The sequence below is a fragment of the Panthera uncia genome, chromosome D4 (genome assembly GCF_023721935.1).
Source record: "Panthera uncia isolate 11264 chromosome D4, Puncia_PCG_1.0, whole genome shotgun sequence".
In the NCBI taxonomy this organism is placed as follows: domain Eukaryota; kingdom Metazoa; phylum Chordata; class Mammalia; order Carnivora; family Felidae; genus Panthera; species Panthera uncia.
This window is the reverse complement of record NC_064807.1, coordinates 72,713,763-72,857,941: the sequence shown is the minus strand read 5'-3', so window position 1 is coordinate 72,857,941 and position 144,179 is coordinate 72,713,763. Positions and strand designations below refer to the sequence as shown.

Genomic DNA, 144,179 nt, shown 5'->3' with positions numbered 1-144,179 from the left:
AGTCATAGCATTCTCTCCTATAGATGATTCCTCTGAATCCTTCTTGATGTAGAACTCTAAGCAGGCACTAAGGATTAATCCAAGCCAGTATAGAAGATAACACTTCATGGGGTGCCTGGGTGGCTCAGTAGGTTAAAAGTCTGACTCTTGATATCAGCTCAGCTCATGATCTCACAGTTCATCAGGCTCTGCGCTGACAGCGTGGAGCCTGCTTGGGATTCTCTCTCCCTCTCTCTCTACCCCTCCCCTGCCCTCTCTCTCTTTCAAAAATAAAAATAAATAAATAGACATTAAAAAGAAGATAATGCTTCATTGCCTTCTCCAGACTAGATGATCTCTAAACTTTATTCCAGATTTAACATTCTGTTTCCATAATTCAAGGATTCATTTGAATCCAAGCTCATTCATGAAGCCAACCCAGATTGCAGAAACACAAGTTAGTTTTTCCCACTTCTGAATTATAGAATAGGGTCCATATAAGTCAATATGAACTTGACTTCTGGCTGCTTTACACTGTTATCTTATTACTACCTGTACAATCATGCTGCCTCTCTGGGAAGTCTTAATTTAATTACAGAAATGATATAATTCACATCACAATGTTCAAACTCCAGTACACTGCACCCACAGAGGTACTCAAGGATTTTCTAAGGGCTCCAGTTGGCAGATAGATTTAAGGGAATTTTTAGGTTCTCAACTTTGATTTGTACTTTTTCTCAAGAATCTGAAGATAAGGAGTCTCTTTTCATAAATGCCATTCACTCACTTTACAAAAGGGAGCCATACCTCTCACTCATCTTGAGTTGCCTTGGGGTATAAAAATCTCTAGGAGACCAAACAAAAGTACAATTCAAAGTTCTGTTGAATGACTGATGATCTAGTAGCAAATTATTTTTCAAGTCATATGACTTCCAATGCTTTGTTCACAAAACTAAAGGGGGACCTAATTAAAATGTCAGTTGAAAAATTATTAAAAATGCTTTTTGATGATTATTCCTATGGGATTTTTGGCATACAACCTGGTAGAAGGTTATAACACTGCTATAACAAAAGTTCTTCTTTTCTCATCTATTCATTTCTGTGAATGGGTTTCTCAGTGCTTACAACCAAAAAAAAAAAAAAAAAGACAAGAAAACTTGGAATGATATTCATATAATACCATCTCAGGTTAGCAATAATGAATATTCCTTAACAGATATATGATCTAATTGAAGAAAATTCATCTTATTCAGAAAGCATCTCCAATAAAACTTTGTTTCCTGTCATAAATATTTATCAAAATCTTATTTTTTTAAATTTTTAAATTAATTATATTATTGAGAGAAAGAGTGAGAGAGAGAGATGAGCAGAGGAGGGGCTGAGAGAGGGAGAGAGATAATCTTAAGCAGGCACCCACCCCACTGCCAGACACAGCCTGATGTGGGGCTCGAACTCACAAACCATGAGACATGACCTGAGTCAAAATCAGGAGTCAGATGCTTAATCAACTGAGCCACTCAGGTGCTCCTATCAAAATTTCATTAAGTGTATAGTGGAGTTGTCAACTTAGTACTTCTAATAATTGTTACAATAATTCACTCCAGAAGAAATTGTCTTGTGCTAGAAACTTACACTTACCGAACATTAAAGAAATTTTAATATCAATTTATGTACATGTTTTGTTTTAGAGGAATAGGATAACATGATCAAGGGAAGACTTTTAAATATAAGATATACCACATTACGATAAACTGCAGAGGAAATTGAATGGAAATACACATTTAAGGAGAAAAGGGAACTATGTAAGTTTTCAGCTATGAAGAAAGATCTTATTCATATATTTCTTAATGGATAAATGATATCAAATTACAACAGAACTTTGGTTTTATCAAATCTATTTAGAAGAGTTTTATTTTTAAATTATATGTATTTAACATACTTGAAATTCTGTCCTTTGCAACTATTTAAACGTACCATAAAAGCATTTGTCAACTTGAAAGGTACATGGTTTTCCAAGATTATTTTAGAGGGTAAAAAGCAAATTATTGAAAACTACTGTATTTTACCACAGTAAATTCTCTTCAACAATTATATTAAGGCAGATCAAATGGTAGGTGTTCAAAAGGACACTATTTACTGATAAACTGATCTGTATAAAAGAGGTAAAGATGACACATTTTCTAAGTATAAATGTTTCCTGCCAAGTTAGGCTGAGATTGGAGTAAATCTGGGCCTCTTTGTCGATCCAGTCTAGTGTTCCTACCCGTGAACCTATGCTACCCTTTGTAACTGGGTGCCCTATCTTGCCTTAGGAAATGGAAAGATTTTTAAACCCTGGTTTTTTGCTGAGAGGTTAAAAAAAAAAATCTCTTTGATTACAGAATATAACGCTGGTGCCTTGGAATCAATGCCTTATCTGGAGAACACAAGAAAAACAATAAATATTTTAAAATCATTTTGTAGGATGCCCTTTCCTTCTTTGGTCAATGCCAGATGTTCTCCTTTCTGGGAAGATTGTTGAACTGGGGTGAAGGCAAGTTAAGGAGATGATAGGAGGGGAAAAAATGCATGTTGTCTATCTACTGTTGCTTCAGTTTTAAGCAGGTTTATTCATCCATTGAATCATTCAGTAAGCCTTACCTAGACACTCTGCACCAACTTCTGGGTTAGGATCTGGAACTTCCAAGGCTAAGAAGATTCAGAAACTCTGAAGAACTCAGAGTTTACTAAAGGAAAGATAAACTCATGGAAAATACTTAAGATACCCTGTAGTAAGCATTATATTAGAAGAACCATGAAGACTCTAGGGATCAGAGAAGGGTGGATAGAGTGATCCTACAAAAGGTGATGATATTTGATCAAGTTTCAAGTAGGTGAAAAGTTAAGGGCAGTTCCAGCAGGAGGTACAGCACATACTTTGACATGAAAAGAAAGCTTAGCCCAGCACTGGATCTCTCAATTCCATTTTCTCCCTCAAAAAAAAAAAAAAAAAAAAAAAAAAGAGAGAAGGGCTCTGAATCCATGGCCTTTAGTGCATCCAGTAAATGTTTTACCCTAATAGGAGGAGGGAATGTACCAAGAAGATAGCTACTCGTTTGTTTTATCAGTGTTTATCAGGTACTTCCACCCTTACAGATGGTTCTACACACTTTTTTTGTTTTACAGTAAATTTGTCAAGTGGGAACTATGATTCTCACCTTATAATGTATACACTGAGTCACAGGTGGGCTAAGTAACTTGCCCAAGGTGACACCACAGTAAGAATTTGACTGTTTGCAAACCCAGGCAGCCTGGCTTACATGCACTATGTTACTATTCTGGACTGTGAGAAGAAAGCATATCAAACCAGTGAGGAGAGCCCCTCTAGAGATGATTTTGGCCTACCTTTGGCTCCTTTGCAAGTGAGAGGTTTCTACAAATATGTGCTCACAGGCCATGTCTAGAGATGAATGGAACATGGGCAGTATGTCCTGCTGAGGCCAAGGTGACAAAGGAGTCTTATCATTGCTATTGCCTCTATTCCTGAGCTGAAACTTCCAAGTTCAAATGGTCGTCATCCTCTTCTTCTCCTAGTCTCACTTCGGTAAGCAGCATCAGCATCCACTGGGCACCCCCCTTCAGGATGCTGCTTCTCTCTATTTAATTACCCACATCTGCTCAGTCACCAAACTCTGGCAAGCTTGTCTTTAATGTCACTAAAACCTGCCACTTTACTCCATCCCCACAGCTCCAACCCTGGCCCAAACCACCATCATCTCTTGCTTAAATGACTATGACAGCCCCTCAGTGGTCTCCCTGACTCCCATTTTCCTTCTTCCTAACTTCACTTCAAACTTCAACCAGGATGATATTTCTAAGGTATGAATCTATCCTTGTCACTGCCTTATTGATGTCCCAGAATGGCCTTCCATCACCTAGCTGGTGGAGAGATAGAAATCCTTCACATGGCTTTCAAGGCCTGCGTGAGAACCTACCAACCTTGCTCTTCTCACAAGCCCACCCCCTGTGCTCCCTCTGCCACCCCACCAGCATTTCTAGAATGCAGGATGCCGTTTCTCAGCTGCACATTCTGAACGGGCAGATCCCTCTGTCTCTCTCCAACTCCCTTCCTTCTTCCCTCTCCTCTGTAACTCTAAATCATGTCTGAGACTCTGTTCAGGTGTAAACCTCTCTTGCAAGCTTCCCCCACCTCCACCCATGTAGATCTGCTCACTCTGTCACGGCACTCATCACATTGGATTACAATTGTCACTTTACTTGTCTCCTCCCTGGGCTCTAAGCCTTTTCAGGGCAAGCCCTGTGGTTCATCTAAATTCCTCACTGCCCAGAGCAATGCTAAATATAGAGCAAGTGATAAATATATATGTATTAAATAAATATCCTCATATCATCTTCACCTTGTAATGGACACTATATGTTCTCAGATACTGTGTTTGCAAACCGGGTGATCAAAGAAGTTAAATGAGCTTGAACTTTGTCATTAACTCATTAGGGCCACCCCCAGCCTTCCTCTCCTGGGGATAGTAAAGATGCTTCATCATCTCCGTGAGACCATGTTCCCTTAGCAGGAGAACCAACTCATCCAGTTAATTGAAAACAGAGGCTAACAAATGCTTTCTCTACAATTTTAAAAGTCTGAGCAGACCTTCTGACTGTGGATGAGAACATAATGGATTTTTCACACCTGCTTTTCCAAAAACAGAAAAGCTCTGCAAAAGAAGAGCTCTTGTAACATTTCCTTTTTGGGGGGAAATTTTCCAATTCTGTGGGCCCTAGACTACTGAGTGGAAACCACCTCCTCACTTTTGCCTCCTTCCCAACACACACACACACACACACACACACACACACACACAGAAGCAAGTTTTTAAGACTTCCTTTAATCAGGGATTGACCCAAGGAAAGGTTGTGTTTCATAAGCTCTTTCAAGGGAAAGGCACATTGGGGCTTGCCAAAGGTCAAGAAAGAAGTTCTGAAAAAGGGTAGGACACAGGGTGGCCCACATGCCCTAGCTCTTTCCATGCGGTGACACGTAACTATTTGGGAGGAGTTTTGAAAATCTGATCCTAAAATATATCACAACATCAGTGAGAATTCTTTGTATCATGATGAAGCACAGAACAATACACATCCTATGGTAAGTGCCTGTGGCAGAAGCCCAGGATGTAGTGCTCGGACTCCCTGGTTATGCTACTGTTGAGCTTTGCTAGTATTTGTTTTCTAATATAACACAAACCTTGGATGGATATTGCATTACTTGGGAAGGGAAAAGAAGAATCCCAAGGATATTTGTTCCTACCACTTTCAGGAACTATCATGCCATAGTGGTGGAGCATGCAGAGTGAGATGAGACCTACGTTTGTTTTTATTTTTATTTTTATTTATTTATTTTTTGAGAGAGAGAGAGAAAGAATGTGAGCGGGGAGAGGGGCAAAAGGAGACAGAGAGAGGGAGAGAGAGAGAGAGGGAGGAAGAAAATGAATGAATGAATCTTAAGCAGACTCCATGCTGAGCATGGAGCCTGATGCAGGGCTTGATCCCACAACAGTGAGATCATGACCTGAGCTGTAATCAAGAGTCAGACGCTCAACTGACTGAGTCACCCAGGCGCTCCTATTTTTAAACACTCCAGGGCTTAACATCTAGGAACCCCATGCACTCACTCTTAATATGGAACTGGTAGCATCTGCCCACAGTCAATTTGAGAAGATTCCATAAAAAAAATGTGTAAAACAATTATCCCAGTGCCTGGCACACGCAGGCTCATAATAAATGTTACCTTATTCTGTAATCTCATGAGACAGACACATATGGAAACAATTATTTAAGATCCTGTTAAAGTGAGTAACCAAGGAACAAGATACAAGTAAAATATAGAGAGGCGTTCTGAGCAGAATATCAAGGAATGACTTACAGAGCAGGTGGCATTTGAGCTGAGTGTTGGAAGATGAAATGGCATTTTAGATAAGATGAGAAAGCTGTCTTCCCAGAAGTCTGTGTAACTGAAGCACCTCATTTGAGTGAGCAAAGAAGACATTTCCTGGCTCAGCTAGTTACTATTGTGTCATTTGTTAACATTATCAAATCTTTTCCATGTGTTTCTGCTTCCTATCCAGCAATAGATTACAAACGAGAAACTGAAACTCTAGTTCCCAGCGCATCCTCATAATTTGTCTCTTTCATGAATACCGATGGCCACAGGGTGTTAAGACACTGTAGAGTGATGATATAGTGACTCAGTCTTCTTCTCTGGAGACCAGAAACAGTTATCAGTCCTCTGGGGATGAAGGAAGGGAAGACATCATTTTAATAGAGAGTCCTTAGGAAAACCAAGAGTGGTACCCAAGGGGGCAGAGAATCAGTGCCCTCTCTGGCACACGTAATTCCTGTAAGAGGCTAGAATGTGTAGCAGAGGTTGTATGTGGACTACAGCTGCAAGGACACGTGACTAGAGGAAGTCCCTAGCCTAGTGACATGCATTTGGGTGTGTTGGTGGTGCCTAAGTCACTACGGACAAGCAGCAAGTTCTCACCAGGACAAGCCATGGGCAGTTCCATTGTGTTCCATGAAACTCCGTATTCCCAAGTGGACATTTTCACTTCCAGAAGGTTAGAAAAGCTTCCTCCTCAGGTGCCCACAGTACTCATCATGATCTAGTGCAGCCATATCTATCCCTTATGGGCCCTGTATTCATCCCTCCTGAACTACTTGCTGTTCCTGAATGTTCTTCCATGCCTCCTTGCCTTTGCACATGTTATGTCTTCTACCAGAACATTATTTCCAAACTGCTTTGCTCTGAAGATGTTTTAAGACTTGGCGTAGAGATAAACCAGCTAATCCTCTGTCCAGCCTAGGTTAGATGATTCTCATCTAGGTTGTTCCTACCTCTGCCACAGGACTCATTCTGCTGGATTGTAACAACCCCATTCCTCATCTTTTACACACTTGAGTATCAGCTCCTCAAGAGCAGGGACTGGATATTTAGGTCCCCACTGCCTAGCATTGTACATAGTATGCTCAAACGAATGTTTGTGGAATGAGTCAATGAATTAATTACAAAGTGTACATTCCCATGGAACAAAGATAAGAGGGCCCCGCTAATCCTTCTTCCGAAAGAGTTCTATTTTCATCCTATAAATTGGTCCAAACCCCAGGGGAGGATTGCTCACTACCTGGTCCCTATTGCCACCCAGGAGGGAGGTCCATACATAGAAAGAATTAGTAATCAACCGAAGGGTGAGATCTGAGGGGTGTGGCCAGATCTGTTACCTACCAAAATTTCTTCTATATCCTGGACCATCTCTTCGAAATTCAAGAACAAGTTCATTGATCCCCACTGTGGCAGGGACTGTCTAGCTCTTCATAAAATTTGTTTCCCTCACTTTGTCACTTAGCGGCTTTTGTCACTTAGTAGCTCTGTGCCCTTGGGTCACCCAGCTTCACTCACACTATAACAGCTCTCAAGTGGAGATGGTAATCTACACATCACTGTTTCAGAGTTAACATGAAATAATAGTTGTTAAACACATAACCTAGTATATGGAATATTATAATCACTTAATATTAGCACCCATTTTACTCTTTCCTGTGAAATACAAACTCCTTCAAGATTTCTATAATTTATGTGTTTCTTTTTTAAAAATTACAGACAACTTAGCACCTGGTGTGATAAGCACAAGAAATACACACAGAGAAACACCCAGTCCCTGCCTTCAAAAGAGGATTCCAGCATCCTTTGCCTCTTTTCTATTTCTCACCTTTCTCCCTTTTGATAGATAGACCTGCAAACAGACCCCTCTCCTTGCTCATCTTGGGATGCCTTTGGCTTTGGAAGGTCAAAGGCCGGCCCAGAGAGCACCAGGCAACTGTGGGTCTCTCAGAGCCAAAGCTGCTGTGGATGTAATCCGATCTGACCACAGAGAATGTGACTAAGCGAAACCCCATCTGCTCTGCTGTGAGGCTTCCCATGTTCCCAGGAGGGACCAGAGCAGGATATGAGGCGGTGGTGACTGCGAGGTGAGGGGTCTGTGCGGAAATGGTGAGATCCCCCACGTGTACTGTGTCTCACCGCAGGCCTGTGTGGGTCTCCCCCCCAGCATGACATCATCCTGGAGCTCACTCAGGACTCCGGTCTCTTGCACACTGTTCCCTTCATGGAGGCAGGGATTTGGGATGAGTGTGAGTTTGTGTGTGTGTGTGTGTGTGTGTGTGCACGCGCTTGCGAGCTAGAGGGTATAAACCAGGGTTCCTCAGTCTCAGCATTCCTGATATATTTGTACTGCCTACATCTTTGGAAGTTGGGGGGACATCTCATGCATAGCAGGATGGTCAACAGCACCCCTGGCCTCTATCCACTAGCTTCCAGTAGCGCTCCCACCCAAGTTGTGACAGTCAAAAATATCTTCAGTCAGGGGCGCCTGGGTGGCTCAGTCGGTTTGGCGTCTGACTCCACCTCAGGTCATGATCTCATGGTTTGTGGGTTCGAGCCCTGTGTCAGGCTCTGTGCTGACAGCTCGGACCCTGGAGCCTGCTTCTGATTCTGTGTCTCCCTCTCTCTCTCTGCCCCTCCCCTGTTCACGCTCTGTCTCTGTCTCTCAAAAATAACTAATTGTATAAAAAAAATATCTGCAGTCATTTCCAAATGCCCCCTGGGGAGGAAAATCCCTTCCTACCCAGTTCAGAACCACTGGCACAAACCAAAGAGTGAAACAAATCAGACCCCTTTTTATTAAAGGCAGGGGAAAGAATTCAGGAGGTAACTAAACTACAGTAAGTGCCCAGCTCCTTATCTAGTTTTAGAAATGAAACAAAAGCTGCTAAGGAAGCTTTATTCGATAGTTCAGATGACATTTATTCAATAAAGAGAAAAATCTAGAAGCAATAACTACCGACTAACTAGCACTTTCTATGTCCTAAGCATGGTACTAAGTGCTTTATCTCACTGGCTTTTAACGACAGCCCCGAATGTCACTGTTCTTATCCCCATTTCATGAATGAAAACACTGAGGCCCAGGGAGGTGACCAGTCTTGCCCAGGAGAATGAAGCTCAAAAGTCTTAGAGCTGGGATTTGAACCCAGGTCTGCATGACTTAAAGTCCCAACTCAGAGCCATTGGGTAATTTTAGTGCATTATTTTGAAGTCTGTATGCAACATCATAAAAATTTCAAACTCTGTGATTTAAACCAGTGAGTATTTTATGAGAACTTCAACATTCAGCATCAGCCTAGACAGAAGTGGGTGGATTTGAGTGGAAGAATCAGACTTCCTATGCTCTTACTTAAACAAGACTAAACAACCCACATTTATGTATCAGCACGAGATAGCACATAATTCACCCCTAAGTCAGTGGTACCTGTTAAAGGCACATAAAGCAAATAGTATGCTGAAGAGAAAGAGTACATTTCTTTTTTTTTTTTAATTTTTTTCAACGTTTTTTATTTATTTTTGGGACAGAGAGAGACAGAGCATGAACGGGGGAGGGGCAGAGAGAGAGGGAGACACAGAATTGGAAACAGGCTCCAGGCTCCGAGCCATCAGCCCAGAGCCTGACGCGGGGCTCGAACTCACCGACCGCGAGATCGTGACCTGGCTGAAGTCGGACGCTCAACCGACTGCGCCACCCAGGCGCCCCAAGAAAGAGTACATTTCAATGACTGTCTTTCTAATATTCTGTCCCTGGATGCGGTGGCCCGTGTACCACGAGGCTCCTCAGTGGTGATGTGGAGCTGAAAGTTTGTACTTGGCCTTGGACAGTGCTGGGATCTAATTCCAGCTCTGACAGTTACCAGCTGTGTGGATTTGGGCAAAGCACTTTACAATGGGGAGCCTGAGCTAACTCCTCAGCAAAGTAGAGATTAAAATACTCAGCTCTCGTGCCAGTTAGATGGGCACATTTCAGAGTTCGTTTGCCTTGGTAATTCTTCAAGGGCAGGATAGTGGTGATAAGCAGGGACTCTGGGGGCCACATGAACTGGATGGAGTCCTGGTCCTGCCATTTGTCAGCACAGCCTTAGACAAGTTATCTCACCTCTCTGAGTTCCTGAGCGGTTTCCTTAACTGTACAGTGGAAATAATGATAGTAACACCTCTCTGATAGGTTATGAGGATTAAGTGAGTTACCATCTGTAATGCACTCAAGTCCATAGTACAAAATAAATATTATAGAAATATGTTTTATTTTTTAAAATATTTTTAATGTTTATTTTTGAGAGACTGTGAGCAGGGGAGAGGCAGATAGAGAGGGAGACACAGAATCCGAAGCAGGCTCCAGGCTCCCAGCTGTCAGCACAGAGCCCGATGCAGGACTCAAACTCAGGGACCAGGAGATCATGACCTGAGCCAAAGTCAGACGCCCAACCGAGTGAGCCACCCAGGTGCCCCTATAAATACGTTTTAAATGAGTAAAGTGAAAACTCACATCCCCTTTGTGTAAATTGCAAAGAAAGCCCGTGTCATTAATGAAGAAAAGTAGTTTATGTTATTTTTTTCTATAAATAGCCAGGCATTTTTAAATATCTTAGTATTTTCTGGAGAAATTAGTCTTGTGTACAGAATAATTAGATTATTTTTTAAAAATAGAAGTTTTAAAAAATACCCCTCTGGACTGAACTAAGTCCAGGAAATGAGAACTCATGTAGAGCACCTCACAGCACTGGGTTCTTGTTGTATCACACTCCATCACTGTTTTGTTTGTAATTATATATTTTTTGTGTATTTATGTGTTGAATGGCCATCTTCCCCACGAATCAGAAAGTTCAATGAGAGTGGGAACTGCGCCTTTTATTCTCTGCCTGCCTAGCACCTGACTTAGTGTGTGGCACATAACAGATACTCATTTAAAATATGCCAACTACATAGAGAACGTTAATGCACTCTTTCTCCCTGCATTTTCTTGTAAGGTAATGAATCTCCTGATACTGGGAGCATTCAAGCAATGGAAAAACTTAGGTTCTCTATACCTCTGCATCCCTATCATAGCCTCTCACGGTGACTTTCACAGCAACACTTTTTTTTTAAATTTTTTTTTAACGTTTATTTATTTTTGAGACAGAGAGAGACAGAGCATGAACGGGGGAGGGGCAGAGAGAGAGGGAGACACAGAATCGGAAGCAGGCTCCAGGCTCTGAGCCATCAGCCCGACGCGGGGCTCGAACTCACAGACCGCAAGATCGTGACCTGAGCTGAAGTCGGATGCTTAACTGACTGAGCCACCCAGGTGCCCCACACAGCAACACATATTACATTGTTCTGCAATTACCTGTTTCTGTGTCTGTCTTTTCCCACAGGGCTATAAACACCTGCAGTACTGGATGGGTCACCTTTTAATCCTTGTGACAAGGTCCCATTACCTGTACCCAAGGTGTGATACATGTCTGAGTCCAATAGATAAAATTTGTAAAAAGCAACATCCAACAGTCAGGAACAAAAGATAGCAGCCCTTATTTTTATTGCTACAGAAAATCGTAGGCAATCAATAATTCTGTATTCAATTGGCTGCTTTTATCAGGAAAAAATGTGAGCCAGATTTTTCACATCCAAGCTTGTGCTTCAAAGATAATTAGATTCAACCATTCATAAAACAAATATCTATAGAGTGCTTACTATGTGCCAGCCACTGTTCAAGGTGCTGGTTAAATCTTGTTGGGTCATTCGAGACCTAGAGAATGATTTTGCCATTGGGCATTTTTCTCAGCTACCCAAAGGAAACCAGATGTTCCTACTGCATTGTTAGGGTTAGAGAGAGCAAAAGGACTTAGAAGTCTTGGAGACAAACTCTCCATTCTCTAACCTCCACACCTTTGGAGAAGGGAACACTTGATACACAAAGGAAACAGTTAATTAAGCCACAGATACTTCATAGCCAGAGGGTTTAGCCTCCAAAGCAGGTGCCTGGTCATTGGGAAGTCTGGCAGACTTACAGGTCTCATCCCTCCAACCGTGATACAACTCCCTGAAAAGCAACTTCCTTTGTTACTTCTCTTTGATTGTTCTCAATGGGAAAGAAGAAGGAAGTTGGTATTTTCTTTCTTTTTTTTTTAAACATTTATTTATTATTGAGAGACAGAGAGAGACAGAGCATGAGCATGGGAGGGGCAGAGAGAGGAGGAGACAGAATCCAAAGCAGGATCCAGGCTCTGAGCTGTCAGCACAGAGCCCGACGTGGGCTTGAACTCACAAACCACGAGATCATGACCTGAGCCGAAGTCGGATGCTTAACCGACTGAGCCACCCAGGCGCCTCAGAAGTTGGCATTTTCTATGGCTGGGCATAAGCTGGTAGCTTTATGTCTATAGTCCTGTAGTAGATACAATACTCTGCAATATTGGACCATAGGAAACATCTCATTTCCTTATTTCTCCTCATTTCTCTCAACTCTATCTTTCTGCTCTATGTCCTCACTCAAGTAACTGGTAAAATTAAAAATAATAATAATAATAAAATAAAAGTCACAAAGTATCTGGTACAATTTAATCTCAACTCTGGTGGGGAGTTGTTCCTGGTTTCTTCAGCAGTCCAAGGGTCTTACAAGTCCCAGAACATCTGGGAACCACTGCATGCCTCATGCGACTCTGGCCATGGCAGATTTTGTTCAAGCCTGCATTCCTAGAAGCGAGTGGCTCTGCTTGTTGCATATGCAGCTATGGTGCTGGGATCTCAGCAAGACCTAAGTTCACTAGTTGAACTAATATGTAAGTGCCATCTTTGTAGGTCAAATGTAGTCGAATACCAGCAGTTTCCCATAAATCATCTGTTAGATTCTGCAAACAAGATTGCAACTTGCTGAAGAGCCAAAGTACTTCCGCTTCCCTTAAAAGCATCCATTCACTACTGATTTGTGCTCATTAAACCAGGCTCCCAGAAGATCTCTCATTGGCAACACCATACTAGCTTAGACGAGCTACTGGCAAAATATACTTCAAAGTAATCACCCCTCCACTGGTCTTCTACAGTGCAGCTGTCCACTGATTCATTCTGGCTCCCACCCTCTCCTGCCCATGGGGATTATCAAGGCTTCACTATAACTTCCTTATAAAGTATGCTCAAGGAGGAAGTCTTCTATCATCTGTCTCAAACAGTGATGAGTCATGTATCTATACTTACTGTAGAGCACTCCCTGTGTACCATCCTTCTGCAAGTCAGGTCCAATCCTGGCCTGGGCAGGTGTTCCAAAGAATTTACAAAGCCTTTGAACTTCCCCTACAGAGGCCATTCTCTGAGACAGTGCCTGAAAGATTGGCTTGGCATCTCATTGTGGGACTCCTTCAGTCCCCAGATACGATAGCTCCATCTGATGAGGTCACTGAGTGAAATGGACACCTGAGGGAAGCAAAAGAGAGAGGACTTGCAGATTGTTCATGGGAGCAAGGGGGAAGAGCGGTGCCTGGCGAGTGTCCCCTTACCCTTCTCAGTCACCTTCTTCTATCTTTTCTTTCTAAGTCTACTTAGAAACTCTGCGTGAAGGATTTTCTAAGATATAAACTCTTCCAGTTTCTGTGAGTCTTACAGAAATCTAGAAAAGTCGCTTCCTCCATGTGAAACATTGCTCCAGGAATAAGCAGAGTTGGATTTTAGCCTCAGCTGACCACAATTCACAATGTGTGGGCAAAGTAGGCCACTGCTCTGAGCCTCCTTTTCTTATCTCTCCCTTCAGCACAATGATCTCTTAGCTCTTTGGACTTGACAAAGTATGCTGTGGATGGGTTTTCAGAGTTATAGATGAGCAGCTACCCAGATAAGCCTGACACTTATTAGGGTCAGGCTGACTCTGGAATGATAAGGATGTAATGTTTAATTCCAGTTTTACCCCTGTCTCTGGGCTAAATCACTCAACACTGCAAAACTCCCGCATCAAGAGGCCACTTCAAAACTGTCAGCCTCATGGGGGAGGTTGAGCTCCCTCCAATTTCCATTTCTTTCCCTGTCTTCCAGACAGTGCCTAAAAAGTCATATTAAAAGAGGTGCAGTAAGAAGATATTTAAAAAATCCAGTGGGATATAATTAGCATTTTTAAGGTTCTGCTGTGCACAGGCAGAGACATTACCCCATTGAGCCCTTATATATTAGTTACCTGTGGCTGCTGTAACAAATCAGCACCAACATAGTGGCTTAAAAGAACAAAAATTTATTCTCCTACAGTTTTGGAGAGCAGAGTCTTTATTGGGCTAAAATCAAGTCGTCCACAGGGCTGGTTCTTTGTGGAGGCTCCAAGGGAGAATCTTGTTCCTTGCTTCTTCCAACTTCTAGTAGCAGCCAGTATTCCTTGGCATGTGACCACATCACTTCAATCTCTGCTCCCTAATCACACTGCCCTCTCCTCTCCTGCTGTCAAATCTCCTTCTGCATCCCTCTTATAAGGTCACTTGTGATTGTATCCAAGATAATCTCCTTATGGCACAAACCTTAATTTAACCACATCTGTGAAGTCCCTTTTGCCATATAAGGTAACATTTATAGGTTCTGGGGAATTAGGTCATGGCTATCTTGGGGGGGGCCATTAATCAGCCTACCATAGTCCTCCTGTCAACTCTATGAAGTGTGTATTCTCACCCCCATTTTACAGTGACACAGATGGGGTTCACAGCAGAGAAGGAATTTGAAATGCTTCACACATGAATAAATGACAGAACTGGGATTAAACCCACATCTGTCCAGTTTCAAATGATGGGTTTCTTCTGTTATACCCCTGTGCCTCCTAAAACTGATAAAATAATACCCCATATATATGGTTTCCAAAGTGGAAACCAAGGATCCCAGTATTTCACTTGGGGAGACCTTCTGTCAAACCATGTATTGGTTATATGACTTTAAACAAGCCTCTTGACCTCTCCTAACCTCAGTTCCCCAATCTGTAATATGGGGGTAACCTAGATGTGAGAACAGAAGTAACATTAATGCTTTGTAATGTTATTATCAAATATAAATGGGTATATTTCCCACCACCCCTGCTGTCAGAAAGCTGAGGCATAGGGAAGGAATAGAGGTAAGACTGCCCAGTCAGGACAAAGGCCAGCTCGTGGGTGCTCCCCAAGGAGAAGAGTGATTCCACACTTCTGTGATACTAGTCCACCAACCTCTAGGTCCTGCTAAGGGAACTTCCAGCTTTGAGGCAAGTGATACCATCCACCTGACTCCAAATAGGGGAGAATTGTACAGCACCACTGAGGAAACAGAATAATATGCAAAGACTCAGAAAGCAATGACAGAACAGGGGCCTTAATGCCCACTACAGAAGGGATAGGTAAATGTAGTTCCACTTTTCAAAAGAAGCTAACACTATTTCTCTCAGATAAACAATCTCTAAAACCAATATCAAATATCCCTTCAGGAAAATACCCAGTGAGCTTGTGTGTGTGTGTGTGTGTGTGTGTGTGCGCGTGTGTGTGTTGCATGAGCATAACAGGATGGAGGGGAAATCTATGTAGGCTGTTTGAGTAAATAGAGTAACCAGAGCACTCACTTTGGTCAACCTGGAAATCTCAAGGTGTATCTCAATCTCTGTATGTTCTTTCTGTTAAAGAACTGTTTATTTCTGTTTATTTTTGTTAAATACTGTTTATTTCAGTACCTTTCTAGAACTTGGCTCTGAGGTGATGATAAAGAGAGAAACTAAAGGCCCAGAGTAGAATAAGTGACTTGTGTATAATAGCCAATGACCACCATTTGGAGATTATTTAGAGTGTAGCAAGATAAACATTTGACTAAGTGTATTTCCTTAAATCCTGAGAACAATTCTGAGAAGTATCAGTGACTATTGTACCTATTTTACAAATGAAAGACCTATAACACACAAGTTAAGTAATATGCCCAAGGTCCTACTTCTTTTCATAGCTAGTTAGTGGTTGAATTAGGATGGGAACCAAACGCATGCCAGATACTTTCACAATTCCAGCATTAGCACAGACGAGTATGCATTTTCCCCTCCACCCTGCTGCTAGATCACCCAGAGACACTTAACCACTTGCCTCATTAGATTTTTATTCACAGACGCCATCGTCACAGTGGTCCACCTGAGTCCAAGCATGCCATCTTTGCCTTTGGGTAATTGTTAACTTAAATACATAAGGAAGCACCCCCAATAATAGGAAGTTGGGGATGGAGTTTACAGGCTGAGTTTGGATCTTTTTCTTGCTGCCATTTATTATTCCTGTGTCTGGCACAATATACCTAACATCTCTGTACCTCCTAATCCTTATCTGCAAAAGGGGAATAATGGCAGTATCTACCCAATAGGTTAATTGTAAACATCACAGAACTAAATACATGCTTAACTACTTACAAAGTGCCTACATAACGGTGACTATTTATTTATTTATTTATTTATTTATTTATTTATGGCAAGCTGGGAGAATGGGAGACAGAGAGAGAGAGAATCCCAAACAAGCTCTACACTGAGAGCAGAGCCTGATGTGGGGCCTGATCTCACAACCTCAAGATCATGACCTGAGCTGAAATCAACAGTTGTACACTTAACTGACTGAGCCACCCAGGCTCCCCTAATGGGGACTACTCAATAAATGTGAGCTACCATTTTCTATCATTGTCCACAAACAAAATCTAAGAAAAACCAAGGAGATAAAAGGAAAAGGGACAAGTTAAACTTCCTCACAAGTGTCTCACTCAGCTGTGGCAAATCAGTCAAGATATTTGATCTGCATTAACTTCAAAGCTGTGTATTCCCTCTGTGACCTGCATTAAACCCCAAGATGGTTTGACTCACTTGTATCTGTCACTGCAGCCTGAGCTCAGACCAGAAAACATACCCCAAACCACTTCCCCAGCCATCTGTAGGGAATCCACAACTCCAGACTTTCCAAAGGGCCAATGCTAATCTTTTGAATCCTCCCTCTTCCCCTTGTGCCTCCAGCTGAGAAGCTGTTTTTAGAAAGTGTTAGAAGACAAGACTGGGCCAGGTGGCTTCAACTACTTTCTCTCCTGCTAACCCTGAAAAAATAATTTAGATAGAACCTGGGACTCATGCTTCCATAAGTACAATACAGCCATGCAAAGTGTAAGCTTTTGATGGGATTTTAGGTGGAAAAATCATTCATCATCCCCCAAATCTGCCTAAGTCATCACAGTTTCTCTTCCACTTCCTTAATCTTTAAACCAATACTAGGAGGTACTCAGGGTAGGAATTTTTATCCATCTCACTAATGAGGAATCAGAGTTTCGAAGAATGGACATGATTTCCTTGAGGTAATTCACCTTGTAAATGATCATGTTGATTAAACCCCAAACTACCAGTCTTATGCCTTTTCCATCATCTAGCCAATCAGTTAGTAAGTCATTTCATGGGAACATTAACTGACTTCCCAGTGCTTTGGGAGGGAAAGCACCATTCTTGTCCTGAAGGAGCTCTCACAGTTCCACTGGGGAGATGGATAAGTAAATCACTAATAACAATAAAGGCTCCAATCATCCAGTAAATCATTCCAAGAAAGTTGGTATGTTTTTTGTTTGTTTATTTACCTTCAAAATCCAGCATTGATCTATGTCATTCTAAACCCCATAGTTTTCAGGAATGATATTCAAAATAATTGACAAGTGGCATGGCATAGGAACCACCCATGAATAGATGCTGGCTATAATAAGCAGAGGAAAAGGATGGTGCCTACCCTCAAAGTGTTTATGGTCTAATGGGGTAAAAGTGTTCAAATATTAAAAATGAAAGCCTGGATGAGAATAGAAAAGATCATGTAAATGTTCTTGGATGTACAATGAAGTATATCTTGAAAAATAATATAAGAATTTGCCATGTGGACAAAGTGGGAGGAGGGTTGTTCTAGGGACAGAGAACTGAATGTACAAAATCTCAGAGCCCTCTAAGTTATTTCTTTGATTTTTTTACTTAAAAATTTTAAGTTGCTAAGATCCTTAGGGGTTGCTCATTTGGTAACCAGGGCACTGAGAGCCAAGGAAAGGAAGGGATTTCCCCAAAGTCACACAGTAAGTTGATGTGCATCAAGGACTTGAACCCACTTAAAGCCAAAGCTCCATCCGCTCTGCTATGCTGACCAGAGAATTTACCTAGTGATTGATTACGCAGCTGATTTGCCCTATTCAGTTGAGTAGGAAAGCTCTCCTCTAGGTTACAACTCATTCAATGATGACTTTCAGCTTTTTGTCCTTTGTCATCTAAGGAAAAATCAGAAGAGATAAATAGAGTACTGAACAAAGACTTGCAGACAGCAAGTTGGGGAACCTTGATGCTAAACAAATGCATGTGATTGAATGACCAGCCCATTGTGTTGGATCAGAGCTCATTCTTTGCTTTGGGAGAGATTTCTGGCAATTGTAGAGTCACATGGGATTTTTGGACGGGAGTTAGCACACTAGATGAATCCCAAGAAGAGGAGGAGGTTGGGAGCAATGGAGTGGCTAAGCAGGTGGGAAGCAAGTGATCCTATAGGAAGTGGGTGCCAGACTTCTCAAGGACATGGATGCTTGACTGTCTCAGCTCTAGTCCTGGCCAACATTCAATTCACTGGCTGATCTGTCTGGAAAAACAAAACAAAACAAAAAAAAAGCATTACATTTAACAGACCTTCAAGGAAATGAGAATGATCTCACCTGAGGCAAACCTTTATGCTCCCTCCAAACCACAGCCTCCACCAGCAGCCCGTGAGGGAAGATTACACACAAGCAACAACAATGTCAGTCTTTGGCCAAGAACTCCATGCAGAGGTGTTTACAAGTATTCACTCCACTCTCTCACATGGAAAAAAGCACTTACAGTACCAAGAAGGGAAGACTATAAGAGATTTGACGCCAAGAGGTGTGGCCTCTACCAAACAGGAGGATGAATGGTTATTAATTCTATAAACATCCTCTGTTGTAATGTCTAGGGTGAAAAGCAGCCATGGTAGCCTTGGGCAAGTCATTTCTCCTCTGCGGATCCCCTTTCTTCATCTATGCAATGGATGTACTGGACACAACAATCTAGCTTTCCTCTCATGTTCTGTGAGTGAAAAAGAAAGAACTTAATAGTAAAGCACAGCATGTCAAACATTCAATTGTTCCTCCATTATGTAATTTATTCAATAAACATTTACTGAGTTTCTGCAATACCCAAGGCTCTGTGCTAGGCGTAGAAAAATCAGGTGTGATCCCTGTCCTCTGGAAGCCTAGAGTGTAAGAGGAAAACCTAGACATACAAATACCAAGTACAAATAATGAATATCCTAACAGAGTTCCCAAATGCTATGGTGGATGGAAGCACTTCTTATGGAAGAAATCCAGGAAGTTCCATCATGAAGTTGGATCAAAACTAGATGATAAGCCTATGTGAGGAGGTGGAGGTAAGGATTCTAGGTAGAGTACAGCATTGGCCAAGGTTCAAGTATTGGAGAGCATATGCAGACCCATTTGCCTGTAATGGAGGCTGTGAAAGGTCAGGGATGGATGGAAACAATTCCTTGTCTGGGCTCCTCTTACTCAAAAGCCAAGGTGTGGCTCAAGATGCCACATAGGTTTTGGAGAAAATTCCTAAAATTCGTTTCTCTTCTAAATATGCATAAATAGAGCTAGCCATGTCTTGTCTATGTTATCAGAATATACTTCTATTATAGTAGTTTAATGCTAGTAATATTCTTGTTTGTTTGCTCCACTGGCCTATTCTTGCCTTGAGGGCCAGCCTGGTGATATTTGGCTTTGTTTTCCCTCTGATTGGCTAAGCCACCTATGGTAGACCCTGGTCAATGGCTGTGGAATAGTACGAGGGTAAGGGGGGGTCAGGTTGGGGACTTTCCCAAAAGTCATATTCATTACCTAGTTTTCTGGCATGCTCTCTTATCTCAATTAAATACACACATAATTGCAAATATATGTTGATTACATATAATATGTGAATATAACCTATATGCCATATGACATGTACTCTCTACTATTCTAATGTTTTAGCCCCTAACCTGAAACATAAACCTGGTAGAATCTGGAACACCAAGAGGCACGGAAGCATTCACTACTCGTTAAAAGACACAGCCTTGTGCTACTGCAACATACTTTGGCTAAAACACAGAATTAAAAGCTTCCAAAACAACCAACATTTGAATCAGCCAAAATGTTCAAAAGTTCACATGGGCTGTTTTATGACATGACTATTTATGGGCTTTCTTGCTGTCGGGAAAAGTCACTTAAGCAGAGAATCCTAGAATGCCAGAGCCATAAGGATCATAGGGATGACCTAACCTTGTTGCACTTTTTCCAGATGGAGAAACTGAGTCCCTCAGCAATAATAACAACAAGGAATTGTATCATTCATTATTAAAAGTAGGCAGATAAATAAAGCCTTCATTATTAGTGATCAATTAAAAAAACAACAAGGGTCTCCTATTTAGCCGTACGGAACAAAGAAATCTATTTTCCATATTTAGATGGTGACTGTTGTACAAGCAGTTTTATATAAGTCAATAGGGTATAAAACATTTAAATATCATCTACAATGTTCCTGGGCAGTGATGTGTAATAGAAAGAACTACGGAGCCCAGTGTTGTCATCAAAACGCTTCCCGGGTGTGTTGCCTAAGTAGAGTTAAGTTACTTCTCCGAACCTCTTGTTTCTCCGTCTGTCAAAGGGGACGACACCAGCACCTCTTGGAATATGGTGTCTGTGAGCATGTAACGAAATAATATCCATAAAGTACTTTGCAGAGCATCTAATACAGACTTCATACAGGCGGGCCCAGCGATAGCCACAGGTTACGCAAGGCCTCCTCTCCCTCCACTATCACAAAACCACTGAGTGTTGTGACAAGCTCAAGTGTGGGTGCCGTGCCCTAGCTGCCTCCCCACTGCCTCAAATGCCTGTGTGTGCCCTGCGGATACTCCGTGCATGCTAACACCAAACGAATGGATGACTCAGAGCTTGGAAAGAATCCACAGCAGGCTGGAGAGCAAAGGCACAGTTTATGTCTCAAAGATTAAGTTGTTACCTTCCCCTCCCCCGTGTGCCGGACACCTTTCCACATTGAGAAGAAACTTCAGAGACCTTTCCCCAGGAAGTGCAACGTAGAAGACAGGCCCACTCACGGGCAGTGGGGCCGGACGGTGAAGCCTCTGAACAGCTGGGCACGGCTCCCTCCCACACAAGGGAAGCCGGGCAGATCTGCGCTCCCAGCACTGCCCCACCTGCTAAGCACTAATCCCGAGTTCTCTCTCTCAGCTGGCCCAGAGAAACCCAAACGCCCCATGCTTCTGAAGGGCTTTATCTCCTCTTTCCAGGAACTGAGCTCTGCCCCTTTCCGAGGTGCCGCCCGCGGAGCAGCTGCCGCCCTGAGCCCAGGCGAGCTCTGGGTGGCGGTTTCAGCCTACCCGAGTAGCAGAGCTGGAGCCTCGGATCCTACTCCCTCTCAGTCCCTGGGCTTCTGTCTCACAATTAGAAAATCCGTTTGGGGAGCAGAGCAAAAATCACACCTAGCTAACAGCTGCTCCGGGTCGGGGGTGGGGAAGGGGAGGAGGCGAGGGAAGCTGGAATTCCTACTTTCGCCATAAATTGTATGCAAATGGGTTCTTTTCCTGGCAGGGAGCAGGGAGTGAGTGCGTCTTTCATGAGCTAACCCCGTTCCGCTGGGAGGGCTGTTCCTTTAATTCACCAACTGAAAAAGTAGGAAAGGATGTCTGGAGGCGAGGCGTCCCATTACAGAGGAAGGAGCTGCTATATAAGCCAGCCAAAGCTGGCTGCGCTGGCCACAGCCTGCCTACTGTCACACGCTCTCCCGCGCGCGCAGACACACACCGGCCTCTCCTCTGCACAAAGACTGTGTGCTGGGGGTGACAGTGGGGGCAGCGCACGTGGGAGCCCCGCTGCTCACAGCCAGGTCCTTATTCCATGGAGCTGGTTCATTTAAGGATCTAGGTCTTTCCCAACTCCGGAAAGGTAAGTGTGCTTCACCCCCATCAGCAAAGATCATTATGGTACACTGCATTCCCGGGACCAAAGATGTTGTGGATTCATAATTATAACACTTTTGCTGTATCTTCGCTGCCGGTAAAATGGGGTGTTTGTTGTGATCCGATGCGCCTCAATTGTCTTCTACTTGTGACTTCCAGTCTTGTAGATTTTTGTTGTGTGTCGGTGGGTTTTACTTCTAGGAACAGCCACACGTGGAAGGAACTTTTGGTAAAGTTTTTATCTCTGCGTTCTTCAGAGGAAAAGTAAGAATTTTCTGTTAGCTCCCTGCCTGGCTGATTTCACCTGTGAGTGTTTTTGTTTGAGAGTTAGAGAGGTGGAAGTTGAAGGTGGACATCGTTCATGGCCTCCCTGTGGGATGGGTTAAGGGAAGGTCGATAGAGGGTTGTAGAGAGAACATTAAGATTGTATTTCTAAACGGCGTTCACCTTACAATTTACAAAAGTCTTTTGTCCATCCATCATTCCACAGCATCCTCCCTGTGGTTAGGCATGGAAAGGGATGAGGCCAGAGGGCAGAGGGAGGGGGCGACTCCTAGGGCCACATGAACAACTATGGACTTCAAGGTGGGAGCGGTAGACACCAGCTTTTATCCTGAAGGGCAGGGGGCCTCCCCGTCGTCGATACCTCCTGAGTCACTGATCCTTGGGCTGGGTATATGTGTGTTTCCAGGGTGCTTAGGGCCAGGAGTATCCTGAATCTTTCTAGGATCACCTCTCCCTCCTCACCTCTCCCTCCTCACCTGTCATCACAGAAAGCCCTGAGAAACACCTTGCCCCAGGGTTGGGAAGCTCTACCTGGAGGGTTGTGAGAAAAGCACAGGGGTTCCTCTCTTTCACCAGTGTAATAAGGGGATTAAGAGCTCAGGTTTTGAAGCCAGAGGTCCGTCACTTTGGTATCCCCACCACCCACCATCAAAGATGTTACACCAATGACAATATGTAATCTCTATGAGCCTTAGTGTCCACTTATCAAAAATGGGAACAATAACTTCTGTTGTCATTATGAGGAGGAATGAGGCATAAAGCATTTGGGAAAGTGAGTGTTCAGTAACTGGAGGTTTGGATAATCATTGTCATTATCAGAAACAGCCATCACCTCAGAAGTTAAAAGAGGCATTTAGGCAATCTTGGATTGTTTTTCATGTGTTCCTCACTCCCTTACCTCCAACCCCCATTTTTTTAATCTCACAAGTCTGAGGGTGTCTCACTAGGCTGGCAGGTCGGAGACTTGGCTGTATTTTATAAGCAGGACATTGTTCTGGCGCAGGTCAGGGAAAGGGAGCAGCCCGAGGGCTGGAGGTAAATGTCGAGTTCTGACTCCAGATGCACAAGGTTTTGAGTTTGGGCATTTGCAGATTCTAAAGCTGTCAGCTATAAAGTACGATGTTGCCCGGGGACTCTTTGGAAATGCTTTCCATCCAGAGTGAGAGCGGGACAGGGGAGCTCCACTTGAAGAATGAATGCCTCTTTTTCATGTTTTGTGGACCTTTCCCCCTTTTTTATGAAGGTTTCCCATATGTGCTTTAGAAATAAAACCTGCTGCCCACCCCAGCCAGCTTCCCGCCTTGCCCTTCAATATGGTAAGCCCAATTGAGGACTGGAGGAGGTTTGTTCAGTGCTAAAGAAGCCTGTGGAAAGTTTGCTGGCATTGTATGCATCTCAGCCCATTTCAGTTGATGTAATTGTGCTTTGACCATGTGTTTCAGGCAGGTGACGGCGTCTGGGGGAAGAAAAGGGTGGCAATATGAATGTTCTCTGGTTTGCTCAGAACAGTGTGAATCAGATAAGGATTGAAAAGGGGGTATTATCAGCTTTACAATCTTTAAAGTATTTTTTTTCTATGCTTTGTTTGAAAAAAACCCAGCTTCCCTCTCTCATCTTCCACTGTACTGCCTGTATCCTCCTCTCAAAGAAGTTACTGATCTTCCAGCCTTCAGTGATGTTGTCATATAAAGAGGGTGATGATCTGTATCTCTCAGGGCTCTTGTGACATCCAAATGAAATAATAGATGGCAGACTCAGTATCTGACACATAGTAAGGGCTCAATAAATAGAGGGCTTTTGTTGTTGTTTTTTGGTTTTCTTGCTTATCAACTTATAAGGACTTATCTGAAATTAATGTCCTAAGACGGTGGTTTTCAAACTTTTATTTAGCCGTGGAAATATTCATTAAAGGACACTGATGGCAGAACTCCAATATGAGAGGTAAATGTGGGGCTGCTTTGGTTGAAGTGAGGGTGGAGGTTCCAAAACTCGCCCCTTTGTTTTCAGCCTCTGGTACGTTTCCACAGAACCTTGAATGACACAAAACACGGTATAAAATAATGGACCCAGGCAGTGTGCATTCAAGCTGCGATTCTGCACTTCAACAGGGTCGTTTGCCCCTTCGGGTCCTCACCTGTAACAGAAGCCAATGCAATTCCCCAAGTAGTACAGTAGATAAGAATATAAGAAGTTTAAAATGCTTAACAAAGGAGGATTCTTTTAATTAATCTTGAGGATAACAATAGCCAAAATGTATGGCGAGCCTACTCTATCCTTAAGATCCGTTGTGTACATCATCTCACTAAATATCCACAGTCTGTCTCTGAGGAATGGACTGTGCCTACTGGAAAAAGACATAGCTTGAAGGGGGGAGTGAGCAAATAATTTTTCCAGAGTCCTAGAACACAGAGTGATGGAGCCGGTTTTCAGACCCATGGTCCCCAAATCAGAAGCACATCCCACCGTGTCCCTTCTGAATGCTGCTGCTTTCTTGCACTACCTTTAGAAGGAAAAAAAAAAAAACCTTCCTTTCTGACTAAATCCACCCCTCCAGCCAGACTGTGGCCACCCTTAAATACAGCAGTAGCCTGATCATATAACCAGAATGGAATTTGGAAAGGGAATTCAAGCTGACAGAATGAAAAACATGTCCCCTTTAATCCTGCCCTTTCTAATGCTCACAATGAACCAAGTACACCTAGTCCCTCCTCCCCCTGGATTTCTATGGACAGATAGCCATGTTTTCTTACAGGAAAATAATACCTAAGCTGGTGTAAAACACAAGTCCTTCCAGACTGAAGTCATTTTAGTTTGAAAAGTAGGAAGGAGATAACAAACCTTTAGTTCACTCCAAATACCCAACCCCTTTGTGATGATAAAACACACACAGTAATTAATACTGAGGCCTAACTGTGTATCACTTATGTGAGAGGAGGGTTTCTCTATGGTTTTTCATCTAATTCTCACCTTAACACTGCAAGTTGTAAATCATTTGCTCCAGTTTTATGGACAGAGGACCAAAGCCCAAAGAAGTTAAGTGGCTGACATGAGGGTTTTCCATAAGTGAGGAGCACTGTTGGCTTTGAAGCCAAACCTTCTGACTAAAACTCTACTATTCTTTCCACTATGCTGCACTGCTTCTGGTAGTCAGGCAGGGCTGACCTCACAGAACCTTGAATGATGTCTTTCAGTGATTGGCCAGATGGTAGAGAAGCCCCCAACTGGCATTGGTGTCTATTGACTTTACAGAACAGCCCTGCCTGTATCATTTTTCATGGTGCTCAGAAAAGGTCAGCTCATGGTGGTGCACTTCTCTGCCTGGAAACAGAAAAGTTCAAATTTCAGCCGAGAGAGAGACACAGAGAGAGAGAGAGAGAGAGAGAGAGAGAGAGGGAGAGAGAGAGAATGAGAATGACACTAAAAGTAGCAATCTGGTTATTCCTGTTAGTTTTCATCCCAGGAAAGTAGGCATATACTTTGCTGTGCTCTGCAAGCTGGAGCTCATGGGGAGGGCAAGGCTGTACCTGTCCCTGCACCCTCTTTGAGAGTCAGGTGAACAGAGCACCTGGTATAAAAGGGCCGACTGGGGGGCCAGAGTGCAATCAGTGTGCCCAGTCTTGGGGCAGTGAATCTCAGGATGATCAGGAAATGGTTGTAGGCTCCAAGCCACAAATTTCCCTGAAGTCTCAGAGATGAGGGTTATGGTTCAATCGCTTCTCACTTTGAGAAGATCAACGGGAATTCCCATGAATCTAAACCCCACCAGTTCGAATACCTTCAACATGTTGGGAAACATGAGATGAAGGCTTCCTTCCAAGGGGGACAACTCCCTCAGAATCCTGCAATCTCCAGGCAATAATTCCATCCGTGCAAAAGATAGCGGTGGCCTTGCCTACCATAAAAGGGCTGTACATACCTTATAAGTTCTTGGTAGAGGAGAAAAGTCTGTGTACCTACCTGATTCTAACCTGGGAGACCAGATTTTTATTTCAGTAATTCCCTTATGCCTAGAATTTTTTTTTTCTGTTTCCTTTTGCCTTGTCTCATATTTCTGGCCTCTATTAAGCAGCAATCTAATTCAATACTATCATTGCATTCTTTGACCCTCCATCATGGAATAAAAGCAAAATGCCCACCCTGAAAGCAGATTGTGAGAGTAAAATCCCTCCCATATGCATTTCTAGTCTATTTGCACATGGAAGTGAAAAAAATCATGTCAAGTTGTCTCAGATTTTTGAAATTTCCAGAAATCCACAAGTTCTTAATTATACAGCCATGGTAACTCAAATAGTTTTGGTTGGCCCTCTAACACCTACCCACCCCTCAACACCCTGTGTCAAGAACCAGAGAGCTTTTTGTAAGCTCTGAAAGTAGACAGCTTTGCTTCAGAACTAAGTGGTTAACTCTTACCCTGGAGGAGATGAGTTGGCTGCTACTAACTTCTGCATGAATGGGTCCAGAAAGTTCTTTTAGCAGGGGTGGAGGAGGTGATTGTAATAGCTAACATTTCCTGACGGTCATTATGCCATTTCATCATCAACCGTCCAGCAAGTGTAACTGTCCCCCATTCAAACACAGGGAACCTGAGGCTGAAAAAGTTTAAGTAGCCTCCCCAACACCACACAGATAGTAAATGTCTGAGCCAGAACTCAGACCCAGCTCCCAGTCCTGCACATGTGGCTATAACCATTAGGATATGCAAGCCATACTCAGCACATTAATTCTATCCATCTCTTGACAACAAAGAGGGCTGGACACCACAAAGCTGAGAAAAAATCAAAAGCTCATCTTTCAGACCACCATGTTCTGTTCAGCTGGGCGGCCACTGTCACTATCTTCAACTTGCTCCTTCTGGTTTCACTTCCTGTGGAAACTGTAATCAAATAATTAGCCTATAATTCCTAATGTAATGTGTTTCCTCTATTGGGCTCTAAGCTGCCTGAGGGTGAAGCCTGACTCACTCCCCGCACCCTCTGCCAGTCTGAGACCTGAAGCATGAACACTCATAAGCAAGTGCTGCCTGATGCAACCAGGCTTGCCCTGCAGGCTGCCTGAAATACCCCTCTTCCGGGTTCCCACAGAGCTCTCTGCTTCCCCCACTGACATCTGTGTATCATGTATACTTCGATAATCATCTCCCCCCACCCCACCTGCCTGCACACCCCCAAGGTCAAGATCATCGGTGAAGCAGGAACTGTGTCTTGCTGGTGCTTGTGTTCCCCAAAGCCTAGCTACCTGCTGACAGGTACCAGGCCCTTAGTAAGTTGTTGTTGAAGAAACTCTGCTGTCCCAAAGCAAATGGAAAAAGAGCGCAACACTGCCTTGCTTCTGAACTGAGTTCTATGGTTTATGCTGGATAAATTTTCAAGAAAGTAGGATACACATGAATTTATAAGCGTATAAAATAACTTTTCCATGCCTCACTTTTGGATGGTCCCAGAAACTGTAAATAACCTGACAGATAGGTAAACTGAGGCCTAGAAAGGTCGTCATCAACACAGAGTAGGAAGTGGTGGCACTGTCGTTCCTTCCCACACCAACTCCTGTGACTATGCTTCTTCCACCACGCCACTTAGCACTCAGGTGTTATTCCCATTTTTCAGATAAGAAAGAGGTTAGAGACAGCAGGCTACTTTCTAGAGGGATATTTACACTTTTATTTTTTTTATTTTTATTTTTAATGTTTATTTATTTTTGAGACAGAGAGAGACAGAGCATGAACAGGGGAGGGGCAGAGAGAGAGGGAGACACAGAATCAGAAGCAGGCTCCAGGCTCTGAGCCGTCAGCACAGAGCCTGACGCGGGGCTTGAACTCACGGACCGTGAGATCATGACCTGAGCCGAAGTCGGACGCTTAACCGACCAAGCCACCCAGGCGCCCCTATTTACACTTTTAAAGGGTAGTTCAGTAGAGAGGGCAATGCTTAACAAATAAGAGAATTACTAGTGATGGACTTCAGGCAAGGGGATGCTTTGAAGGATTAGGAAAACCCAACTTTTATCACCCAGGGCCCAGGGATGTGTTCAGGGGTAAAACCATACTTAGTAGATAGAAGAAAGATGGCAGAGACTCAATATTGAGTGCAAGTCAGTATATTTTTGTTCAGAACTCGAAGCCTACAAATGCAGCATAGGGAAGTCCTGGGTTGTAGCACTGCACTGGGGATCTCAGCGACACTGGATACTGTGCCACCCAGAGACTAGCAGGAACACTGCATCCAGTAGGCACCAAGATACGAAATAACAACAGTAACAATAATAGTAAAGCATGTGAGTGCATCCAGACAAAAAAGCCATGACTTTCCACTTAGGGAAGAAACAGTCTGGGAGAGGCAAATACCTAGGGAGCCTCAATGCAAAGGAGGGAACCCACCTGTTGGGGAGCTCAGGGAAGAGAAACTCAGCTCATGCTGGGCATAGGCACCTTTAGTTCTACCCCCAAGGGAAGTCGTCTGCTCCTTGGGAAACTTATGCCCTGGGTCCTGGGATGGTCTCACAGAGGTAGCTTGTTGCAGAGATGTCACAGTAGAGTGTTTCAACTCATAGGTAGGTTGTTAAAAAATGTTTTCCTTAGAACCCACAGAATTTTGAAGTTAAAAGGGCTCATTGGCAGCCTCTAAACCAGGGGCTTGGAGACTGGATTTAAAAGACTCCTCCAAGGTGATTTGGAGGCTGTCACAGAGAGATGGAGAGGCCAAGCAGGGGCTCCATTCAATCTTATTTTAACTTAAGCCCCTCCACTTTTACCTGTTTTATACATGGAGCTTCCTCATGAAATGTTGTTTGGTGAAGGAGTTTTGTAGCAAAATAACAATAATAACAATAATAATAATAATAATAATAATGTTTTTGTAAATTGCTGGCCTAGTTAAACTCCCCTCATTTGGAAGATGGAGAAACAGATTCAAAGGAGAGAAAAGTCCTCCTAAGATCTCACGCCAGTTGGCAACAGGCTCAGGACTCACTCCGAGGTCTTCTGACTCTTGCTCTTGGAAGCCAGGGACAATATAAAAAATGTCAGAGTTAATATATTATTTAAAAAGGAAAAATTAGCAGAGTCTTACTCTCTGAACAGCTTTAGTGCACACGGGTTGAGGCAAGAGTCCACTGTATTTGTTATCTCTCACTGCATAACAAATTGCTGTGAAACTTGGTGGTTTAAAACAACACCCATTTGTTGTCTTATAATGCCTATAGTCAGGAATTTGAGCATACCTTAGCAGGACGTTCTACTTTCATGGTTTCTCACAAGACTCAGTCACAGTGTTGGCCAGGATTGGGGTCTCATCTTAAGGTTCAACTGAGGAATTATTAGCTTCCAAGCTCACTTACGTGGTTGTTGGCTGCATTCAGTTTCTTGAGGTCTCTTGGCCCAAGGCCACTCTCAGTTCCCTGCCACATGGAACTCTCCAGCATGCCCATTTGTTTCATCAAAGCCAACAAGAGAGAGAGAGAGCCTGCAAGCAAACAGACATCACAATCATGTGCAGCTTAATAGTGGAACTGATATGCAACACCTTGGCCATATTTTGTTTTGGTTAGAAATAAGCCACAAGGCTGTCCCACACTGAAGGGAAGGGAATTGCACAAAGATGTGAACAGCAGAGGCAGTATCATTGGGGCCCATCTTAGAGCTTCTCTGCCCCTCCAACAGTCCAATGTTACCTATTTCTGACAACTTCTTACCAACAACAAGTTCACCCAATCCACCTGCACTTCTGTTAATGAGCAATCAGGAATTATGGCAGCCACTAGAGGGGACTGGGTCTTAATTAAGCTTTCTATCCATTTATAAGGGAGAGCCAGATGTTTTGCATTAGATGTCCTAGTTCACTGTGGAGCCATAATTCATCTTGAATATCCCAGGACAGGATCTTTCAAGGCAATGACTTCAAATACATTTCATTCAGTGACAAGACATTGAAACTGAAACTGAAACTCATCCATTGTCTCCCCTCCCCAATCTATTCTTCTGTTAGCAGATGTAAGGAAGACTAAAATTTAGGACTAATTCTTTCTCCCTTTCCACTTTTTCCTTACTATGCCACCATACTCCAACTCTTGTGGACTCTATTGCCTTAACAAGTAAATCAGATCATTGCCTCCCCACCCACTCCCTCATCCTCCTACTTCAGGTCATGCATCTCACAGATAGACCACAGCAATGATTTCCCCATTGGACCCCATCCCTCCAGACTTTCCTTTCAATGTGTCCCTCAACCTGGGTTGTAGGTCAACATTCCCAGGCTTAAAGGTTTCCAAATGGTTCTCTTCTGGCCACAGGAAAAATTCAGATCTCCAACCTGGCATTCAGTTTCTTTCATGGTCTGGTTTCCGGCCTCCAAACAGACCTTTTACTTCAGCTATAATCCATGCTTTCAACACCAACTATTTCATGCTTTTTATGCCCTGGCAAATATCACTTCCTCTTTCCTAGAATATCTTTCCCTATGTTTTTCACCTACTCCTAATCTCCTTTTAAAATTCAATTCAGGAACCACCTCTCTCCTCTGGGTCGATGAGATGTCCCTTTATTGTCATCCCCTTCCACCCCATATTTTTTTCTGTCATCACCGTTATCATGCTGGAATTGCCTGTCTGCTCATAGATCAACTCTTCCTGTCAACTCTTGAAAGGAGAATTTGTATCTGGTTCATATGAAATTGAGCACAACTGAAATAAAATTAATCTTCAACCACAGACAGGAGTCCTTGCTGTGTCCCAGATTTGGACCTCCGCTGCCTCATCTGAGTTTATTCAGAAAGCCCAGACCTTGAAGTTGTTTTCATGCCTTGCCCTCTAGGCTCTCAACTGTGCAGAGTGATGTCATAACATGTGACAGGAGGAAGCCAGCCTAGTTCTGGGACAGGAAACCGTCTCAGGACGCAGACTTCAAGGAATGTCCTTGCTTTCGGAGGAGGCCTCTGGGATCAAAGCATGCCCTGCCTGGGATTTGGAAAAACCAGTACCAAGGACAGAGGAGACCTGTGTGGGGATTTGAAGCTGAGTGACAAGAGATCCAAGTATCTGGAGGTTATAACAAGGATCAGTCTACAACCGGTGGGAGTAATGAAAGGACACCAGGGAGGGATGGAGACAAAGAGCTCTGTATCTTAGGACATGAAGAAATTCATAGCCCGGTGGCCAGGGGAGGATTGGCTAATGGTTAAGAGTCTGGCATTGGCATTAGTTCTGGGTTCAAGAGCTTGATATTTTCTTGTTAACGTAATCTTGACCAAGTCTTAACTTCTCTAACCCTCATTTTCAACCATATTAAAGGCAAAATAGTAGCACCTACTTCATAAGGTTATTGTGATGGTTAAAAGACATAAGTGAGCATGAATTGCTTAACACAGCACTGGCACTTGGGCATAAATGTTTTATTGTCATTGTTACCTGTTGTCACAATTGTTGCTGGTTATGAGGCTCCATTAGACAAGCAGTTCCCCAGACTGTGGCCTGCGGCGCACTGTACTCATGAGATGCACCTGTAAAAGTGTTCTGTGGACAAAGGGGTTTAGAGGACACTTGGCACTGTGTCATGTTCTTGGGAATTCTTACTCAATACATGGTTCTAAGGGTGAAGATATAGTAGATAAAGGAACATTCAAGATCCTTATAAGCTCTTCATAGCGTTTCCATTATAGTGGAAGGAGGTAGATGATAACAAGGAATCAAACTTATAAGTACAATTTCAGGCAGGTATTTGCTAAGAATAATCAGAAAACACAGTAAAGGAACAGGCAATGACTGGTGGTGAGTGGGATACTCTTAAGTAGGGTGAGACATGGAGATGACATTTAAGCAGAGATCTGAATGAACTAGGGAAGTGAGCTCTGTAGATAGTGGCTAGGAGTTTAGATTTTATTCTGAGTGCGATTAGAAGAGTACATGCTCTGAGAAACCTATAGCAGCTAACCAATTCAGCTTTGTTGAACCCAATACCCCCCAAGTTACTTGACCACAAATGCCATTTTCCACAGTATATGTACCTAAAAACATCTTGGAATATAATCTGGTAAATTCTGTACTAGAGCACAAGGCTTCATAGATTTTTTTAAAGGACTGTAAATTTGCTCTCACTCATCTGGACCTACAGTAAAAAGTCCAACAAACCACTTGGGCTAACACGGGCATGTCCAGAGCAAGAAAACCTAGCTCTAGAGGTAAATACTTGCAGGGTGTCACCCTAATTAGCAACTCTTTTTGGCCAAGATGATTGATGAGCACATCCAGGCTTCAGTAGACTCTGGAATCCCATCTCAGGCCAAAGGAAACTTGCCAACATCTGCCTAAAAGCTAATAAGTGTTTGCAAACAGTACACCTTGGCTTAAGCATTCTCCAAAGGGGAAGTGTACAAAACATGAGGTCTCCCAGCCAGACGCTCTGGGAGAAAGAGGTCAGATATTTCAGTGCTTACAAAGAGACAGCCACCAGATTGCTACTAAAGATCTAGGAAATGGAAGGTGAAGGTGTCTGCTTGGGCTCTGATCTCTCTATTGAGCAGTGCTAATGTAAATTTCCACCTGATATGAACGGCAGGAAGTTGCTTGGTGAATCAGCCCAGAGTAGTAGTTGAGAACAAGCATTTTAGAGTCACAAATTAGGGTCCAAATGCTGACTGTCCCTCTAAACCAGTCATTGAATCTAGCTAAGTCTTGATTCATTTAACTTCCAGATATGCATAATAATACCTGTCTCACGAGGTTGTCATGATGAATGAAAAGATATATGATAACATGTATAAAAATCATCTAGCATAAGGCATGGCACAAAACAGGTATATAGCAGGCTCTCAACAAAATGTTAGTTTCCTTCCTGTCAGGTTCAATCTGTATTTGGTTTTATAATAATAGCTATCATTTTCTAACAAACTACTATATTCCAGCAAGGGTCAGGAAACCACCAGGTGGTGGCTTATTTTTGTAAATAAAGTTTTATTGGAACACAGCTATGCTCTGGCTACTTTCTCTGCAGTAGTAGAGTCTTTGTGACATAGAACATCTAGCTGCAAAGCCTAAAATATTTGCTATCTGGTCACTTAGAAATAAATTTACTGACTCCTGCCAGTATGCTAATTTACATATATAATTTCCAATCACCAGAGCCTACCAAGGTTTATATTATCATACTTCTACGTATAAAGGGATTGAAGCAGAAACAAAAGCTCACCTAGTAAGTCCCAATCCAAAACCATAATGCTGAAGGAAGCTTCAAAGAATGACAGAAGAGTGATTCATTTGTGTGAAATATCCTCGATTTCCCCCCTGACCACCTCTGTCTTTTATCTCTCTCAGGCTAAATTTCTTGATTTTCCTGCTGAATTAAATGTTGAATTAAATGTTGCTGTCCAGAAGGGATCCCCCTCCTCTTTTCCTTATTTGTTTATTTCTTTCAAAATGAAAGTTGTAATTCCTAAACCCTCTGGAAGACCCTCATGCCTTGACTGATTTCTTAGAAACAATAACTCTGTTTTTAGTTGTACATAGCATGAGGGCCAGTTTTCCAAAAAGGAGAGATTTGTTAAGCTCCTCTGTCTGCTACTTCTCACTTTATCTTCCTCTCACTTACTCACTTTCTCTCCAGGCCAGACTCAAAGAGAGTAGGCTGTTTCCAGGGGCTTTAAAGATTTGCCTGAGACAAAATTACTATAGAGCATTTGGCTCTGTGCCCCGCTCAAGTTCAAAACTGTACATTAAATGGCTATGTGCACTCCAGAACCCCAGACCCACCCTCCCAAAGGGCCCCATTTTAGGGATCCAACAACTCTACTTGCATCAGTGATATTGGATGTCATCTGTGATATTTGTTGCATAAATATTAATTCTTTAAACTGAAAAAAAAATGAATCTTGCTTAAAAAGATAAGTTGGTGTAGCAGAAAGAGTATAGGATTTGGAATTCTACGACTGAGTTATTAATTCTGAATCAAATAATTACTGCCTGGGCAAGTTATTTCATGTTCTGAAGCCCTCAGCTTTAATAACAGTAAAATACGAACAGTGCTTCCTAACTCACAAGGTTGCCATCATAATTAACTGGCATCTGTTAAGTTCCAGGCACAGGATACATGTGAAACTATCTGTGTCACTCATGGTTTACATTGGTAGAAAGTCTCCATCCAGGAGCTTTACACTCAGAGACTGGCCATAGTTAATCATCACTCCCATCTAATGTGTAAAGAAATGGAAGGAGAGGGTCTAGATTTGTTCCAAATCTGCACTTTCCCTATTGTGTGTCATCAAACCAAATCCTGTGATGTATTTCAAACACAAAATAATCAAATAGCTTTGGAAAACACTATAAACTCTCCTCCTCTTGGAGATTTCCAATGAACACAAACACATTAAAGACTCTGGAAACCCTGAAGTAAACAAAGCTGTGTAATTTGTTTGGTTTAAAATAGCATTTGGTTTAAAATAGCATTTTCCAAACATGTTTTTCCCTTGCATTAATATTTGCCAACATGTTGTAGATTCCACTTTAGAAAATGCTGCCTATAGTTATAGAGCTAATTAAATCCAAGTCAGGGGTTAGAAATATCTCTATTTCTCAGGCTCGTGTACAGCTTCCCAGACATTATCCGGAAGTCATAAAGTTCCTTCATTGTTACTGTGGACCCTGACAACTGGGTTTTTTGGAAGTTTGCCTTTTTACTTTGGTTGTGCAAACCACACTTTTACATCAATCAAGGATGACTGCAAAGGTGAGGGTTAGGAATGGGGTCTCTGACATGTGAGGCAGTCCATCTGAATTAAACCCCTGCTCCCCTCTGTCTACCTGTGTGAGCTTGAGCTGTTTCCGTTTCCTCATCCCTAAGCTGAAAAAATAAAGGTAGCTACCTCATAGGTCTTGGAGAGAATTCAACGAAATACCCACACAAGATACACATGAAGCAATTCTTGGCACAGATATCTTCAATCAATGTTAGCTGTTATTGAAGCATTTAAACAGCCTCGTTTGAGAAAGAGAAAGTAGACAATGAAAGTATGTTTCCTTGCATGATATCACACAAATTAATTGCTGGAGCAGTGTTAGTTTTTTCTGAGAGTCCAGTTTCTTGCTTCCAATCTTAGAAGCATAGTATCAAACTTTATTGCACTTGACTCATACAGGCTTTTACAATTGTCAGAGAATCCATCTGGCTCCCTCTGACTCAGGCCTCAAACAGCATTCCATGCATTTGAATATCAGCACATTGGCTTGGAAAAGATTGCCAAAACTACCTAGTCTTGCTATGCCAAATATTTGACACACATATCAACACTCCTTCACTTTGGTACCCATGGCATTCATTGCTAAGCCATCACAGCACTTTTTCCCCTTGAGTGCAAAGGAGGCCATGGAGTCTTTCTCAACACAGTGCTGGATAGCCATGTCAGCTCACTGAGGTTGACACGTAAACTGAAACTTAACTGCTTTCCCAAACCAATTCAACCTCTCAATCAATGCTTGAACCACCTCTACAGTATTACTATCTATTTTTTCATCTGTCCGATGTTGTGAAGCTCCCCTATTAAGAGAAGCCACAGAGGAAGAGAGAAAAAGAGAATAGATACTAACAGTTGGATAGCATTTACAATCCTATTATTCCATTCACTGTCTCCAACAACCTTGGAAAGATCCTTATTTTACAGCTCAAGAAGCCACAATTCAGAAAAGTTATGGGACTTTGTCTAACGCTTCCCAGAAGGTAAACAGAATTTGATCTCCTGTATTTCTGCTCATCACAATGCCTCCTTAAGAAATTTCAAAGTCTTTCAAGGCTACATCTCTGGCATTGGGTAGTAACAACAGCTTCACAGAAGTCACCATGTCACAGAGCCCTTGTCAGAAGGTCTCTTATTTAACGTTGAGGTATGAGCCAGTCTGTAAACCTTCCTAGATAAATCTCTGATCTCTTCACCTTGGCTCAAGAGCTCAAGAACCAACTTCTAGTACTTTTGAAAGAGTCAACTAGATTTCCTAAAATTCTGGATGAAAGCCAGAGGAGGTCATTGTTCCATTAGGAAATGAACTGAAATTTATGCTTGAAACAATTTTTCCAGAATTTTACAGGAACCTATATTGTTGCCACTTGGTCGGACCCACTTTTTATTTTCCTTTATGTCTAGGTAAGGAATAGGAGAGAGAAAGCAAGTGCTCTGCAGAATTTTTATTTCAAAAATTGAAACCAGACCACACCAGGGCAGTCTGTGGTCTGAATGTATCAATGGATCTAGTCATATTTCATCTGAGCTTTTCTTAGGTATACTAAACCACAAATATGAATCTCATTATTGTGTCTGGATGGAAATATTTTATGGATTAAGATTTGTGAGCTTAATTTGGTTGGTAATGAAACTTCTGTTTGGGGGATGGGACGACAGAAGCCACAAAGCACCACCAGTGTTTTAGCCAAACAACTAAAGAAAGACACAGTATTGGGGGGGAGGGGAGGGAGTGCTGAACATAATATTGGCTACTTGACATGGGTCTGAAATGAAATCCAAATTTAAGTTCAGCAGAAATATTGCCAAATTAGCGGTAGACCACAGGTCCCTAGAACCAAAGAGTCAGGGGCTAGGGGCACACAATCTTGCTTATTTGACGAGAGAGTGGATGTGACCTGCTCAAGGTCTCACAGCAAGAGGCTGGTAGGACTGTGCTGCGGAGCTCATCTCCTAGCCCTTTAATCCACTGTACTCCCCACCACACGGTCCCAGGAGAGCCTCAAATCTCTGGGAGCTGAAAAATAAAAGTCAGAATTCAAAAGGAGAGAGTGATCTAAATTTAACCAACAATGAATACTGCAAGAAAATTGGGAGAATGGATAATAATTCAGGATGCTTCATTCACATTGAAACCAGAATTTTACACTGAGTATATCACAGGCCTGGTCGAGTTCATCTCCTGCCAAATGTCTAGTTGAGTTGACCTTTATCATAGAGAAGGCTTATCTCAAAGCAGATAGTACTGGGCTCTCAAGAACCCTTGAGGTATTGACTGGAACCTCATGGGAAGGAGCCCACAGCGTCTTGGTCAATTTTGTAACTCCTGTGCTTAGTGTGGTATCTGGCACACAGTACATACTCACTGAATAACTGAGCAAATAAAAATGAACTAATTCTGGGAGTGCAGCTATGATGAATTCCTTGATCCATCTTGTCTTAGAAGAGATCATAGGAGAACTAATTCCGTTAGGGCTATCAGGAAAACAAAAGTATTTGTTCTTTCATTAATTCCATGAATATGTCTGCTATGTGTAAGTTCAAATCAAGAAATATATTTAGCGTTATTTTATGTAAATATAAATATATTGTGCCTTCACTATGCTGTAGACACTGAGCTTGGTGTTGGGTACTAGAAGATGAATGACTCAGATATAGTTCCTGCCTTCATGGAGCTTAAAGATTACATACAATCTAAATCCTTACGGTCTGACATAAATACAAGATAGAATTGGTTTATGTTCTAAAAGAGGAAGATACACATACATAATAAAGTCACCCAAAGTCAATTTTAGAATGACACATGATGGAAATAATATCAAATTAAGAACTCAGAGAATTCAGAAAGAAAAAAAAAACAAGAAAACTTCTAATAACAGATGATTTTTTGAGCTCTATCTTGAAGGACAAATAGATTTGTTCACTCAGAGATGGCAAAGGGGCTCTTGAGCAGCCTTCAACAGATCTGGTACCCTCTCCCATTGATAACTGAGATATGATCGTGTCTCCAAAGATTTTCTCTTTTGAGCCGGGTGTTTGAAAGTAATGGAAGCAATGCTTGGGACTGGTCTTGAGCCATAACTTTTTCCCTTGGCCCTCAGCACAAAATGCTGTATAAAATCGTAGTTCAGAGCACTTACTTTGGACTCAGATGGACTTGTGTTCAAATCCTGACTCTACTTAATGAATATCTGAACTTACATAAGCCACTTAACTATTCTCTGCCTCATTTTCCTCACCTTCAAACTGAGAATAAAGATAGTGCCTCATATTATTTTTCTGAGAATTTAAAGTTGGAAATATAAAATGCTTACTGGCAAAATAAGCCATGCAGTGAATGGTAGTTGATGATATTTTTATTACTTTTGTTATCACTGTTATGATTTCAGCCTCTTCCTTATCTTCTCAATCAATATTTGGTGATTTTAATCATTTCCTCCCCCAGGAAGTCCTCTGGGAACTTCCAAGCTCAGAGTGATACTTCTTTCTTCAATTCCTTCATTCAGACCAGCACTGCCACTGAACCCTGCATTGTATTTTCTAGTTTCTGAGATTTCTGGAAACAGAGAGTAAATCCTTAGTCTGCCTCATCTCCCTAACAATCAGCACACTGTGCAGCCCATAAGCTTGAGAGTATGTGCCATGTTCCCAATCTGCAGTGACACTTAAGAATAGCACAAATATTAAATCCAGAGTACATGGATTTTAAAATCAACTGCATTTGTGAGCTTTTAGGAGGAAATTATAAGCTTTATAATTAGAACATGCTGATCTTCTTCATTGTAGTATCCTTCATGGTTAACTCAAGGCTTGGCAGATGGTAGGTATTTAACAAATATGTACTGAAAAGATGTATAGTTGGATGGATGAATGGGTGGATGGATGGAAGGAAGGATGGATTGACGGATGGATGGATGGATGGATGGATGGATGGATGGATGGATGGAAAATTGAAGAAACCTTACAGGGCCAAGAAACCTGGAAATCTCTTAACACAGGGTCTCTCCAAGATCCTATTGGTGATATTTTGCTCTGGGAACCTTTACAATGACCTTTACTAGAAGCTTTCCATATGCATCTATTTTTTTTAATTTTTTAACATTTATTTATTATTGAGAGACAGAGAGACACAGAGTGTGAGCAGGGAAGGGGCAGAGAGAGGGGAAGACACAGAATCTGAAGTAGGCTCCAGACTCTGAGCTGTCAGCACAGAGCCCGACGTGGGGCTCGAACCCACGAACTGTGAGATCATGACCTGAGCTGAAGTCGGTTGCCCAACCAACTGAGCCACCCAGGCGCCCCCATATGCATCTATTTTTGAAGGGCTCTCAGTAGCCTGGGAAAACCAATAAACCTCAATCAAATTCATTGACCAAGAGGGAGGATCTCTGGGTTTTAATATAAACTTTACCACTAATTAACTGCTGACCTTCTCTGGTGTTTCTGTTTAGTTATTCCCTTTCACGGCATGTACTACCTCTAATTATTCGGATGTGGCGGCCTGGAGTGATGTATTCATAACATTTCTGAAGTAGGGCTCTGCAGAAATGTATAGGTGTTGATCAGCAATGCCTGCCATGTGTACTAGAAGGATGTGTCGGTGCCACAGATTTGCCACCCCAGGACTCAGTGATCCTCCCAAGTTGCTTCTAAGCCTTGCTCCACTCTGATTTTGACTCTATAATCTGATGTCTGTCTGTGTCTATGGAAAATGCTGAGAACCTGAGCCAACCATTTCCCGTCAGGAGTGATGTCTTAAAAGACTAAACCACAAGCAGCCTGTTCTGGAGAAATCCCTGGCGGAGCATCACGGACAACCATCCCAGTAGCAGCACTGCCTCTTGGCCAGAGTACTGACCTCCCAGAAAAAGAGCTCCACCCTAGGCTCACAGAATTGTTTTTCTTGCTACTGAATGGGAATAGATCAGGAGGAAAACCCGAGCTATCTCCTAGGCCTCCTCACTCCCCTACGGATTTCAGAATATCCCTGTCACTTGACAAACTGAAGTACTGACAGTGATACAATTTCAAGGAAAAAGCAATCGTGGGCAAAAGGGGGCTCCTCCACATTCCTTTACGAATCTTTCATCCTTCAGAGACTAACCTTTCACTAACTGCCTTCTCTAAACAAAGGACACAAATCACCACACAAAACAACATACATTAGTTACTGAAATCTCACTCCTGTTAGGCATTATCCTAAGTATTTTCATAGATTATCTCATTTAGTCCCATTGTCTCCCAGATAGAGTTGAAAGAACTTTATTGTAGGGTTGGTATTCTTGTTACCATTTTACAAACAAAAAAGTTGGGGCTCAGAGAGGCAGTGTTACATATCCAAGGTCATAGTTACTAGATGGAGCCATGTGAAGTTGCCTCTGTCCAACCATTTGTGACCTACAAAAATGCGGCAATGCCTTACGGGCCAAATTGATAGCAAGTGGCAGAACCAGGGTTCAATAGTATCTGACTGATTCTAGAACAGATATTCTCAAACATAGCACAGACCCTCCTTGGATAGTTGTCAATTTTAGTGTTTATTTTCCTCTGTAACTGTTTACATGTCTGTTTCCTTTATTGAACCATGAACTCAATGAGAGCAAGAATTACTGTCATGGGTCTCTGAAACACCTCACTCTCCTTTGGAATATCTTAGCACTCATTCAGTTCATCTCTGTTGAATGCAGGAATGAGTAAGTTTTTAAATGAATTAATTCTCAGGCCTCTAGGATGATTGCTGGCTCCAGTAGCATCCGAATTGGGCACTAGGTAAGCCACCGTGCTATCTGAGTGGATAAATGCTTTTCAGTGCTGGAATTCAAACACCTAGGGCTTGGAGGTGCTTTGGTTTGGCAGTCAGAGCTCTCTTCATTCTTTGAAGACAGGTTGTGCTGGCCTCACTCAACTGTAAGGATCAGATGTCCTCGGAAAAAATCCACACTTAAGGCTGTTTCCTGGCTCCTCTCTCTTCCTGACACATTCCAAGAAGGAATTTATGGATGTTGGGAAGGACAAGGGGTGAAGAATTTCTAGAACCTTTAAGAACGCCCATGTAAGCAGCTCCATGCTTAACTGACTGTGCACAATAAAATTCTCTTGCCTGTAAGCAAGAAGAAAAATTTGGTGCAAGCTGCCTCATATGTTGCCAAAATGATGTGGAAAGAGATTCATCTGCATTTCTAAACAGTAGGAATCCTCGTTGCCCCCAGCCTAGGTATTTCATGTACATGCCTAAGTCAACAAGATAGATATATTCTGTGAGCCACTAAAAATTAAGTCATAAGTAACGAATTCTGAAATGTGATTCTAGCCAGTTGGAAGTTTAATCTTTATCTAAAAATGAAATTGTTTATTCTCCAGCTGTGACCAGGAAAGAATTCAAAGATTGTTGATTCCTTCATCTAACAACGGTCTTTGTCCTGTGGTGAGGTGCCTAAAAATAACTGATAGTTTATGTCATGCTGCTTCCAAAAGGTTAGCTACCAAACAGCTCTACTTGGGGATGGGGTAGGGACAGATCTGATAAACAGACAAGAGGCACTTTAAAGCATAAAATTATTGTCCAAAACGTCCTTGGGATATGGCTCCCATGATACCAACCGTGGTTTCCCCATCTATTAAATGAAGTGTTACATCAGAGTAAAGTTCTGAATAAAAATATGTAATTCCAAGCTCTGGAAAATGATCTACACTGGCAACATCTAATACCAAAGAAGTTGAAATAAGAACTAATTTTTATATTTTAACAGTAATGAAGTCCTAATGGTTTAACACCCTCCCCCACTTAAAAGAAAAAAAAAAGGCTTCAGGACCATTATTTTTATCTTTTTAAATTTTGAGAGGGAGGAGGCAGGTACCATAAATATGCCAGGTATTTGGAGACCAAGGGACTGAAGACAGAAGCCTGTGTTCTACCTAGTCCCCTTAGCAGAGGACACTGAGCTATTAGACATCTATTCTTAGAGAGATGCAACACTGCTTCCTGGGCTTAGTGCCAACTCTTCACATTGACCTTTCATGTACTCCTTACTATCATTCTACCAACTCCATGTGCTTGCTCCTTTCTGCTCCCCCTAATGTTGTTGACATGCCCAGGAGAACTAACCTTCAGTATTCCATACCCTTTACCCTACCTTTGCCTCTATCAGGGAGCCACAAAGGGAAGCATCTGTTATTACTGTCATCTTTTTTTAGTTAAATGCTTCTTTCTTTATTTATTTAAAAACATTTTTAGTGTTTATTTCTTTTGGGAGAGAGCAAGCAAGCAAGTAGGGGAAGAACAGAGAGAGAGGAAGAGAGAGAATCCCAAGCAGGCTCTGGGACGCCAGCACAGAGCCCAACGTGGAGCTCAATCCCGCAAACATGAAATCATGACCTGGGCCAAAATCAAGAGTCAGACGCTTAACTGACTGAGCCACCCAGGCGCTCCTATTTATTTATTTTTAAAAAGAGAGAGAGAGAGAGACTGAGAGAGGGGCAGAGACAGAGGAAGTATCCCAAGCAGGCTCCAGGCTGTCAGTGCAGAGCCTGATGTGGGGCTCAATCCCAGAAACCTTGAGATCATACCCTGAGCCAAAATCAAGAGTCAGATGCTTAACCAACCCAGCCACCCAGGCACCTCTACTGTCATCTTCTTTATTCTCCTTATCAGCCATGCATCCCAACTTTTTTTGCCTTTTCTCTGTTCCCTTTCTAAACTTCCACAGGCTTCAGATTCTACCCACCTACTACAGTGATATCCATCCACTTTTCAAAATGCCACCCATCCTTCAGATCCATCTCAGATGGCATTTCTTTCAAACTGTTTTACTTAAGCCCCTCACAAAAGTGCAGCCTCCCTCCACTTTAAACATGAATAGAGTTAAGCCAGCCAATCTCTGTTGTTACCTATCATATTATTATAATCATGATGTATCTCTCTGATTCTCTCATCCTTTCTAGATGCAAAATTTTCTTTCTGATCCATTCTCTATTTGACCAGTGTTATTACTGCTTCTATTATTATTAGCCACTATATGTAAAGTACCTACTGTGTGCCAGACACTATGCTAGTGGCTTAACATACATCTGACTTCATCCCAAAACATGATGAAATAGATATATGTATAAGAATGTAGGGGATGAGGCAAGTGAGGCTCAGGAGAAAGTGAATGTCCACAGTAGCAGCTACTAAGTGGAAGAGCTGGATTCTAATGTAGGTCTATTTCCAAAGACCAGGCTCTTTCTCTCACACCCAGCTGCTTCATCGACGGAATAGTTTATATTACTGAAGTAAATGGACTGAGTCCCCTCAAAAACTTTGGGACAGAGTAGTGTAGGGTCAATAGAAGAAGAGCCATAAATTATCTTTGTTTGACAAGTTCTAGCATCTTCCAAGAAAAGGGTGAGGCAGACTAGGACAAGATGTTAGGCATGGCCAAAATGGTCCCTAGAGTAGCTAGTCTTTGGTTTCACTTGAAGAGAAGAAACTCATAGAGAACTTGGGGCTCTAAGGGATGCAGAAAGAGGAAGAAGAAAAAACTTCCTATCCCAAGGTAGAATGGAGGGTGGGAGGGAAGGATGCTGACCTGAGGCAAGATGGATGTCCCTTCAGATTTGAGGAGGACAGTAGCCATTAAGACCATATGTACCTGGATATGTGTGAACATGTAAGGTCCAAAAATGTAATGGAAATTATAATCACATATTTGCTTGTGTTTAGAAGATGCCATCTTCTCTCACTAGTCTCCTTCCTCAAGTACTACCTGACGTACTCACCCATCTTCATTAAACAGGACACGTATCAACATCATATAGTGCCTCTTTGACCTCTCTGAGCTTCAGTTTTCTCATTTGTACCATGGACTTACTATCACTAAGCACCCCTCTAAACCAATACTGCTCAGTAGAACTTCCCTGAAACAATGGAGGTGTTCTTTATCTGCACCGATGTTATGGTCACTGGCCACATGCCATTGTAAAACACTTGAAATGTGAGCATTATAACTGAGGATGGAAATTTTAATTGTATTTCATTTTAATTCATTTTATTTTTAACATCCACTGGTGACTAGTGGCTACCATATTGGACACCACAGCTCTAGACCAATGAATTCAAAATTTTCTACTTCTTCTTGAACCTTCTATCTTATGGGGAAATGTTTATGGTAGTTTTTTTTCCCCTCCAGATTAATTATGTTTTGAGAAATTAACAGGAATGGAGGGGCCTAAGGGGTCTCATAAAAAAATAGTGTGCAGGAGTTCATTTGGCTCCAAAAATTGCTTTTGATAAAGACACACAGTGAAGTTTGATCTGTGTGTACTTTTCTGCCCCCGGAATATCTGCTGAGACAGAATAAAGACCTGGGCAACATGCAACGCTTGGAAATAGCCCATTTGTCCTAAATGTGTGACTATAACAATCTATGACTGAGCCAGTGCAAAAGCTGTGTCTCTTCCTGTTGCTCTCATTTGAAAATATCGATGCTAATCAGATCCTTTAATCTTAAAAGATTGATAGACCCATACGTATATTTATACCCATATGTCCCAAAGCATATTTGTCTGGGATCTCTGAGAAATCTCCACTTTCCTGCAGAATTTTTATCCCTGTTTGAAAAAACAGATTTGTATATGCCAGGGTAGGGATTTCAAGAGTTGAGAGAAAGCAAATTCTAGGCAAATTATTCATTGAAGTCCATACTTTTCACTACAGAAGCTTCGCTTTGATGAGCTCCTGCTGCTGACAAAGATTGTGCCATCCCCACTACCTGCATTATCTCATGCACTTTTCACAACAATCCTTTGAGGAACCTGTATCACATTTTAACGACGAAGTGACTCTGGCTTCAGATAGTAGATAACACTTTGCCCAAGAAAGAGAAAGGCGAACGGTGACTCAAACCCAAGACAGTTTGTCTACAAAATCTGTGTTCTTCAACACGAGTCTACATTCCAATGCCTTGGAGCGTGCTATATTCTCAAAGAAGCCCTTTCTGTTGGAGAGTTCCAAGTAGAAAAATATTTCTCCTGTTGTGCTGAAATTTGCCTTCTTGTAACCAGCCCTCCTCCCCACCCCCAACATAAACACGCATTGACTCTTGTTCTGTCACTGAGGGCACAAGGGACTAGCCAGTTCCTGCTTCCCTAGGATTTATACATGGTCATCCTGTCTTTCTCAACCCTGGCTTTTTCAACTACAAGATAAACACACACAGGTCCACACTCATTCCTCCTACAAGATCCTTTCCAGACTTTCCGTTGCCTGATCACTTCCTATAAAGATAATAATCTGCTTGTGCTTTTTAAAGAGTCTCTATAGAGTGAGTCGTTCATTCTGAAAATTTAAAAGCCCTACTCTCAGAGCATGATCCTTCATACCTAACCTAAATGTCACCAACTGGAATCTAAAGTAATTATCCCTAGGTCTATCCTCAAAGGAGACATTAACCAGCCAGTTGTCTGCAGGAGAATATTTTACATTTTTAAAGGTTATTCTTTGCTCCCTATTTTCCTCTCTGGTGTAAATATTTCCAGTTCTAGAAAATTTATCTTCATAAGGTTTATCTCCTCCCCCCTCAGCAATTTCTGCAGTTCCTCTTTCATCTAGATCCAGGTGGCTGCAGAGTTTAAGACAGGATTCAATGTGGAGGTCAAGCTTAAGTTTAAGCAAAGGGAATCTAGTGCCCTGAACTCATGCTAGGTTTTGTTCCTAGGAATGCAAGAAATAGGGGCTACTTTTTAAAGTGTGCCTACTATGGGCCTGACGCCATGCCGGGTACTTTCTGTACAGATTTCTAATCCATATTTCCCTCTGGAAAGACTCCGACTCCCATTTTACCAATAAGATCATGGTTTAGGGAGGATAAATAGGTTGGCAAAGTTACAGAGCTAGTGAGCGACACTGAACCCAGGTGTGTCTAATCCCAAAGCCTGGGTGTTTTCCTCCACACTGGAGATGTAATGGGTCTTTTCTAAAGTATAAAAAAAATCCACCTGCCCTCAGACCACCATGAGCCAGTGGGAAATACACAACCCTCAAGAATCACATTTCCTTCCTCCAAACAATGTGGTGTTGGCTGTGCCAGTACACGGCTCTTACATACACGGTGAAAAATCCTCACTCAACCCATACTCTGGTCATTATTACCCTAGACTCATTGCCTCAGAGTCTCAACCCGCAATTCTAATGGCCTTTTAGATGGAAATTTAAGTCATTTAGCAACACACAAAAAAAGCATTGGATAAAAGTCCAAAAGCATTTCAAGCTTGGCCCATGGCCCTTCCTCATAAAAAAAAAAAAAAAAAAAAAAAAAAAAAAAAAGAAGAGGCTAAGAATTGATGGGAAGGGGGTGGAAGGAAGGACTTTGTGGAAGGCAAAGAGAGTTAAAGCGATTGCAATAGAGTGTGCAATTAATGAATATTTGTCCAGTAAACAAATAAAATGGGCTATGCTGGTTTAAAAGAAAAGAACTTGCCAAGTTTCTCTTCTTCATAATAATTTTTATTCAGTGAGCTGGCCTACACCACAGATCCACAAATTCTTATTTAGGAAACTAATTTGAATAAGAAAGCATACTCAAAAGAAGTGTTTGCTTCCTTTTTTTGTTGCTGTTGTTTTTGTTTTTTGTTTGGTTTCGCCTAACCAGGGGGTAGATGCCCTAAGTAGATGTTACATGGATAGTTGGTAAAATATCAAGCATGAATATAATTAGGCTGTGGTGGGGATGTGTGGATAGGAAGTTCTTGATTAAATGCATAGCCAATGAGGTGCCTGGGTGGCTTAGTCAGCTGGGCATCTGACGCTTGATTTCAGCTCAGGTTATGATCTCACCAAAGGTGAGATCATCCTTCCTGACAGGGCAAAGCCCACTTGGGATTCTTTCTCTTTCCCTCTCTCTCTGCCCCTCCCCTGCTCACACTCTCTCCCAAAATAAATAAATAAACTTTAAAAATAAATACATAAATAAATAAATAAATAAAGTGCATAGCCAGTGTTTTCTAGCTCCCCAGACCCCTGCTCAGTCCTACAGAATGCTTCTTAGTTCCATTTTCCCTGCCATAATCCCTCCCCAGATTTTTGCAAAGACTTTCTGTTGTCATGCAGGAGGCAATCATGTGGTATCATGTTGATGCATCCTATCACGGGGATAAGACCTTTCTGGAAAAAAAAGTTAGAAAACCTCCATAGGATAAGCATTCTAAATACTACATCTAATTGACATAAATAGCTAACTCTGAATGAGCGAGTAAAAGAGTAGCATGGGTGATTGAAAAATGCCAATTTGTGAAATGACTGATTAAAAGCCAAATAGCCCTCAACTATTTTCTTGAACTACATTTAGGTGTATTTCCTAATTAAAGAGGAGTATGAATGACTTCATGCCCTGTATATATTGTTCCCATATGCATCCATAGCATGTTTAGGCCAATATTATAACCACCTAAGGTTTAGCCATGTCTCCCTATCCATTCAATAATTTCTCAGGGTGCCTGGATAGCTCAACTGGTTAAGCGTCCAACTCTTGGATCTCGGCTCTGGTCATGATCTCACAGTTTGTGAGTTCGAGCTTCACATCAGGCTCTGCACTGACAGCACGGAGCCTGCTTGTGATTCTCTCTCTCCCTCTCTCTCTCTCTATCTCAAAATAAATAAACTTAAAAAATTATTTAAAAAATAATTTCTCAAAGACCTTTGACAACAGCCCTTTCCTCCACTATGTTGATTAGCTGTACTGGTAAATAGTCATAAGACAGATGAATAAGACAATTTAGCAAGGTAAGAACTGCCTCACAATAGCATACTCTCCTCCATACTCTGTTGGTACCTAATGCTTTTCACTCTCTAAGGCTCAGTTTAAATTCTATCCTTTCCAACTACCACTCTTTTGACAATTATTTTTATTTTTTTCAAATTTCATAAGCAGTTATACTCTATATCACAGTATCAGTAATTTGCTTTCCTTCTTGCTTTGTTCCTTAAGTACTAAATGTGTGATTCCATTTTATTTATAATCTATTGTTAAGGCCTCTAAGGGTAGGCAGTTGGTCTTATGTTTATTTCTACCTCTACAGAACTCTGATTATTGTAGAAAACTCAGTATATTAATCTGCTTGGGCTATTATAACAACATACCATAGATTGTTATTTTGGCTTAACAACAAAAATTTATTTTCTTTTTTTCTTTTTTTTAATCAATGTTTATTTATTTTTGAAGGAGAGAGAGACAGAGCATGAGCAGGGGAGGAGCAGAGAGAGAGGGAAACATAGAATTTGAAGCAGGGTCCAGGCTCTAAGCTGCCAGCACAGAGCCCGATGTGGAGCTGAAACTCACAAACTGTGAGATCATGACTTGGGCTAAGTCGGATGCTTAACCAACGGAGCCACCCAGGCGCCCCCCAAAATTTATTTTCTTACATGTTCTAGAGAATAGATGTCCCAGTTCAAGGTGCTGGAAGATTCAGTTCTGGGGAAGCCTCTCTTCTTGGCTTGCAGATGGCTGCCTTCTCACTGTGTCCTCACATGACCTTTCCTCTGTGCACAAGCAGAGAGAAAGAGAGAGAGGGAGACAAGAGGGAGAGATCTGTCATCTGGTGTCTCTTCCTTTTCTTATAAGGGCAAGAGCACCAGCAGAGTAGGGACCCTCCCTGATGACCTCATTTAAACTTAATTACCTCGCTAAAGCCCCATCACCAAATATAGTCTTATGGGTGGTTAGGGCTTCAATATATGAATTTGAGGGGAGACGAGGACAAGATTTAGTCTATAACACTCAGTAAGACTAGTACAAGTACTTGTAGACTGGATAAAACATCAGAGGCTGGTGGGCATTCTTTCTGAGCCATCTCTTGCCCTTGATCATGGTTTGAACAACTGGTTTAGAAACATTGTGTCAGATTCTTCACACAAAAAAACTGACTTTTTAAGCCTTTAGAAATAAATCAAGGAAAAGAGAAACAGAGGCTCAAAAGAGGTAGAGTATACTATTCCTACAGCCGCATAACTAGTAAGAAGCTAGGCTGTAATTGAAACTCACCTTGCCTTCTGGCATTCATCGTTTGAACTTCTGCCTCCCAGAGCAGAGAGAACCAGTGGATGCTGCTCAATGCAGATTGGAGGATCAATAATAAGAGACAGGAATTACTGAACATCTACTGGGATGATGACCTTCTTATCATTACAAGGACTCAGTGGGCTCCTCTAGTAAATATTGAAGGGATCCGTAAATCCATGAAATATTTCTACTTAGTATTTTTACTGATATCATTACTTTAACCCTCACTTTAGCCATTCACTGTATAGAAAGTAACATAGGACAAAGAAAAGTTACATGACTTACCCAGAGGCACAGAGCTAGAGCTGAGATCAAAACCCAGGTCTGGTCTATAATATTCCAAATTTTTGTCCTACTGTCTATTCTCAGCTGTCTCCCTATATTTACAGAAGCTGAAAAGTGAGTGAATCATGCCTTCAAGATTGTAATATTCTTTTATTTTTTATAAAAAAAATTTAACGTTTGTTTTTGAGAGAGAGAGAGAGAGAGAGAGAGTGCAAGCAGGGAGGGGCAGAGAGAGAGAGAGGGAGACACAGAATCCCTCTCAGGCCCAGAGCTGTCAGCACAGAGCCCCATGTGGGGCTTGAACTCACAAACCATGAGATCATGACCTGAGCCAAAGTTGGATGTTTAAGTGACTGAGCCATCCAGGCGCCCCTGCAATATTCTGTTAGAGACCAGTTTGTATCAGCACTACGGTGAATACTGAAAGAATATCAGGAGAACTTCAAACACAGGAGACAGAAAATCAAAATTCACTTGGAATGATGATATTCAATAGATTCAATCAGTAATAGAACTAACACACTTGTTGTTTTCCCTTATTGTAGAAGAGAATTCCTTCAAGAAGATCAGGAACAAACTGATCTGGATTCTACTCTGTGCTTCCACATCCCCACTTCTGCCTGAGAGTGAGACACCCTAAGATCCAAGAACATAGAAACACCCAGCCAAACCCACCTCCACCATGGGGGCCATGGTGATGTTGGCGGGCATCTTCTTAGCTTTGCTTACCCTCACTACTGAAGGTGGGGTCCTCAAGAAGGTCATCCGGCACAAGCGACAGAGTGGGGTGAATGTCACTCTGCCCGAGGAACACCAGCCAGTGGTGTTTAACCATGTCTACAACATCAAGCTGCCAGTAGGTTCCCAGTGCTCAGTGGATCTGGAATCCACTAGTGGGGAGAAAGACCTGGCCCCACCACCATCAGAGCCCAGTGAAAGCTTCCAGGAGCACACAGTAGACGGGGAAAATCAGATCGTCTTCACACACCGCATCAATATCCCCCGGCGGGCCTGTGGCTGTGCCGCGGCTCCTGATGTCAAGGAGCTTCTGAGCAGACTGGAGGAGCTGGAGAATATGGTGTCTTCCCTGCGGGAGCAGTGCACCACAGGAGCAGGCTGCTGTCTCCAGCCTGCTGAAGGTACGCCCAGCGCCTCACTGTCCAGATGGGAGAAATGATGGGCGTGGCCAGATCCATCAGTTGTTTCCAAAGGGGTTCCCTGTGGGAACTAGCCTCACAAAGTGTTCATTGAAAAGAGATTTTATGGTCAAATAAATGTGGAGAATGTAACCATCTCTGTTCTGCTCTTGGAGAGTCTTGATGACAAATGTTTCTCAGAGGAGTTTCTAGGCTTCTGAGAAGTCTTGCTTGGAAAAATCTTGTTCCATTTTAATGGCTAGTCTCTAACACTTATTTGACCACAGGATCTACACACTCTCTACCTCAAAACCTATGAGCATATTTATGAAGTTTCTGGCCCAAGATCACTCCCTGAAAGGTGCTGATATGGCCCATCACCTCCTTGTACAGGCTTGGAAACTAAGGTCCAGAAGGAGGATGGGATTCTTCAAGGTCCTGCCACCAGTGGCTGAGGTAGGACTTGAGCCACGATATCCCACACCCTGGTGTTTTTACAAAGACACAGTTCTGTTTATGGTGGTACTAAATCTGGGAATTGGAAAATAATCTTCCAGTATAATGGCAACTCCAATGACGATCACAATATGCATTGAGCCCCTTTATGTATCAGGCACTGTAACTCATTATCTCATTGAACCCTCCCAACAACCCTCTGGAGTATGGTTTAATACTCCCATTCTACAGATCTGACAACTGAGATTCAAAAAGGGCACCAAGAGTAATAAGAGAGAGGAGCTCTGAGTGTCCCTGTGGTCTCCAGAACTCACACTCCCCCCATGATACTCTGTCTCCAGGGCATCCTCTTTGTCGGGAATTTTGCCACTTCCAAATCGTGTTCATCTCTACTCCCTAGAGCTGACAGAGCACAGAGCACCGGGACTTTAAGTAGCTTCAAATCAGAGATGAAACTCTTTATTACTGCCACTCAGAAAAAATTACCAGAAAGCACTTTGATAAGGTATTTCAAGAGTAGTCCTAATTGAGGTGCCTGGGTGGCTCAATCAGTTAAGTGTCTGACTCTTGATTTTGGCTCGGGTCATGATCTCACAGTTCATGGGTTTGAGCCCCGTGTTGGGCTCTGTGCTGACAACGTGAATCCTGCTTGGGATTTTCTTTCTCTCTGCCCCTCTACCTCTCTCTCTCTCTCTCTCTCACTCAAATTAAGTAAATAAAACTTTTTATTTATTTATTTATTTATTTATTTATTTATTTATTTTACAATGTATATGTATTTATTAAAATTTGGAAGGAAAGTAATATAAGGATTAAATGGTACTTCGTTATTTTAATTTCTATTTGACAATTAGCAACCTTAGACATATTTCAATATGTATGTTTAACAGTTATATTTTTTTAATGAATAAAACATTTTTTAAAAAGAGTAGGCCTAATCACCGTAAATGGAGAGTACTATAGGGCAGGCTCTAGGTTTCCAAGGCAAAAAAAAAAAATTTTTTTTCTTTATACACGAATTACTTTACATTCAATATCTATCAATTCCCTGGAAAATGCAAATGGGAGTTACACAACAGGGTTAATGCTAAAGACTGGGTTGAAATAATTATTCAGTGTGGTGCTGTCCAGTAGAAATATAACATGAGCCAGATATGTATTCTTAAATCTTCAGTAGTCACACTAATGATATGAAAAAGGAACAGGTAAAAATAATTTCAATCAACTGTTTTATTTAACTCAGTGTAGCCAAATTATCCACTTTTCATCCTGGAATCAATACAAAATTATTAATACAAAAAAAGGATATTTTATATTCCCTTCATTAAGCTTAGTCTTTGCAATCCTATATGTATTTAACTTCCTTAGCAACTCTCAATTCAGACTAGCCACAATGCAATTAATACCCACATGTGTCTAGTGGCTACCATACATGAAAACATATATTTAATTCTTACCTTTCCAACCATTTTATTAATTGCCTTGCTCCCTGCTGTAGAGCGTAAACCCACATACCAACTTGAGTCAACCCCAAAATCTCTGCAGGAGAAAATCACAATGAGAACAAGAGTAGGTTCATAATGTCCTCACTTAACCCTGATAAACCCAAGGGAAGTGGGCTCTTGGTACCACTTGACCGATGAAGAAACTGATCTTCAGAGCATCTAAGTGTCTTTCCAAATGCGGCACAGCTATTGAGCCAGAATCAGAATTCAGAGTTCAGTTCAACAAATATTTCTTGCGTGAAACAATTGTTCTCTTATGTGCTTGACCTTGGCTAGGTGCGGGAAAAATAACACGGCCCAGCATAACCTGTTCCACAAGGCAGTGGTTTGTAATCACTGGGGTCCTGGGAATACGTAAAAATTCGATAAAAACTATAGATCCTCCCCCAGGGAGGTGGGGGGAACACACACACACACAAACACACACACACACACACACACACACACACAGATACACACATTAACACACAATCTTGCACATGAATGTACAATTTCAGAAAGTACAGGTTACGAATTCGTGCCTACTCTAATTGGATGCCAGTCCCCTCTGATTTCACACACTAAGCAACTAGTTTTTAAGCCAGTTGGAGCCAGAGGGTGCCACCCTCTTCTGGCTGAATTTGAAGCTGGGTTTGACAGGTGGTGACCTGGAAACCAGCTGCTTACAATCAGCGGCCTGCCTCTTCTCTCTTGTAGGCCGCCTGGACACCAGGCCCTTCTGCAGTGGCCACGGGAACTTCAGCACGGAAGGATGCGGCTGTGTTTGTGAACCCGGCTGGAAAGGCCCCAACTGCTCTGAGCCTGAATGCCCAGGCAACTGTCACCTGCGGGGCCAGTGCCTTGACGGGCAGTGCGTCTGCGATGAGGGCTTCACTGGGGAGGACTGCAGCCAGCTGGCCTGTCCCAGTGACTGCAATGACCAGGGCAAGTGCGTGAGTGGGGTCTGCGTGTGTTTCGAAGGCTACACGGGGGCCGACTGCAGCCAGGAGGTGTGCCCGGTGCCGTGCAGTGAGGAGCACGGCAGGTGCGTGGACGGCCAGTGCGTGTGCCGGGACGGCTTTGCGGGCCACGACTGCAACGAGCCCCTGTGCCTCAACAACTGCTACGACCGTGGCAGGTGCGTGGAAAACGAGTGCATCTGTGACGAGGGCTTCACGGGTGAGGACTGCAGCGAGCTCATCTGCCCCAACGACTGCTTCGACCGGGGGCGCTGTGTCAACGGGACCTGCTACTGCGAGCAGGGCTTCGCGGGCGAGGACTGCGGCCAGCTCAGCTGCCCGAACGCCTGCTCAGGCCGGGGCCGGTGCGAGCAGGGCCAGTGCGTGTGCGAGCCGGGCTTCGCCGGGGCCGACTGCAGCGAGAAGAGGTGTCCCGCCGACTGTCACAACCGCGGCCGCTGCGTCGACGGGAGGTGTGAGTGTGACGATGGTTTCACAGGTGCGGACTGCAGCGAGCTCAGGTGTCCCAATGGCTGTAGCGGCCACGGCCGCTGCGTCAACGGGCAGTGCGTGTGTGACGAGGGCCACACAGGGGAGGACTGCGGCCAGTTGCGGTGCCCCAACGACTGTCACAGCCGGGGCCGCTGCGTGCAGGGCAAGTGCGTGTGCGAGCAGGGCTTCCAGGGCTATGACTGCAGTGAGATGAGCTGCCCCAACGACTGCCACCGGCACGGCCGCTGCGTGAACGGCATGTGCGTCTGTGATGACGGCTACACGGGCGAAGACTGCCGCGACCTGCGGTGCCCCGGGGACTGCAGCAACCGGGGCCACTGTGTGGACGGGCGGTGCGAGTGCGAGCACGGCTTCACGGGCCCCGACTGCGCAGAGCTCGCATGCCCAGGCGACTGCCACGGCCAAGGCCGCTGCGTGAACGGGCAGTGCGTTTGCCGTGAAGGCTTCATGGGCACAGCCTGCAAGGAGCGGAGGTGTCCCGGAGACTGTCATGGCAGGGGCCGCTGCGAGGACGGTCAGTGCGTCTGCCAGGAGGGCTTCGAGGGCCCGGACTGTGGGCGTCGCTCCTGCCCCAACGACTGCAGTGGCTGGGGGCAGTGCGTGGAGGGCCACTGCATCTGCAGCGAGGGCCATGCCGGGGAGGACTGCTCGGAGGGTGAGTCCGTACTGAACCAGCGCAGCCTTGGCTGTGAGGGAGCCTGTGGTGGGTGCACTTTGGAGAGCCACCTGTGTGCACGCGCACACACGCGCACACATGCACACCTTTACAGAGGCCCTGGTTATTCACCTGTCACGGGGCTATCTATTTGAAGGCTCAGAAGCTCAGGGAGGTCATAGAATTGTCCCAAGGACACCTAGCTCATACACGGTAGAGCTGTTTGGTTTACCTGACTCGTCTACCCCAAGTTTAACGCCCAGTGCCCATGGTGAGGTAGACAAAATGATTTTAACAGCCTCTTTGCTAAATATGAGCCTTCTCTCTTACTCCCCACTGACACCGAACCAGAAATAAACTAAAGCCCTCTATTTGGATGGAAGCAAAGACTCAGCTCAGTTGAATGGACAGTGAGATTACATTAAACAAACTGTTTTAACTGCACACTCAGCTAGAGAGTGAGTGCTAATCACTTATGAGGCAGGCCCATCTCTTAAATCATTTTTTTTTTCATAATAGTCTTTAATCCCAAGGATTATGAGCTCCTTAAAGGAACACTATCCTGACAGCACAAGGCACAGTATACAGTAAGTGCTCAATAAACAGTGAGTGAAAATACAACCAAGAATGATAATGCTCATGTTCAGTGAGGGGGGGGGGGTCTTTGTACCCCTCTCACGCACCCATACCGTACGTGTTGTAATAGAGAATTTCTGCTCTGATTAAAGGTATTATTGATAGGAATAAATAAATGTGTTTAATGTGCCCAAGGCAGGGAAGCCTGGTTGAAAAGAACAGCAGGCTGGCAAGGAGGAGGTGTAAGCCTCAAATGTGATGAGATACACAAAGTTGGGCCAGTTCTTCTGCCTTACTCACATCTAGAAAATGAAAGAATTGGACCAAATGAGTCCCAGATAGCCTTCCAGCACTAACAGCGTGTGACCTCAAGTTCAGAGCCGGGAGCTAAGCTCAGGCTGCACGTTCCCAGGCAGATGGCCTGAATCTGAACTAATATCCAGAGAACAGAGAATTCAGAGGGGCCGGGTCCCAAAGAAACCAGAAGGCCATGTTGCAGGCCCAGAACTTTAGCCTGAAGGCCACCAAAGGTTTTAAGGTTGGATCACAGCAGGGGGTCCTTTATGACCTTTTTCATTTTAGAAAACGGAAGCTGGATTTTAGGCCTCTGTGATTGGCCGTGGAAGGGACAAGTCAAGGGAAACAAACCTAGAGAGAATTCACAGAGCACCTTACTGACAAAACCCGACCCAAGCTGTCCTTTCTTATTCCTGCCAGTGTCCCCTCCCAAAGACCTCGTTGTGACAGAAGTGACAGAAGAGACCGTGAACCTGGCTTGGGACAATGAGATGCGGGTCACCGAGTACCTCGTCGTGTACACACCCACCCACGAGGATGGCCTGGAAATGCAGTTCCGCGTGCCCGGGGACCAGACATCCGCCACCATCCGGGAGTTGGAGCCTGGTGTGGAGTACTTTATCCGCGTGTTCGCCATCCTGGAAAACAAGAAGAGCATTCCCGTCAGTGCCAGGGTGGCCACTTGTGAGTGAGCAGAACCCACCCCAACCCCCTGACAGCCTCTACTGCCCTCTGTTTGCCCAGTGCATAACCACCACCCCCATGAGTCCCTGCTCTGCCTTTGCCCCCATAGCTGTATAGCTGTCCTGTCAGAATTACACCAATTAAGACCTTGGGATCCAGCTAAACCCACTGAATCTTTTTTTTTAAAGAAACCCCTCATATACTAATTCACTTGACTCATAATAACTCTATAAGATAGGGGCAAGTATTAACCCATTTTACTGATGAGGAGACTGAGACTGAATGGTTAAGCATCTCATCCCAAATCATAAATGGTGAGGATTTAAACCCTGGAAGTCTGGTTGCAGGTTGATACTCTTAACCATTCTGTTCTACTACAGCCTTTCTATGGAGCTCACCGTCCCTATATGTTTTTACAAAGTGGAAACTTTACAGAGTTCAAGTTATTCCTTTAAGAATCCAATATCAGTATAATTACCTTCATACCTTAAAAGCAAGTTGTGTCTAGAAATTGATCTTTTTCTTTGCTTAGCAATAATAACATTGGCTGCCACGTATTAAATGTGGGCCATGTGCCAGGAGGCATGCCCAGCAGTCTACGTGATGCAGTATATCACTCAGTCCTCACTTAGTTCCCCAAAAGAAACAGGCATACTTACCTCCCCCTCCTGAGTGGAGAAGCTAAGGCTCTTGGTACAACTTGCTTACGCACACAAAGCTGGTAATGGTGGAGCTTAGATTTGAGTCCATTCTGTCTGATTCCAAACCCTTCTACATAACAGGTTTAACCATACAAAATTGCCAGTGTTTAATCATATGGTGGGTCCCGATGTTAATTTTCACACTGCCTCATCAGTAGACAGTATCCCTGAAGCAGTCAGAAATACACTCCAGCCCTAACGGAGTGAGGCATCCACCAGTGGGGTTTAGGGGAATCACCGCTCTGTCACTCTCCACACACACATGCAGAATCCTTCTCTCTGGTCTTCCTGACAGACTTGCCTGCACCTGAAGGCCTCAAGTTCAAGTCCATCAAGGAGACATCTGTGGAGGTGGAGTGGGATCCTCTGGACATCGCTTTTGAGACGTGGGAGATCATCTTCCGGAATATGGTAAGGCACCCAGAGGAGTGGGCATATGTGACCTCAGGGATCTGAAAGATGGTCCGAGGGCTCTACACACTTTTATATCAACTTTATTTCCTTAGCTGCTGGTGGGGGTCAGGGCTGTGCTTAGCCCCTGCATGTTTGCATATATATTTTCAGTTATTTTAAGAAGTCAGTAAACATAGCTCTTAGGGCTGTGAGCTCAGGTAGATGCTAAGCCATCTTTAGGTTCCCTTTGTGCCTCATGGTCTGGCAAATCTCTACTCGGAGGCAAAGAAGAGAAAAAATGACCTCTGTCTCCAAATGTCCCCAGGCATATCTGAGATTGAGTATCCCTTCTCTCTGGGCCTAAAAGCACGTATGAGGCAGGAAAGTGGGTTCCTGAGTCCAAGCCCAGGCTCTGCTACTAACTAACTGCATGACTATGGGACAGCCACCCAACTTCTGTGATGCTGGCTTCCCGGTCTATCAAAGGAAGGATTGAGTTTGTGGCTCTAGAACTGCTTTGGCTCTCACATTCTGTCACTTGACTTGAGTGTCAGAGGAGTGAGCAGATTGGTTTACAAGAGGGAGAAGCAAACTTGAGAAATGTCCTTATCATGTCTGTGTCCTCAGCACCTGCCAAGGTGATCTGATGCCTAGTGAGTGCTTAGTGAAGGAAGGGATTCAGAGGAGTAAATCACATGAAAGAAGAGGCTGGCACCTTCTTTAGTTCTTTTTTTTTTTAATGTGTATTTATTTTTGAAAGAGAGAAACAGAGTGCAAGCAGGGGAGAGGCAGAGATAGAGGGAGTCACAGAATCCAAAGCAGGCTCCAGGCTCTGAGCTCTGAGTTGAGCTGTCAGCCCAGAGCCCAACACGGGGCTTGAACACATGAACTGTGAGATCATGACCTGAGCCGAAGTCAGCTGCTTAACCGACTGAGCCACCCAGGCATCCCCTTCCTTTAGTTCTTACCAAGGTGTTCCTATCTTTCAGAATAAAGAAGATGAGGGAGAGATCACCAAAAGCCTGAGGAGACCAGAGACCACATACAGGCAAACTGGCCTAGCTCCTGGGCAAGAGTATGAGATCTCTCTGCACATCGTGAAAAATAATACCCGGGGCCCAGGCTTGAAGAGGGTGACCACTACCCGTGAGTATCACCTTTAATAGCACTGACACCGTGGCAAAGCTGATTGTACCCCATAGCGCCTCTGGTTGATAACATTTCCCCTTACACAACATCTGCATGAGCTAGATTTTGCTCTATAAAAAACAAACCCCAAACTTAGTGGTTTAAAACAATGGTTCTGCACGGGGATGATTTGAGGTTGGTCTCAGCTGAGCAATTCTGTCCTTGAGCGGGCTCGCTTACACATCTGTGAGGGCTGGGGGCTGCTTGGCCTTCGGTGGTCTTAACCAGGATGGTGCCTTTCTGCTTCACCTGGTGTCTCAGCCTCAGTCTGCCAGCCTGGGCCTGCTCCCCCGGCAGCTGGACTGGCTGAAAAGTGGCACCATATCACTCTGTCATGGCAAATCTCAAGGCCAGTCCAGATTTCAGGGGTGAGGAAATAGATGCGTTTCTTGATGAGAGGAGGCTCACAGTGACATTTCAAAGGGGGCACAGGTACAAGATAGGTAAGACCATACCACATCACCTAATCTATATACCAGTCTTGTGAGAGAGGTAGGGCAAATATTATTGTTATTAGTAGAAACTGAGGCTTAGGGAATCTAAATCAATTTAACAAACACCACATGGTTAACAATATCAGGGGCAGAGCTGTAAGCAGGGTCTAGTTTTGTAACTTCAATCCCCTTACCACTAGCACTGACTAGCCTCTGGTTTATATAGAATGCTGACCCCTTGTCTCCAATAGGAGCATAAATTAAATGTCACTCAGTAATAAACATGTCAGAGCTTCTTGGGGATAGAATAGAATTTGGCACTAGTAGATCCTTTGGTGAGGGGAAAATCAATCTGAATTTGGAGCTGTTTTACCGAGAAGCAAATTTGTTAAACATCAATAAATAAACAAATAAAATGATGTTGCATTGCCAGTTGAGAAAATCTTTTTATCTTCAAGATACCATATGTGCCAACTGTTTCAGGAATTGATTCTTTTTGGCAAGAGATTGTTGGAAAAGTTAAATCTGTTGACTAATGACAAGAAAGAACATCTTGCATTTAAATATTTGCACATTCTGCCTAGCTCTGAGCCAACTCCTAGACTGTCTCCTCTGTAAGCAAGTGTTTTCCATCATGCTGACACCATCCCTCTGTGGTAGGTAGAAAGCAGGTATCAACAGGAAAAAAATCATTAGATCACCACCAAGGCATAGAAGAAATCGAGCAAATGCTTACTTGCTTTTGTAGGGAAACTACAAAAAAATTTTTCTTTTGTCTGTCCCTTTCTTTTCAATTTAATTCTGGGGATCGGCTGCTTTATTCTTCTAAGCAGGGCAAACATCCCAATGCCTGAAGTTCCTTAATCACATAAATATCAACACTGAGAGGCAGACGTGTATGTGTTCATTTTGCTAATACCCGAACTTTATCCAGGCTTAAAGGACCTTAAAGTTTGGGTGACAAAGCATTTTTGGCTCCTTCCCTCTGGTATCTGTATAAGGCTGTATGACAACCATTTCTGGCATCTGGATGCTTTTGAGAGGCGTTCACATTTAAAGGAGAAAGAGCACGGGCTTTGGACCCACACACACCCGAGTGTGAATTCCAGCTCCACGGCTTACTGTCACCTTGTGCAAGTCTGCTTCTTTAATGACCCTACCATCGGGAAAATGGGTTTACAGTGTCCTTACGGGGTTGTCATGAGAGTGAGGACATACATGATAGGCACTGTGCTTGGCATTGTAGTAAGAGCTAGTATCCTCTGTTCAAGGGTCCCAGATTTGGGGGGTGATCAGTGAGCTTGACTTGATCCGGCCTTCTTATGAACGGGCTGCTAAGGACCGTAGCAGGTGTGGTGTGGGTGCTTGCTGGCACCTGTAAGCACACGGGACAGGCAGCTTCACGGTGGAATTGTAGCTTCATTTTCATTGTGCATTCTACGGGTTCATCGTCTGTAAGCTGAGACTGATGGATCAACACTTTGAATTCAAACAATGGACCGTGTAGGTTTCTCACAATCAGCTATGACTTATTCCTCCTTCTCATTCCTATATAAAACTAAAGTTCCTTTCATTTGATATTGTTTCCTCAACCAATGCTGAAAACACAAACTTAGCTATTTTTAAATTGAAGAAATAAACACTAACTAAATGCCCTAATATCTTAATTTTAGGCATTTACCGAATGCTTGGTCTGTCTTAACGTGTGCATTAAAATTGTTTATATCGTGAGAAAAAAAAAAAAGAATGAAGACATAAATGACAAAGTCTGCTGCTATGCTGGGTACTAAAAGGGTTCAAGGACCCACTCTCTAAATGAATGAATTTAGGCCCTATCTAAATTGAATAACACAGTTTGAATAAACCGTAGAGAAATGTGGTACACAACAGTGAAAAAAATGCATTAAGGCACTCGTATTTTTAATCGTGGCAAGAGCACTTAGAATGCGGTCTACCTTCTCCATGAGTTGTGAAGTGTACAATGCTGTGTTGTCACCTGTAGGCACTGTGTTGTCCAGCACATCTCTAGGACTTATCCATCTTATGTAACTAAAACTTTATACGCGTTGGGAAGGGTAAATGTGTTTACCTGATTACAACAGGGTCAAACAGGGCCCTCGTTAGGAAGGGACATATCAGTGAGGTTTTGAAGGCTGAATGGGAGATTCTTTTGGAGGGGGTAGGGCAATCTCAGGAAGAAGATACAAAGGAAAAGCAAGGGCAGAGGCCAGGAGGTAAGAAATAGCATGTCACACCTGCTGTCACCACACAACAACACAACACACACAGCACAACACGATAACACCAGAGTGGGTGGGGTGGGAGGAGAGCTGAGACAAAGGCACAAAGATGGCGAGGCTTGGGATGGCTGTGACTTTCTGTGTGGAGTGTTTCATCACAACTGACTCTCCATACCTGGCCAAGCTAGGGGTGGCCTCACTTTTTGGCTCCATAATTCTAATGGAGAAGTCATCAACCATCCAGGCAGTTTTGCCTAATTAAAAAGCCAGAGAAACTAAATCAATGTTTGTCTGTTTGTTTGTTTTCTAATGAAATAGGCCCTAAGCATGTTTCTTCAACTTAAGAGAACCGTACTGATAATAACAACAGGGCTACGACCATTTATCATGTAACTGCCATGCTCCAGGCTCTGTGCTAGATGCTTTGTGAGCATTATCTCCTTTAATGTGCAAAAAAAAAAAACCCAATAAATCCTTCAAGGTAGTGGCATCATCCCTATTTATAGCATGTCAAATAAGAAATTGAGACTAGAAAGACAAAAAAGGTCAGATGCTCAGTATACACCTACCTATTCAGGAGTGGATCTGGATGGCTGCAAGCCCCTCTCTGCTCAGCCCCTAGCCCTGGCCCCAGTCTCTGAAACCACTCCGTTGTCTGCCTGTAACAGGCTTGGATGCCCCCGGCCAGATAGAGGTGAAAGATGTCACAGACACCACTGCTCTGATCACTTGGTTCAAGCCCTTGGCCGAAATTGACGGCATCGAGCTCTCCTACGGAATCAAAGACGTGCCCGGCGACCGCACCACCATTGATCTCACACATGATGAGAACCAGTATTCCATCGGGAACCTGAAGCCGGACACCGAGTATGAGGTATCCCTCATCTCCCGCAGGGGCGACATGTCCAGCAACCCTGCCAAAGAGACCTTCACAACAGGTAACGGGCCCTCGCCTGTAAACAGCCAGGAAGGGATTGTGACTCCTCTCTCACTCCATGCTAGGGTGCCTTCCAGGCTCCTTTTACAGTAGGACAATGGAAAGGGAAACTTCATTCCTTTAAGTGTTTATTCTAAAATATTGTAGAGAGTAATATATATTTTTTAATGGTTTTTTTTGAGAGAGCGAGAGAGACAGAGCACAAGTGGGGGAAGGGCAGAGAGAGAGGGAGACACAGAATCTAAAGCAGGCTCCAGGCTCTGAGCTGTCAGCACAGAGCCCAACATGGGACTTGAACTCACAGACTGCGAGATCATGACCTGAGCTGAAGTCAGACACTTAACTGACTGAGCCACCCAGGTGCCCCTAGAGAGTAGTATTTCAAAGAAAAAAAAAAAAAAACTATACCCAAGTAACCTTCCAAAAATAAAAATAAAAAGCATACATAGGGGCGCCTGGGTGGCTCAGTTGGTTAAGCGTCCAACTTCGGCTCAGGTCATGATCTCACGGCCCGTGAGTTCGAGCCCCGTGTCGGACTCTGTGCTGACAGCTCAGAGCCTGGAGCCTGCTTCAGATTCTGTGTCTCCCTCTCTCTCTGACCCTCCCCCATTCATGCTCTGTCTCTCTCTGTCTCAAAAATAAATAAACATTAAAAATAAAATTTAAAAAATAAAAATAAAAATAAAAAATAAATTAAAAAAATAAAATAAAATAAAAAGAAAAGCATACATAGAAGGTGCTGCTGGTCTGACAGTCTCAGACAAAAGCTGATTAAAATAAAATTGAAATAAATATTTTCATAATAAAGTACAGTTTATGGAAAGCATGAATGGCAAAGAGGCCTATAACCTCTTAGCCTGTGGCAGCCTTTTAAAAGTTCCAAGATGTCAATCAATCACTGATTCAATAAATATTTTCTTCGGAGCTCAGTGAGCTCCATGTGATTTATTAGAAATGCAGCGATGGGCACAACAGACCGGTTCTTACTTATACTCACAGGCCTTATTTGTAAGTTTCTGTTTATACATATATTTTTTAAGCACAAAATCTGGGGAGCGCGTGCATGACTAGAGTATCACACACATCAGTAAAGGGGAGAGGTGCCCTACATGCAGTATTTGTTTCCATCTGTGCATCAGCAGTACAGGTGGGTGTGGGGGAGATACTGTCGTTTTTCTCCAAGGGTAGGTGCCTTTCATGTTTCAGCTTGAACTGTCAGACTCCCACTCTCCTGGTGCCTGGTGTTTGTGATATAAACGTCCCTTCCTCTTCCACACAGGCCTGGATGCTCCCAGGAATCTCCGTCGCGTCTCCCAGACGGACAACAGCATCACCCTGGAGTGGAGGAATGGCAAGGCAGCCATTGACAGTTACAGAATTAAGTATGCGCCCATCTCCGGAGGTGACCATGCTGAGGTGGAAGTGCCAAGGAGCCAGCAAACCACAACCAAAACCACGCTCACAGGTGAGCTGCGCACCCCAGGCCCAGCGGGCCCCATTTTGCAGCCCTCCACAAGGAGAAAACGCTGCGGTTCCCAGCTACCTCTCTCACTCGGAATTCAGTGACTCAGTCTGTAGAACATACCAGACACTGAGAAATCACGGCCTCCGGCGACAGGCAGCTCAGGGCCATTCTTCTGATCCTCTGAAAGTCTTTCCAGTTTGGGGCTGAATAATATCGACCTGCACATTCTTTCTCACTTAGGTCTGAGGCCGGGAACTGAATATGGGATCGGAGTGTCTGCCGTGAAGGCCGACAAGGAGAGCGATCCGGCCACCATCAATGCGGCCACAGGTGAGATGCCCCTGGATCCTGGATCCCCACCACCACTGGGCTCCTGCATACAGACACGCTAGGGCCCAGGCGACAGAAAACCTACTTTGAAAGAAACAGTAGACACACAGAGGAGAAAGAGGCCCCTAGGATCATCCAGCCCAGATGTCTAATTCCAAAGTAACATAAGCACGCCACATCTCAATGATACTGAGGGGAACAAGAATTTTTTAGGAGAAATTGGAACCAGAGTTTATAAGAAACCTGCAAACTTTTTTAAGTTGGTAATCATTTCCATTTTTTTGGTAAACCATGAACCAATCCAAACATATCTGGGGGGTTTTCTCTTAGGAAACACCTGACTTTTATTATGTACCCTCGTCCCACAGATGAGAAGTGGCAGGAACATGGTTTCAGACAGACTTTGCTCTTATCCATTCCATCCTGAAGCTCCAGCCTCTGGATGAGGGTGGTAAGGAGCGGTATGATGTGAAGCCATTGGTTCTTTCCTCAAGTTTCTTTCTTTTTTTTCCTGGAAAATTTATTTAAAAAAAAAAGCAAGAAAGGAAAGGAAACTCTTCCCTCTACTTCTCCATCAGCCTCCTCCTTACTTCCCCCAGGCACCATGAAGAAAAAGGGTCTGGTGTACAGAGAGAACATAGATCGTGCCTCGTGGAGCTTCCTCTTTATGCAGGAGCCAATGCTAAGCACTTGCACACATACTCTTTTTTATCTTTTCATTTCGAGCTAATTGTCAATTCACATGCTATTGCGAGAAATATCACAGAGAGATCCCCAATGGGTAAAGCTGCGTAATCCTAGAATAGTATCACAACCAGGAAACTGACATCGGTGCAAGCTATCAACTTTATGCACACTTCACTAGTTTTACATGCACTCACTTTTGTATGTGTGTGTAGTTAGTTGTACATAATTTTATCATCAGCAGCTTTTTTAATCCACCGGTGTCTTTAAGACACAGAATAGTCCATCAGTAGGATCGCTTTTGTCCCCTCTTTTGTAGCCACAGGCACCTCCCTCTCTCTCCCTCTCCCTAACCCTTGGCAAATCCCTGTTCTTTCCTTCATCCCTGTAATGTTATTTCAAGAATGCTACATATAAAGATTCACCCAGTATGCAGCCTCCAGAGATTGGCTTTTTCCCTCAGCGTCATTCTCTCAAGGTCCATTCAAGTTATTTAAAAGTTCTTTTTAGATGCTTTTAATGGAGTAGTACTTCATGGTATGGATGTACCACTATATTCTTCTTAATCTTCCAAAATGCCAAGGCAACGTTCAGCGGCAGTTGACAAAAGTGAAAACCCAGGCTCAGAGGGGAAAGTCGCCCACAGCCAGCCAGCCCCTGTATGCAGAGCTGGGATTGGAGCCCAGAGCTGCCCTCCAGCTCCAGAAGCAGCCCAGCCTCCCAGCCTGAGGAATGTTCATCTCTCTCTGCTTTCCTCCCAGACATGGATGCACCCAAGGACCTCCGGGTTTCTGAAACCACGGAGACCAACCTGACCCTGCTCTGGAGGAAGCCTTCGGCCAAGTTTGACCACTACCGCCTCAACTACAGCCTTCCCTCAGGGCAGCCGGTGGAGGTGCAGCTTCCGAGAGATGCCACCTCCCACGTGCTGAGAGGCCTGGAACCCGGGCAGGAATATACCATCCTCCTCACAGCCGAGAAGGGCAGGCACAAGAGCAAGCCGGCGCGAGTGAAGGCGTCCACAGGTGAGGTCGACCTCTGAGCTCCCTCCACACCCTCTGTTGATTCCGAGGTTTGCAGGCCCCTAAGTCGGCCTGTCTCCATAAGGGAAAGTAAGTGAGAAAACGCGCCACTGTCTCTCCTCGTGCCTCCTCGACATAAGTAACACTGTGAAGGAACCACTTCCCCACCTTTCCCCTGTCAGCTGATTCGGCAAAGTCTTCCTGCTGGGAAATCACTTAGTGCTTGCTAAATATTTCTTCCTGGGAGAACTTAAAGCATCAGGGTTGGTGTTTGTCTTTGGTTCTTTTTTTTAAATTAATTTGGTGCATTTTACAGACTCTTTCAAATTGTTTCTGGGGTTTTTTCTGTCCCCCCTCTCTTTAGCCTAACGATAACTTACTTTGCACTTCATTATTTTTTCAAGACGGCCATGACGTTGGTAATAATTCTTCGGTTATTTCTCACTAAATGTTTTTTAAATGTATTTATTATTATTATTGTTTTTAGTAATCTCTACACCCAATGTGGGGCTTGAACTCACGACCCTGAGATCAAGAGTTGCAGGCTCCACTGACTGAGCCAGCCTGGCACCCCTCCCACTAATGTTTTTATTCCAGGTCTTTTGCTTCCCTCTAAGGTTACCTGAAAATTTGCATATGGTCCTTTGAGCAGCCTTTCACAGCGCGCTTCCCATTTTCTCTTTTTCCCTAGTCGTCAAGAGGCCAACTTGGTTTGCTAAATCCTGATCTCCAGTGTCCCTTCCACCCCAGTTGTCCTGTTCTTTGTACCTGCTGCCACCCTTCCTCAGTGGCTAAGTTGAAAAAACGATCAGAAAAACCATCCATTCTTCCTACATGAAAAATATGTGCATATAATTTTGGCCCCAAACTTTTCAAAGAGGTATAGGCAGAAATGTTAATTCTATAAGGCTTGAAAGTAATATTCTTTAGTCTTGATTTAATTAGTATTTATCTAGAACCCACTGAATACACAGTATTGTGCTGATATTTGAGGGACAAGTGGGTCACATACTTAGCATTGTTATTTTCACTTATGGGCTCCTGCTCCCTGTCTGTGAGGGAGACTAACTAGAATGTTAGATGGATGGAAGGCAGTCAAGGAAAGGGGGTGAATGGGAGAATCAGGGGCAGCCAGAGAAAGTTTTAGGGAAGAGATATTACTCCAACTCAATCTCGAAAATCAGAAAAGGGGTTGTAATGATGGGCAAATTTGGATATGCCTTGAAGAGTCTTTGTCATTTGTGAATGAATACCTTCACCTACATGTAACAGAGAACTCAAATAGCAGTCACTTAAGCAAAACAGAAGTTGGTATCTTCTCTTAGAAGATAAATCTGAGCCTAGGTGGTTCAGGTATGGCATAGCAGGTCCAAGTTAGCAGGGACTTGGGTTTTTCTCTGTTTCTGTTCCACCATTCTTAGTCCTTGGCTCTAGCAGTACAGCCTTCACATCCGTGTTCTGGGCAGCATGGAGGAGGAAGAACGAAAAACAAAAGGGAGTAGTACCTCCTAGATGAGTCTCTCTGGAAACCTCACCGTTGATTTCTCATAGTTTATAGGCTGCTCCTAGCTATAAGCAAGGCTAGGAAAGGTAGTCTTCTGTCTCAGCATGTCACTGCCCACATAAAACTGTTGGAGAGAGAAAGGCTATTTGGTAGAAAAAGATCAGCCTCCTCAGAGAGTCTAAAGTGAGCTCAGGTGGTCAATTCTATGGACTCTGTGCATGTACTGCTTCCCACCCAGCTATGTGATGATCCTTAAGGATGCTCTGGAGGGACAATTTAATCCTAGAGAAGGGAAGAGCAAAATAGAATCCAAAAGAAATAATTCTATGGTAGAGATTTGAATGTTTCAGATTTGTAAACATGAACTTGGCATGAGGTGTCAAGAGACAGCAAAACAAGAGAGAATCAGAAAAACAAGAGAGAAAGCATTTCTTTCTCTTTTTTCTTCTTCCTCTCTTTCTCTTTTCTTCTTTTTCTCCTCCTCCTCCTCCTCCTCCTCCTCCTCCTCCTCCTCCTCCTTCTCTCTCTCTCTGTCTCTCTTTCTCTCTCCCGTCTCTCTTTTTGCCTTTCCTTGGGTATGACAAATGCTATATCAAAGAGTTTCCTATCTCCCCTCAATCATTTTACCCCCTGGCTGGAGCTAGGTTATCTCCTGTCTCCAGGGGGGAAGCCCCAGGCCTCAGCCGCTCAAGAAGATGAAAGCTTTTAAGTGAACCACAGGCTTGAATTACTTTGTCTCTGACTAAGAGCCCAGTTTTGGCATCCCAAAGGCTCAGTGGTTTCATTTCCACAGCCATGCATTCTTAATACAGTTTCCAAAAAATCATGTTGTCTATTTAAAGATGTCCTTCATTTCAGTAAAATGGGCAAAGTTCCTTTTATTGGCTCTTCCTCCACAATCTCCATAATATTTTTCCCTATGGCTTTCTCCATAGAACAATTTAATTTTCTTAAAAGTTAGGTGGGCATTTCTTTCCTCTCCTGAATTCTATGTTTTCAAGTCTCCTACATTTCCTCGCTCAATAATGTACTGCTACTGAGCTCCATGAGTTAAGTTCTGTGGCTACTGGATCAGTTAGGACATATGTGTGCTTCCAAGGAACTTGCTGATAAACAGATTGACAGACAACAACACAACACTCCACTTTCTAGAGTTGGGGGTACAGAGGGTGCAGCAGAAGCACACAGTGACTCCTGGGCATCATGAAAGGCTTAAAATGGGGGGAAGCTCTTGCACAGACCCATAAAGACCAACAGGTCTTGGTTGTGGAGTATGTGTAAGTACAAGGCACTTGGCCTTGTCCATATGGAAGAACATACATATGGAAAGAAAAAAGAAACAGATACAGTGGGCGCTCTTGGGCAAGTGTTCCCTGTGGCTGTGAGTCCCAAAATGTCAAAGGACTTCAGGTTCAAACCTCAGAAGAAAGGAACTCCCAGTTCTGCATCACAGACTTCTGAAGAGCAGCAGTCTGAAGTGCTATTCATTATCTGTGGGTTTTATGGAGATGTGGAATTGGCTGCCCCTAAAGCATTTTTCCCCCAGAGAATTCCGGAGCTCTAGCTGTGGAATTGATGCAGCACCAAATTAAAAGTATGCATAAGCTAACTGCCCATCACACCTGAAATACAATCCAAGGACCCTACCACAGCCCACATGGCCCTACGGAATTTGGCCCTTCCAATCTCTCTGACCCTCCCACCACTTGTCCCCTTATGCATTTCACCGTGGTCACCCTGGCCTTCTCGCTGTTCCTTGAGTATACTAAGTCTGCTCCTACCTTAGGGCATTTGTACATGCTATACCGGCTGCCTAAATGCCACTCCTCTCCCAGTTATTCATCGGCATCTCCCTCATTTTATTCAACTCAAGTGTCATCTCAGTAGACTTCTCTGGCCACCAGTGTGAAATCATGTTCCCATCCTGATTTAGCCCTTCATGCTGCTCCAGAGTTCCTCATGACACTGACCTGGCCTGATACTATTCAATAATTCATTTATTTGCCTATGACCTGCCTCCTACTACCAACCAGAATGTAAAGACTCTGTTTCCTTTTATCCAGTGCTGCATTCCCATTGCCTTAGGCACAGCCAAGCACACTGTGTGTGCTTCATGAGCATTCGGGGACCCCAGCTACTCCAGAGGGGTAGTGTTTCCATTGAACTTCTTGGTCTTTTCCTTCCACGTTTGCATTAACAGCCCAAATGCTATACCTTTAGGATTAAGGGAAGGGAAGCTATTCTGTTGTCTTCAATTAAGCTTACTCTGGATACAAAAGGAAGGAAAGAAAGGAGGGAAAAAGGGAAGGGAGGGAGGGGGAGAAAGAGAAAGAAAGAAAAAAACAGAGAGGGAGGAAGGAAGGATGGAAGGAAGGAAGAGAGAGAGAGAGGGAGAGAGAGGGAGAGAGGAAGGAAGGAAGGGAGGAGGAGAAAGATACTATCCCTGTTAGTGTTGAAGAAAATTAGTGTGTTCAAGGCCTCTCCCCCATGCCTAACCCCACCTTTATGTTCTGATAAACTCAGAATATACTCTGCTTAATCTCAGAATAAGAGTCCTGCTTAAAGTGGAGGCCATGAATTTGCCATAAGCAGTAAAGGACAAAGCAGACAGAATATGTAAAACACAAGGCCAATAAAGCATCTTTCCATACCAGCATAAGACTCAACAATGATACTCCAGTAATTCTCCAGGGTTTGGGAAGCAGAAAGGTGGAATTTTGCTTATAGTCACAGCTGCAAGTAACAGAGAACATTCTGCTGCGATGCCATTTTTATTTTTTCATGGAGCAAACCAAATTTATTCAAATATTTAACCATCCAACAAATATTTATTACTTGACTGCTATGGGCCAGGCAATGCTGGTATATAGAACAGGAAGACACAACCCCTCTCCTCAAGAAACGATGCATGTTGCAATGAGAAAGAGAGAACCCAAACCCAAATTATAAGAATATAGCTAGTCTGTTTGAGAGGGAAGTGTGGGAAGCTATGAGAGCAGAAACAACTACCCATTCCAGACCCAAGCAAAGGGGAGGAAGGGTATCAGAGAAGGCTCTTCGGAAGATGTGATACTTGGCTGAGTCCTCAAAAAGGAAAAGGAGAAGGAAGTGCAGAAGGGGGTAATGACATTTCCAGCAGGAGGAACAGCATGTGAGAAACTCAAAGGCATGAGCAACTTCACATTAGTGAAACATAAGCTATCCAGTCCTGCTGTATGATGGAGGGGAGAACAGCTAGGTATGGGGTTGGAGACATCATCAGAGACTGTCTACAAGGGGCAGTGAATATTGTGTTGAGGGGCTCTGGCTTCATTCTTGACAGTGATAAAGAGTCACTGAAAAGTTTTCAGGCAGGCAAGGCTTTTAATTTTAATTATCTTGACTTTTCAAGATGAGATCAAAGCAATTAAATCTACCCTTTGGGGTCCTTGGGCTTGAATTTGGCCATCCCCCCGCTGTGGGAGAATCACGGTCTCCCATTAATGAACACTAAAAGTGAATTCCTAATCAGCCAGCACTTGGTAATTACTGTCTTCAAGATGGTGGAAGATTTAAAGTTGGCACATCTAAAGGTTTAAAGTTAGCACAGCCAGAAATTCCTTCAGGCCAGCTGGTCAACCCACCATGAGCATAGAATTGGGATTTCGAAATTCTGATTTCCCAGGCCCACTGACATTGTTCAGAGGGTAGATGCCAGTGCACAGCTGTAAGAAGAAGACAACAGCCTTTTCATAAAGAAATGCCAAGAAATCCAGCGTGCAACTCCACAGCGGAAACACCGGGCTTCTGGGGCAGTGAGCCCACCAGTGTGTCGTTTGTTGCTGAAATGTAGAGTCTGCATTTATGTGAAGCCTTTTGGTCCCCACCTCAACTATTGTCTGCTGTATTTTTATTCGTGTTCTTCCCTCCAATTTCATAATTATTATCTCTCTCCCTTTAATTTCTCAGTCAAGTTTATTCAGCGAAAGTTACAGCTTTTACTTATCTGACTAGCATTGATTTAATGAGAGATTGCGGGCACACGGATATCACCCATTATGGAAACACTCACAGAGTGCTCACTAAAGATAAACTGATACTCTTTCTTGATTTGCTTAGCCAAAAAAAAAAAAAAAAGTGGAAGAATAGTCAAACATTTTGGTGGAAGTATTATCCGCGTGATTATTACTATTTACTGAGCAACATGACATTATGTGAAAATTACTCTGTCAACTGTATGAAAAGATGAAGCAGGATGCGAGGGGCATTGTATAATAGTATCAGTGGCATATAAAAAAGCCGATCCAAAGAAGATGGTTCTCCTCAGGAAAAGACACTCCCCACTGTGGATCCCCTCCTGTGCTCTCTCCATCCGTCTTTACTGCAAAAGCTTTCACAGACAAACCATCATCACCTCCTGCCTGCCTCAGTTAGGGAACTCCCCTCACCTGCCCCCCACCCCCCACAACCTGATTCCTAACATTGTCTTCATGGGAAAAAAAAAAGTTTTATGTCAGAATTAGAGAGACAACTTAAAAAGCAGTTACCTGAGAAGGAAAGACAGTGATTTAATTCACACAAAGGGGAAAATCGTCAATGTCAGCGAAGTTCCTGACAAGCAGTTTTGACAGGAGGAGAAAAAAGAAGGAAGTAGGGTAAGAGGGGACATTTGTGGGCTATAGGATTAATTTCTTTAACCTTAATGTGTTGCTTAGATTGTTTTTTATGCATGAAGACTGCTAGAATATTTGGAAAGGATGCACTTCTGATTTTAGCTGTGCTTAAAGCCCAAGGCCATGGAGACAACTGTTTTATCTCTGTAGCATTGCTCCTGGCCTCCCAAGGGCCAGTGGGTTTAAGGATGAGTGACTCTCCCTTTCTTTCTCCAAAACCAGACAGATCACTTTGAGTTATAGGTCCTCTCTTTCTCATCAAGATCACGTTTTTGTGGTTAAGAACTGCTACGAGGTTCTGGGTGAGCTTCAGGGCATGAATTTGGGTTAAATGAGGAGCCTGTATGATGTAGTTCAACATCAGGTATGGTGCACATTTCCTGTAAGGCCCAGATAGTAAATATTTTAGACTTTTCAGGCCATAAGGTTTCTGTCACAACTATTCAAGAGTGCCTTTGTAGCACAAAGCAGCCATCAACAATACATGAATGAACAAGCATGGCTGTGTTCCAACAAAACTTTATTTATGACACCAAAATTTGAATTTCATTTGTATTTCCATAGGTCATGAAATATTCTTTTTGGGTTTTTCCCCCAATCATTAAAAAATATAAAAACCATTGTTAGCAGTTCATTACCAAAATAGACAGCAGGCAAGATCTGACCCTCAGATCATAGTTTACAGACCCCTGTTCTGGATCAAACAAGATTTGAAGGAGGATAAGCTTTGTCAATATAAAACATTAGGAAGAACCTTTCCCCAGGACTTGGAAAAGTCTGAATTAAATAGATTCTTGAAAAGAAATCCCTCAGAAAGGATATCTTCAATTTTTTTTTTTTAATTTTACTGTTTATTTTATTTTTGAGAGAGAGAGACAGAGCACAGGCAGGGGAGGGGCAGAGAGAGAGGGAGACACAGAATCCGAAGCAGGCTCCAGGCTGCGAGCTGTCAGCACAGAGCCTGACGCAGGGCTCAAACCCACAGACAATGAGATCATGACCTCAGCCAAAGTCGGACACTTAACTGAGCCACCTAGGCGCCCCTTCGATCAGATTTCAAGCTAGGATTTTCAGGTTAGAAGTGTGCTTTAATGGACATAGGGTCCATTTGAAACTAGCAGCCAATGTGAGGCATAAACACAGAAACAATTTGTTCTTTTAAATGAGCTCAAGGCAGTTCTTGCTCGGTTGTTTACAAGATCCATTTCCAGAGGAAATCCTTTCTTCCTAGGTCATGCAAAGCCCATTTAAGCTCAGCCCTGGGCAAATTATCACCTTGAAGGCATATTCAGACAGGTGCATTGTTATTGTACTTTTTGTGTTCAGGAGATGAATGAAGATAATATCACCTTTGATTTTAATTGAGCTTTAATAAGCTCTGTTCCTCCCAGGCCTTAGTCTTTCCATCCAGTAAGGGACGATCTTGCAAAGACTCCTCGCCTTCCTCAGTATGCCTTCCTTGAATTGTGGTTAATTTATCTCTGATCTTTCTGAAGTAGTTTATGTGAACTGATTTGAGCCTCAGAAACGGTCAAAAATTCCAACATAGAGACTGTAAAACAGACCTTCCGGAGGAGATTGAGGAAGCATGAGAAGGAAGGGAATCTAAGAGGAGCCCATTTTCTCAAAATACAGAAGGCTGAGCAGCTCAGACCAAGAATCCTGAGAATAGCAGAAGGCTGTTCCTTATGATCTCATCCTTAGAATGAGAGACACTTTCCAAAATGGAAACTGAAGCCTAGAGCACTCCTAATGTGGATATGTAGAGTTTTCTATATTCACAGGACACTGGTCAGTAGGAATATGCCATTTCCACAAGACACACCCAAATATGCCACAAGGCAAAATAAGTATTACATTGATTTTTCTGGTGATGTTTTGATGGCAACAGCAGCACTCGGGGATGCAGAAACGCGGGACTCGGCCCTGCCCCGGCTCCCACCGCAGGACTTTCAGCATTGGCAATGGGTTTGCCATTTCTGGGTTCCCAGAAGGAGAGGGATTTGAGGAATGGTTTAACTGACCCATCTCTGTCATTATTCAGACCATGCCCCTGAACTGGAAAACCTCACGGTGACCAAGGTTGGCTGGGATGGCCTCAGACTCAACTGGACCGCAGCTGACCGGGCCTATGAGCACTTTGTCATTCAGGTGCAGGAGGGCAACAGGACGGAGGCAGCTCAGAACCTCACGGTGCCCGGCAGCCTGCGGGCTGTGGACGTCTCGGGCCTCAAGGCCAACACCCCTTATAGAGTCACCATCTATGGGGTGATCCGGGGCTATAGAACACCAGTGCTCTCTGCTGAGGCCTCCACAGGTACCTCTTATCCTTCTGTCTCTAGCTTCTGTTTTTCCTAACAGGAAACTACCCACAGAAAATCAGACACAACAGATAACCAGACACAGTTCACTTTAAAAAAAAATTTTTTAAGTTTATCTATTTTAAAAAAGAGTGCAAGTGGGGGAGGAGCAGAGAGAGAGAGAGAGAGAGAGAAAGAGAGAGAGAATCCCAAGCAGGCTGTGCAGTGTCAGCGCAGAGCCTGATGTGGGGCTTGAACTCACGAACTGTACGGTCATGACCTGAGCCAAAATCGAGTTGGACACTTAACCGACTGAACCACCCAGGCGCCCCAGACACAACTTGCTTTTGAATGGACTCATTCTGCCCCAAGTTATGGCACCATGGTGTCTAATGGAGGGAAGCCATCAGGCTACATAACTCCAGGGGTACGTTTGACACCACAACCCACGTGAACAACACCCTTTGGAGTTGTGCACAGCCCTGCCTGGGGACCATACACACAGCCCCAAAGGCAAAGATCTTTATCTTCACAAACAGGCTCCCTCTTGGCAAGGGATGTTAAGACGTTATACTTAAAAGGAAAAAAAAAATCACAAAATTAATCTCCTTGTCCACTGAAGGTTAGGACAGTTCTTTAGTAAAGTAAGATGACAAATATTTTTCTATACCTCATGCTCTTTGTTCTATTCCTCAAATTTAGGAGGAATAGCTGCATGCTGCATGTTTATTAAAGACAGTCATATATTTTTAAGTAATATAAAGCCTATTCTTGTGTTCAAGACTCCTGGATCTTGCTGTGTGATTTGATCATTAAACTAGTTCTTTGTCCTTCTCCAGGGGAAACTCCCCATTTGGGAGAGATCATGGTGTCCGAGGTGGGCTGGGATGCCCTCAAACTCATCTGGACTGCTCCGGAAGCAGCCTATGAACAGTTTTTCATTCAGGTGCAGGAGACTGATACAGTAGAGGCAGCCCGGAACTTCACAGTCCCCGGAGGACTGAGGTCCGTGGACCTGCCTGGGCTCAAAGCAGCCACTCATTATAACATCACCATCTGTGGGGTCACGCAGGAATTCAGCACGACTCCTCTCTCTGTTGAAGTCTTGACAGGTATTCTAGACTGGTTCATTAATTTACTTCCTCCCCTTGTCTCTGCTCAGGAGGGATCAAAGCTCTTCCTGCTGTAAGCTGGGCTCAGCCCCTGCCACATTGGAGAACACCGGTGAATCATCCCCGCTCCCATCCGAATGTCATATCCCTTATTTGGCCAAGTCCGAGTGTAGCATGTTAGCCAATCCCATGGAAAATTCCACCTAGTCTTCCCTTACAAAAGTGAGAGGTGACTTTTCTTTCAAAGCAAGTTTTCAGTCATAACAGCTAAGAAGTTGGAAAGCACAGTTTGCAAGTGGGAAAAAAAAATTGGTCTGAGCTCATTTTAAGAACACACTAAAAGATTCCCCCAAAGCCCCATTTATATGTTAAGAATGGAAGTTATGAACAATTCCTAGAACTATCTTTCATTCCCGGAGACTGAACAGAAAACCCCTGGCTTTAGTGCCAACAGAGTGTGCTCTACACCTGCTGTAAATCATGCATCTGTAATCAACACTAACCAGACAACTCATCCCAACCTCGGCCAAAATGTCATCTCACCTGAATCCTAGCACGCAATTACCTTTTTTAGTAACTCAGCAACTCTTTGTCCTTATGCAGAGGAGGTTCCAGATCTGGGAAACCTCACAGTGACCGAGGTTCGCTGGGATGGCCTCAGCCTGGACTGGACGGCCCCCGAGGGGCTCTATGAGCAGTTTGTCATTGCAGTCCGGGAGGCTGACCAGGCCGAGGAAGCTCACAGTCTCACGGTTCCTGGCAGCCTACGCTCCGTGGAAGTCCCAGGCCTCCGGGCCAGTACCCCTTACACGGTCACCCTGCGTGGCAAGGTCAGGGGCCACAGCACTCGACCTGTTGTTGTGGAGGCCATCACAGTTATAGGACCCTCCTCCCATACCAGGGACATGATTGAGCCAACCTCTCTTTGGAAGAGAAAGAACATTCCCCACGTGTCAGAGTGTGGTTTCAGTGTTCCGACAGGCAGCGCGAAGGGAGGCTCTAACTCAGGAAGGGCTGGGTTGGAATTGCACCTTGCTGGATTTTCTTGGGTCTAGCATTTTACATTTCTGAGCCTTCTTTTCTCACCTTCAAATCAAAGATAATACTCTACCTCAGAACATGGTCCTGAGCAGTAGATGAAATAATGACCAAAAATGCTTAGCAAAGCTCCATTCCTGTAGTAAATATTGAATGGCACATAGCTAAATATATAAGATAACCATGTATCTACTAAAAATAGCATAAACAGTAGGGCCATGGTGGCACAAGAATAGGGTCAGAACTTTCTAGAGAAATCTTACCATTAGAGGCCTCAGAGGCCCTAACGTTGTCCAACTTGTAGTCACATCTCTATGGAATAACCTTTGAAATGATCTTCTGCTGAAATTGTTCAAGTCTGTCTCTCCTTAAGAGACACTCAGGGAAGGCATATTTCCAAGAAAAAAACAGCCACATTTGACTTCAGTGTTTTTCATTCAGTTTAGGAAGGAAAAACAATTTATCTCAATTTGTCCCCTGGAAATATGCTGTTCCATCTGTCATTGGAAACTCTGTGCTGTTCATGAGTTTTTAGAAACCGCTTTAAAGGGGGCAAATGGGCCAAATTTTTGGTAATCGGGTTCTTATGCTGGGCCCTAAGTCCATGCCCTTCTCTATCTATCTATCCTGTGTTTTCATAATACTATCCAAATAACCTAGTTCAAATAAATTGTTCTCCTTGCTCACATACACCGAGTAAAGTTGGTGCTTGTGAGAAACAACACACAATTCCAAAAATGAGAAAGGTGATGTTACGATCCAGCTGTGCTGGCCGAGTCAGTGTTGTCCTGTGCTGCCTGGAATGTCTTCAAACCCAGTGAGCCAGAGGGGCTATTGAGGCACCTGTGATCCGGATGCAGGATGCTAACAGTCTGTATCTAACAACAGAATTCCTTTTGCACGTGAAACCTTACCAGGAACCCCACTACGTGCCAGATAAGTGAACAGCTCTTCTTGATGAGCTAGGAGGGCAGGGAGGACTGCCTTCACTGATACCCCCACAAGAGCACCAAGGCTACATGGTCATTTGAATACAGCCCCTCAAAAAGGCTGAGTTTGCTCAGACTCACAGGCACCGAGAACAAGTGCCTCGGGTGCACCTTTCTTGGCTGGAATCTTTACAGATATTTTCTTTTCTAACTTCAAGTGCATGGCCACGGCAGCCTTTAAAAAGTCTGAGCGGTTGCATATAATCCTGAGAGGTATCCCACCAAGCATTGGGTTTTCCCGTATTCAGAATCCAGACTTTCTAAAATCGGCAATAAGAAACACGTTAAATCTCCTTGCTACATGGTGGGAAGATCAATAGTGGGCCCTGCTCTGCACCATTGACTGAGCAAAATTTACCACTTTTAATTAAAAGTGGGCACTCATTTCGCACAAATGGCTTTGCTTCATGATGCAGCCACTCTTTGTTCTGGCACAAAGTACTAGCAGAAGGTAGGAGGGAAAGAACCAAGCCAAGAATCTAGTGCAGAACATTTGATCCCTAAAGGCCGAGTAGAGTCCAGAGAAAAAACATCACACATGTCCACACTGAGACAACATACACTTTATAAAGCCTGCCTGATAGCAGGTGGCCAGCAATAAGACAACCTCTTCAACGCGAAGTCCTGAAATGAGGCCGATAATTCTCTCCAGTATGGTTGCGAAGTTCCAAGGGGAAACATCTAAACGGTGATGTATTTGTTGGGCAGCCACTTACTGGGCACTCACGATGGCTTAGGCATGATACTCAGGGGTTTATAAATGGTATTTAGCCATCACACAGTCCAGTGATATGTCAGTCCCCTTTATAGGTGAGCAGAGTAAGACTCAGAGATGAGCTGGGTGATGGGCCCAAGATGACCTGGCTAATAAAGATCATTGTGGGAATTCCAACAATGGAAGGCCCAGCGGCCTCCAAAGCCTCCACTTTTAACATCCCTACCCCCCTTACCCTGACCCACAATCCCACTTTTCCAACTGCCCTTTCATTTCTGGCCATGCATGTGCAGAGACCCCCTGTGGGTTGTGCAGTGGTCCAGACAGTATTGCCATCTCAAGGATGAACAGCGCAGATCTTCCCCTTTCTGACTGGTTTCAACTCCTGAAGAAGGGCTGTGGCCAGATTACCACAATTCAAGTCAGAAGTAAATGCCCAGAGACCAAGAATGACCACACTTGCACACAAAAATTCTCTCGCCTCTTTCTCTCTTCCCTAGAGCTGGGCTGTGGGATGTTTGGTTTCCTCCTTTTTTTGGTTTGCAGAACTGACAAATAACGTCTCTGTCCTTCTTCAGAGGAGCTCCCCCAGCTGGCGGACATAGCCGTGACCGAGGCTGGCTGGGATGGCCTCAGACTCAACTGGACCACAACTGATCAGGCCTATGAGCACTTTGTCATTCAGGTGCAGGAGGCCAACTGGGTGGAGACAGCTCAGAACCTCACGGTGCCCGGCAGCCTGCGGGCTGTGGACGTCCCGGGCCTCAAGGCCAACACCCCTTATAGAGTCACCATCTATGGGGTGATCCGGGGCTATAGAACACCAGTGCTCTCTGCTGAGACCTCCACAGGTACCTTCCTCCCCACTGTTGATGCCCCTCCCCAAGCCACCCTGCTTTCTCTCCATGAAACTTTGCGGAAAGTCAGCTTCTCTCCATGTCTGAGTCCTTCCCTTATGCCCCTTAGTGGCTGGTCATGCATGTCCAGAGACCACACCATAAGCTGTGCCTTGGTCTGCATGCCTCTGCCATTTTGAGGATGAATGATAAAGATGTTGCCTTTTCTGACCTCCAGCCTCCAGCCTCTCCCAGACTTCCTACCACTAACTCTCTTTTGAATGATGGCTTTCGGTTTCAAGAGACAGCCTGATGGTTTTAATTCTCTTTTCCAGTGCTAGGATATAACTAAAAGCCGTCCCTTACCATGTGTGAGTTCTGGTAGAGCATAGATTATTTACTTTAGAGGGTCTTTTTGCTAGTTGGAAAAGGCGCTTTTCTATCCCAAATCCCTCAAGGGTATGGGCACTGTGGTTCTTGCATTTAAAAGAAATGTTTTAATTTAAATGTTTCTTTAAAATACACAGAGTATAATAAGAGAACTGAATTACCCTCCTCCGGGCAGTTCTCTCAGATACTGAGTCATTGTTAGAACACCAAATTAGCAAATAGCTAGACCAAAAAGAAAAAAAAAAAATCACACAATTATGACTGGAGACAGTACCAAAGAAAAAGCCATTCATTCAGAGAAGTACACACAGCAGCATTTGAAGCAAGGAATGTCCCAGGCTATGAATGTCAAAGATCCGATGCCCTTTTTGCTCTTTTAAATAAGAGTTGCTCCCTGGAGTGTTGGCCTTTGCATATGGCGCACTCCCAGCGCTGACCCAGGAGGGCGTGCTGTGCCTTACTAGTCACTCCACTCCAGTGACAAGGCAGTCAGTGTTTCCCCAGGGGCCTGCCTCAGCAAGCAGCCTTCCCCAGCACCGTTCTCCATTGCGCATCTTCCTATATGCCTCCATTGGTTGGAAGCTCAGTAGAGGTTGTCTTGCTTGGGTTTGCATATGCCTGCCCCATTTTCAGGTAATTATGGCAACCAAACCTTCATGCAAACCTGTACAACCTCACTGATTCCAGCAAAAGCATAGACCTGCATTTTAGCCTCAATCATTTCAATAACCCTCACTGAGATCAACAGAATACAGACAGCCACTGTATGAGTGGTGACCTTGAAATGCCTAGAAATTGCAACTGGCAACCATATCGGACATTCATAAATCATCCCTTCCCAGAAGGCAAGAGAAATCACCTGCCGCTTCTGATCTTTCCTGCAGACCTTGTGGTTGGGTGCCCTTCATATTTTTATGTGTTTTTTTTTCCTTCTTAATGATAGCGACATTCCTGTTTCTGATGAAATGGTATGAGAGGAGGAAGGTCCATGACCCCATCTGATCTGTGTATCACTAAATGTGATGGGATGGGAAGGCCTTCCCCTTCCCTGCTGGAGAGGCACTACTTGCTCCTCACACCTTGCTGCTGCTTTCCTTCTGCATATTTTATTCCAATTGCACGGAAAAGCACTGGTAGGACCATCTCCAAGACAAAATGTTATTTCTTGGCCGAACAGGGGTTGCCTGACTGCCTTGCCTCGGCTCAGCTCTCTTGGTTGGCAATGTAAGTAGCAGCTTTCTTGGCTCCCGTAGAGGCAGTTAAGAGAGGACGAGCTATTCTAACAGAATATGAAAGCAGCTGGCCCTTGTCAGAAGTATGATGAAAATACCAAGAATCACACTGACAAGTTGCCAGTTCCCTTTAAGTCACAAAATCAGAAGCCTCAGGGTACCACCTTTGGGAGGGTGATGGCATCAGAATTATTTAGCCTTTATTTAAATAGATGGGAGTTCCCTCAAAGCAAAGGATGCCTGCAGGAGGGAGCCAAGTAACTGTGGTCTCCTGAGTGCAATTCTGGCAACTAAAGACTGCCAGCACTCATATCTCTTGACCGATGGCCAGCATCCCTGCGGCGGGGCTCCCAGAAGCATCTGAGCTTAGGCACCACGGTTCCAGCTGACATCATTCAGATGTCTTCTCACACACAGGATCTCAGCCAGCTTGATCATGTATGGCTGCTCCAGAGCAGGGGAATCCAATTTGCCAGACCTTCCTCTTTTCTTCTTTTAACAAATCCCCTTTTTCTCTCCCGCTGGCACTGACTGGTAACACTGCTTGGTTTCCCCCTAACCCTGAACTAGCAGGTCTTTCTACCCAGCCACGTTTCTCTTAACAACCTCAATCTTAAAACACAGGCCAAATAATCAACCCAAATTCATTTATTTTTTCTTCTTCCCTACCCTTCCTTTTTCAGCTGCAGAACCTGAAATTGGAAACCTAACTGTTTCTGACATAACTCCTGAGAGCTTCAATCTCTCCTGGACAGCCACCAATGGGGCCTTCGAGACCTTTACCATTGAAATTGTTGATTCCAATAGGTTTTTGGAGACGATGGAATATAATATCTCTGGTGCTGAACGAACTGCCCACATCTCAGGGCTACACCCTAATAATCATTTTATTGTCTACCTCTCGGGACTTGCTCCCAGCATCCGGACCCAAACCATCAGTGCCACGGCCACCACAGGTACATCTGCCTTCTCCCATTCTGACCGCCTCTCTCTAGAGTCTTTTTTGCAGGGTGAAGCTGCTCATTCACTCCTTCTTTGCAGGGTGAAGCCACAGTGCATTAACTGCTCCACAATGCTAGGCTAGAACACTACTTAACATAACTCTCTCCAACAGCAGCCCAAATGGTGGATTTCTGTTAAGCCCTTTGCCTGATCTATTACTGACCAGGACATTTACAGCATAAAATGTAGTCTGGCCCAGATTGCCATATGGAATCTGGAGAAAAGAATTCTCCCCTTCTATACCTAAGAAGCAAGAGTTGTCCTTGATTTGGAAAGATGTCTGCATCAAAAAAGTCTTAAAAATTATATTTTGTGTTATCCTAATATCTTTGGCCTTCTAATACCCAAATATCCCAATGATCTAATGAAATCGTGTTGGTACTGTTATTTTTTTTCAACTTGGAAAATGATAAAAAAAAAAAAAAAGCAGATTACTAATCAGATGGATACACAAGGAAGTCATGCCATCCAGACCATCCCAAATCCAATGCAATCTCTAGGAGAAAATACATGAACAGGCTGTCTTGCTCCCAGAAGAGTAAATGGTTGATTGCAAAAATAGAAGTCGTCATGTTTATACAAGGAACTTGGCCAGCCAGAGTATAAGCTGCTCTCACTTAAATTTGTAGTGTCTGTGGTACACATCCTATGTGAGGCCCTCTCTGGCACGCAGCAAAAGAGAATTCTCTATCTGAATTTGAAAGGAGAAGCTTAGCCATTCAAAATAGCATTCTTAGCACATTTTGGATAATGAATCCAAGAAAAAGGTTGACATTGTAGCATCAAAATCATCTAACACTTAAGTCACCCATGGCTGAGGGAAGGTCTGTCCTCATTCTGCGTGAGACTACAGATTGTCAGCAGGGTGGTCTGTCATCTTCGCCATATTAAAGTACACAAAAACCTGGAGGAGAAAATTATTCAGCCCCTTATATTTGTTTCTCATGGCTCAAACTGGGTTTCAACAAGGACAAGTCTTTTACCAAAGGGTGAAGTCTAAAACTTTATGGATTTAGTCTTATGTGTTTTAGTTTTTGACTCTATTGTAATAGTGTTTTAAATTGACACGCTTTCATATTTTTTTCTGCTTGCTTTAGTGGCCGAAGCTCTCCTTAGCCACCTCACTATCTCAAATGTGACCTGGGCCAGTATGGCCCTCTCGTGGAAAGCCCAAGAGGCTGCCTTTGATAGCTTTCTTATCGAAGTTAGGAATTCTGACCACGGCCAGGAGACGGTAGTACGTTCTGTACCTGCGGCGTCTCGCAGCTCAGTCATCACCAACCTCACGGCTTCTTCTAATTACACTGCACACCTTCATGGGCTGATGGGCGGGCACCGCGCTCACACTCTAATGGCCCAAGCAACCACAGGTATTTCCCACGATGGCTTCTTCACTCTCCATTGAAATTCCTCTGGGGAGCAGTCCCCCAAAAAGCCCTTGCTACACATTTTTCATCCTCCTGGTTCCTCTAGATCTTTCCCAAATTTGACAGGGCCACCTAAATCAGAGCTTTAAAACTTAAAAAGAAAAACAATCACCCAGAAGTCAACCTCTTTTTTTCTAAATGTGCACTCACATCTGGAGTTGCTCTGTTTGTTTATATAGAGTTAACCTGACTTGCTTTGGTTGAATTTCTACATCATCCTTCTCATCTGATCTTGAATAATCATTTCCAGTTCTACCCATTATCATCTGCCTGTGGTCTAATCAGAGTTTGCCTATGACATTGCCAAAGAGGCGTGTGCATGCCAGTTTGGGTTCCCTGGTCAGAGTGATATTCATCCTTTTTCTCTCTTCCAAGATTCTAAAACACAGTGCCAGAAGCATGCGAAGAAAAGACCCTAACACACACTTCCAGAGCCAGAGGACCCAGTGGTCTCATCTTGTTCTTGAGACTTTTATTTGCTTGCATTCCCTACAAATAGACTGTTCTCTTTTGACATTTACCCCACCAAGCATGCTTTGTCATCTTCTGATACCTGTCACAAAATGTCCACCTTCTTTCATCTGTCATCTTGTCCAAATCTTGGTGCATGTAGTGAACATTCAGAGTATTACATTTTTGAAAATATCTATGTTTCCTGGAAGCATATGGCATGTCCAAGAATTATTTCGAAGGGTTAGAAGTGGTGAGAGAAAGATATCCCAGCTTGCATGGAAGACTGGCCATACCTTCTCTCTCACTCACTCTTCGAGGTTTTTCTTACACCTCACTCCTGAGCTTGGTTGCACCCTTTGGGAGACAGCTGGAAGCCAAGCTGGCCATGAGAAGCTAAGTCTTACTCTGCATGGTGAATGTGTTCACATTGCCAGTCTCTTTTTGGTGGCATGAGAAGAATCCTAACATGCATCCTTAATTTGAGAAATTGCTGCCACAGCAAAACACAGGGAAAGAACAAACAGAGGCCCACTTGGAGGGTTCTACCTTTAGTGCGGTTGAGGTAATTTATGCCAATGTTATGGCTAAAAATTATAGCGTCATTATCTTCTCAAACTAATTGCTAAGTTGGAGATTCCATGCCGTTACTTATGGCTATCTTCTGCTTTGGGGCCAGATTCTTTTTGCCCTTAGGGACTTTGTGGCATCAAATTATGCTGTGCAACTGTCCAGTTTAAGTTTATCCAGATGAGTCCCTTCTTTCCTCCTATTACTGGAGCTGCAGCAAAACAACTCCCAAGTCCTTGGAAGAAATAGTCTGCTTCTTCCCAACCTTCAGTGCCAACCCTGGTACCTCAACCCTCCAGGACTGTTGCCTCTTTCTAAAATAAAGTTTCAGTCGAACTTACTTTAAAGTTAGTATTCTTGATAAATGTGCATTGAGGAGGCCAGATCATATACATCCTAGTAGAAACTAGCAGTACAGGCCCCCTACATTACAAAATGAGTTGCCTTGATCACTGATCTCCTAGCCTTTAAGGGACAAGAGAATATCGACCTCCAGGGGAACCACTTATCTTTCCAAATTATCCAGTAAGTGAATTTTCTAGTTAGAAAATGTAACACCTAACTTTAAATTTTCTTTTAACTTTTGCATACACCAAGAATTTTTTAATGAAAGCCATTTTTACCTTTACGGTATTCAGGGTAAAATGCAGATTTTCTTATGGTGTATAGGAAACCTTTGGATTTCTAAAAACTATGGAGAATTTCTCTTGTATGGATATTAGCCTTTAATTTGTACAATCGAAATAGATCAAAAGAAAACTAAATAAGGAAACTTCAAAGTAGCATTTCCTAAGACATGCTCTGTGAACATGTGAGATGTTCAAAGAATATCCTTTGAAAGAGTATCCACTGATCAATGAGTTTATGAAATTCTGGGCTGCACAAAATTAAGTAGGTTTCTTTACAGAACCAGCATTTCAGAGGCTATAAAATACTCTCAAGCTTTGGGAGTGAGATAGAATACCCATACATACTTTACTAAAAGCTACTTTTCTTAGGACATCTTACAGAGCTAGTGTCCCACTGCAAACCTTTAGAAATGCACCCTAAATATTCTCTGTTGCTCCTATCTGCCATTCTAATGCCTGTTCACCTTTCTTCCTATGGCCAGCAAGTAGTCATGTCTATACTTACAAAGAATGCACATCCATACCTGCAGAGAAAGTATATTCTCTAGCATTAGTCAATGCAGGTGTAGCCACAGCCTAATATACTACCTTTCTGCAAATATTTGGAGGGATTGGCACTTTTATGTCGTATGGCTATATTCTGGAAAAATCAACTGCTTCCTCTAATAATGCATCTCCTTTCTCTTCTGCCCATGTTCCTCTCCCTTCAGAGCCAGAGCCACAGCCACAGTTGGGCATTCTAATCCTTAGCAATATTACTCCTGACAGCTTCAATGTGTCCTGGAGCATTCGAGCCAGGTTTTTTGCAAAGATTGTTGTCAATGTTAGCGATTCTCACTCGCTGTATGAGCCCCAGCAATTCACGGTCTCAGGAGACACACAGCATGCTCACATCACGGGCTTGCTGGAGAACACTGGCTATGACATTAGTGTGGCAGGGACCACCTGGGCTGGGGACCACATGAGACCCCTCACTGCTTTTGTCATGACAGGTACTCATTCAAAGGTTCTCACTTGTCCATTTAGAATTTTGAGATGGGGGACAGCAGAGTGGAAAGGTGATAGGCATTCTAAAGGGAACATCAACCCCCAGTAGAGTCTTCACTCCAGATGTAAACATCTAAGTGAAGAGAGATCAGATCCTCTGGTATTTCGCAAAGAGGGATATTTTGCAGCTTTTCGTGGGACATGGAGACCATGTACTCAACAGCTGCATAAAGCTTCCAAGGATTTTCCTGTCTAGCTTTATAGGCTGATACATATTTTAACAATTCTGGCTGAAAAGTGAGTTCTAAGTTACCCACAGCCTGGAGCAGGAATTTTTGCCATAAATCATGCTAAGTAAGGCAGTTTATAAACCACTTGCCCCAGAAATATAATAATATCTCTTTTTCTTTAAATAAAAAAAAAAAAAACACTTTGTCTTAAGTCAGCATCCACAGCAAATTACCGAAGGTTTGACCTAGGGTAGCAGATAAATCCAAACTTAATTGAAGCTTACCCATTTATTGAACTTGACCTCCAACCTCTCTTTGAATTACTGAAGAATTACATAAAGAAATGGCTTTCCGTTTTCTTTCCTGAGATCATCCCAAATCAATGGCAAAGGCTACATACCTCAGAAAATATTTAGAAGTCTCTTGCCTTCCACTACTGATAATTTTCAGGAGACTGACTTTGCCTGCTGATTCACATTAAACCAGGCCTCTCCCAGCATCTAAATCGCTACCGATAAAATATGTTAATGAGATCAATTAAATATTTAATTGGAAGCAGCCATGATGACCTAGAAGTGTGTGGGTTTTGATATCAGACCTGAGTGGTTTCTGAACTTCCCCCACATATTCTTAGCTGCATAACCTTGGCTGGTTCTTAACTGTTCTGAATTCCAGTTTCCTTATATTTGACAAAGGGACTCCCACAGCCATTTCTGTCAGCTTTGTCTCAGGATCTAAATGGATATGATAAAGTTTAATGGCTTGGCATCCAGTAGGCATCTTACAATGCTGGGTTCTTTCTGCTGTTTCCTAGGAGGGAAGTAGCATTCTTAAAAATAAGCAACAATTCTAGATAGAAACTCAGCAGCTATTGTTATGAAATCATGATTTTCTTACTATTTTCAAGAGAACGCTGGACGTGTTTTAATGTAAGATCAAAAAGTGGTTTTGTTTTCTGTCCCGTTGCCTACTGTGAATTCAGTCATTCAAAAAAGTCTTCAAATGCAGAACATGGTCATTTCTTAGTGGGGCAGGGGAGAGAGTGGTGGGGGCTCCCAGTCTCTTGCCTCCCGATGCACAGGAGGGCAGGAATGGCCAGCCACAGACCCCATCAGGCCATCTCTTGTAGCCTCCCGCAGGACCTCCCGCAGAACGGAGAGAAGAAAGGCAGTCTGGGAGGGCTGGTCTTGGGAATCCTAGATCTGGTTACAGCATTGTCTCAGCTAATCCTTGAAGTGAAAAGACCCTGAGTTTTAAAAGAAGCATATTTTTAAAAAGAAAAAAAAAAGCTGAACATGAATGACTATAAATAACAAGACTTTGATTGACTAATTAGCCTGAATGCCCTTCTTTTCACGAGAATCCGCTGCTTTGATGGTGTGGAGGTACACAGAGGCTAGCTATCCAAAGAGGCGCCACTTACCTAAATAAACTCAGCAAAAGAACTTGAGACCATTGTCTTGCAGACAAAGAAGTCTGTTTGCACAGGATAAGTGATTTCATCTTCGCCTTAAATAGAATTATGATCTTTGGAAGATCCTTACCTGGAAAAAAAAAAAGCCTCAAAACAAATACCAAATATGCTAAATCAGTACAGGAAGTCCAGCCCACAACAAAATTTAAATCTTTGCTTTGGGGATGAGGATATTCATTTACTTGTTCATTCAATCACCAATGACTTCTTTGTAAAACATTTTTCTTTACATTGCATGGATTAGACTCTGGGCATTAGTGTAAGGTCATTTATCTCTTTGAAAGTTTCCATTTAGAAGCAGCAGAAAAGAAGGCTGTAAATGAGGTGTAGCTAAAGCAGCCTTGTTCATGGAGTTCCCAGCCCCATGTCCCCTCCAATAAAAAATACATTCACTATTACTGTGTTTCGTTTTGCTAGAGCGGGGGGCTCTGAACCTTCTCCACCAATCCTACTTAAGCCTCCAGACTTGCCAGCCCTGATGGGGTTGACTAATTAGACACTGGCTTAGAGTGTGGAAAGAGCATTGAGCTTGGAATCAGATGGCCTGGGTGGGAGCCCAGCTTAGCCACCCAGTAGATTTGGAATCCTGTATATAAGTCATTGATCTCTGTTTCCTTAGACATCACGGGGGAGAGGGGGAAGGTAGCAGTAGCTATTTCACAGTGTCATTATGAGGGTTAAATAGGAGAATAAACATGAAGCCTTGTCAATTGGTACTTAGAACTTAGCACTTAGAAACTTAGCTGATATAACCTCACTATTTTGGGAATCCCAGTGTGTGAAAAGACCCCTTGATGCCTAAGAAATAAGGGTGCCTGGGACACAGATGTTTGGTGAATGAATGAACAGATGACACCAGAACTTATTAAAGATCCCGACATGTCCTTACCTCCTACTTTATCCAGGAAAACAAACAGCAAAAGAATCAGTGAATCATAGTATTGCTTACTGGACCATAACCCTAATTTGTTAATTCTGCCACATGAAAAAAATCTTACCCCCTCCCCCTATTTCAGCTAATGAAGTGTATGTCACTAAGGGGCCTCATTAACTTGATTCAAAATGTGAACTAGAAGTGAAATGGAAACATATGAAGTGTACCCAAAAGGAAGTATATCAGTATATTGGGTGGGGGGTGGGGGGAAGAGCTGATTTCCTTCAAGACCAGAAGACAGTTGGAAATAGAGAAAGAGGTACAAACCCAACACAAGATATCCAATTATACAGGGAGCAATTCATGGCCTTTGGAATGAGATCCACCTAAAAACCTTGCTCTATCACATACTAGCTCTGTGACTTTGGCCAAGCCAATCAACCTCTTTGAAACTCAGGCTTTTTTTGCCTGTATAATGGGAATATTATCTATCTCATAGGCCTGTTGAGAGATTTACACAAGATAACATCATCTGGCAGCCAATAAGCTCTTACTAAATATTCGTTTTCTGAGAAATTAACACATTTAGTGTTTGATTGGGTATATCTCAGTATCCGTGGACAGTTGTGCTATCCCTGCAGGGTCAGTGCTGCTAACCTGAGTTATTTTCACTCCTCCCTTCTTTCAGAGGCCCTGCCCCTTCTGGAAAACCTAACCATTTCCGACATTAATCCCTACGGGTTCACAGTTTCCTGGATGGCATCGGAGAATGCCTTTGACAGCTTCCTAGTAGCGGTGGTGGATTCTGGGAAGCTGCTGGACCCCCAGGAATTCACACTTTCAGGAACCCAGAGGAAGTTGGAGCTCAGAGGCCTCATAACTGGAATTGGTTATGAGGTCATGGTCTCTGGCTTCACCCAAGGGCACCAAACCACGCCCTTGAGGGCTGAGATTGTTACAGGTATTTGGATTCAAGTGAGCCATTTTCTCCTCTCCTTGGTTCCCTTCCATGTAATCCATCTACCATATTACCATGGTTTTAACATTCTTGTCCATTTTCTCTGCTGAATCCATAGATGTGGCCTGTTCTTTTGTGTTTCCCCCCACCACACTCTCCCTTGTCTTATGTCTCTACTGAACACTCCTCTTCTCCCTCTCCAGAAATGAGAAGGTCAAAATGTTTGCCACTTGGCATCCCAAGTCCTTTTAGACCATGTCTTGTCTGTAGTTCTTGTGTGCTTATTCCACATCATCCTCTCCTGTGTACATCCTGGCTGGTCCCCAGCTATGTTTCAGCCTTCTCAAAAGAAATATACCAATGAGTATATTTCAAAGATATACTTATTTACAGCATTTTGTCATCTTAAAATGTCAACTGTGATCTTGATAAATCTACAAGGTGGGCTTGTTATTGAAAACTCAACTGCAGACCTATTATATTGGTAAACACTAATGTCATAGAGATTCGTTGACACAGACTAAATCCATAATTTTCTCAAGACTAATAATTCCTAGAGACACATACATTAACAACATTAACAGTAAAAACTCTGTGTTTCCCAAAGTCTTTCTAGATTTTACTAGTTCCATAGAATATTCAAAGGTCCTACTTGGTGAAGAAGTTCCATGATCAAATAAGTTTTGGAACTACTGAGTTAAACATAGTTTAACAGGATCCTTGACAACAAGGCTTCACAGAAGATCTCAATGTGCCTGTGTCTCTCCAAAAGGGACTTATCCAGGCAGTATTTGACACTGGGTGCCTTTTAAAGAAGAAGAACAAACAGGAATAGTTTGCTCTGAGTACACTTTGGGAAACTCGGCTCTAAATTTACCTTGACATTGAGTTTTGTCTGGTTAAGGCAATCCAAGATAATACCTTGGGTCCAAAGTATGGAGCACAAGAGGTTTCAAGCCTCAGTTTTACCTTCTGAACATTTACCTAATAGTCAAAAAGGCAAGCAAAAAAGTCAAGAGTAGGAGCCTTCTTTAGTACAACAGTACTAACAAGAAAAAAGCAAAAAGACCATAACATAACATTTTAAAGGCCATTTTGCTCAGGATCAAGGGAAATATAATCAGCAGTATCATCATAGGCAACTCTACAGATCATTAATACTGGTTTATTTATCTTTTTAAAAGAAAAGAAAAAGGTCTTACAGAGGATGGGCACTCAGCCATTGGGAGATCAGAGCACAAATGTAAACAAGTTATTGGCTTTGAACTTGTTTAATAATGCATGGGAGGGGCCAAAGCTGAGTCCAGATGTGGATTTATAGAATTGCTTTTAGACAAAACTCACATATGCAAGCAGCCACTTGGCTTGTAGTGAATGTGTGAATTCCATCTTTCCCTTCCCCTAGATCTACTTGTTTGTGTTGGATAATTTTATTTTTGGTATTCAGGACACTTCTATCTCTGAGAGCCGCAGGGCCACTGAATATTGATACGCCCACTGGAAAAGAAGATTGCACTGGCTGGTAAATGATGTTCTCTCTCCTCCTCCCACCATTTTCTCCCATCTAGAAGCCGAGCCAGAAGTTGACCACCTTCTGGTTTCAGATGCCACCCCAGACGGTTTCCGTCTGTCCTGGACAGCTGATGAAGGGGTCTTCGACAGTTTTGTTCTCAAAATCAGAGATACCAAAAAGCAGTCTGAGCCAATGGAAATAACCCTACTTGCCCCCGAACGAACCAGGGACATAACTGGCCTCAGAGAGGCCACTGAGTACGAAATTGAACTCTATGGAATAAGCAGTGGAAGGCGATCCCAACCAGTCAGTGCTATAGCAACAACAGGTACCGTACATAAACAGGATATAACCAAGAAAAGTCATGACTTGGGGATTTTCTTTCACAGGGCTGGGAAATTACAAGATCTTTGAATGCAGCCAAGGTCTTTCAATTATAGACAGTGTGAGTGTGGACAGTTTGGCTAAGCCTTAATTCAAGAAGAGTATGATGCCATTTATTGAATGGTGCTGGGAGGATTGAATGAGATAATCCATGGAAAGCCCATAGCAGAGGATTTGGTACATAGCAAAAACTCAGTAAATTAAAGCTATTTGGATTTTCATTGTTTTCATTAATACATCATCATCATTACAATTATTGCATTTTTTATATTCCAAAGACCCTTCTTTAAGACAATTATCCCATCTTTTTTTTTTTTTTTTTTTTTATGCAGAAGTATAATTCCTTGTTCTTTGGTCAAATGTTTGACCTTAGAGCAGGCAGGGGATAATGGAGAAGTGGTACCTCCACCTATAAAGATGAATATTTATCAGTTGCTGTGTGTGAATAATCAGTACCGTGATCAGGAAGGATCAAAGGAGGGAGCTGGCAAGGTCAACAAGCTGCTCTTCACGAAGCTCACTGATTTTATGTGATATTCATAACAACTTTAAAAGGCATTAGAGGGCGAAATGCAGACCCTTTTCCATGTGAGTTGTTTCAAGGAGAAAAAAGTTGATTGGTAACAGTCTCTTTAGAGGGAAAGATCTATGAAAGGTAGGGTGAATTCCTTCCTGAAATTGAGGGAGAAGGAGAGACATAGCACTCCCTAGAGAGAGACTGCTTCAAAGAGGGATCAGAAGAAAGAATCACAAAAGCACAAGGAGGGGTAAAAGGGACCAGAGGAATGGTATATCCCAGCCTCTTCTGTTTGTGCATGAAGAATCTGTGGCCCAGAAAGCCGATGTGATTTGCCTAATGTCACAAGGCCAGGTTTGGGGTAGAACCCAAACACCATCTTATTTTAATTACTACTAAATAAATGTAAGCAGGCTGGATGACAGCTAACTGACAAGGGTACATACTTGCTGTCTCTGACAGGCATTGAGTGCAACATTAGCCAAAACCTTCTCTTGGTCCAGAGATGGGTATTTTATTACATCAAGTTTCAGGACCTACTGAGCTAGGAGACGCCACCTACAGAAACCATAATCAGTATTTGTAGGCGTGGAGGAAATGCTGAAATGCAGACAGCAGTTCAGTCCGAGGAAAAATCCTGTTTCTTATTAACTTGGACACCCTATCCCTGGGATGCGGGTCCTTGTCTCCTCCCTCACTGTGGCTGCCCATAAAACAACTTGAGATCAGAGACGGAGCCTGATTTTTGACCTTGGTTTATAAACACTGCCTTTCAAAGTTTACTTCTGATCACTGATTTTGTTTTGCTGATCTTTTTTTCTAGAGGCCCTACAGTGCTAAAGCAAAAAAAAAAGAGAGAGAGAGAGAGAGAGAGAGAGAGAATGAATAATCAAGAGCTGTTTCTTTTTCTTCTTCTTTTTTTAAGAACAAAAGAAAAGAAAGGCAGACCCCATGCTTTGGAAAGCCATTCTTTGATTTCTTTCTTTGGGGTTTTGTATTTCACAGCCAAAGCGTGTGTGTGTGTGTGTGTGTGTGTGTGTGTGTGTGTGTGCGTGTGTGTGTGTGCGTGTGTGTGCCCGAATCCCCTCTGTACTTGGAGAGAACAGGGGAGGTGACTCCATTAGACAACACACATCTGATTCCACCATCACCTCATCAGCTTTAGAAAGTTTCCCTTCCATTTTTCTATCCTTCCTCCTCTTTCCTCTCCTGCACAGTAGTAAACCCTTCTCTGAGATATTCTGTTCCTCCTTATCCTCATAAAAGCTGCTGCAGGTTCTCCTCTGGCTTCCTGAGCACAAGCTGCTAGCAGCAAGTGCCCAGCGGCAGGGAAGGCTGTTGGGGGCAGTGTACCAAGTGGTGTGGCCTGGAGCCTCTGGGCAGACTCCCTGGAGTCTCATCCTTTCTCTCTACCAGCTGCGTGGTCTTGGGAAAGTCCTTTCTTCTCTGAACCTCAGTCCCCTCATCTGGCAAGTAGACTTGAACTCAGAATTCAGCTATGAGGTTTAAATAAGCCCATGACTGTTGAGTATTTTGTTGCCTTGCCCATTGTAGCAATATTAGCTATTCTTATGTTTGGGTGATTTCAAGTAAATGTTATTTTTTCATGGATCACTTGGTTCAAAATTCAAAAATTTTAAAAAAAGAATATCTAGCAAAGTCCCTATTCAGCTATGTCCCTGCTACCCAGTTGTTCTATGTAGAGGCAGCCAATTTTACCACTTTCTTGTCTATGCAGATAGACAAAATTGACACAAATCTAAGCTCTCTTTTTTAAATTTTGTTGGGGCAACACTCTTGCACACTGTAGTGTATGTGTGTTTCTGGCTTATTAGATCTGAGAAACAATCCCATGAGCCTCATTTACTTACTTAATTATTCCCCTACTGGTGGATACTTAGGTCATAAGTTTTTGTTCCGTCTGGTGATCCGTGTATTTGCGATGGCTCCTCTTCCCCTCCGTTGTTTGAGCCACATCTTCACAGCAGTGGTGGCCTTCTTTGGAAAGCCCAGAGTTACCAGAAACATCTTTTGCCATTGGGGATTTAGACACCGGTGTGTGTGCCCAAATAGAGGGTCCCCAGAATAGACAGAAAATAGTTAAAAATCCAACAACAGAGTATGATGGCTTTATTCTTCTTCTCTGGAGTTTCTAGTGCTCAGTGAGTAGCCTGAAATGCTTCCTTAGCCTGTCCCCATCACTGCCTCCAGACACACACACATCCCTGGTACTCCCTTCCTCCCTGGAGGCCAATGGGGGAGTCAGTGTCCCTTCTCCCAACTCCCAGAATGTGCCGCCCATTCCCCCCTAACATTCCTTTCCCAGCAAGTCCTCTGCTCAATTCCAGTTCAGATGCACTTGAAACCACACACCGGAGTTGCAACAGCATTGTGTCCCCAGGGCCTGACTCAGCAGGTCTGCAGAGACCCTTGCTTGGCAATCCTTCCTTCTATATGAACCAGGCTCTTTATGCTCGGTGCCTCTGGCTCTGACTCCCATGAAGCATAAAGATAGTAACCACCAATTATAAAGCGTGAGCTCCATGCCACATGAAGCCGGGCAACGGACACACTTTCGTCTCACTGAATCACCATGACCCAGCCAGGCCGGGGAGTGCCACAGTCAGTTCCACTTCACAGAAGGGAAACTGAGACCTTAGGGGGTAAGGTGTTTTTAGCAGGTAAGGCCAGAATGGAATTCAAACCCAGGTCAGTCTAACTCGAAAATCCTTGCTCTTAAACCATACTGGCTACAGTAGCTGTCCCCTTAGCTTAATATAGGACCTCGGACATATGAAGTGTACAAAAAAAAAGTATGTTGAAGGGAGAATAAATTTTTAAAGCTGATTATCAAGGGCCAGGTGATTAAAGCAATGGACATTTGCTCCAGATTTGGGGAGGCAAATTTTTATGCAAATTACAGATAAAAGCCCTCATCAACCTCCTTGTGAGTTTTTTTTTTTTTTTAACAATTCCAGATGTTTCCATAATGGAGTTTTTATTGAAAATCGTGCATCCACTTGGGAAGAGAGACAGAGGCATTGCCTTGCTTAGGTCTTCCCAGCTTTTAAGTAGTATGATTTAGTTGCTGTGTGAAGCTCTGTCTTTAGGTTCCCGTTGACCATCTCCTCTGCTGTGGTCCTGGAGACTTAGGGCATTATTTATGACAGAAGGAGATATACTAAAATAACAAATAGTCTTCCACACCTAGGAAGGCCTATTGTCCAAAACTGTCACCCCAATGAACCTAGAATTCCATTGCTACTGTCCCATTCCTTCATGTTATTATACATGGCTGTTTTCCTGCCACTCTAATCAGGCACATCCCTCAGGTGGGCACGATGTATGAGGCTGCTAATTCTTATGGTTTCTACAGCATGGCAGATAATATTGCCATTTTGTAGATGAGAAAACCTAGGATCTAGAGAAACAAAAGCCGTGGCCACAAAGATACATCTAAAATGTGCTAGGACTTGCACCAGTGAGGTTTGCAGTCAGAGTGAAAGGCGGTGTGGACCCCGGCGAGCTGCAGGAGAGCCACAGTGCCTTCATCTGCACACCTCACTGGGGTTTGTTGGTTTGTCTTCAGCCGGCCTCATCTAGATCTTTCTTGGAAGTTACTTCAAAATCCAGGGTAGCCCATGGGAAAAATAGTTACATGGGAACGAAAGAGAGAGCAATCATGTTTACTGAATTCTTACTTCATGCCAGATTCTGTTAGGGGTTTTACGTCCATCAGCTCTGCTAATCCTAAAAATATTCCTGTAGGTGGGCATCATTTTTTCCACTGGACAGATGGAGCAACCGGGGCCCACAGAAGTGAAGGGACCTGCCCCCAGGTTGCCCAGGCCCTCCATGGTGTTTGGACAATCAAGATCTTCGGGGCTCCAGAGCCCTTGTGGTTTCCAGAGCTTTCCAAGGAGAGGGCAAAACCCCAGTCAACCCCTTCAGAGTCTGGAGGTGCTACCAGGTCACAGGAGAAAGCCAAAAGAGGAGGGAAAAAGAAATGGAGAGGGAAGAAAAACATCTCCCCACAGTGAGCTGTGGGTTTTAAAACTTAATGATCAACGTGGGTTGGAGAAGGGAAAGATGAGAAACAAGTTCCCTGGAGGCCTGAAAATTGTTTCCTGAACTCTCTGCTTAAACATGGTCAGCTGAAGAGGGCAAGGAGCTAAGCCAAGAAATACAGAACAAAGCCAATGGAAACTGGGTTTGGGGGGAGGTATGGCTGTAGCAGAAACATGGCTTTCCCCCCAGGTGGGCCCAGTGTGTGTGAGGTGTTTGTTTGGTCTCCTGGTTCTGGACCTCCATCCAGTTCTAGGAATGGGTTTGTCGAGGTCAGTTTCCATGTGAACATTATTTCCAGGATCCCCAGGATTCCAGCCGGCTCTGCTGCCCAGTCCTGGGACCCAGAAAGGTCACACCACAACAATGTGCATTGGAGAACCAAGCTTCAGTTTGCTCCTCTGTAAAATGGCTACAACCACACCTTCTCAGGGGTTTCTAAATGAGGGTTAATTCCAATCAATTGCAAAGAACCATACCATTGTCAAGTCTTAGTATCATTTAATAAAAAGGAGCTACAATGCAAAGTTTGAAAAAAAAATGCTAAAAATGAAAAATGATAGGATGGCATATTCCAAGCTGAGAAACCAGCCAGCCTCACTTCCTTAGATGTCAGCTGTGGTGTTAACATTGTACTGAAATGAAACCGAATGGCTGCTTTACAGCCCTGGGCTGTAGAATTGTAGAAACAATTGTTTCTATCGAGTCACAACTTGACCCTAGACCACCACATTCTCTATCCTAAAGGCATGGCTCAGCCACAAACTCTAGGGGCTGTGTTTTCCTGGATAAGGAATCCAGGAAGAATCATTGATGAGCAATATAGTTGACTGTTTCTGGGTTTCTCCTGTGCTTTTTCCTTGACAGCCATGGGCTCTCCTAAGGAAATCAGTTTCTCAGACATCACTGAAAACTCAGCCACTGTCAGCTGGATGGCGCCCTCTGCCCAGGTGGAGAGCTTCCGGATCACCTATGTCCCTGTTGGAGGAGGTAGGGCACTCGAAAAGGGGAGGGGAGGAGTGGCCTGGAGGGTGTGAGTGGGATAGTGAAGAAGCCCTGATACTTGCCATCCTCCCCAAATATGACCAAAGAAAATTATTTCCTTCTATTTGAGACCACCTCTGTAGATTTCATTTGTAAAGTGCTCTAAGATCCTTGGAAGAATTACCTTGTGTAGGGTCATTTTATGAAGACCCTCTCCAGCCTTGAAGTTCTCAACTTCTGTGAGAAATGGACCCTGGGGCACCTGGGTGGCTCAGTTGGTTAAGTGTCCAACTTCAGCTTAGGTCATGATCTCACGGTTTGTGAATTTGAGCCCTGCCTCAGGCTCTATGCTGACAGCGTGGAGCCTGGAACCTGCTTTGGATTCTGTGTCCCTCTCTCTGTCTGTCCCTCCCCCACTTGTGCTCAGTTTCTCTCTGTCTCTCTCAAAAACAAATAAACATTAAAAAATAAAAGAAAAAAAGAAATGGACCCCAATGTTGTTTTCTCATAATGGTAGAGACTCTAAATACACTGGCCTTTTTCTCTTTGAGCACACTGATCTGAAAAGTTGATCTTGAGCTGGATGTATGTGAAGTTTTACCCTTTGATTTCCAATTCGGCCTGTCTCGGTACAGATGGGGAGTTGTGACTTAGTAGAGCTGAGAGTTCTAGTCCAGTGCACAGGGGCCACAACAAAGACCATGCTTGGCTGGGGGCGGCGGGGGCGGGGATACACAGTCAAATCTGCCTAAAGACATTCTGGAAAGCAGAAGGATATACAGAAAGGGTGGTTGATACCTCTTCAAAGGGATGATGTAGCAGCCCAGTGGAAGTTTGGCCAGCTGATACGCAAGCTCCTCACCAGCCCTGAAATTCTAAGAAGTATAAATTCAGGCCTTTTAAATAAATATAAGTACGGACTTGACTATGACCATCTTCTTTTCTTAAAGAGTGGGATCTCTGCTAGTAAGGGAGTCTGTATATTCCAAAGCTAAGATAATGGGTTAAATATACCAGATATACGTTAAGAGTGAGCTTTTCATAGTCTTTGTGGGAAAAATAAATAAATAAAATGTGCATGACATGCCAACTCTCTACTGAACGGAAACTTGCCATTTTTAGCACGTTGTGATTTCATGTTTTTTCCGCTCCTGGCTTGCTTTTTGGCATCTGCGTGGATGGAAAAAAAGCATTATACAAAAAGTAAGGCCTCTTCTCTTACGCCAGAGGGTAGGAGCAAATGAGAGGAAGTCAAGAAAATGGTACTGGATAAAGGCATAGTTTCATTTCCAAATTGGATACACCATTCTTGGGGCGATGGTATGTTTCAGGGAGGTTCACCATTCCCGATCTTGCTTTTGCCGGGTTCCAGGGACACCCTCAGTGGTAACTGTGGACGGAACCAAGACTCAGACCAGACTGGCGAAGCTCTTGCCTGGAGCAGAATACCTCGTCAGCGTCATCGCCATGAAGGGCTTTGAGGAAAGTGAGCCCGTCTCAGGATCGTTCAGCACAGGTGTTTTTCTCACCTTCCGTATTATTGCTCATGACTCAGCAGCTGGAAAATTTTCCTTTATTTGGGAAACCCTAGTGGAAAATGGACTGAATTTGGAGCACAAGAGACCTCATTTCTGGCCCATCCCCAGCCTTTTATGGGCAGGGTAAACTTGCCTTCATCCTTACCCTCCTTGGGCCTCCATTTCTTGGGTTAGTGTGGAAGAAAGAGTACAAGTTTGGGAGTCACACTGACCTGGATTGAAATCCCAAGTCTACCACTTCTAGATACATGAGCTATCAGTTAATATTTCCAGGATCTGGTTTCCTTCTCTGTAAGATGGGTATAATTCTGCATCCCTTGCAGGGTGCTGTAAGGATCACATGAAATGATATCTGTAAAGCTTCCGTAAATGTAAATGACTGTGCACATTAATCCACGTCCTTCCCTCCCTGCCTATTGAGGCAGTCCTTCCAAACAGGTGCTTCACACTGACATGTAATGGGGACAGCCATAAAGTACTCTTGATTGGGCAGTCACTGTATTCCAGGCACTGTTACTAAACCCTTTGCCGTTAAATCATGAAAATGGCTGTTATCATTCCCATTTTGCAGAGGACACAACTAAGATCCAGGGAAATTAAATACCTTGGCCAAGGCCACAGAACTAGTGATTGCTGAAGCAAATTTGAACTTGGGTCAGCCTCACTCCAAGCCCTGTGTTCTTCTAAATAGAGGATTATTGTCCTATTATAACCTGATTTGTACAGCATGCTGTAAGGAGGGGGAAATAATGAATTGCACTGAAGGAGAATGAAGTGGAAAATTTCTTTTCAGGCAGCCATGTCTCTGAACAATTTATCCTTTGATAGACGAGCAATTATCCAGTCTAATCCATTAAGGGATCCAAAGAATGGGCCTCATAGGAAATTTTAAAAATATCCTAATAGTCTAAAAAAGTTGATAATATGCAATTAAAACATCCCATCTGAACCCAGAGTCCTGTCCGCCCTGCCACACAGGCCCTATTTCCCCCATAGAAATCTTTCATTCATGACTCTCCACGGCAACAGATTGCAAAAGCTGGATGCACTTCCTCCTGAGGCCCTTTGTCCTCGGCATTTAAAGGAGATCCTGTACAGGCAGGCTGAAACAGGAAGGAACTCAGAGCAGACCGTGTGGGCTTCCAAAATTATTCTGCCTCCTCCTGCTTCTCAGGCGGGTCATCACATCTCTTGGAGCTCAGGAGCCTCATCTTTGAAGTAAACTAATGACTACTGCCCTCCACCCTCCCAGGGCCATTGTCCTAGAATAACTGAGTAATAAATGCAGATGCTAGGGGGCAACAGTCGTATTTAGGTTAGTTTCTGAGAAAGGGATATTGGGTAGTATGGGCTCAGTTGGTTAAGCGTCCAACACTTGATTTTGGCTCAGGTCATGATCTCACGGGGCATGAGATGCAATCCCGCGTCAGGCTCGCACTGGGTGTGGAGCCTACTTAGGGTTCTCTCTCCCTCTCCCTCTGCCCCTTTTCCCCACTCAAAAAAAAAAAGTAACGATAGCAGCTGCAGTGAGCTAGCGCTATCCCAGACATTTCACACACATCGTCTAATTCATCCTTAGAGCAGCCGCCCTCTGATACCTGAAGAAAGTGAGGTTTGGAGAAGGGCACACAGACACTAGGCAGAGAAGCTGTGGTAGAACCCAGGGTCGCAGCCTCTGGGGCCTGGCTCCATGTTGCCTGTGAGCCACCTAACTGGAGCTATCCTTTAAAGCCCAGAAGAGCCTCTGGCCGCCTATGCCCCCTGTTTTTGTAACAAGTGATGTGAACTATAGTGATAACCCTCATCATGTGCCCAGCCCTTTACAGTTTATATAGCTCCTTTTCACCTCCGATATCATGTGAGCATCAAAATAACACTGAGGATGAAGCCAGACAGAAGCAGTATTCCCATTTTACAAGTAGGGAAACAGAGACCCAAGATTACCTAACCAGCAAGGGAAGGAATCATGACTCCAACCAAGGTGGTCCTGGCTCCAGACTCAGGACTCGGAACTGTCCACACAACAAACACTGTGTCCCAACCCCAACACCAGGAGTCTAGGACCAGGGAGACTGCAGAGCAGCTGTGTCTGATGTCCTACCCCATGACTGCCTATCTCTCCAACATATAGTCACCTCTCTTTGCAGCCCTGGATGGCCCATCTGGCCTGGTGACAGCCAACATCACTGACTCAGAAGCCTTGGCCATGTGGCAACCAGCCATTGCCCCTGTGGACAGTTATGTCATCTCCTACACAGGGGAGAGAGGTAAGGTCATGTCTGAGACCCTCCCCACCAGGAAGAGTGTCTGTCCTGTTCTACCTCTTCCCCATCACCTTTGGTCCAGGATGGCAAAACTACACGGGTAAGCTGGAAGGCCAGAGACGTCCTTGTGTCTGTCAACCTCGGAATAGACTCATGGGCCGAAGGCTGGGGCTGGATGGGTGGGTGTGGAGGGCCCGGCCAGGGTGGGGGCAAAGGAGGCCTTACCCATCCTCATGTGCTTGCTGACGAGTAGAGAGCATCACTGTTGTGGTTACACCAAGGAAGGCCAGGAGGTAATTTCAAGGAAAACAAAGAGCACATCTCCAGCCTGCATGTGTCTCCCCAGCCTGTCCCTCCTCCCCTGCTAGTGTCCCTGCCTGTCACTGTGAGACTTCCTCTCTAAGCAGCAGTTGTCATCTCTTACAAAGAATGAGTTCAAAATCTTGAGTCTTAAACAGGCCATTTCAGGGGCACCTGGGTGGCTCAGTCAGTTAAGTGTCTGACTTTGGCTCAGGTCATGATCTCACAGCTCGTGGGTTTGAGCCCCCTGTCGGGCTCTGTGCTGACAGCTCAGAGCCTGGAGCCTGCTTTGGATTCTGTGTCTCCTTCTCTCTCTGTGCCCCGCCCCTGCTCATGCTCTGTCTCTCTCTCTCAAAATTAAATGAAAAATTTTTAAAAATTTAAAATAAACAGGCCATTTCAGGAGGTGCTGGGGAACCTGGGATTCTTAGAGGCCACAGAGGGAGCCAGTTGTAACAGGCGTGATTGAGAAATCAGAAGTGATTTCTCCTTGTCTTTGCAGATATCTGTGCTAATTCATTTACTCAGTTATAAGACTAAACACTTGTTCAGGGCACCAGCATGCCATGACCACCAAAACATAAGATCAAATACAAATAAGAGAGAGGAGAAAGAGATTTCTTTTCGGTGAATGAATTCATGTTTTTGTAATGAGCTACCCTAGAAAAAAATTTTCCTATCTTAATCTCAAAGCATATGGAAGTTTTCATATTTTATGGTTCAGTATTGTTTTACTTGCAGTGACAATGTGAAAGGCACCATAACCCATGTCTGGGGCCTCTGAAAATTTTAATTCTCCCTTGGACACTAGCTAAGAGAGTTCTTTGTAAGCATAGAGCAAGTTGGGGGTTGAGGGAAGAGAGATTCTTGGGTTTATTCTTTTTACACTTCTTTTTCTTCACTCATTCATTCATTCATTCATTCATCTCTTCAATTCTTAAATATTCCTTAAGAGCAAACTCCTCCGAGTCAGGGAATCTGGGGTTATCACACCTATATATAGTAAATTAGACTATAGTTCACAGCGATTATGGAACGAGTCGAGGCAGGTCTAGAAAAGGGGGTTTCAGGGATGACAGACAGGATGACCAGTTCATCCCAGTTTACCCAGGGCTTTCCCAGTTTCAGCACTAAAAGCCCCACACCCTGAGAAACCTCTCAGTCCGGGGCATGCCAAGGTGGTCAGTCACATGTGACTCAGAAATAAACACACATGCCTGGCACCATAGTTCAGTATCTGTCACTGGACTTGACCCAAAGAGGTCTGGGAAGCAGTAACCAGGCTCTGGCATGTCTGCAGTTGCCCAATTTGTGTGGCTCCCCAGCCTCATGATTTGACATCTGTCAAATTATAAAAGGACATGACAGTAAGCCAAAAGGAGGTGAGAGCAAGCAATGGGACACATTAAATCTGGGCAGCCCTAGGCTTGGGGACATTAGCTACAACTCTCCTCTAGCTGGTTCCCACACCTCAGCTGCAAAGCTGCCCCAGCCAGCACCATGTGGAAAGCCCTGACCCCCCCGTCCCCTTTCTTTTTGGTGGTGCCCAGAAAAATCCAGTCCCCGTGTGATAAATCCTTTCTTTGTATATGAGGTGAGCACTCCTCATATACAGAGTGAGGAGGGTGTGTCATTTCAGAAATCAAAACCTGCCTTTCTGCAGGGTCACTGAAAATTGTTGCTAGAAGTAGATGTGTGTGCCATGTGCCAAGTGTGCTGACGGCTCACACAGGGAGAGGTAACTGCCTCGGTGTGTGTATTTTATGTCTAGTGCCAGAAATTACACGCACGGTATCCGGGAACACAGTGGAGTATGCTCTGACCGACCTCGAGCCTGCCACGGAATATGTGCTGAGAATCTTTGCAGAGAAAGGGCCTCAGAAGAGTTCAGTCATCACTACCAAGTTCACAACAGGTACAAAGACGCTGGGAGCGGGAAGACGCCCACCCACAGCCTTCATCTTCAGTGCTCATGCTCTCTAACCCTTCTTTCTTAAGTCAGATCCTTGCAATGTGATGATGTCAGCATCAGCTAAACTCACCAGTGCCCACTCAGTCAGGACCTTAAGAAACACACCATTTCCTTTTGAACTGAAATGACCTGTTCTCCCCATGGACTAGGAAATGGTTTTAAAAGGAGGGCTTTTTAAGTGGAAAACCAGGCCCCACTGGCCCCAAACCCACTGTTTAATGATCCATGTTCTAGGCAGGGAAATATTTTTAAGAGAAAGATGTTTCAGGCACGTTTTCCTAGACGTCCATTGGGTTTTTATACATTGAGATCTTCTTACAAACTGTGGCAAGTAGGGAAATAGAGGAAGCATCCTCTCAGTAGAGGTGAATGCCAATATCAGCATTCATCTGTCCTATTACTGAAGAGCAAGAGAGGTTGGTAATTACGTTCACAGCTGTGTCTTTCTCCCTAAATCCACCCAAGGCCAATCAAGAGTGTGTAGAGCTCAGGAAAATATGGCCCTTAGGATGAGATGAACCACAGAGAATTATGTCTTTAGAGATCACATGACTCAACCTCCTCATTTACTGATGGGGAAGGTTCTGCCCAAGGTCATACAGGTCAACGGTAGGGCAAGGACTTGAACCCAGGCTTCCTGATAACCCAGCCAGGGATTTCTGTCCTATAGTTGCTGACGTATTTGATAATAAATGACTTATCTTCTGCAGACCTTGATTCTCCAAGAGACTTGACTGCTACTGACGTTCAGTCGGAAACTGCTCTCCTCACCTGGAGACCCCCCAGGGCATCTGTCACCGGTTACCTATTGGTGTATGAATCTGTGGATGGTACAGTCAAGGTAGCTTGAAGTATATAAACTCTCTACTGCTGTTTGAAACATGTACATGATCCTCAAAAGAGAAAAGAATTACCCTAGGGTTGTTTCTCCCCAATACAGCTAGGGAGCTGAGAAGAAAAAAAAAAACAAATTAATAGGGACTGGATGTCATGCCAGACCTTCTGAATCATATTCTCCAGCCTCCCTGTCTCATTTTAACCAGACTCCAGTTTTGATAGCCCGCCAAGATCAAAAACCACTGCTCACAAGACTTGAGGACATTTTAGGAGCTGGGTTCATGGTGCTTTAATGTTTTATTAAGCAAAAGCCAAAGGCTTCTTCGGAATATTTGCCATATATACAATGTCACAGATGGTATCATTCCATTAGATATTGAAACATACATCACCATGTTCTTATGCCATCAACCATTAATACTGTTTACAGCAGTTATTTATATTCTCTCCTCTTTTTCCCGTACTTTCCAATTTGAAATAACTTTAGCTGTTCCTTTCACATAAGTGAACTTTATCTCTAAACTTTATTTTCTAAACTTGTTACTGAATTTTTAATTTTGGTCATCACATTTTACATTTCCAAGATCTTTTACTTATTCCCTGTTCATTCATCTTCTTCTAGCATATTGTTTATATTCCATGCATCATTTTCTTGTTATCTCTAAGAATATATGTTACTGGTATTTTATTCTACAACCTGAATAGTGTCTCTTCCAAGTTTTTTCTTTCTTTCTTTCGGTTCCACTGCTGTTGTTCGGTTGGGTCTTCTTTCATGTTGGAGACTCCCACCCAATGCCCGATGGCCCTTTTGTCCTTGAGCCAAGAATGAAACAGTTTATTGGGAGTCCCAAATGCATACACAGGTCTTGTCAACTATGGGGCTCAACATAGAGTGAGTAAGCAAGTACCCAGTCATTTTGTTGGGGGACTCACAAATAGTGGTACTATAAGCCTTTGCTCTTGAGCTAATCCATCTCTCTAGAGGTTCCTCCAACCCTTTCAAACCAAGCTGCTAGGAGCATAGGTGGAAGAAGAGCCTGGGCTCCTATGTGAACAAACCTTCATTTCTGTTTCCACTGTAGCACCACTGAGCCTGGTGGATTTCAATCCAGAATCTTCTCTCTGGCTCAGTCTCTCCAGAGAGTAACCTCAGCCTTTCATCTAGACTGGGAAGGACAGTCCTCTAGACTGTTGAAGAGAGCTTGGAGAGCTTGGAGTCCTCTAGACTGTTGGAAAGCTTGGCATCTATTCCTTATTTAAGCTTTTAAACACACCTTTGTTCAGCCATGCCCCACACTAGTCTTCAAAGGCATCTTTGCTTTTGTACACATTCCATTCCTGAACTTGCTGGACTCTGTGGTGTTCATCAACCCGCTTCTGACTGGCCCCACCCCCTTAGTCAGTTATGCCCCAGCTTTCTCAGCTCTGCCCCCTCACTTGTCACTCCATGGCACCCCTTCCCATCTGTCATGATCCTGTTGACATTGCATGCCTGTATCTGCCCCGTCTATCATCCACCTCATCCTTGTGGGCTTATACTTTATATCCCTTTACCCTCATTGTAGTGGGTTTCAGAAGAAGATAGAACTAAACTGGCATATCCAATCTCCCATGTTTAACTAGAAGTGAACACACATTTCTAGTCTCTACCATGGCCCTTCTTTGAGTTGAAATAACAACAAACTAACTCCCTGTGTTCATAGAGGAGGCAGTCCTTTACATAAGCACCTTGTGTCAGTGTTCACCTAATGTGAAATGAATGCATTGGACTCACCAATCTTGAAAGTCCCTTCCCAGTCAGGCCTTCTAGGACTTTGTTTACCTGAAGTCCTGAGCCTCATTTCGATCAACCCTGACTGCATAGAAAGCCACTTTTCACAGCAGCCGGGAGAGCTGAGGGGTAATTGTATCGCCAAAGTAATTCAATGAACCCAGCTTTGCACCTGATCCTTCCCCAGGGACCAGACCTGGGGACCACACAAAGGTCACTAGTGTCCACTTACTGACTTACTTTGCTGCATGTCCAATCCCTGAGTTTGTATGTTTCACCCAAGAAAATCAACCTGGTAAAGGAGGAAAGAGTCCTGGGCAGGATGTTGGCAGACAGAATGCAAGACCTTCTTCTGCCACCAATAAACCGTGGGGTGAGAGCAAGTCTTGCAGCTCCTTTGAAATTCAGCCCCCACCCTCCATCTGGAAGAATCAGGATAACCTCACCTTCCCGGTGCGACGGTGCGAGAGAACCTTCCAGACACCTCCACACTGCCTCATTATTGCCTACACCTTGTTGGCTGTGTTTGCAGGTTGTAGACAGCACTGATGAGTTTGGTTTGCCAGAAGCGTAGGTTGAATTTCAATTCCAGACACCAAAGTCATCTGCTAAAAGGTGAATTCTCAGGCATTGGAAGCTAGAAAGAGGATTTGAAAAGGAAGATCTCTTGAAAGCTGAAATCAATGTCCTCTGGACAGCAGCCCAGTGAGCAAAATCACAACCTACAGGGGTAGTTAGGAGACGTCTGACAGCAGAGGCACATGTACACCTCTCCTGAACAGTTCTGTCCTGGGAAAGAGACATGCCAGCTCAGCTCAGACTTTCATTGTGCCGTGCCTACTGAACTACTGCAGTCACCCCCCGACTCAAGAGATCCCCAGACTGACTGCATGAGAATCATCTGAGGAGCTTCTTAAATATGCACCCGGCAGAGCCCCACTTCTGGCTCTTATGACATAGTCAGTCTGGGATGGAGCCCAGGTGTTATATTATTTTAAAGTTTCCCAGAGGAGGATGAAAAAGTGCCATATTAGGGGCCACTGGTATAACTGGTCTCTAAACCTTTTGCCCTCTGCGTGATTTACCTTGCTACCAAATTAAGCTGGGTTCACATCATTCATTTGTTCAAAAGCCCTTTTGGGAATCTGCAGCTTATCATGACAAGCTTCAATTTCCACAGCTTGGCATTTAAGGCCCTTTGGCATCTGGTCTTTTCCCACTTCTTCCACCACTCCACCACCCAAAATCAAGTATGTTTGAGATAAATCATTGCCTTCTCATATTATTTTCATTTGCTCACCCCCTCTGGCTTCAGCACCTTTTCTCATGCCTCAGTCTCCCCATTTCTGATGTCCCAGAAGTAAACATGGAGCCTGACACAGAGTGAGACTCAGTGGATTCTTCTGAATGAAGAAATGAATGGATGGGTGAATGAATGAATGTATCATCTGTACACTGATGATGTATGTGGACAAAAACTATTATATTCTCTCTTCTGCCCTTAGGAAGTCATTGTGGGTCCAGAAACCACCTCCTATAGCCTGGCAGAGCTGAGCCCATCCACCCACTACACAGCCAAGATCCAGGCATTGAATGGGCCCCTGAGGAGCAAGCTGGTCCAGACCATCTTTACCACAAGTAAGAGTCTCAGAGTATATCTGAGTCTTGAGGTCAAACTTTGTGAGACTAGACCAACCCTCCTCTTCTCCTCTGATTCTGAGAAAATTTTTCCATCAAACCCCTTAAAAGGATCAATGCCTTGCTACTACCTGAAAGTCTGATGGATGTGGGTACAGGAAGTTAAGGACCTCATTATGAAAAGGAAGGAGGACCAGTAGGGAGACATCTATATTCAATCCCTATCTCCACCACTTGCTCGTGTGTGATTTAGGAAAGTTGCTGTCATTTTATAAGCCTCAGTTTCTTCATCTATACAATGGGATCAATAAGCATCCCTTTCCCATAAGGACCTTGATCTCCTAGCCCAGGGTGTGGTCCTTTGCAATGGTCTAAGCTCATTGTAAGCTGTGTCCCTTTTTCTCTCCTTCAGCATGTCAGCATTTACAAAGCCTGTCCACATTCAAAATCAAAAGCAGTCCTCCCACCAAGACAGTAGGATTATCATGCCCAGTTTTCTGTTGGGGTAGCAGAGGCTCCCAGACACAAAATGACCTGCTCAAGACTATAGCATGACTTAGAGTCTGATCTGGGCTCAGATGTTCCAGGCCCAGAGAACCACCCCTACACAGCAGACACTGGCTATCTTCGGCAGACAGAGAACATGCAAGGCATTTCATTGGTGAATTAAGAGGAAGCATGCCTTCCTGAGAGAGGGGGGAGTCAGCCTTTGGAAAGGCCTGGATGTGGGGTACACAAAGTGCATTCCGGTGCTGCCTCTGGCCCTTCACACTCCCCACAAGTCAATCTGCACACATCTACTGAGGGAGGTGCAAAATTGAAAGTTATCTCTTTGCCAGATCTCATGCCGGGTACTGGGAGCACAGAAATTTAAATGTGCTTTAGAGATGCTCCCAGACCAGAGCCGGGAAAGAAACAAGGAAACAGCTAATGATACAACCTCCAGTGAAGGTGCAGTACAGGGAGGAGGTCAGATCAGAAGAAAAGAACTTCTGTGACCATCAGTTCTCCATCCCACCTGCTAAGCACAGCTCCAAAATTGTCCATGTCTATCAAGTTTTATTCTTTTTGCATCACATCACTTGGAAATTCCCCAGACATTCTTGTTTGGTCCCTCTAAGACTCCCGGGCTCAGGGCAGTTAAACGACTTCTCCAGTGTCCCAAGACAAGGAAGTGTAAGTTCAGGACTGGAATCCTTGTTTTTGGCTTCCAAATCCTCTGAAGAGATTGGGATGCATCATTATTAGATGCCCAATAGAGTGTCCTGATCCACAGTGAGCCACCTGTGGGTGACTAAGACCCAGCCATCTGGCCAGGACCTGGGTCTTCATCAGGTGTTGCCTGGCTGCTCGAGGTAGATCAAGGTCAGCCCGATACACGCTCCTCACAGGGGCTCAGTTCTCCTCCCACTGATATCATTGGTGGTTTCCATGAATATAAGAGACTGAGATGGGTCCCTTATATCCGTAATCTCTAAAGCCTCATTGCACCCCCACCAAATGGGTTTTATCCTTATCTTGAACATGAGAGAACAGAGCCGAAGAGAGGTTAAGTTGCTTACTCATAGACATCTAGCTAATACACAGTAGAGGTGCAGTTTGAAATCCCCTAACCCAATCCTCCTTCTCTAAGAGGGCCACTCTTCCTATTTATCCTGCAGTTGGACTCCTGTACCCATTCCCCAGGGACTGCTCCCAAGCAATGCTGAATGGAGACACGACCTCTGGCCTCTACACCATTTATCTGAATGGTGATAAGGCCCAGGCTCTGGAAGTCTTCTGTGACATGACCTCTGATGGGGGTGGATGGATTGTGAGTATCACCGAAACAGGCTCCAGAGTCCTCCTCACGGAGCTTGGGGGCAGAGGGCTCAGCAGGGGTGGGAGGGGGGAGGGGGAGGTCCTCCCCATGCACTCAGACACCAAATGTGTATGAGGCTTTGCAAGACAGTGCCTGTCACACAGAGACACTCAGGAACTATCTCTTAAACAAAGGAATGGGAAAGAAACTGAGGATTAAAAAAAAATGAGAAAATAATTTTCTTGTTATTTATCTCATCTGATCCTCAAACAGCTCTGTGATGCATAAGAATGACAGTGGTCATGGAGCCTATCATGTGGATTAATTAGCATTTGCTAACCACCAGGCACTGTGCTAAGAGTTTCACATGAATTATTTGCAATCCCATTACTGTTCGAGCTGGGTAGTATTTTTTTTAATTCATAAACTTTGTTTTTCAGAGCAGTTTTAGGTTCACAGCCAAAGTGAGCATAGAGTGAAGAGAGTGCCCATATACCCCTGTCCCCACGTGCATGGCCTCCCCCACCAGCAACATCCTACACCAGAGGGTGCATTTAGAACCTCTGCCTTGACACATCGTTATCACCCAAAGCTAGGTGGTATTTTCAATCCCTGTTTTTCAGGTGGAGGTGGCCTGCCCAGAGTTACACAGCAAATTAGTTTTGCACAGAGCTGGGGATGGATGCTTTTCCCAGTCTGATGTTCTTCCTCTCAGAAAGATTCCTTCCCTTTCTTTCAATAGCTAAAGCGCACCCTGATTCCTTGGTTATGTTATAGGTGTTCCTGAGACGCAAGAATGGACGTGAGGATTTCTATCGCAACTGGAAAGCCTACGCTGCTGGGTTTGGGGACCGCAGAGAAGAATTCTGGCTTGGTAATGCAGCCCTGCATGTTGGTGTCCCAACTTCCCATTTCTGCCCTCCTTGTCATTTGTCCTAACAGCAACCCATGGGAGAGAAAGAAACTAGGAGGAAACAGTGGCTGTGGTGGTAGATGCAGAATTGCAAATCTTCAATGGAAAAGACGTTAAATTCTCTAGGTCATTAAAAATAAAACTCTGGTTGAAGCACCTGGGTGGATCAGTCAGGTGAGTGTCTGACTCTTGATTTTGGCTCAGGTCATGATCTCAGGATCAGTCATAAGATCAAGCCCTTCATCAGGCTCAGCTCGGAATGTGGAGCCTGCATGGGATTTTCTCTCTCTCCCTTTCTCTCCGCCCCTCCCCCACTCGTGCTCTCTCACACACACTCTCTCTCTCTCTCTCTCAAAATAAATAAATAAACTTAAACAAAATAAAACTCTGGTCTAACCTTGAGCCTCGTGGCACTCATGCAAGGTTCAAAATCCCCACTTTGTGCATGGGAGAGAGAGATGAAGCTGTGTGCCTGCGGGAATCTAGCCAATAAGCATTTGAGCGGCCTCTTGAAATTCCCCCAGACCAACACCACAATGCCATCATCCATCCACCCGTCCATCCATCCATCCGTCCATCCATCCGCACATGCAGCTCACACTTGCAGACAATCTCCCCATAGAGGACACTGTTCCGCACTCTGGTGCCCAGGGCCCCAGCATGTCTGTCCGGCTGGCAACCATTGCCTCTCTCTTGCAAGAAGCTTGGGAGTTGAAAAGGTGCTTTCTCCACCTTATCTCCTTTGATCCTTTTTTAAAATGTTTATTTATTTATTTTGAGAGAGGGAGAAGGGGAGAAGGGGCAGAGAGAGAGGGAGAGATAGAATCCCAAGCAGGCTTCGCGCTGTCCGCTCAGAGCGGGATGCAGGACTTGATCTCACAAACCATGTGCCGAGATCAAGAGTCCTACTCTTCATCCACGGAGCCACCCAGGCACCTCCACTCTGATCTTCACAATGCCCTAGGAAGTTGGCAGGGCAAAGATGTCAACCCAATTTTACCCAAGGCTCAGAAACATCCTGTATTTTGCCTGGTGTTGTGCCAGTGAGGAGTGGACCGGACCACAAACCCGGGTTTATGTGACACCAGCCTCTTTCGAGAGCCTAACTTGCTGCTCCTATGGGGTGGATGGAGTAGAAACAATGGCCTCGGTCACTCGTGCTGCCTCTGTAACCCTTGCGTGTCCTCCACAGGGCTGGACAATCTACACAAAATCACAGCCCAAGGGCAGTACGAGCTCCGGGTGGACCTGCGCGACCACGGGAAGACCGCCTACGCCGTCTACGACAGGTTCAGCGTGGGAGATGCCAAGACTCGCTACAAGCTGAAAGTGGAGGGGTACAGCGGGACTGCGGGTAGGTATGGGGTAGCCACACTTCCGGTCTCTGGAACCATAAAAAGCCTTCCTTGTGTTTTTAGCTAATTTCCTCATCACTCCTTGCTTCATTAATCTGTCCACTTATCAGATCAACAAAATACCTGAATCCTTATTAGGTACTAATCCAGAATGGCAGCTGAACAGAGCTGGCTAGATATTTTAGTCACCAGAACAGAGTAGGTTGGGAATCAGAAAATATGTCTTTTTCATACCCATTTCTAGATAGCAGTTTTAGGTGGATAGAAAAACAGTCTCCTGGAGGCCTAAATACTCATCTAATCCAGTGCATCTAAATTTATTGTGCACATATGACCCCAGGGGATCCTGTTAATGTGCAGGGGCTGACATCCCCAAGATTCTGCATTTCATACAGATCCCTGGTGATGCCACTGTTTGGGGATGCTGCTGGTCTGCGGACCACACTCTGAGTAGCAGACAATCCTCTCCATCACTAACTGCTTGAATCTTTTCTAAGACATCCTTGCCACGTGGTCATCCAGCCTCCGCCTGCACACCTTCATGACCAAAAGCTCACTGCCTTTTTCTTTTTAATGTTTATTTATTTTGAGAGAGAGAGAGACAGAGAACGCAAGTAGGGGAGGGGCAGAGAGAGAGGGAGAGAGAATTCCAAGCAGGCTCTGCACTGTCAGCACAGAGCCCGACATGGCACTTGATCCTACGAACCTCGAAATCATGACCTGAGCCGATATCAAGAGTTTGTCACCCAACCAACTGAGCTACCCAGGCGCCCCAGCTCACTGCCTTTCAAGTGGCCCTTTCATTCCCTTTCTGGTACAAAACCTAGCTCAGATCTTGAAGATTTCATGGACTTGAAATGGCCTTGGTGTGGCTTTTCTGGCTCTATGGTAGAGGAGAAATTAAAGAAGCAACACGCATCCAGGCCACTAGGTAGCATCTTCTACAGATATTCCACACGCATCACCCCGCCTCAGTTCTCACAGAAACTCCTCCAGGAAGATGTTGCTGTTACACAGATGAAGAAACTGAGGCCCAGAAAAGTTGGGCGATTTGACCTGGGGTGAAGCAGCTTGTAGAAGGTGGACCCAGGGGGGCAGGCTTGGCTGCGGACGAGTGTGCTTGGTAACGAGGAGGGATGGGGTCTGCTGGCAGGACCCCCCAGTAGCACCCTTACCTGCTTTGGGGTGGCATCCAGTTACATCTATGAAAACACAAAAGACAGAGCTATGCTATGTTTCCAACCTCTCTGACCCCCGCGGGGAAACATCCATAATGGGAAGTGTCTCCAGGTAAAGATTTGCTGAGAGCCAGGTTGGATCTAAGGAGAGAGCAAACTCTTCTGAGATCAGTCTGGTGGTAGTGAAGGGAGAGAGGCCCACGGGCCAAAATTGTTTTCCTTCCTGCGTCCCTTAAAGAATCCTGGCCTTTTATTACCTGGCAATAAATGTCTCTCTGAGTGAAGTGGCTTCAGGCAAGAAGGATATTGTCACTGGGCAAAGCAAAGCCACTAAGCAGCAGGAATGCGACCTCCACCCATCTCTCCCTGCATTTCCAGAACCCCTTCACTAAGGTGACCCTGGTAAAGCCACCTCCTCTCGTGGCAGCCGGCCCTCCACAGGAGGTCGTCTTGTTTCTACCATACCCACCTGTTCCTGGTAGCTTCCTCATTAAAAAGGCCTCCGAGACCCTTTGTACTTTGCTTCAAGATATCAGGGTAAAATGTTTCACTGTCTTGATATGTTTGTGCTCTGTGTTGGCCAGAGCTGGGAGTGCAGGGACACAGAAAGAAATGGCACTTAAATGTCCCTAAAATGCAATATATTAAATGACAAACTGGATCCCTAGATAGTGCTACGTACAAATGGGCATCTTGTCTAAGGATCAGGGAACACTGGCCCCATAAATAGTGAAAAATAACTGTACGATACACACACTATTTGGTGGCCTCTAATATGTAAAGGGTTTGATTACCAGGGTGGCAATAAATACTTGTATTTGCTGGGGGGAGTGCACCATTATTAAACATGGGTCTCTCACCTTACTCTCTGAGCTCCATTATATAAAGGAATACAAAACAGTGACAGAAGTCACAACAGTCACAGCCATTATACATACTACTCTACCCATTCAGCATATACCTTCATATCCATTGTCCAAACAGCACCCTGAGGTGGATAGAATCAATGTGCTAGCTCCATTTTATAGAAGAGAACACTGAGGCTTAGTAAGAGGCTTGACGTGTGCATGATCACACTAGGGAAGGAAAGGGACAGGACTTGAAGCTGGACCCTCCAAAGCCACCCACAACCTTCTTTCTACCACCTTATGCTGCTTCTAGGAGAAGCGAGCCCTCAGAGTGAGCCCTCATGTCCCCTCCAGCCCCGTGTTTGACCCTAATCCCAGGTCCAGTGTTTTAAGGCCAGGCCACCCCAGGCCTTTGAGTGGCCACCCTGGTTCTGCCCTTCAGAGCCCACAGGGACACTCCAGCTGGGATTCCTCAGATCCATTGTTTTCTCTCTGCAGGTGACTCCATGGCTTACCACAACGGCAGATCCTTCTCCACCTACGACAAGGACACGGACTCAGCCATTACCAACTGTGCCCTGTCCTACAAGGGGGCTTTCTGGTACAAGAACTGTCACCGTGTCAACCTGATGGGGAGATACGGGGACAACAACCACAGTCAGGTGAGTAAACCGCTAGTGCCTGGGGCAGGGCTTGGGAAGCCGGTTGGGGGTGACAGGCAGGCACCCCAGCCCCTCAGTTCTGGCTGAGACTGGGAGGGGGCAGCAACCTCCGGGAAATGGTGGCACCTCTGTCCCTAGCAGGGAGAAACCTCAGGGACACTGCAGGTCAGGTGAAATCCTAGAAGCAGTCCACGTTAACCCATGAAGATCCTGGGACAACCACCAGTCATGTGGATTCCAAACACAGAATGCTCTCCTCAGACAAAACCTTTGTCTGTGGCCCAGAAGGAAAGCAGATAAAATGCAGGCTGTCTAGGTGAAGCAGGGGTGAAAGCAGGGTGCTCTTTCCACCTTCTCATGTTGCCTCAAGGACGCTTCCATAGGAGCCTTTTTCCACCACCTTTATTTCTTTGTCCCCTACCACCAGGACAATACAAAATCCTTCTGGGGGGAAAAAAACAACCCAAAAGCTGCCTGCCCAAAAGGAAACCTTTCTTTCCCATCTACTGTTGGAAGAAGAACGAGCTGACGGAAAAGGGCCACGAAGGAGTTATGCGAGTCCTGTCCCAGCTCTGGCAGCTGCGTGGACTCTGTGATGTCACTCTCCCTCTCTGGCCTCAGTCTCCAGGATAGAATGAGGAAGGCTCATTTCCAGCTCTGCGCCTCCGTCAGAGGGAAGCAGGAGGGCAGAGGAAGGGCAGCGCAAAGCCCAAGCTATCAGGTGGCAGTGCTTTACCATGACTGGGTAGTCACAGACGCATTCGCCCATGGGGAGAGTCAGCCTTTCCCAAATGTCACCTCCCTGTCAGATTCAGACACTGCCTGATATCAGTGAATGCCAAACACTTAGAATCACGTAGTGTCTCAATTTTTTTTTTTTTGCTTCATTGTACCAGCCATGAACTTTTCCATGTCCCCTCACAGCCCTATGTAGCTTAAAGAGAAGAGGGGTCATCTGTTAAGTTTCTAAAATTCCACATATGAGTGAAATCAGATGATATCTGTCTTTCCCTGAGTGACCTAAGGGAAGGAAGAATAAGATAAACACAGAGAGGGAGGCAAACTATAAGAGACTCTTAAATACAGAGAACAAACTTGAGGGTTGATGGGGTGGAGGGGGTGTTAAATGGGGGATGGGCATTAAGGAGGGCACCCTTCGGATGAGCACTGGGTGTCACACGTAAGAGATGAATCACTGGGTTTTACTCCTGAAGCCAAGACTACTCTGTGTGTTAACTAACTTGAGAATAAAAAAACAAAAGTAAATTTAAAAAAAATTTTTTTAAAAAAAAGAGAGAGAAGATTGAGTCAGAGAATGCGGTGGTGGCCTCACAGGAGCACTCCCGGAAGCAGACATCCCTCCCCTAGTGGGAAGAGGGCAGACTCTACCATCTGTAGACTGTATGGAAGAGTCAAACATGGAATTAGGAGGCTCAGACACAAATATAATCTTTTCTTGAGAAAGAAAAATCTTTGGCCAAATTTCCAAGGATATTTCTCCCTATTGGAGATTAGGGAGGTAATATTTACTTCGCACCTGCAATGTGCCCGGTACTATAATCACTCCTTTACAAGTTCATTTAATTTTCATAGCACCCTTTCAAGGTTGGCACTATCAGACCCTAAGAGGAAAAAAAAAAGATAGTGAAACTGAGTCCCAGAAAGTTTTGATGATTTGTTTAAGATCACTTATGCCTCAAATAAGAGCACTGAGCTTGAACTCTGTATGTAAGTAAGAGCGTTGAGGTTGAACTCTCTATGTCAGGTTGTACAATTTGTGTTCCACCTGTGCTCTTTCTGCCATTCCATACAAACCCTTATTAAAATACTCCGTGAGAATCCCGTGAATTAGAGACTCCCCTGCATATAGCTACTCAATTCTGTAACTTCCAGTCACGACCTGAATTCCTTCAGCATCTATTCCTACCCATGGGAAGTCTCATCAGCCACCATTTTGTTTCACAATGGCAGCTCAAAGCTCAATGCCAATGCCGGTGACTTCTGACTAAAGTTTTAAAAACTGAGTCAGATTCAGCCAACTCCTTTGAAGTTTTCACTACACAGACCAATAGACAGATAGGCAAGAGACAGCTATGAACTACCACATGGTCAGGTTGAAACAGAACTCCTTTTGTTCCGTCAACTAAGCCGCAATGATCAATGAACACCTTGCCTATTGGAAACCCATCTGGAGGTCTCCTCTCGTTTACAGGGTGTCAACTGGTTCCACTGGAAGGGCCACGAATATTCAATCCAGTTTGCTGAGATGAAGTTGAGACCCAGCAATTTCCGAAACCTTGAAGGCAGGCGCAAACGGGCGTAAGTTCCAGGGACAACTGGGTGAGAGAGGAGTAGGGCCCAGAGAAAGAAGCAAATTTTACCAAAGTATCAACACAACCAGTCCAACCATCAAGCCACACCCGGGTATTTGTCAGGAGTTAAAGTTGACCATGGATCATCGGGGCCAATGGCGGAAGCACCCGCCTCACCTACCCTGCGAGTATTTCCTTCGCACCAAAGACAATGATCTCCACAGGTTTCTGTTTTGTTGTTTGAATCAGCAAAAAATTTTCCAGTGACAGCATCACAGTGGTTGTCCTTCTCTTGGGTGGCTCTGGGAATGGGAGAGGGGTAGGGTGTACAGTGGTAGTCGGTGTTAGAACCAGCTGTATTTTACACAAAGCTGTATAATTAATTATCATTATTTTTGTCCGCAACGATTCAGTGTGTGTCATTGGAGGCCGTCCCCAATTTTTTTTTACATTTCATACAGCAAAAACCAGAAAAGCAATACTGTTTCGATTTTAAGGATATGATTAATATGATTAATATAATAATGATGATGATGAAAACTAAGGATTTTTAAAGAGATCTTCCTTTCCAAAACACATCTGGACAGTACCTGATTGTATTTTTTTTTTTTTTTAATAAAAGCACAAGTACTTTTAAATTTGGCTGTTGTTTTGCCCTTCGTTGTTGAGCCTGAATTCCACCAAAGCCATATTTGAACAGACAGAGGAAAGGTGAAGAGGGATGGTGGTCAAGTCAGAGAGGAAGAAGGAAAGGTGGGAGGCTACAGGCTGGGGGAGAGGAAAGCACCTTTTTGAACAAAGTTGAGCGAGGTTGGGTAAAGGTTACCACTTAAGATTCAGCCTCTTACTCAACATTTTCAAGACTAATGGTTTGTGCTCTCACAGAGGCTCTCTTATACCCACCTTCTAAGGTAGCCTGCTAAAACTTCCATGATATAGATGAGGTGACAACTGTTATCTAGCAAGGATCAAGATGCCCAAAGGCAGACAGCCTGCGTTCACACCTTGGCTGCACCATCCCCTAGTTCCCTTACCTCTTTGTGTCTCAGTTTCTTAATGAGTAAAGTACGGTTGCTCACACTTCTTCATAGCATTTCTACGAAAAAATAAATGATATCATCCAGATGAGGCCCCTACCATGGTGCCTGGTGTATATTAAATGCCACTAAGTGTTAGCTGTCTCTGCTATCACTTTTTTATGACAGGGTGCACAGAAGTGTAACGACTTGCCCATGGCTACCTACCCACTTAATCATAGAACTAGGATTTCAACTCAGGTCTCAAAGTTCTTGCCCTCACTCAGGACCCCGGTGAACATCCCTCCTTCCCTGAGGAAATGCGTGCTATGGGTACACATTACAGAATGATTGAGGGTGGGGAAGTTCAGGTGGATCCTTCCTACAACCCTGAGGTCTTAGAACTAGAAAGAATGTCTGTTAGGAATACCTCCTTCTCCCCCAATCAGAGTCCGGTGTCCCCCAGCCTCGGCCTGAATGCATCTCGTGGTGGAGGGAACTCACTGCCCAGCACAGCAGATCTGTTTGTACTTGGCAAATATCGAGTCAGAACCACACATTACACATTTGTCTTTTAAAACATGGTGAGTTGGGAGGCGGGGAGCAACTCCCAGTTGATTCTCTCAGAGATTTTCAGTAAATGGACTTATTTAATGAAAACCTTTGGGCTGATAGGCCTCACTCAAATGGAATGTGATGGCTCAGATGCGAGGATGAGAAGAATTCATGGCTCAGGCCAGATCCTTTGCTGCTGAGTTTATCTTGCTTTAATAAATGCCATCGTGTTATATACACAACTGGAAGTTCCCGATCATAAGACTTGTTGCCTGCAATTCTGCCATAGCAACGCTTGCCTTGCTGTGTAAACCCCAACAAACAGGCTCCCTATAACAATCAAGCCTTAAGAGGGAGGCTTAACCCTCTGTTGACTGCTCCCTTGGGAGGCTCTGAGCCCCAGTCCTAGCCCCTCCCCCAAATACAGATGTAACTAAGCTGATAAGGTACTTCCCAGAAGCCACATCAGAATCAAATTCCGGTTGGTGAAGAATCCCCATCACATGGGAGTCCTTGACCTTGGCCCTGGGAAGGTGGTAGATACCCCCATATGGGGATGGGTAGGCTGAAGGTCCGGAGCCAAGACAATGCTGCATAGTCGGTTTCAGACTGCCCACATACTAGTCAAAGCATGAGCTCACCATGCCTCAACCACGTCCTTCAGTTGGTGACTCTGGCTTTGTTCAAACCACCTCCTCCATCTCAAAAGGTCTCCTGAAATTCTAGTCCACCCTCAAAGTCCAAGCCCACTTCTGTCTCCCCACCGAGAATGAATTTCCAAGGAGTCTGGTCTTCCCTTTGCCCTTCCTCCGTCTGCTCCCCTCCCTTTTCCCAGCTTATATACCCTTCGAAGCCATCCCGCATGAATGATATCTCAAGTTTCTGGTGAGATCAAAATGGGAAGTGTTGGGACACTGAAGGCAGGAGACTGGGCAGTTAGGGGTCAGGGTACTTCTTTTCCAGCCCCATCCCTATAGCATCACAGGGGGGTGACTCTTTGCATCCTAACAGAGGCACAATGCCAGTCCATCGCCCATCTCCACTCAGCATCCCAGGTTTTGGATAACTGCTCCCCCCACATGCCCCTTCGGGCCTAAGGATGGTCTTTGCACCTCAGCTTCTCTAGACCTGGGAACTGTGTTAGCCCTAATGGCTCTCCTCCACATTGCCCACACCTTTAGAGACAGTCCCTCAACTTCTGCCTCTCCCAGGGACCCTGACAGACATGGCCACACTCCGGGATCCTGGGCACCACTGTTACAGCTGCCTGCTTGCCTTACACCATTATTTATTTCTACTTGTGCCTCCCACCATGGAAGCCACAGAAGAAGATACTCTTCCCTCCTCCCTGTGGGAGCCAGGACACATAACATGAGCTTTGCCCATTGGATATCTGCAGAGGGACTTCTAACCTTGAACAAGGAATTAAAAGCAAAGAGCCTATGAGGCTGGCTTCTCCAATGCTACCACAGAGTCCGTCCACAAATCACCATTCTTTGGGACAATCGATCCCACCTTCTCCCTTTCTCAGCTTGGCCCTCCCACACCACTCTTCTTTCCACCATTCCTGGCCAACTCCAGGTATGGGGGATCCCTGTGGGCTGTGCTGATTGGTTCTCTTGTTCCAAGATTTCTCTTTTCCCTTTTCATTTAATAGTACTGAATACAGCCTATACGAGCAGCACTAAGTGAAGAAAATAACCACGGGCCCTGGCCTTGTGCGGCTTCCATGCCAGGGGGAGGCTGGCAACAGCCACCATATCAGACAAGTGAATGTATAATTGCAAACTGAGTGAATCTATAATTGCATGTTTTAGAAGTAAATCTGAGACACTATGAGAACATCTACGAGGACCTGAGCGCGAAGGCTTCCCAGAAGAAGGGCTTCTGAATCGTCACCTAAACAATAAGTAGGACTTAACCAGTGAAGAAGGCAGGGGAGGCAGAGGACAGAGTACCTCTAGAGGCCCTGAGGCAGCCAGGCCATGCAGAAAAAAGACAGAGGCAGCTGCAAGAATCTGGTCCCGCAGGTTCTTTTGGTCCAGAATAAGGATTTTGATCTTTTTCCTAAATGCAATAGGAAGCTGCTAAGGAATTTTTAGCAGGGAATGATTATGATCGTATCTTTTCTTTAAACCATCTTTTTGTTGCAGTTTCAACTTGGGCAGAGAGGTGGGAGATGGGAGGTGCTGCAGGGGCTGCGTAGTGGTGCCGTGGGGACGGGGCATATGGTCTGAGAGACATTTAGAAGGTAAAACCCACAGGGACGTGGGGGCCCAGAGAGCTACTCCACGTCCACACCCAGTTCCTGAACAGCTTTCAGTTCCTGCAGGTCTCTTCCAGATGTGGCTCCATTGTCTCATTAGGGGTGTGCAGAGCTGGAGTCGAGGTCTAACCTCAGGAACCAGGAGGGCTGTAGGGTCCCAGAGCGCTAGGCATCTCTCCTCCAACGTTGGATGGGGGGTGGGGGTGGGGGAATCATGGAGGGTCCCTGGGGGTTACTGTGGTTAGAATGAGGAAGGATTGATGCCAAGGGGACTCTGTGGCTGAATTGCAAAGGGTGAAGGTGATGGCTGGGCCTTGCCCTGGGGGCTTTGTGTCCTGTGAGTGCAACTGAGAGTTGCTGACGGTGTTTAGGGCAGGAGTGACAAAATCAGGGTCGCTCTTTAGAAGTCCCACTCCCTTACTAGAAAGGCATTTGCTCAGGCTATGTCCTCTGGCCTCAGTGGGGTGTTAGAAGAACTCACAGGTGTCCCCTGCCAGGATTTGGGCGGATGCTCTATGCCAGTGGCCAGCAGAGGGCTCACTCCCCCACCCACCTCCCTCCAGGACCAGCCACACAAATGAATTTAAAGTTCACAAAGGAAGCAGGAAAAGGCTCTCCTCTTGAAAATCACTCCAGTCTCGCCAAGACTGGAAAATAGATCTCAATGTGTTACGGAAAGAAACACACACACACACACACAGTCAAAATGAGTAGTTCCCGTGTTAGCCCAATGCTTGCAACTACGGGTGAAGCTGTTTCAGAGCCATGAGATGACTTCTTCAAGGTTCAGAGTGCCAGAGCAAGGACTGAATCCTAGGTCTTCTGACCCCTTAGGCCTTGAAGAGCATCTATTGGCATACTGATTCCTTTATCCATTCTTCCATTCGGTACACAAGGAACACCTGCCATGAGCCAGTTCCCTCATAACACTTTACAGTTTACAAAGCCAACGTGATCGTAGCTTCTCTAAAATAATCGTCTTTGCAGTCAGAGCTGAGCTGGCATCCGTTTTCCAATTACTGAATGATCTTGGCCCAGTCGCTTAATTTTTCCAAGTGGCCCTAAAAATAGGAGTGAAGAAGACATACCCTGGAGAAAGTGTGATGATTTAAAAGAGAGAAATGGACAGCACCTGGCCTGGAGAAAATGCCAATACACATTTCTCTCTGAAGTTGATAGTTGTCTGAAGCTGAGGAGCGGGATACAATACTCAAGTCAGCCAGCAGATGGCAGGCTCCCCCGGCTTTCTGAGGGCACTAAGGGAGGCACTCCCCCCCCCCCCCCCCCCACAGGTGTTCACGTGGCTGCAGTGATGCCATCTGGGCTCCCAGGCTCATAGCAACCTCCAGGAAAACCCCTTCTCTGCCTTCACTCCAATCCCCTGCTCCATGAGAGGTTCAAACCCTGCCAAGGGGGCAGCAGGGTCATGGGGGGCTGCCTCTGCTGTTCTGGTCTCCCCTTTGGCTGCACAAGCCTTATGTCAACAACCACAAGCCTTCTTGCAAATGTACACCGGGGTGGGGGTACATTCCTGGGGGTCAGGGAGGGAGGGCTTCTGGCCCACGTGTCCAGTCCCCACTTGGATTCTATAAAGACCACCACTCTTCTCCGGCATGTGTAATGGCTCCAATGCAGTGACGTGTCATCACTGACTTACTCCCCCCCAACCCCCATTACTGCTCCCTTATTGTTGGTAGTGAAGGGTGAGCTCACACATCTTCTGCTGCCCTATGGTGGCTCCTCTGGCTTGTCCGTGGCCCCTCAGCCACGTGTCTTCTCCTTCCCTATTGCTTAACTGTCCAGCACAGAGTGAGGCCCTTTTGGAAATGGGAACACGTTGCTATTGTTTTACACTCTCTTCTCCTCAAAAGGCTGGTTTAGCTGGCGATCCCTCTGGATTACCCCGAGCAGCTTGGGCAACCCCGGAAACACCGTCAAGGGCCCTGTGTCCCCAGTGCTTGGCTCCTTGTGTCAGTCTACACCCCAAAGAGGTGTAGAGTGATCCTCTTAAAATGCTGAGTCAAACCATCTCATTCCACTGCCCCAAACCCTCCAAGCTTGCCTTCTGGCTTACAGCAAAGCTCGAGCCGTTACAGTCCTTGAAGCCCTGAGTGATCTGTCCCTTGACACTTCTCAGAACTCGATGCCTGTCTCATGGAGATTTCGGTGCACTGGCCTCTCTGCTGCTCTTCAAACCCAGCACTGTCCCACTTCTGAGCCTTCCCCTGGAATGCTATTCCCAGCACCACACACATGCACACACACGGCTCGCTTTCTCACTTCCTTCGGGCAACCTCCCAAAGCCGTCTGCTCAATGAGACTTTCCCTCACCACCCTGTGTAAACACACGCACGTGCACTCCGCACGTGCGAATCCACGCACACGTACACAAGGCCGCCCGGCCCCGGCACTCTTTATTTTTCTCCGTAGCATGTCTCCACCTGACATGCTGCTGCTGCCTTGTTTATGTGTATGATTTCGAGAAATTAAGCTCCGTGACAACAGGGACTTTATATGTATTTGCTCCCCTGTTGTATCTCCTGCACCTCAAATAGAGCCCATTCTAGGGTCTCCCAGTCCTTATGTGTTCACTGAACATGTGACCAGACCTATTTTCTATTTCAGTAAGCGTCAACTCTGTTCCCAGATCGTCATGTTAAGCAGAAACAAACTCAGAGAAGTGATTTTCCCAAAGCTGTCATGCAACCAGAATGGATTCCTATTCAGTTCCTGCTTGCCCACATCATTGCCACAATAGGTCAGAACCTGACGGTGTGGTTTAAAGAAGCAGCAGAGGAATTGCTCTATCGAGAGCCCCAGGCAGCAACCTCTCCTCGGCAGGGGAAGGCCGTGGCTGAGATTGTCTCACAGCCAAGGAGGGAGAAATCCAGCAGGACATTTAGAGAGAAAAGCACCATAAATATCAGTCAATTCAGAGACAGAGCATGGCGTGTGTCCAACCAAAGTCACTTGTCCAGGGGCTTTCCACACATGTGGTCCCTCAGAGAGAAGCCTCCCAATTTTGGACAGAGGCCCTCCCACTGCACCACACCACAACTGAGAACCATTGTTTTTCAGGGCTGGATGGGAAGTGAGCAAAATTAGTGACCTCTCAGGCCTTTTATTTACATATATTAACTTTAAAAGGGAAGTGAGAAGGAGAGAAAGAGAAACAGACACAGAGAGTGAGACAGAGGCAGAGGTACAGAGAGAAGGAGAGACAGAGAGAAAGAGACAGATACAGAGAGAGAGAGGCAGAGACAGAGACAGAGACAGAGAGACAGAGATAATTTTCCAGGTACGGTAGAAGCATCATAAACTAAAGTCACCTAGTTGTGGGTTCAAGAATTTCTCCAAAAAGAAGTATATGTATTTCCTGACAATCAAGTCCTTCTAGGCAGTTAGCAGAGGAGAAAGGGGAGCAGGCCTCAGGTGTGTGAAAGGGGTTTGGTCTACACAGCACACCCAGCTCAGCGGAGGCTTAGGACCGCACTCCCCCTGGGCACCCTTCAGGGGAGCATGAGAGTTAAATTTGTAAAAGCATCGATCTCTCCCCAAAAGCCCAGTCCTAAGGCAGCAAAGAACTTTCAAGTGAGTGCAACAAGGGGCTGGCTCCAGGACAGGCTACAAACTGCACGAGGGCCCGGCTTATTCCCTGTGTTCCCCCTGCGTCTCCAGCACCACATCCACAGTGCGTAGTGCTGGAACGCAGTCGCTGCACAATTAAGACTTCTCGATCAAGACATCAACTTATATAACTGCCAGGAAGTTCTAAGAAGGGCACTGAGGTCACGACCAGGCCCAGTGTGAGAGACAGTTACACTCAGTTAATAGACGTCTTATTAATCTACTTGTCATCCTTAGAATGGTAATTACTTAGATAAAAACTGAAAACACCATGTCCTTCAAGAAAGATGGGATAACGAGGAAGGACATAATCTCCGCATCAGAATCTCTGCAGGCCTCTCATGGAACAGCGAAAGCAGGCTTATCCTATTGGGTGACAGAAGGTAGAACTGGGAGCCCATGGTGAAATCTACATGGGGCAAACAGTACCCAAATAAGAAAAGGACTTATGACGGAAACCATCCAGGGAACAAGCAGGCCGTCAGAGAAGCAGTGAACTCCTGGTACTGGAGAGGTCCTAGGTCTTAAGGTTCACACACTAAATAAAGTAGTGTTATAAAGTCCCTTCCAGCCCTAAAATGGACTTATTCTGCCCCTCCGGCTCAGTCAGTTGCCGCATACAAGCTTTCCAAATGCTTCTGCTCCAGTCACCAACCTGGGTCTCAAATGCAGCAAAAGGAAAGGGCATCATGACAGAGTTAAGACACCAGGAAACACAGATGTTATTTGAAGAAGGCAGCCCCTTGGGGAGACAGGAGATAAACACAGTGTTGACTGTCCCTCTGATTAAACAGAGCACTTCCTCCAGGGAACACAGGGCAGAAGGAACCACACTTGCCAGTTGGCAAAACCTTAACTCTCTTAAAAATTCTAGGTTTAATGAGTTTCTTGGAAGCAAGCTTCTTACAGAAAAAGAAACCTGTAACCCCAACCATGACCCACAGGCAGAAAATTTCACTGTCCCCCCCAGCCCCCCTAACACACACTGGGATATTTGCTGCAAGAGATTGTTCAGGGTCAAATTGCACTTTCTAACTTTACTTAGGAAGTCACAGGGGGCTTGCACAAAGAGGCAATCTCTAGAAAGGAGATCTGAAGTGTAAACTGGGATATGATGTTATCATTCAGCCTCCAGGATCACTCATCCCTTAACCCTTTCTTCCCACTTAATCTGAATGCCAGAGCATTCAAGTAGAATGTACGTGACTTCATGTACATCATATAATACGTGTTTTTAATGCTAAGGCTTGAAACCACCAGACACGGAGGCAGGACCAAACGGTGGGTGTGTTGGAGGCAGAAACCATTTCTTAGCAAACTCTGTATCGGCAGCACCTGGTGGGGAAGACAGCACTATGCTAAATCAGTGAATGAATCAATGGACCGATTGATGGCTTCAAGCTTTGGCTCGGCTATGGAACTAGCTGTGTGACCTTGGTTGGGTTGCAGAACTTCTCAGAGCTTTAGATGTTTTCATCTATAATTCAGAAATACTAATAACCACCTTGTATGATCTCAATAAACGCAGTAATGTGTATAAAGTGTCCCGAAAGTGTCTTGCTTATAGTAGGTGCTCAGTAAATTATGCCCCTTCTACTCTCTAGAACCGTCTGTCACACAAAGGAAATGATCAGTACACATTTGCCTGGCTGATCAATACTTGGAACTAACATGAATGAAATCAGTTAATTGAGGAGGAAGCACAGACAGGCGTGGTCATGTGCGTTGGCTCAGGTAGCTGCTCCGTGGAAGAGGTGGGGGCAGAAGGAGAGAAGTAAATCCAACATTCTCTGCTGTGAGAGGCACCCTCCACTCGTATTTGTCTTTCATTTACACTGTGATTCTCTCTTGGGCATTTCGGCTCATAAAGGCAAAGTTTCCAGATCTTCTGGAGGATTCATAGAAGATGTACACCTTTAAAAGCTTTTCATTAGTAAAGCTGGACATACAGATGTGAGCAACTGTACTCAAAGCCATATATCCTTAAAGGACCCACGTAATAAAGTCCTACTGTGTCTAGTCCCCCTTCCCTACCCCCAAGAACTTATTTCCACAAATGAATGTGTGTTTGATGCTGTGATCAGGAAGCGAGATCAGGTCATCCAACGTGCCTCCTCACTGCCTTAGCTGCAGAGACAGCAAGGGGAAACTCATTACCCACTTATATCAATCATCATCGTGGCCCTGGTCTGTGGCAAATCTATTCCTTCTTGTTTCTTCCACCGGTTTCTGTTCTCTTTTTCATCCCAACGGTCTGATTTTGCTTTCCGTTTAATCCATAAATCTTCCTGGAAAAAAAGGGAAGTGAGAAGAACACCAAAGATATAAAATGGCACACAGATTCCCAATTTGGACTTTCCTGGTCTGAAAATAGACCTGACTTCTCTCCCTCAGCTTCACCATCTTTAAATGAGTGATTTTGCTAAAACAACAAGAGCATCGAACCCCTACAATAAGCACCAGCTGAATGCCAGGCACCGTTGGAAGTGCCTCCCGTGTCAGAAACTCACGCGATCTTCCCCTATATTCTGTGAGGTAAGGAATATCATTGTACCCATTATACACAGGAGGAAACTGAGGTATGGGAAGGTTGGGGAACTTCAAAACCACACTATTGTGTTTTCTGTAATACGATTTGAATTATAATGGAATGCTTTAATTTAGAACCTCATCATCTGGGACCCAGAAGATGGCTGTGAGTATAATTAATACACTAGAAACACTGATAAGGGGGCCAGCCCACATGCTAGAGGCACCAACTGTCATGATAAGGAGTAAATTCCATGTTCCTTCTACCATTCAAATTCCGCTCTCAGGAACTGCAGAACCTGACGGCAGAAACTATGAAAGCCAAGAGGTTATCTATTGTTGTAACTGGGTTGGAAGGAGAAAAGACCCATAAGGTAAAAGGGCACACAGCCTAATGTTTTCTCTGCCTGCAAGGCAGACACATCACTCCGCAAGGTCTTTCTGGCCTCATGCCTCTCCGCAGAGGAGAATTGAGACCAGGACGTGATGAGGGAAAACCACGGGCTTCTGGGTGACTCACCCTGTGTTCAGGCGAGCAGGTCCTGCCCAGCTGGCTCTGACAGGGAGGGGGTTGCTCTCACCTGCAGCTTGGAAATCTACGGTCAACAGAAGGGACTACCCTGCTGTTTTGCGTTTCAGAGTCCCCAGAATCCCAGGGGCCACTCCAGGCTGCTTTGCTTTCTCACCAAAACTCGAAAAGAAACCCCCTCCAAGTCCTAGAATCCCTTTGCCATCAGGGTTTCAGAAAGAGCTACAGCCAATTGAAATGCATCTTCTTCAGGGTGTGCGTGGAAGTCACCACTTCTCCCAACCTTTAATGACATCATCCATGCGGCCACCCCGAGGGAGCGGAGCCCAGATACACAGAAGTGCCCTTGAAATGGCAAAGCAGGACCAGGAGGTGAAACCTGGCCATTCCCAAGAGAGTCTCCTGCCGGCCCGACAGTGCAGAAATTACGCTGGACCTGCTGGCCTCCTCCCAGGTGCCCCTGCTGCCTGCTCAAGTCTGCTAACTGCTTGCCTACCTTGCTGTGTCTGACTCTGACACCTTCTATCCCAACGCCTGATCATCAACCAAAGTTTTAGCACTCTTTGGTGCCTGTTTCCTGGACTGGCAATGGCATTTGACTCTCTTTTTCTGTAACGAGCCCAGTCTATTACAGGTCTTGTTTGAACGGATCCCACCACCAGGGTACATGCACAGCCTGGTAGGCTTTAAGCTACACTGGACAGGCTTCCATAGAAGGTTCATGCAAAGAAAAACATCATAGAGTAACCACAGGTAGGCTTCTTCAGATAGGATGTTACCTTCTGCACCTAGACCTTTAGTATGGCACAGAGCAACCCTTAAGTGCAAAGAGACCCAGAGTGGGAAACAGCTTGCTAAGATGGCCTCAGGAGACATTTGCCCTCCCTGGTCCCTGATGTCAGTGCAGCTGCAGGAAGCAGGTTCTCCTGCAAGCATGCCTCTCAGTCTCTCCATTTCTCTTTCCTCAGAGCCTGGGAAGCCACTCTGATCTAACACAAGGACATTTTCAGAGTGGGAGGTGGGACATACCTAGGGACCCTCAACCAGTGAAGGACAGGAACACTGGATGAATGCCCCCGTCCTCTCCTTTCACAGAAGGAGGCACATTCAGTATGCCTTCTCATGGGGCCCCAGTGGGACTAAGCCACAGTTGTCCTCTGCAGGAGCTGAACAGCAAAGCTCATGCTGGCTGTCCCTTCCTCCCTGTCTCAACCTGCTCTCACCCCTACTCCTGCATCTGGGAATCATCTTGCAAGCTCTTGCCTCAGGCTCTACTTTAGGCCTGATGAGCTGAGGCTATAGTTATAGTGAGAATCAGGAGTATTGTCTAGGATCAAGTCAGTAAGGTCAGTATGAGCCAGACAGTGAACAGGCCATGGAAAAACTTTAGATTTCAGATTCCATTGCCTGGGTAGTTAAGATGATGGAGCCCAGCCTAGGAATCCAGCCAGCGGGACTTTGGGGCAGGGGGCAGTGATGGCTGGGGATCTGGCCTCACCAGGGCTAGATGGAGTCTCTGGGCCTCTGCTGAGCTGGCTGAGATTCAGAGAAAGAATTGGAATGGCTAGGGACACTGATGCAAAAAGCCGCTCACCAAAATGGGGCCACCAGGGAAGCCACAAGATCAAGGTCTGACTCAACCCTTCTGCCAGGGCCCAGAACTCATCTCTAGCACATTGGATTTGGCATGAAAATAACCACAGCTTTCCTGAGTGTGCCTATTTTCAGCCTGCTCAACAGTTTTCATAATGAGCTCATTTGGTTCTTAAAACAACCATATAAGTCATTCTCCCCATTTTATAGATGAGGAAAGTGAGCCCACTACGCACTTGAACCAAGACTTGAATCCAGAGTTCTTGGGATTTCAAGCTGCAGTCTCTGGCCAACCAACTACCCTGCCAGGATCCAATGGAGCTGCAGTCCAGGTTCAAGGTCAACAACTGACCTTGCAAATATAAGCTTGAGGACTGCAGTCAGGACGAGCTGGGAGAGGTAGAAGCTGATTCTCAGTGTCAAAATGCACACATGGCATGGGTTCACCAGCATTGCCTAGGGACAGATGCTGCCTATGTCTTAGACTCACAGTGACAGTGACCGTGTCCTATGAGGTCACATTGCAATTGTCCCTCCATTCATGTACAATGTTTCTCAGATAGGTGATCTACTTTTAGGGCCTGAAGGAAAAGACTCCAGGTTGGGGCGGGCAGGATGCTTGTCATTTAGAAAAGAACCCACAGCCAGGCTTCTATCTGCTGGCCACACTCCCATTTATAAAACATATTCTAGTCCTTGAAATCACGATGCTGAGGATGAGTAGAGAAAGCCATATGACTCCCATTCCAGAGAGGAGTAACAGGATCAGAGATGTTGAAAGGCAGGACAGTGTGACAAAAATACCATCCACTGACCACGGAGCCAGGAATGCCCAAGCTCTGACCTCGAGTTGCCTTGCCTCACCACCAGCTCCCTATTCACCTCGGACACTGACTTTGCAGGCTGTGTGTTGCAGAGGAGAGGGTTCAAAGGTGGAAGGAGCCTAATCCCCCAAACCACCCCACAGAGCAGAGATCAAATCCACAAGTAGCACTGTTCTGTGACATGAGCAAGTAATATATTTTTATAGCATTTTGCCACGGATTGCATGAAGTTGTTTGTTATAGCAGTTAGCCAACCTTAGCTAATACAGGTCCTCTGCAGTCAAGGTGGTTTTCTCTCTGACATCAGTCCAGTGGATTCAGCATCATTTGGAGCTTCCATCTGGTGCTTTTCAAGCTGGTCTTCACTGACTGCTCATTCCTTGGTTTCTGTGATGTCTATTCTTGATGTCAATTCCAAGGGCCCCATTGCCCTTGAAACCAGCGAGGCAGCAAAGCCACACATGACCCAGCTCTCCTTCCTGGTGGAGAAGAGCCAGCCTCATCAGATAATCCAAAAGCCAGATCAAAGGGCACCAGACCCAGTCACAGAAGACCTGATACTGACCTTAGCTTGACTTCTAATTCGCTGTGTCACCTTGAGCACATTTCCTCAGTTTTTGGTCTCGCTTTCCCATCTCTAGAACTGTGGGGTTTCCCTCAGTGATACCAAAGCAACTGCTAACGCTTTAGGATTCTAACATGTAGATTCAAGACCCGAGAGAGAAAGGTAAAGGTTAATTACTCAAAGCTGTGGGATAATTAATGAAGGTGATTTCCCCCAGACTCTAAGGGAAAAAAGATTTTGTTGAAAAGGAGAGAATTGTTGAGGCTGATGTTATGTTTAGGAAGGCAAACCATCAGGCCGTTTCCATTTTGAGTCAATCCCACTGTTTGAGAGGTGACAGAAGAGAAGGGAGAGGCCACAGGCTCTGATTTGGAAAGACCTCTGTTCAAATCTCGCCATTACTCCTAATGACTGTGTGTTTGCAGGAAGTCATGTCTCTAGCCCTCCATGTTATCACTAGTAAAGCGGCACCTGTCAGAAAGCTATGGTAATCAAATGAGACAGTGCAAGTAACACACATTGTAAGTTGCAACAGTGAGTTCCCTTTACTGTCCTCATGCTAGGGCGAGGGGGAAGCAGGGAGAGGGATGGAAGCATTTCCTTCATTGTGCAGCTAATCATTTATCTCAACATTGTGTGTTAGGTGCTCACAACATACAGATGAATAAAACATAGCCCTTGACCTCAAGGTTTCAACGTCTCGGTGGAAAGACAGACGCATGCACAAGTTACTGATCCCCTAATATGATAACTATCTCACACACGTATAAAGAAGCCAGCACCACCCTTTCTAGAAGACGCCCTAGAGAGACATACATGGGTGCCCATTGAAACATGTACAGGAATGCCTACTGAAATTCTGGCTACAAATTTAAAAAGTAGAAAAATATTGAATGTCCATCAATAAGAGAGCAAATAAAATATAGCACATAAATAACTAGAATTATTAACATGTAGCCTCATTAAGATTGAATGAAAATTCAGTTATCAGATTATATGTACAGTTAGGTACCATTTGATTAGATTTTAAAACCACACACCAAACGTTCTGTGTTTTTCACGGAAGTGTGCAGTTGTATGTATTTTTTTAAATTTTTTAAATTCATTTTGAGAGAGAGACAGGCAGTGAGAAGGGGCAGAGAGAGAATATCAAGCAAGCTCCATGCTGTCAGCACAGACCCTGACTCAGGGGCTCAAATCCACAAACCGTGAGATCATGACCTGAGCCAAAATCAAGAGTTGACACTCAACCAACTGAGCCACATAGGTGCCCCAATGTATATAAGTATTTTTTTAATGTTTATTTATTTTTTAGAGAGAGAGAGAGAGACAGAGACAGAGACAGAGTGTGAGCCAAGAAGGGGCAGAGAGAGAGAGGGAGACACAGAATCTGAAGCAGGCTCCAGGCTCTGAGCTGTCATGTCAGCACAGAGCCCAATGCAGGGCTCGAACCCACGAACTGTGAGATCATGACCTGAGTCGAAGTCCGACATTTAACCGACTGAGCCACCCAGGGGCCCCAAGTATTTTTTAAATGGACTAGAAGAATCCACATCAAACTCATGAGCCTGGTGGCTTCTGGGAAAAGTAGGCAGGAAATGGGTCTAGGGCTAATGCTCAAAGGGGACAGTAATTTCATCTGTAATGTTTTGCTTATGTTTAAAAACTCTAGAAACCAGTATGATAAACCTTAGCATTTATTTTTTGCTTTGTTCATATGTGTGATATTATTCTTTATACCTTTCTGTATTTTTTAAATTTCTCAAAGTAAAAGTAATCAAAATATAGCAATGGGTTGTACAAAGAACCATGAAAAAGTCCTTCCCTCAGTTAACCTAAGCTGACCTCAGAGTAAGTAAACGTTAGAAGGTAGTGGCCAGCAGGCAAGATCAAGGCTGGTAGGAGTTGGCCAGTGGTGGCAGAGGGTCATGGAGAGTGTCAGTCAATCCTGTTGACACTGTCTGGGAGTCAGCATGAAACTTTGATTTGAAGAAATGAAGAGCTAGTTTTCACTCCTGGATTTACCACTTACTAATATAACAAGGTCGCACATGTAATCATGCATCGATTCTCAAATTTATTGCTGTCTCTAAAGAAACTAGTTCCTTATGCCAGTTAACAGATAAAAGGTGGACTTTAAATTCTATATAATTTATACTTCATTTCAGCCAATAGTTTAAACAGTCTCTTTAGAAACTTCTCAATACCTCCAAGAGAAAAAGATCCAATTTCTAAAGGAATAGTTTTCTGCCTGCCATCCCCCGACTCCTCTCCAAGATGGCACCTGGGTGTGGTTTATGCACCCTCATGGTGGAAGGGAAGCACTGGGGCCCAGAGCCCGTTTGATGCTGGTGTTAGAAGCAACACCCTTGATCTACCTAATTGCAGACTGACCTGCTGGTATTTGCATTTGAAGTCTGCAAGTGGTGAAACTTGAGGTTGGCTGGGTTGCTCTCTCTCTGTCACTCTCTGCTCAGGCAAAGTCTGGGTGCTCCCTGGCTGATTCAGGCCCCCCTCCTCTAGACCTTTGTGAGGACTGGCAGTGAATCCATTCAGCTTCAGTCCAAATAGTTTGTTATCTCTGCAGCCTTCCCTACAGAACCACCTTGGTCCTGCTGTGATGGACCTTCTAACCAACACCCAGCTGTCTACAGTGCACAGGAGCCAAACCCAGCTCCAGAGGGCTGAACCTCTCAGCTTCCCTGGGCCTCAAAGACACTACACTGCCATGTTTATTTTGATATGGCTTCCCTGGCATTAGTATGGTGTCTTGCAATGTGGCTCTGCCGTGTGGCTCCCCCAGCAGAGAGTGGAAACAAGAACTGCCCTCTGTTCTGAATATTTCTTCTACTTATCTAAAGTGATTTTCTTCTCTTGGTCAAATGCTCCTGTAGGATGTTTCCAGTCCCCTCTCCTTCTTTCCTCCCAGTCTTCTTTCCATAAAACCCTCAGCTGGTGTGATAGTTAATTTTATGTGTCAAGTACCACAGTACTCAGATATTTGATCAAATATGTCTGGATGTTGCTGTGAAGGTACTTTTCAGATAAGATTAACATTTAGACTTTCACTAAAGCAGATTGCTCTCCATAATGTTGGTGGGCCATATCCAATCAGTTGAAAGCCTTAAGGAAAAGACTGACCTCCCTCAAGGAAAAACGAATTCTGCCAGCAGATGGCCTTCATACCCAAGCCTCAATGTCAACTCCTCCTGGAATTTCTAGCCTGCTGGTCATCCTCTTCTTCTCTATAAGGTCCAGTTTATAAGGCTGGGGTCTTACTAAGGAGGTCAAGTGCCTGTCTTCGGGATAATGAATTTGAAGGAGGTAGGAGGCTGCAAGGAAACCATGGCTAAAGGGGAGAAACTTACATTTGTTACTATAAATTTTTATCATCATTACCATGTGTGACCCTAGACAAGTCTCTTGACATCTTGAGCTTCTCTCTGTCTCACAAAGTTACTCAACTAATCAAGACATTATTATCACTAGTAGTCACAGTAAAGTTTAATTAAGATCGTGAGTGTTGGAATTTGAGGTTTTGCAGGGGTGAGGGCCAGGTAATGAAGTCAGTGTTCATGGGCCACAGTTAGGGTTTTATGGAGTGGATGTGCATAAGGTAAGTTTTAGATGACCAAATCAAGGCTGGGTTATAAAATCCAGGTGGAGGGTAGAGCTGGGACTACCGTGTGGTCAGCTATGACAGGACCAGTGATGTGGGGGCAGTGGGATCACAGTCGAGCAACAGAGACTAATACCAGCTACTTCTTCCACAGTTCTTGTCCCGAATGATGTGATCATAGCAAGTTTGTCTTTGATTAAAAAAAAAATCCATGCTGGAGCCAGCTTTACCTTCTGCCCTGCCAGGTAAGAAGCAAACCTTCTAGCAACCTCACCCTTGGAGTCTGAGAAGGACGGGAAATTCCCCTGGAAGCCCAGAAAGAACGGAGGCCAAACTCTGGGCTTTTTCTGAGCAAACATTTTGAGAGAAACCAAAGTGATGATGATGTGGAAGAGCAAGCGGGGCTGTCCCCTCAAACAGCAACAAGGCTGGTGAAAACACAGGGATTAGTACCGATGAATCATTGCCAGTCCTCTCCCTGATAGCGCTTGCTCATGGCAACCCAATAAATACCGGATCTCCGAAAGCGCTGACAAGTTACCCACCATGCCTGGGAGTTAGATGGTTTTTGAAATTGGTGGGAGGAGAAAGCGAGGAGCGGAGACACGGGGGCGTGCCCCCCTTCCAGAATTCGCGTTCTTCCTTTTGGTAAGATGGTTTCCTATTCTTTCCGAAGTGTGGGTGATTCTAGAATCTAGATGAATGGTGCCCAATCCCAACCTTCCGTTCTCCCATTGAGGGGGTGGGAATTCATGTCCTTCTGTGACTCTGGCCCTTTGAAGCAAGGAGGAGATGCTTGGAGGCAGGTTTCCTTGCTTTGGGTTATTAACAGCAAGGGCAGACTAAAGGTCTTTGGAGCACTGCTTCAGACAGAGTCTAAAGTGAGCCATGCTTTAAAAGAGGCAATATTCCACTCAATGTCTTGATGGTGCTGGTAGATACACAGACCTATACATGTGCAAAATGTGTAGAACTAAACACACACACACACACACACACACACATAGAGGTAAGTACAAGTAAAATTGAAGAAATCTAAATAACATCAGTGGATTGTTTCTATCTCAACATCTTGGTCTCAGTATTCTATCTTACTGTAGCTTTGGAAAATATTACCACTGAGGGAAATTGGGTAAAGAGTACACAGAACCTCTGTATTATTTCTTTTAAGAACAAAAACAGGTTAATTGAGATATGATTCACCTCCCATACAATTTCCTCATGTCAAGTGTCCAGTTCAGTGGCTTTTAGTACATTCCCAAAATGGGCCGTTCATCACCATCATTTTAAAACACTTTAATTATCACAAGAAAGAAACTCTGCTCCCTTTATCTGTCGTCTCTTAATACATCCATCCCCCAAGCCCTAGGCAACTATGAATCTACTTTCTTTCTCTATAGATTTGCCTGTTTGGGATATTTCTTGTAATTGAAATCATACTGTAGGTGGTCCTTAGTGATTGGCTTCTTTCACTTAGCAATTATGGTAGGGTGTATCAATATTGCATTTGCTTTTTTTTTTTTTTTTTTTTTTGGTAAATAAGATTCTACTGCATGGATAGACCACATTTTATTTATCTTTCATCAGGTGATGGGAATTTGTGTTGTTTCCACTCTTTGGCTATTAGCATAATGTTACTACAAATATTTGCATACTAGTTTTTGTACAGACAGGTGTTTTCAATTGTCTTAAGTGTGTACCTAAGAACAGAATTGCTGAATCATACGGTAACTTTATGTTTAACCTTTCCCTATGGTCTTGGGAAGGTCACTTCTCCTTCTTTCCTACTAAACAGGCATCACCACATGCCCCTTACCAAGCTGGTATGAGGACTACCTACATAACATAATTCAGTGTTTCCCAAACTCCAGTCACTTCTGCATCTACATCCTCACTTCTACCAAATTCACTTACCACAGCGATTGTCATTTATTTACTACTTTTTTCACTAAATCGATTCTTTTCTTTGCATAAAAAACCTTATTTGTTAAAGGAAACAAAAGCGGATGCTCATTTGTTCACATTTTGACATCTCTGAAAGCAATGTGTTTCTTATCCTGCGTGATAGAGGATGGTTTAATTAGCAGAATTATTTTCCTTTCTTAATGGAATATAGAATAAGGTTGTTTTTATAATCAGCAACATTTTAAGTGCTATTAAATATGGAATGTCATTTCTTTAAGTAGAAAAATGGGGCTGCTTATTAAAAATAGAAGGAGCCATTTAAACAACTACATTTTATTAAATCACATTTTAATTAAATTTCAGCCAGAGCTTGCTGCCTGCAAATATTGTTAGCCTGAGGTCTACTCCTGATCTATTAAAAAAGGGAAATTTAGCAAGCAAAGAGGGTTAGCAATATAACTCACTAGCACCAAACTGATAGGATCTTCATGATGCGATAAGGCACCTAATTCCATGTTACGCATAGTCACACTATGTAGCACCTAAAACCATCTCCAATAGTAGCAAGTGTCTTTCTTGAAAAAGCACTGGGGAAAAGCTGAGTGCCCTAGCAGCTGAGACCTGCATCACTGCTTCTGGGAATTAGGGATGATATACTTGGAGTCCCTAGGGGAATGAAAAGTACAATGTAGTGTTCCACCCTGAGATATCGTGTAGCAGTGGGAAATGTCAATTAGAAGCACACCCATTGACTTGGATAGAGTCTGAAAATGTTGAGTGAAGGAAGGAGAAACTGAATGAGAAACACATCGTGGCATCATATATAAAAATTAAAAGTTTACCCATTCACCATAAACACTACACATGCTCAAAAATATACACATATTTTTAGGATGGGTATGGGGAGCATGGGAGAGGGGAACAAGGGTACAGCGAAGAAAAATAATATTGACAAAATAAAACAGGAAAGTCTGTTTGGACCAAAGATCATACTGTGCCCTGAGACAAAGTGTTTGCGTTAACTCAAATATCCATATAAAATACATAAACATAAATGTAAAATTCCTATCAGTATCACATAGGTATACAGTAGATTCTCAATGAATATCAATGGTTTGGCTTTAGGGTACTCTACAAAGGCTGTCTAGAGTGTCTTCAAGAATTCAAAGTGGCACTGAATTCCCAGTGACTGCCCCTAGGTACATGTCCCTTAGCAGACCCCAGAATTGTGTATGGTTCCTCCACCCCAATGCCCTCCCCCCACATATTGGACACCTCTATTTCAGGATGACCCACCACCAACAATGAGCCCTCCCCACAAACCATGGGGTTTCTAAAGCCAGGCTGATTCCCCTGAAACAGACTCACAGACTATAATGAGTTGACCCAGGTAGACACTCCTTAGGAATTGAGTTTCTCCATCCCCTTTTATAGAGAAGGGCAGAAACTTGATGGAATCACACAGTGAATTAGAGGCAGTTTCATAACTAAGACCAGGTTTTTTTCCTTTCATGTGTACACACATCCTGCCTCTCTCCACATTTGGTCTGTAATGCCCTTGATCTGACCTACCAATAAGCCAGTGGCAAGGTTATTGAGACAGGATTTCCATCCTCAGTGGGGCAGGTATTCATGTCTAGAGTACTTCTCACCAGCCCCTGAGGCACCAAGACATCGGGAGGCCAAGAAATTACTCCAAGGTCAATGAGTGCCTTCCCAGAGGAGACAGAAGTGATGAACAGCCAGTGGTATCATTTCTTAATACCATTATCACTAAGGTGATCCATTCTCAGGAAGACAAACAATAGAAAGGCCTATAGGCTGTTTTGCATTTTGGCCTCAGAGAGAGGGTGGGTGGCAAAGATAACAAAAGTGGTGAGGTGGGCAGAGGCATGAGCCATTTTATGAGAATTGTCTCATATTCCCAAAGTATATACTATTACCTCCTTTTTACAGATACTAAGAGACTCAGGCCAAGTAACTTGCCCAAATTCACCAAACTAGCAAGGGGTTCCAAACAATGTGCCTTTTTCCAAAACCCTGGTCTGTCCCCTCTGCTGGTTCCTTAGACCTGAGAAGAAAATAAGAGGTTCTGTGGGGGCTTAGAAAAGAAAGAAGCTCAATTGTGAAAGGGAGCATGAATCCAGGAGGATTTCATGTGCCTCTAGCACTTGACATAGGTCTTCAATGAAGGGTATGATTTCCATAAGTGGATTGGGGAGGGAGTTTTAGGTAGAGAGAACATACAGCAAAAGTATCAGGCTGGGAAAGCACAGCGCATGCCTGGTGCACCAGGCAGGTGGTTGGGTCAGAACCTCAAGTGAATGATGCAGAACAGAGGCAGGGCAGTGTGCTGGATGGCTCCATGCAGTTGGATGGAAGCATGGGCTATCAGGCTCAGGGGTCTGTGTGCACCACAGCAGGCACTGCAGAGCTCATGGAAAAATTTAAGGTGGAACATGGCTAGAAAAGTTACCATCCCCAGAGCCTTTGTGGTTGAGGAAGGGACGGATCAAGAACATAGGTTTTGGATAAAATTGACTTGAGTTTGAGTCCTAACCCTGCCATGAATTAGCTATAATCTTGGGCAAGAGGCTCATCCTCTTACATCACATTTAGAACAGGTCTGGCACATAGTAAGTGCTTAATATTAAGTTAACAATGATTATGATAATGATGAAGATGAAGGTAAAGATGGCAACAAACAAAGGAGGAGGAAGAGGAAGGGGAGAAGGAGAAGGGGAAGGAGAATTTGTTGTAATCTATTTGTTGTAATATAGAGGGGAGGGTGGCTCCATGAGTCAAAATTTACTGCTGTCAAAATTTACTGAATTCGATCCATCCCTGCCCTCAAGGAATTTACAATCAAAAACGTGGAGGCAGGCAAGGGCACAGATATATAGGCAATGCCCTAAAGCAGAAAAGCCATCCAAACTTGACTGCTAGGATAAGCTTCAAGTGAAGAGCTGGGTGCCAGGGGTCAGGGGTGGGGGGAGGTGCAGAGGAGGGAGGGGTGGAGGATGGTGGGGGGAGACAGCACTTCTGACTGGAGGTATCTGGGAAGACAGAGCAGAAGCTTTGGTTTGGTGAATCTGAGAGAAGACTAGGAAAACCAGTGTGAAAAGAACAGAAAATGGGCAGTCCCAGCGTTCTGGGCAGCAGAAAATAACCCATTGTTTTGACCATGCCTCCTTAGAATAAATGTACAACTTCTTTTCCATCTTTGTCTCTTTTGCTCAGGATTCCAAGTCCTGAAGGTCCCTTCTTGGTTTCAAAGAGGCCAAACACCAGGAACTTCCATCATGGGAGCAGATTCCTTTACAGAAAGAAAATATGGAGTGTTGCCAAAAGAGAGGAAAAGATACAGATTACCAGAAAGAAATCAACACTGCCTACAGCTCAGGCAGACAAAGCCAGTTGACCACCCAGTCTCCTCTGATTCAGTCCAAAGAGACAAAGTGACCAGTGTGAAATCCTGCCTTCCCGTGGACATCCTTTCAACTAGGAATAATGAACTGGGAACATGAGATATCGGCAGAATCCAATGGGTGGAGCCCCTAGGGAACCTCTTGGAAAGGAAATGCCCCCTTTGGGGTCTGGTCCTTCTATTCTTTGCACCTGAAAAGATGGTTGTGAAGCCGAGATGAGCAGCAACATTCCCGTTACCTGAACCCCTAAGCGGTGCTTTAGGGCTGCAGATGGGAAGGGAGGCTTCCCATCTGGGAACAAAGGACAAAGGAGGCTGGGTCCTGCAGGACTCTGCAAAACTACTTACTTTAGAGCAGAGACAAAAGGAGAAACTCAGGCAGTCTGACTTCAGAATCCACATTGCAGCTAGTGTGACAGGTGTTTGTGGTAGGGGGTGGAAAGTTGGCCGTCTCCTTTCATTGGAGCTCAGCTCTCAAATGATGACATAGGAGGCCTTGCCTGACCACCAAAATAAATCAGAATTCCCCCACTTTATATGAAGTTACCCCAATTATTCGTGCCTGTTTGTATAATGCCATGTCCTTTACTGGACTCTGAGCTTTGCAAAGGCCCAATTAAATCTATATCTATATACTTATATTATAGCTATATCCACATCCATTTCATCTATCATCTATCTATCTATCTATCCATCTATCTAAAACCCTTGTACCCCTGGTACCCAGCACAGTGCCATGTATAACATAGGTCTTCAAATCTTTGCGAAGTAAATGAATGAGTGAATGAATGAATGAATGAATGAGTTGAATGAAATTCAGCCATGAGCTGAAACCATATCCTCAGGCTCCTACACTGCCTTTACTTCTACGAAGAACAAGACATGAATAAACAAATTAGGGATGCCTTGGTTCTTCATAAGAGCACAGACACACCTCTGAAGATTCAGGGGCTGATTATTCAATGTGTTGTCTCTCCAGGGATTTCCTCTGAATATTGCCTGACCTCTTAAAATGCACACAGATTCTAGGAGCATGTCTCTTTCCCTCTTCAGGAGAGCTTTGGTGGAGAAAACATTGGTCCTGCCTGAAGGGTGGGCATCATGCGGGGTGTGATTATTGAGTTTCACACTCTCTACTATTTTCCCAATGGACCTTCTGATGGTACCCCACCGCCACTGCAGTAGCCCTGGGGTCAGTGGCAGAGAGTAGCACGCCTTTCCACAGCTCTGAATCAGGGCTGCTTGTGTATCATGCACAGTCAAAGCCACATCAAAGGCTAGAGTTGGGTTGGCGGGTCTACACTGAAAGCCCTCAGGAGCCACAGCTCGGGAGGCATAGGGCTCCTGAGGCAGCCTCTTGTTCCCTGGGGGACCAGGTACTTTCCTGAAGAGAACACATCATTCAGCTCTTCCTGTGCTTTTACTGTAAACTCTTGGTTTATTACGCACCTAAGAGGAAGGACAGAGGGGAAAGAAAGAGAGATAGAGACGGAGACATAGGGGAGGTTTGATATGAAAGCAGCACGGCAAACAGAAAGAGACATGTTCAGAGCTATGAGCCACAGGCCCCCACCTCAGAGGCAGAGAGGGAGGCCCAGACATGGAAAGCAATTGTCCCTGGAAAAGGAAGCTCACAGGGAAGGGATGAAAATCCAAGCCTCCTCATGCTTTGCCCAGTGTTCTTTCCACACATCTGGACTGCCACTGTTCCTGAGACCCCTTTAGAATCCAGGACCTTCTGCATAAGGGACAGCCTCAGGAAGGAGGTGAGGCAATTCTATGTACTAAGACCAAACAGCCCATAGCACAAAAGACACACTTAGATGTCATCCAACCTATTGGTGCCAGTCACTTGCATCTGGCATCTTAGAAAACACAGAAATAAAAAGCCAAGGCTGTGTTCTCGCTGAGCTCCTAGTCAGGTGGGGGAGACATGGACAACCCCAGCCAACTGGAAGAAGCACTTGCCTTGTACAGCAGAGAGATCTGAAGGTCATGATGGGAGAAATGCAGTGAACCAGGCATCAGCAAAAGTTTCCTGTACTTTGGGGTGAGCTTATGTCCACCAGAGGAAGGAAGGTTACCATAGGCAGAGAGAAACACATAGCAAAGGCCTGGAGGTGGGGAAGGATGCGGTGTCCTCCAGGTGTCCTCACCTGTGAGGCTGAGCTTATTTGTAGGGGACAGTTGCAGAGAACGGACCAGGAAGGTAATTCCAACCAGCTCTGAAACCCCCAAAGCTTGGAGCCTGACCAAGCTCATGTTCCTGTAGCCAGCACAGGGCTGGACCCAGAAGAGCCAGGTACTGAATGAGCGCCACTGGGTCTCGACTGGGGAAACTTTGGGCTTTAACACAGTGTAAGATGTTAACCACATTGTCTCCTACTACCTGGGAATTCGTGCAGAAACCACCCCCACTCCCTACCAAAGACCACCTAGGAAGCAAAACCTCTGAAATAGCCCATCTTCTGAAGCATAGAAATTCTGTTAATACTTGAAGTCAGGTGGCCAACATACCCCCATCACTCACTCTCAGGCTTTATGAAAGAGTTTACAATCAACTCTTCTGGGGGAAGAAGAAATCAAAGAATGAGGGACTTTTTTGAGAAAGAATTTGCAGGGTGCTCTCCTTTTCTTCACCCCATCCCACCATAGGGAAGGGACAGATGTAATTTCTCCCACCTCAACACCAAAGAAAAGCCCTTCAAGAGGCTTTACAGAGAGGTTGACCCGTGGCCCCTGCAGTGTGATGGTTTTGACCTCTGGTAGGGAAGGGAAGTACTGTCTCTGTACTTCCCTCCTGGAAGACAGAAGTACTGTCTTCAAATCTCAACTTCTTTTACTCTCTGTGTGTCTAAAATTGAACATAAGTAGAACCACTTGGAACATATCTACACCACACTTTTTTCACTCATCAAAAAATTTTGGAGATTTATCCTTGATATTGTATTTACATCTGGTTCCTTCCATTTCAACTGTCATATGTATGCCATCATGTTTAATTTATGTGTTCCCTGTTTTTCTAAAGCACAAAAGGAATGCATGATCAATACAGAAAACTTGAAATATACACAAGTGGATATATATTTTTTTAAGCCTGTCATATAGAGCAGTGATTTAGACAAATCAATTTGGCAATTTATTTATTTAATGCTTATTTATTTTTGAGAAAGAGACAGAGAAAGAGTGAGAGTGGGGCAGGGGCAGAAAGAGAGGGAGACACAGAATCCAAAGCAGGATCCAGGCTCTGAGCTGTCAGCACAAAGCCCGATGTGGGGCTCAAACTCATCAACTGAGATCATGACCTGAGCCAAAGTCAGATGCTTAACCAACTGAGCCACCCAGGTGCCCCGAAGGGATGGATTTAAAATTTTAAAAATAAATTAATTAATGAAATTAAATTAAATTTATGCTAGTCACTCTTCTATTTAGATATGGACCAAAAAAAAATTGTGTTCTGGGCTTCCTGAGTTACATAAATGTAGGTGACACTGTGGAGCAAAGTGAATAAGGAACAGAAGTATTATTGCATTAGAGCTGTTATGGAGACCAGTTGTGTAAAGAGTAGCTCACTAAGAGCAAGAGCAGTCAATTCGTCTAAGGAATACAGGGTAGGTCTTCTGGGAGAGGAGGGATAAGAGAGCCCCATCGCTGCTCACTGAGATTTCAAAGTGAGGAAGAACTCTAAAAGGGAGAAGGTAAGGACAGGAAGGCTGGTACCTAATCAGAGGTTCAGAGAAAGGCAACAGGCATGGGAAATAAAGCCATGCTTGGGAAAGTGAAACATGTTCAAAGTTAACACAAGGAAAGCTGGTTCAGGTACAGTACTCAGGCAGAGCATAGCCATGTGGGCAAAAATGCCTAGGCTTGGGGATGTAATTGAAGAGAAACGATTCCTCTGGAGACCACATAAATTTGCAGCCTGGACAAGTAGTCGGACCAGCAAGCACATTACTGTAGAACGGAAAAGCCACCGCAGGGCGCTGCAGGGTTGAGCTATCACAGCGCCACCGTGAGGCAGGATGAAGCACGGGCTCAGAATCCAACTTCCCCTCCAACTTTGGAATTTAGAAGAGAACCAATCCTGTTGAATTGAATAGGCATCTAAGGTTCTTGGAAAATCTGGAGAACTGGGGGAGTCTGAAGAAACAAAGAAAAAAAGGAAACACTACATTTCCTTCTGGTGAGCATGTGGGTTCACAGGCAATGACTGTGACCTTATTCATATCCTCAGCATGTCATAGGGATTTTAGAAAAATCTTTTCCCCAACCTATCATACTGTTTTGACAGACTTTCCCCACTTGAATTTCAAAAGTCAGAAAAAAGTGGGAAGTCACTGCCTAGAGTCATCCCACCCACCACTCAAAATTAAGTTTAAAAAAAGAAGGATATTTATTTTTATGAAATGCCATGCGTGTGTCATTCAGTGAACATTGGATTACGCACTCCTTGATTATTTTATTCTTTTTTAAAAAAATTATTTAATGTTTATTTATTTTTGAAGGAGAGAGTGAGACAGAGCATGAACGGGAGAAAGCAGAGAGAGAGGGAGACACAGAATCTGAAGCAGGCTCCAGGCTTTGAGCTGTCAGCACAGAGTCTGACATGGGGCTCGAACTCACAAACTGTGAAATCATGACCTGAGCTGAAGTTGGACGCTTAACCAACTGAGCCACCCAAGCCCCCCTATTATTTAATTCTTTAAATCAAAAGGTGACAGAGGAAAAAAAAAAAAAAAAGGAAAGCATTTAGCCCCAGGAACTGCCCAACAAAAATGTAACAATTCTGTGATGATTTGAATAGTTAAGCATTGTGCATAGTTAGGCATAAACTCTGCTTGTGTGGAAGAATTAAGACCACTAAACATTAATGGTCTCACTTATTCTTACCTTCTTTTGCCCTCTGCCCTCTGGCCATGTGCAGGTTGTATTAAGAACTTACAGTAAGAAATCTAGTACTGATGTTGTCCTATCCTGCTGTAGCTAATCTACAAATCCCAAATGTCTTTCATGAATCAGCTGGAGTAGAGGCAGAATGGAATCCATGCAGCTGGGTGTGAATTCACTCCCTGTTATGGGTGAGCTCTGTGACCTGGGGCAAAATGCTTAAACCCTTGAAGCTTATAATGGGTACAATCACATAGACTTTATAATAGTGTTGGCTCTGGTTACATGAGATAACATGTACTCAAACATGGTGGGTACACAATAAATAGCAGATGCAGGACATGTTTCTCCCTCTCTGCTTCTCCTCATTCCTCTTCTTTCTGACTCCACCTTGGAAAATCTAATTTGTAGATTACATACGAGGCACGAAATGTCAATGATGGATGGAGTAGCTGTGGCACGCATTCCTAAGAACTTAAGCCTTCCTCTAGGTATGCTTTCCACAGAGCCCTGTGGGAACCAAGCTCCAAGCTGGGGGCCTCTAGCCAGATCCCTGGTGCTGTGCCAGGCCAGGGTGCTTCAAGATAAGGTGGAGATCCCCAAATGCCTACATCTCTGCCCCAAGCAGTCCCACAGAGCTAAGTAGCTCTGGCATTTAAATTGTATGTGGGATGGTTATCTTTATCTATGTTAATATCAGTCAATGAGGTATTTGAAAAATTGAGAGATATTCTCATAATGCCTTGCGTTTGAACTGTTTCCTAAACATGTATATATCCATTATCCCCCCTTTTTTAAAGTTTACTAATTTATTTTGAGAGACAGAGAGAACAAGAAGGGAGGGGCAGAGAGAGGCAGAGACAGAATCCCATGTAAGCTTTGCACTGCCAGTGCAGAGCCTGACACAGGGCTCAAACCCAATGAACCAGGAGATCATGACCTGAACTGAGGTCAAGAGTCAGACACTTAACCAACTGAGCCACCCAGGCACCCCTCCATTATCCCTTTTGATCTTTATAACAAATTCATGAGGTTCACTGAACAAGTTACAGATATCTCACCTTTGCAGGTGAAGAAACTATTGTCTAATGGGGAAGCATTTTGCTCGTGGTCACAAAATAAAATAAGTGGTAGAACTGAAACCAAACCCAGAGGGTTCTTCTTTACAGATACTTATTGGATCAAGAGCTTACTCAGTTTCTACATCCATCCATGTCCCTGGGTATCAGCTGTGTGACTTACTTTGGTGCCTAGTCATCGTATCCTGTCATATGCCCCATGG

The 144,179-nt window shown here is 44.3% G+C and overlaps 1 protein-coding gene across 1 annotated transcript; it reads left to right on the top strand.

Annotated features, from left to right (window-relative positions):
* The first annotated feature begins 49,561 nt into the window (after window positions 1-49,561).
* On the top strand, window positions 49,562-116,163 carry TNC (tenascin C). The gene is made up of 29 exons (XM_049637360.1): window positions 49,562-50,319; window positions 52,974-54,383; window positions 55,677-55,940; window positions 56,937-57,052; window positions 58,024-58,180; window positions 61,565-61,834; window positions 63,113-63,298; window positions 63,539-63,628; window positions 65,074-65,337; window positions 73,535-73,807; window positions 74,630-74,902; window positions 75,506-75,777; window position 76,177; window positions 78,223-78,495; window positions 80,786-81,058; window positions 82,202-82,474; window positions 88,434-88,706; window positions 90,272-90,544; window positions 96,050-96,172; window positions 97,539-97,682; window positions 99,852-99,971; window positions 102,040-102,183; window positions 102,951-103,081; window positions 106,354-106,486; window positions 108,148-108,299; window positions 109,065-109,161; window positions 110,393-110,554; window positions 113,080-113,243; window positions 115,456-116,163. Exons 1-29 carry the CDS (start codon window positions 49,863-49,865, stop codon window positions 115,564-115,566), a joined length of 6,879 nt encoding a protein of 2,292 aa, XP_049493317.1. The 5' UTR covers window positions 49,562-49,862; the 3' UTR covers window positions 115,567-116,163.
* The last annotated feature ends 28,016 nt before the right edge of the window (window positions 116,164-144,179 follow it).

Coding starts and splice junctions, on each gene's coding strand:
- TNC (XM_049637360.1), top strand. CDS start 49,863: ATGGGGGCCATGGTGATGTTGGCGGGCATCTTCTTAGCTTTGCTTACC. Junction 57,053..58,023: donor AGATCATCTTCCGGAATATG/GTAAGGCACCCA, acceptor CCTATCTTTCAG/AATAAAGAAGATGAGGGAGA. Junction 90,545..96,049: donor CAGTGCTATAGCAACAACAG/GTACCGTACATA, acceptor TTTCCTTGACAG/CCATGGGCTCTCCTAAGGAA.